Genomic DNA, 119,315 nt, shown 5'->3' on the forward strand with positions numbered 1-119,315 from the left:
GTGAAGGTTTGGGTTCACTTCCACAAAATATGTTATTTCATATTTAGAGTGCAAATAGCACAACTTACTGATTTTCTGAATCTGTTTTTTAGTCCACTTACGACTTCAAATTCCAGAATAACATGGTAAGTTTTTTTCGCTTGGAACTTCAAACGCAAAACTTTTAATTTTTAATTTTTTAGTTAACTTTATGATTCGATTAATTAAACTTTTCGCTGGTAATCAAGTTCAGCCCCCGGATTATCAAGAAACAGATGTGGGAAGAATTTTTGTTTGCATGTGACGTCTTACATGTACATATTTAAAGCAGTGAGACGGTGATATGTACTACATCCTGAAATTAGTTTTCGGTGTGGCAAATTGACTCAAAAGCTCTGCGTTGATCGGAAAGTTCTGTGTAAATTAATATTAAATAAGTCAATAAGTTTCGTTGTAAAGCGCAGCAGCTTTTGTCGGTAAAATGGTATAAAGGCAATCCTCGCAAAGAGCTGGCAATTAATAGCGGACGCTGTGGTCGTAGTTTGCTTTAGTAACTCGGGGAAAGCTATGAAAGTTTCATGTGGCTGCGTTAAGAATTGCAACATTACAATGCAACTCCACGTGTCAGGAGTTACAGAACAAGTTTTAAAAAGCTTCCAACATTTTGAAATGAAGGATGAAGGAGATATTTAGCAAAAACTTAATTTTGACACTTTCTATTTTAGCTAGGAGGGAAAATCCGTAACTTCGGTGCTTTTTAGAGCAGGACTAAAAATAGTCACAGTGAATATTTGTATAGGATTGTTTACGCAATCTAAATTATATCTACTAATAGTATGTACATAACATACTTATTTATTTCTAAGAAAAAGGAAGTGTGCTTATTGTCATGTTTATTCATTAATAGTATATTATGATACGAGTTTTATAAGAAGCATTTTATCGCACGCACGGTTTTAGAGCACGACGAGCGTAGCGAGGAGTGCCCTAAAGGAGTAAGTGCGATAAAATGCCTTATAAACGAGATGTCATACAGTATTTTTTCTACTTTGCCACTTTTTCAATGAAAAAAAAAATTTTAAATTTAAAACCGTTAAAGTTGAAGGATTCCACCCAAGGTCACGTCTGCGGCCTGCCGCGACACCACAGTATCCGTCAAAATTAAAAAATTAAATTTAACTATTTTTAATATTATTATTATATCACGCCTTTTCCTATTACGATACGCAAAACAGTATCGTAATAGCATCAGTACGAACGCAAAGTAGAAAAAAAATATTACTTCATTCTTTTTATGTGTTATACAGGGTGTCCCAGAACTCGCGGATCAAACTTAGAGTGCGTTTTCCTTGGTGATAACTGAAAGCAATAGCGTTTAAAAAAAAGTCCAGGGTATAATAGATTATTTGTAATGAATAATTAAAGTTGACCAATCAGAAGGACCCTGTTAATTTGAATTTCAGGTAATTTTAACCAACAGTTTGAATTGCCTAGCAACATAATTCTAGTAAGAATGGTATGGAATGTCCAGTAAATGTTTGGGCAACTGTGAAGATTTTGACAACGTCATGTTATAATTTAATTCGAAATTGTCAAACTTTGTATTAATCATGTAGGTATACAGCTGCAGAGTATGCCGAAATGTTCATACTTTATGGAGAGTGCGGGCGCAATGCACGTGAGGATGCAAGAGAATATGCAATACGTTTTCCACGGCGTTTGCCATAACGTATTTCTACGGTTTGTGGATTGTGCTGGAGACACTGAGTCCTTGGTGCCTACATGACAAGAAATTGTCATGTGGTCCCCTGCGAGAAGTTAGAACGCCAGAGACCTAAGATGCTGTTCTTCAGTCCTTTGATGACGACGGTAGAAGAAGTATATTTGAAGAACTATATTTACCGGGAACCTCTCAATATTTTAGAAGAACTGAATGACCAAATTCACGAAGCACTGGCTACCGTTATTCCTAATATGTTTAGATTGGCAAGGGAAAATTTAATAAAACGAGCTCGCCTATTCCTTCAGATGAAAGGTGGTCATTTTGAACACTTGTTATAAATTATTCTTTTTATTTTGCATGTTTTGTATTTCATTTGTTGCATTCTACATCGGATAAGTTATAAAATTTTATCTTAAATAATGATGCTAGTTCAATCCAGTTTTGTCTTCTTTCTTTCAGAGCTGCCACTGTGCTTGATCTGTTGTTCAAAACGTACGTGTAACTCCAGCTTTTTGCAATGTCAAGAATGTCCCTAAAAGTCTTTTCTTTCATTTCGACGATGACGCGTCCCGCTCGTGTAGCTGCGCTAATACGTTGCAGATGCAGAGTGTATGCACAGGAGTCAGGATAAATTTCTTGTTTCTTGTGATTCCAATCCACTTCACGGGCCCTGCATATTTCACTTTTTACTAAGATTTTTAAGGTAGTAATATTACTCACTTAACGCTACGTCGCCATTTTACCTTCCATCAACAAAGGTTCAATTCATCATATCCCTCCCGTCAATTTCTCATACCCCTCAAGATTACAATTGCTCTGGAAATTTTCACTCATAACAAACCATATTTCACTCATAGCCGGAAGAAGAAACTTCTTGCGTTCCTTGATGAAGATTCTATACATTTGTTCGCCTGGCTTTGGTGAAATTATCCCATTTTTGGTTATTTCAAATGTAGCTGTCACTTTTGACGTCTATTCCGACAAGTCGACCAGATAAATATTGAAAATATTTTTATTATTCATACGAATTACACGTTGCTTGGCAATTGAGAGAAGGTACTCAATTTTCTCGTAAAGGGAAAATTAGATCGAGCTCTATTGGTCAATTTGATTAATTCATAACTAAAAAGCTGTTGCACCCTGAATATTTTTCTAAACATTTTTTACCTTCATTACCATCAAGGAAAACGCACTCTAAATTTGATCCGCGAGTTCTGGGACACCTGTATGTGTCAAGATTCTGCTTTTACAATTTTGTTGTTTGCAAACTCCCAGACTGAGGTTATTCCGATGAGTGATGAGTAAACTGTTACCAGGTCAATAAAATAGTGCTTTGAAAAGCTTCAAGTTTAAGCCTCATGTTACTGTATAAATAGTTGTCTATTCTAACTAAAGCGCTATGCACTCACCACATGAAAGAGCTTTATTCCCGTTGAATCACTCCGCAACACTAACTAACAAGCCGTTAATGACCAATTCCAGCAGATTTCAGTTTAATATTACCCTGGACGAATCCACAGTGCGGATTTGTTGTTGGAAAATTTTGTCCCTTAATTTAGGACGCACAGACATTTTCAGTTATTTTATTAAGGACTAAGGTTTTATTAGGGACGACGCTCGACTGATGGTTAATTTGTATATCCGAAATAGCTGCGACATAATTACATCAAGCCGACTTCACTTCAACTTGTGACGCGCCATTATCCTGGATCATAATTAGGATCGTTTTTTCGTTTCATTTAAAAGTAACGGTATCTTCGTGCAAAAAAAAATATTAACCGTGGTCTGGAACTAATGAAATGCGATCAGGAAATTAATAAAAATTTGCTAAAAGAAGGTTTGAAATATCTCCTTTTTCTTTCCAATTAATCGAAAAGTTCTTATCCTTGTCGGTAGGTATTTCTTAGAATTTCAAAAACGTAACATGCTCTCTTCTACTTAGCACTTCTTTTAAATCGTATTCATTTTTCGTGTCACAAGTGTTTCCTTTCTAGAAGTATAATTGAGAAGGTTTCACGTTATATGACAAGGACTATGTAGTTGGCAAAATTTGTTGTATAAGTAAATACCATGATCGTCTGCGGAAATAAGTGGAATAACGAACAGACTCTGTACAGTTTTATTTCATTCCATAAAATAGAAGTAATAAATGTTAGATAAAATTATCGTACGCTTGGCAGAATCGCTAGAAAGAAGCTTTTAAAACGCAACAATAAATTGCAGGCTATCTATCATATTTTTTACAGGATTGTGCCGCTGTTTATGTCACAACATACGTCTTGATAACATGTATCTTCTAATGGAGAGAATCATAAATGTCCCAATTGATTTTTTAAAAGACATTGTTATGAAAAACTAAAGAAAACAAATGAGAGCAGGCGTTGCAAATTATCTGTCAGTCGTAGCGGAATCCTATGCATGGGCATAGACAATTTGTGGTCTGAAACTGTGGAATTACGAGTATAACTGTGCATTTTATTATTATTAATTGATAATGGAGAAAATTTATAAAATAAACCCGAGCAACATTTTACATTCGTAAGAGGGTAATTTATCCGCTTTATTGCCAAACGCGACACCACTCGAAGCAGATTTTTCGGTGAAATGTCAAAGAAACGTTAGTTTTAAAGCAACGGTGTTGAAAAAAAGTTTTCGATTTCGGCAAAGTTTACGGACGATTTTTGTGATTGTAAGCAATAATTATCCCAGAATAATTGATAAAATTAGTTTTGCCATTGAAGATAAAGCATTAATCATTAACGATTATAGATATTTATTATACAAGTGATTGATTTGCTGTTAAGGCACGAGTGTAATACATAGTTTTTACAACACCTCCACTGAATTATAAATAAAAATAAATTATATTTAATTATGGGTGCATAAGTCCACTAGTGTTTTATAGACTTCATAATATATTCAAAATCGGCATTATTATGACGTCATAATTAACAGGTGTTGGATAAATGAATTAATAATAGATTTTTCTAGAGGTAGGCAACCAATAAAACGACTGTTCATAGCAAGTATACATACGTGTATGTGTACGATTAAGCTGAGACAGACGTTTCGATAAAACAAAAGATGAGGTAGCACTCTTGATTTGTTTTCTTGTTCACTCTGTATGAAATAGCACTTGCAACGGAATTATCGTTACTTAATCAGGCCTCGATGCTGTACATTTCCGTCAAAAGCGAGTGAAATATTTGCATAACGGTTGAAATCCTGAAATTTCCTATTAAGCGCTCTATGACCATCATTATCCTTATAAGGACGAACAGTTCGATTCGATCATTTAAAACCAGATGTGCCATGGAACACAATAAGAAGCGCATGTCAACAAACTTTTGAATCGACGGCCACTTTCCTTCAGTATCCCGAAAGCCGTATGTCGTGAAACATTGCACCGAATCAGCGGATCGCCGGATCGGACTCGATTTCGTCGAAACTATGCACAGACTTTCCGTGTGGTGTTTCCGATAAGAAACTGATAACCTGTGAGGAACTTCAGGCGAGTCTGAATAGGCCGAAACAGGCGATAACGTAAGTTTTGAAAAGTTTGTGTGAAAAGCTCTGATCCGTTGACGCAAAACCGCAGATTATTTCTTGTCGCTCTAAATCCTTTGTAACAGCTTGACATGTTAACCGCGCTCAAATCTCCTGAAAAAACTTGACGATGCGGGATTGATGTGTTCGCCGGGCTTTTAGATGTAAATAAAAACTGTGACAAAGAAGTTGCTGGTGCATAATGTATCAATGGAACTTGTTGAATAAGGAGGATCGATATCTGGGCCGAAATTGTGCCGAAAAAATGATAAATTTATGCGTAAAGTTTTTATGTGTTGCTTTCGTCTAATCTGAATCTGTTTGATTTTTCAAGAGCTTTCGGGCTTAGTACACACGAAAACTATTCACAAATTATTGATTTTCATATTCCCTAATTTGTGGTTAAAGCCGCGAATGCGAAGCAATTCTTGTCGGTGATAAATCACTCCGAAGATCAACAATTCATAATTTTTACCTCTTTCTTCCCTTCACATTTTTTTAAATAAAAATACTTCGTCTACTCTCATAAATTTGTTTCAACTGATTTTTTATTATTCAAATAAACTCAATCAGATTTATGGGATTTAAAACATGGCATTTATCATCTTTTTCTCTTATTATATTTTCAATCGAAATTTATTTTTGATGAATTGTTTTATTTAGGCGACACATTCGCTCTATATTTAATTTGTATACGTAATTTTCTGGTCCTTTTCTGACGTTGTAAAGGATTTTAGGCTTAAAGTGTTGGTCGTATTTTAAATCGCCCCGAAAATATAATTCGTGCAGGTAATCGGTTTATTTTATATAATTTAATTCGTTTGAAGCTTTCACGTTGCTCCCTGAAAATAAACATTTCTTTATAGAGGAAATGGTATCATTTCAGTTCCGCAGTAGATATATCAGCAGCAGGAGTTGAGAATGTTTACAAACAAATTCGTACAAAAATGATGAATTCTGGGTTATTTTTTTTTTTGTGGAAGGAAAAGAATTCATAAAATATTGCTTGTGCTGTAACGAGCTGGGTTTGTTTTAAACATTTATTTAAACTTAAATACTGCAACGATTGGATGATCCAAGCAATTAATGCTAAAACCATAAACCTTTTCACATTATTTACAAACGTAGTAATTATTTGTAAACACTGTTGACCTGTATAGGTACATATGCAACGCAAAATTTTTAACGTTAGGGCCATCAAAGGGTCATCAGTCTAACGAATGTTTGAACTGTGATAAATAAAATAAATCAATTAATTCATTACCAAAATGATGATTATATGAATATACTTCTGAGAGTTTAAGACAAAGAGATGTCTTCCGATTCGCACTTCTTGCGATTTTACTTAAAGTAATTTTAAAATTAATCTAGAAATGATTTCGAGGCTTTCAAGATTCAATTTTTTTATTTATAATAACAATAATGTGGTTTTAATTTATGTAGGTCACTCCACAAGAACTAACTTTTTTAAAACCTTTTTAAATTTAAATTTTTAAATAAATTTAAATAAATTTTAACATTTTTAAATCTCTCTGCCCTTTTGGTTTTGGATACATTTTTTAAATTTATTTTTTATTATATTATATTCTCAAAAAATGGTTAACATCATATAATTTTTTATATGTATATGTACATGCAAGAATACAATATTTACTGTTAATATTAGTTTTAATAAAACCAGAGATAGTGGTGTATAGAGCAATAAATAAAAAACATTCAGTGTAAGGCTTTTTGTACTGATAATGAACTGTAACGTGGGTTTATTCAATAACGTTTATTTATTTAGTTTACAAACAACTAACAAATTTCGATACTAATTTAGTAATCCTCTACTGACAATCAGCTACAATTATTAACAATATTAACAACAAAATTGGGCTGTCTGTCTGTTAATTCCATATTTAAACAAATTTCGCAATTTTTTCGGTAGTTTACGCGATCCAGACAGTTTAACAATTTTTAGACTTATTGTCTGTCTGTCTGTCTGGTCTTCTATTTAAATCTAAAACCAAAAACGAATCAATCCATTTTTCTCAGATATACTTTGTTAGAAGCAAAAAATTCCTGTTGTGTTCTGCACTTCATTTCATCACGATATGATGTCAAAGAGAGAGAGAGAAATAATTATAAATCTATTCCGAGTATATTGGGATGAAGTGGGTTCGCCTCGCTTATTTTTGTTTCGTCGATTTCTTAAGCGAGGTGCGGTCGTGTCACCTCACGTTTGTCTTTTTACTTTGCAGTCACAAAGCCTCAGGTAAACCCTGGTATTACCTAGTACAGAGTTATTATAAATGTTTCTAACATAGTTCTAGTTGGCGTAGCGGCGCACCTAAGTAAAGTGCACAGCCACCTACGATGTTAGAAACATATACATACTTATAATAACCCTGTACCTAGTAACGTAATAAATTTAATATGACAAATGTCTGGCAAGTTGTTAGAAAATATTTGAATTATTAATGCAACATATCGGGTGTTCATTTAAATTTATCCTGAAAGTAGGCGTAGAAGAATCACCACGGATTACAGATTATGGATCGACTATTTAAATCTAACCTCACTTTTTGCGTTATTTGTGTTTTTACCCTGCAGACTGACGTGTGGTGCGTTAACAATCAACTCTTCAACGCCAACTTTGCGGAGAAATTTAAATGAACACCAGATATAATCAATAAACAAATGATTATTCATGAAATTACGAAAATTGTACACTGTTTACGTAAGGAGGAACTCGTTTCAACTTGATTTTTTTTTACGTTACAGTGTTTTTCTTTTGGTTTTCCTCTTTTGTCAATTGTATTTCACTATTTCTCAAAACTATTAAATATCAAAGAGACGTAAATATGAAATAGTTTTGAGAAATAGTGAAATTGGCAAAAGAGGAAAACCAAAAGAAAAACACTGTAATGTAAAAAAAAATCAAGTTGAAACGAGTTCCTCCTTACGTAGAGTTAATCGTGAAGATAAATAATGATTTTCTCAAATAAAATAAACGTTTTTCTTGGAGTGATTGCTCCTATATTCTTAAAACCTTAAAACTGCTTCGCTTAGAAAAGTTTACTCTGTTGTTCAGATTCCTTATAGAAAATGTATGGGAATTTCTTTACATTTTTTACACAGTGAGAAAATGTTCTGTTAACAAAAAAAAAACAAAATTATATAGTTATTTATTTTTCTTTATACCATACTGTTATTTATTAGGATTTATCAGTACTCAGTGCTTGATTGATATGACACCTATAACAGTCTAGGCCGTTATTCAAAATTATCAGACCGAGGCCGTTATTTTTGCTGCCGTTGCTACGGTTACGGCACAAATGACAACTAAATTTAATTTTTGAAGTAAAGAGAAATGTCAGTCTTACAAGTAAATGTTAAGTATTATTGGTATAAAGAAAACTATAAAACAACATATGGCCGATATGGATATAACAGACTCGGTTGATTATAAAATCTCGGGTCCGCCTCGATTTTACAATATCTCAACCTCATCTGTTATATAACCCATATCGGCCTAATACCGTTATATACTATAACGAGTTCGTGTGTAATTTTGGCTTTTTTTGGCATGAGTGGACCAGTTTAAAACTCGAGTGAAACGAGAGTTTTAAATGTCCACGAGTGCCAAAAAAAGCCCAAATTACACAAGAACGAGTTGAATACAACGTTTTTTTGTTCGACGAGCCCCTTAAAGGCTCCAAATCGCTAAAAATCTTTAAAATTAGCTTGACGTTTCGTTTTGACAAGTTATCAAATTTATCAAAATGCGTTCACACAGGAGAAAATTCTCAAATTCTGACAGTGTCGAACAAAAAAATCCATTTCTCATCAATTTTTTAATAAACTGAAAAAATGCAGTATTGGTGGTGTTAGATTTTTTTAATAGAACTCTGTAATGTCTTTCACATTGTCCTGATTTCTGAATAGCAAAATCGTAAGTTAATCAGTAACTGCAATGGATTTGAGTCGCCATCATTTATTTAATCGTCTAGTGTTCTCCGGAGATCCAAACTTTATCCGCTGCTTTTCCCATTGTTAATAAAGCTCCGAGGAATATTTGCAGAATCTCTTAATCTTGCTATTCTCATGAAAATTAGAAAATCAATTCTACTAAAAATCTTAGTTCCATATTTGACTCAATTTTGGTTACAGCTGCGCTCTACATTTTTTCCTCCCTTTTTTGTAATCCTGTAATTAGCCTGTTCAGTAGTGGATTTATAAATCAATTAAGTACAAAAATTGCAGCCGTGAATTTAAAAATTTTCTTAAACTTCTAAGGCACTAAAACGCGGAGTAGAAAATTGAAACAAGCAACAATTTACAAGGCGGCGTACAAACTTTTTAATTTTCGTTCTGATTAAGCCCCTTGTGCATATGTGGCAAGTGTTCGTTTCAGTGCATTCATGCGAGCTCTACGTGCACGTACTAGCGCACTTCTTCTTACAAAATCGTAAGAATGAACTTGGCTTGGCTGAAAAGTTAGTTGCACTGAAAATAAAAAGCGAGCGGATCGATGGACAAGTTGCTCCGACGAGTGCTGTTTATAGAATTTGCTCGTCACTTCTGTACAATGCAAAGTTTACGACAACGTGCTTTAAAAGTTATGCGAATTATATTGAAACTTGGTACATTTTTTCTACGTAAAATAACAATACGCGAGCTGATGACACGCAGGAGATTGCTCGACGATGATCAAGATGTTTTATTTTTTCCAGACAAGATGAAGTCGTTTTGTTAATTTTGTTGAAAGTTGCAGAAGTGAACAAAAAAGAGGGAAATATTAGAAAAATAGAGTGACACGAAGTTGGAGGAAAATGGGGGTGTGATTGGAAAAATCAGAGAGAAAACTTTTCTTATGTGGAAATTTCGTGAAAGTATGTACCGACAATTTAAAAATAAATGGTACCAAATCCTTTCTATTGTTTGGAGCAAGAGACGTGACACACGTAAATTGCTTCAGGTAAGAACGCAGTAATGGAAGAGCGCTGCGACATAACACTACAAGAAGTTTGTTTTTTGTTGTTGCAAATCGACTCACATCAGCATAATGTTTTCTCGATCAGAATTCCATGCAACATCCGGTGTGTGCCAACAAAATGAATTATTGAAACATCAAAAATTACGCAGTATTTGTACCGGTGACCTAATTTCCGTTCGAAATTGAGCCATTGATTCGCTTCGGCGAAGACGCGTTAAATTCAAATTTGGTTTTCTTTGGCGATAAACGCCGACTTAATTATTTGACTTGATATATTTCTTCGCCTACAAAACACGCTTGCCAAATATCGGCAATGATGGGTTTTCAGCCACTCTAATGGAACCCAAGTAATTGGAAACTGGAAACCCTGCGTTTACTTCTTAATTAATCTCTGATGTTCTTGCCTCGTTTAACAGTTTTCTTAGAGCACACGCGAGATGGTCATCGTTTTCAAGTGGACCAAAGGGTGGGATCACTCGGACGAATTTCCGTGAGGGCAGAGTCGATAGAACTTTTCCGGGTTGTTAACTTCACCCCGGAATCATCTCTGTGTATTGTGTAGTTTTTTGCGAGATTATTTGTTGCGGCGTCGTAACCATGTGTAATTCTCCATTCATAATTCGTCCCGGAGGAGATGCCAGGCGAAAAGATTTATTCGGTTTAATTGAGATTTCTACTTCAGATCCCTTTGAGGTTTGCCATATACTCGCAAGTAAGTGGAATATTTTCCTTTGAGAGTCATCCGCCAGAAGGCAATGCATAAGTCGAGACGTCATTCATGGAAATTTAGATTTGTTACTCTTGTACTTCGCGTGGGATAAATGCCAAACACCAAACCACCTGCAATAAATATTAATTTTGATGAACACGTAAAGGGTAAAAAAATATTTGCCCAAATTTTCGAATTCGCCTAATATGGAAATTATTTTTTTAAATCACTCCCTTTTATGTTGATTACACCCAGAGGTTAACCCACCATGTTTTTAACCTAATCTTAAAATCGTGTAAATAATTTAACAATCCTACCGAACTAGTTATCAAGAATTTATTTGATTTTCAATAAAATAAGAATAGCGTGCCAATAAATAAAAAATAAAACGATTTAAGAAATTCTTTACAAGCTGACGTCGAGTTAAAACATTTTTAACGAAGCCCTACCCACGAGAAGCTTTCACCCATATTTTTTTTTTTCACTTTCTTAAATACTCGCTCACGTATTATTTGAGTTTCTCCACTTTCATATTACCGACAAATATTTTATTAAATACTCAATCAGAAAAATGCGCTAAACGTTTTGAAGAGAGTAAAAATTGAGTGGATATCACTTGGTATTCTATTTTCGGCGACTCTACAGAGGTATAAAATCATTTGCGGTTTTGAACACGACAATGCTCTGAAAGGTTTTTCAGGCGAGAGTGGCAACTTTCGCTGTTGCTGTAGGTGGAATCGTTGTAGAAGGACGACCGACGCAATTCACCAACAGTGAGAACTTTGATCCACTGTGCTCGATTGGGGCTTTTAGGACTTTATTTACTCACTTTCAAAGACTGAGATGCTGCGTAGGTTCAAAAGCTCAGGACGAAATTCTGATTGGAAATTGTAATAGACAGATATAGATCGAATTTTTACAACAGAAAAAATTGTCAGTGTATTTATTAACTTCTACTAGGAATAACACCGAAAAATTTTTCAGTAATCAGTAGTGGTGATGACATTTTGTGGGACATAATGTTATGGTGATAAAGTTTTGCTGTTTTTATTATTATTTGGCACATTTTCCTTGCACATTTCTAATTGTTGAGAGTGTAATATGTAAGAAAGCTTTGTTCAAAGGCTTTTGACAAAAATTTTTTGTCACACGTGCCGTAACTTACACAGCGTGGAGCGTATTTCTCATAAAAATAGTTTTTCAAAACTAAAATTGTTTACTCAACTGAGCAAAAAAATAGAAAGGTATTTTCGGGATGGTTGTAAGGTCAACAATGAGTGGTCCTATTCAGTGCAAACAGTTAAAGGACTTAATTTATCTTAAGTTCAGTATGAAATAGATTTGATTAACTTGTGCATTCAAATGAACAGAACGGTAATCTTCATCATCCTTAGATAAATGTTTCACACATTCGACAAATTCTAACTAAGTTCCTTTGTTGTGGAAACGTAGATTATATAAGATTAAACAGGTACATATGTTATAACCTATAACAAAGCAGATGAGAGTATCATTGTGGTTGTTTTGATCTAACAGATTAAGATAATAAAATAGTAAATTTACGTTAGACTTGTAATAATAGTATAACAACACGTGTGCTGTAAATCCCAGAGTTGCGATAAAGCTCCATAACTTGTTTGTTATTAAAGATATCAACTTTTACCTACCCAGTTTGATTTCATTTTTGAATTCTATGCTAAATTATTAATCAAATTTATACAGGTCGTTTTTACTTATCTGCCATCCTTTTTGATCACTGGCGCTTTTTTTACCAGAATTTCGAATTGCAGGGGTCCCTTCGAAAATTCGTACCTTCCAAATCGTTGCAGATAAATCAAAATGATTTACGCTGTTTGATTTCTGATTGTTTGCCGCTTCTGCTGAAGGTTTACCTGTATTACTCTTTCAACTGTAATAAAACGTAACGTCACAATTTCCTCATTCGATGACAAAATTATCCCTAATTTCTCCTGGCGTGAACATTTTTTTCTCTTGAGAATTGTGTAAATTTTCACTTGAATAACAATAACTAAATGTGTTTGATGTTTAGTAACCGGCAGATAAAACCCATTTAGGTCTGTACATATTTTATATATTTTATTTATAATGTTGCAGCTCCTGTTTACTCATATTTTAGCTCGAAGCAACCAATTCCCCAACAGAGTATATACCGTAATGCATTCTTTATTTTCATAAATGGGATCTGTTGGGTGTCAGCCAAATAACAATAAATGTGGTTTATTTGTGGTTTAACCACAATTTTGCGAGAATTGAATAATTTAGGGAAAGTAAGAGTAATTATTATTTTTACGCACCACTTAAAATATCAAACTAAAAAAAAGTTTTCTTGCAGAAATTACCTTTTAAAAAATTTACATTTTTAATTAATTTTTTTATTAAAATAAAAAACATTTTCTATTAACTGCAGTATTTATAAATTAATTAAACCCCTCAACATCTTTTTAATGGCTACATAAAACTTAATCAGTAATCGGTTTCTTTATACAGGGTGTCTCAAAAATTTGCGAATTTCGAATTCAGTGCGTTGCAGGGGGTGACTTCAGTAGTCAAATATGGAAATAAAAAAAAATCGGGACTCCCCCCCACAAAGATACATTGGTCTGAAAGTGCACTCTTTGAACTGCGTTTTCTTCAAATACGGCTGAAAAGTTGAGTGTTTATTGTTATTTATGGTGTAGATGATTGTGAAAAATAATAACGTAAAACAATTTTTTAAAATTTTTGTAATTTTTGTTAAAAATGGAACGGCAACGTAGCTAGAATAGTATTTTGTTACTGTGGATATGCAGGCTGCTATGAATTGAACAAAATTAAATTATATCTTCTTCAGGAGCTCCACTGGGTCCTTCCCTACCACGCTCTGAATTCGGAATTCGCCATTTTTGAAACACCCTGTATTTTTTATGATGACATAGCGTAACATAACGTAACTCATTAATGTTTTTTTAGGTTTCTCTATTTCTACTTCACTTCTTTATTAATTTTTTTCATTTTTGTAATGATTTCCATAATACATTCTTGGTAACTTGATATTTATCAATAATTTTAGTGTCCATTTTGTCGTTCTTTGTGTTTAATTTGCTTCTTAACCAAAAACCAAAAAAGATTGTGTGAATGCGCTCTCTCGCTAAAGTAATTTTTGCAATAATTCTAAAAGAGCAAGACTAGTTAACACTTGGCCTAACCTTCATTACGTAGATTATTAGCTTGAACTTTCCAGCCTGTCGGGAATTTTTATAGTCTCTTGAATCCTTTAGTCTCGCACGCAGCGGAGTCCTTTTTTAATTCAACTTCCACCAAATGAATTTTTTTGCAACGACGACAACTTGTTTACAAAACGTTGCTTTAAGGGTTTTTAGTGTTTCCACATTATCAAAATTCCTCGGCAAGGAAGCCACAGAAACACTGAATTATTGTGAGGTTGATGGCATTTTCTAGGAGAGCAGTGATAAGTACCTCATTTAAAGCTAAACTCCAATAACGTTCGCTGTTTGCTCTATTGTGCCGTACATTACCCTCCCTGATTGCACAATTTACTTTTAGTAACTCCTGCAGCAACATCCACATTATTACCCATAAAACTGAGAGAGGAACGCGATTTATGACAACATTTTAAAAATTTAATTAAGTGACTATTTCAGGTTCTTTATTGGATTTCGGTAAGTCTTTGTAGAGATTTTTTCATGATGAACTACCTCAATTTCCGTAAATGGTCTATATGTTCCCAACTTTGGTGTTTAACTGCCAGAGCCAAATTAAAAAGAACAAGCCAGGACAATGCAGACTTACTTTATCATGCATTCATTCTTTATTTTTACATTACATCCAATTTATACAGAATTGTATCGTTTAAATTAAAATCTCAATCGTCTAAGTTAGATGAAGAGATTCCAGCTGACCAAATTCCTAACAATTTAAAACTATTTCAATAAAATATCTTTCTGCATTTTACACATACAGCGACTTTGAATCTTAACACCCAAAGTAAATTAGACTTTAGTGAACCTTAGTCTGAACTAATCAAATGTGGACGAAACCAATTGAAAAACTGTCGAGTGTTAAGTTATCATGAAATGTAAAATGAAGTAAAATGGCGAAGAAATTTAAAAACTGTCAATTTTTCTAATTTTTACTGTCGCACTAATCTTCAGCAGAGATGATTATTTTAAATGAAATGTTGTAAGGATGTTTTTGTACTCATAGCCTTGAAAGCAACGCTTCCAACATCCAACGCTCGCTCCGAAACGAGTGTTTCCCGATCGACTCGAATGTAAAAATTGCAAAAAACACTGGCCCTTTGAGGCATTCAAAAAAAAACTGTCCTGATAATAATAAAATTTAGTTAATAAAATACAACTTCTCTGGGTTTTCCTCCATTAAAAAATTACGGAAAGATTTATAATCGTTGAAAATTGTTCCTACAAAATTCACAAATTATTGCAAACATTGAAATTTCAAGTGAAGCAATTGTTTCTAATAACCAAAGATCAATGACTACTGGGTTTTATGTTCGTTTATGTTTAATGTATTAAAACAAAACATTTTAATTTAATTTCATTTCTTGCGTGAAGACATCTTCCGTTCATTCGCGCATTAATTAAAGGCACTTGCTCCTTCGTTGCTCGTGCTTTAAAAAAAGCGCTCATGCGGGAACATCGTCTTCCCGCACTTGGTTCGTAAATAACTATTTAAAAATTGGATGTAATTTAAGCAAACTGAAAACATCATGGGAATAATAAATATATGTATAATATGCGGTTTACAATCGATCATTGATAAATGTAGGATTTGCGGAACTGAAGGGGAAACCATTGAACACATCATTTCTTCTTGCACCGTTTTGGCTCAAAGCGAATATAAAAAACGTCATGATATATTCGCAAAAATTATACACATGAATTTAGCAGTTAAATTCAATTTATTAAAGGATACACAACCACATTACATTTATAAACCAGAAAGTTGTTTAGAAAATGACAATTACAAATTATATTTTGATCGCACAGTTTTAACTGACATTCACATTCAGCATAACAGACCAGACATTATTATTTTAAATAAACAACAAAAGCAAGCATATCTTTTAGATATAGCTGTTCCAAATTCACACAATATAACACAAACATATAATACAAAAATTAATAAATATTTAGAACTATCCGTTGCTATGAGAAATCTTTGGTGTTTAGAAAAAATTTCGATTTTACCATTTATAATTTCAGCAACGGGAATAGTACCGCAATCTCTTTTTAAAAATTTAAAAATTTTGGACTTAGAGAACACATTGGTGGTTGAAATTCAAAAAGGTATATTATTATACTTATGTCACATCGTGAGGAAATTCCTTAACATTGACACAGAACATAAAACACAAAAAAGTCAAAATGTGGAGGCGAGACGCCGGTAATTATGTTGATAAGCACTGCACTATTACTTGATAGTATTATCCGTAATAGTGTATGTACTCCGGCAAAATTGCCTTGCCGCCGGGTGGAGGTGGGATACGGTAAATATAATAAAATAACATATACAAAGCGGAACTTGATAGAATTACGTATTGATTTTATTCAAAACATATACTTTATTTCTTATTTCTTGTTATCCACCATGCAGAAATAAAGAGAAATCTGATGAATAGAATTATATTATAAGATTTTCAATTTTACATTTTAAATAATGCACTAGGAAACAAATCTCCTCGTTTCAGATTGAATAAAGCTTCTTATTCCGGAACAGCAGAGAAATTAGAATAAGACAGTTATTTTTAGATTGGAGTTAAAAATAAGATTGTGTAGGTACTATTAGATAAGTCATTATTCATAAAAAGCCAAAAACATTTTTTTTTCCTTGATTCCTTGATAAAAAGTTTCAATGTCTTTGCAGTGCAGGATTTGTGGATATAAAACTAGTACGCGTAATTACCATAATATGAAGAGACAGATGCACACCTGATAAAATAGTTTAGAGGTTTGAAAAGAGGATAAGATTTGATGCGTCTAAAAGTCGTATCGCTCTTGACAATTGCAATTTAAGTTTTACCGCTACGGAAAAATAGGAGTTTAGAAACTATGTAACTCCGCGGCAGACAGGTGTCTTAACCGGAATGAGTAAGTCACACAAAGAAACTGAAGGAAGGTGAAGTGGAAGGATCTGTAACATTCCTACCACTTAATTGCTCCTTTGTTGCAGAAATGAGTGGTTTAATGATGAGAACTTATAAGTTGGCAAAGGACAAACAAGATTTATTTATACTTCAAATTTTAGGTTATGGGTTAATTTTGATAAAAAATTTTGATGAATCACAATTTTTCTTTCAACATATCAAACAAATGTGTTAAAATGTACACACCAGTAATTATAGCTGAGGTTAAATATTGTTGAAAAACAATTGAATGTTGTGAAAAAAGGTGTATTTTCCGTTACTCAATTCCACGGACATGCAGATGATATCATTTTAAGAGTAGAAGTGAGTCTTTTTGTGCTAAGCCCAGAGATTGAAGACCGAGACAAAGTCGAGTGTACTAATGCCAAAGTTTACTTTTTAACGTTGAACGGCCATCTTGCTATTTTTGATTATATCTGTCATCCGTGCACATGAGCGACTCGTGTTACACCACAGTGGCACCGGTTAAATATTGGGTAATAATTTCGTTATTTCGCTTTTTTAGAGGCTTTTTTTAACAGGGATAATTTAATTATTAAGTATAATAAATCGTGAGACATGCTTCAAATGACATTACACTTGACTCGGTCGATTGATTCTTTAAAAAACAAATAAAAAGTCCGATGAAAAACATTTGTCAAGCAGTGAAGAATGCTTAGATAGCTTTGTGATAAATTTTATGTTGACAACTTGGTAAAGTCTGTGTCGAAATATTGTGGTGCTCTTGCTTGGGCCACGAGGATGAACTTTGCGGCAGTAGAAAAGTGCAATCAATACTCACTCCAGTGGGTAATAGCCATTACACGCGAGTATATTTACGAAATAGTTTCTCTGACCTACAAACTCTTGACTTATTATATAATTATTCCCGAACGACCTTGGACTGCAAAAAGAACCTCCATAAGAAAATACTTAAGATTTTGGATCAAAACTCCCTTAATGTAACTATTACGTCATCTGAATAGTGTTCATATGGTGAATCTTGGATGTCTCCTGACCTTGCTACGATAAAATGTTCCTGTTTTGTTCTTCTCTGTCTCCAATTTCTCTACCACACTTAATGGATTAATCTGTTGTCAGTATATTTTGTCTTGTATGTACTGTCTCACTAGTTATAATCTTGTTATGCACGTTAGTGATGATGAATTGGATTCGTGATCTGCTTTACAGGAGAGTGAACGTAGCCGGTTAATTTTTTACTTCTTTTTCCTCGACTAAAAGTGACCTGATTTTAATAGGCAAAATTGGGAAAAAGCGTAAAAAGAGCAGGATCCTTTCTCTGCATTTAACCTTCATTAATTATAAAAAGCCGGTCGGTTCTGGCAATAAAAGACGATTGAATAAATTAAATCTCGAGTAAAGAAAAATGTATGTTGGCCTTTTTGTTAAAACAATAACTCTTCTCATCGCAGCTTTGGGTGTTGTAAATTTGAACAACTTTACAACGAGAAAGATACCGATAAATGTAAGTTCCTGAAATGTTTGTCAAATTAAATTTTTACACAGGTCTGCGATCTGGTGTCTTGAGTGATCTATGTAACACCGAGAAAAACAGTGTTTCTATGTTTTGTAAGGAAATCTTGAAAGTTATTGCACGGTTTGTCTGGTCTTAAATAACCCGTAAAGAAAGTCAGGTGTAGCAGTTTTTATTATAATCCTGTCTGAATGGCGGCTTGGAGCTTTTTATAGTCTTCAAGACTCGGAATAGATTGGTTTTTTGCTAGTGTTCGCATATATGAATCGAATCAGAATCGCGAACTCACGACAATAAAAGAAAACTTCCAGAACCACCAAATACCCAATTAATATTCATCTGATCGAGGTAAATACGTGCGAAGAATTTATTTGGATCGTCAAAGAAACACTAAAGGATTTGTGCTTTAAAGGCTCACGATTAACAATTCACCAAGAACTTTTCAGGTGATATTGCAAAAGTCCCAAAACGTCAGTTTACCGAAAGTTGAACAGAAAATTAAAAGGGGTTTGTTCCGCTGAACCAATACTGCAATTCCACTAAATAAAAGGCAGCGAAACTTTTCTTGAACAAATTGTATAAATAGCTCCACATTTTCCGAATATAAATCACTGATTAAGTTGAGATAGTTGAAGTTTTCCCGAGAATATTGATTAGCCATTCCGGAGGAAAAGGTTCCAGACACACTCCGGCTTTAATGTGGCCACGAAGAAAAAAGTTTATGGCACACTTTATCATTGCTTTTGTGGTTATTTGTAAAGCATATTTCAAGGAACAGTCAAAATGGGACGCCGCAAAGCGCACGTTGGAGTAATTTTCTATTTCATTTTATACGATCCATCATCCAGTGACAGTTGGTGTTTTCGTTAAAAAAAAATCTAATTAAACAGGTGGACTCACCCGTTAATCCGGCGTTATTAAAATCATAATATGACAAGCAGCTTTTGCTAATTTGGGTCAAGTGTATTAATTATTAAATTAATGGTGACATGACATTCACGTATAATGAATATCGTTTTTCTTTATTAGTCCTGATCAAATAACCTTATCAAAATTTGGATTCCTCTGTTTCCCGTTTAGATACTTTTTTGTTTGATGTATTTATACTCTAGTTTTGCTTTTGAAATGTTTACAAAATCGCAGGAAAAGGAAATTGCTTGTAACGCTCAAATCTATCACGAACATTTTACGTTTAGCAACCCTCGTTTTATGGTTCCTAACGTTGTTAAATTTGTAGCTCTTTTAGTTTTACGTTCATAAATTCTTTTTAGGTGTTTACTGCTGATGCATGAATACACTTTCTCATGGATTTAAAAGTAATGATATTATTAGATACCTATGGTAGGCTTTTAAAAAATGCACAGAAATTATTATACTATTAGTGCGTACTTTGCATAATTAGTCTAATTATAGTATATGATATGACTCATTAAGGACCTATGAAATAATTTTAAAACCTTAAATTAGTCTCAAGAGAAAACAAGAAAGATCAATATCAAAACCAAACCACTAAATTCTTGAAATTTTTTGTGCTCAAATTTGAGAGAGAATTAACGATGAAAGATTATTTTTACAGTAATTAGCTCGGTTAGTAAGTTAGTCTACTTTTATTTAGGATTTAATTTCAGAACAGAAATTGCCGAAGAAATAAAAAGTATTATTTCAGTGACTAAATTTCGTCTTTGGGCGAAGCTAAACCAATTTGTGAAACGGTAAAAAAATACTTTTTTTCTGTAAGACAAATACGCCGTTAATTAAGTCTTGTTTTCGTTGTCCGATTTCATTGGTTTTTCTTTTTGTAATGATTGAAGTATGAACAGTTTCATTGGTACGTTTGGAAGGCAATTACTAATTAATTTGAATTTTGATGCAAGTTAAAGCATTTTATATTGAACTTTTATAAGCAGCAACATTATTACTGGTGGCAATTTATAGCTAATATTTATAATAATACTTTTTTACAATTTATTAGAAAAATTCAAGCTAAACATTATTATTTATTACTTTTTTTTTTTAATAGCCCCTTTCACTGTACTGGTCTATCAGGTACCTTGCGGTCGGCTTGTTATTTCCTCTCTTTTTTTCCTTTATGTGCGGGGGGGTTCCGGGGTACTTTCCCCGGCCACCCACGCCCCCCCTCTCTTCTCCTTTTTCCTTTCTGGACAACACAACACGAAATACAGCACAAACATCCATGGGAGGCCCATCCGGCCTGGGATTTGAACCCTGCTGACCTCGCGGTGGTGTCGGAAGAGTGTCGCTCTTGCTTCCACCACCCTACCGTCAGCCCTTGAAAGACATACACACACATCCATGGCCCGGCGGAGGTTCCTTCCTTGGAAAAAATCCTCCCCCTTCGGTGAGATTCGAACCCACTGGCGCCGAGACCGCGACCTCGGAGCACTGTCACCGACAGCCATGCGGCCACCGAGCTACCTATTTATTAATTATTATTGCCCTCTTTCATAAGAATGCAAATTATTGTTTCCATATTCATTTTAACTGTGTATTCAATTTTGTCTTGCTGTTATTTTTTATTCTAGCCTTGCTTTGATTAATTTCTTGTCACATTGTTCTAAATTCATGGCCCGATAAATTCTTCTTTACCAAGAATTAACAATCTGTCTAATTTCCTGATTCCTGATTTAAAAAATAAACTGTTTTGATGGAAAATCAGAATATTTTGATATACTCGTATAAATATTTTGAAAATATTTAAAAATTAATTAATTCATTTAATTAAAAAACTGAATTCTACGAAATTCATTCACATTATACTCCTTCAAACTTCAGGAGCTTTAGTAAAAGTTTGTGAGTGTAACCCCACAAATTAATTTTCCTTTCACCTTATCTAGAGTAGTTTCCACAGTTTAAACATATCCCTTTCATGAACGTTTTATTTTAGTATGCTTATCCAAGCGTTCAGCTTTCATTTTCTTCTATAATTACAGCATGACAGTTTAGGGTGCAGATGTGTTCATTGTACTGACTTGAAAATCATATTGCGCATTGTCAGAGAGTTTGCGGAAAAGCTCTCGTAAACTAAATATTCCTCTCGCTTTCATAACCCCGAATAATTAAATTTTGAATCGATAATAAGCTAACTAGAAAAAAGAGAGACTTTTAACAGGAATCGGAGATAATTGCAGGACAAATTAAATGTCAACTCAGCATCCTGTTCAAACAAAGGCAAGCAAACCATACTGGTGTATCTTAAGTTTTCTTTTTTTGGCAACACTGGAAATATCGTTTCAATTAATACGTTGGCGCAAAAATCACTATCCTGTTAAGTATAGAGTGGTGTTGTTTTCGTACGTTATTTCAACACCTGCTGTGTGATGGAATGGCTGCGCGCCTTTCTGTATCCGTATATATTTCAATAACTGTCAGGTGAGAATTTCATCTCGTAGGAAGGAAAGTAATCTCGTCAATTTCTTCTCCGGACGGATTTCCTCGTCCAAAACAGATTAATATTTCTAATTGTTTCAGGAAGCAGGTGCGCTCTTGACTGAAACAATGGATTATTAAATTTGCCGAAAATTAAACTTCTCAAAAACAGAGAGAGCGGTAAATGAGGTAAAGGGTGAAATTTTTAGGTGTTTTGAAACAACCCAAGAATACTGTTTATGTTTGAACAGCTGCTGCTCCAGGGCAATTAAGACTTTCAAAAACGCAATTTGTTATCTGGATGTTTTCCCTCAAACTTTAATTAATAAAAATTAAGATAAAGCTAGGTGAGGTAATATTTTTTTTAAATTGCTTCGGATTATTCTGTTGTGTGCAGAAGCAGATTGTTATTAACTTTGATGAAAATTGGAACTGTTAAGAAAACTTTACGTAATTTGATACCTATTTCGCTCGTGTTCATTGTGCATCTCTCGTCAGTGCTCAAGATGTTTACAAATATGTATCACGTTTGAAGCAAATTATTCGTCACAGCTTCCGGGTTCACCGCAAGCTATAAATTAGCGTACATTCGGATATCCTATGCGACTAATTAACTAATAATTAATCTAAGTAGACTACAGGTGATACTACGGTAGCACTTTACGAGCATTACATTGCTGTAAAGGTGCAACGTAAAATCTTTACCCCAGATTTAATTAAGCGACTAATTTAACTGGGCGTTAATGTTAATGCCAATATTAAGAAAACAAACAAATTAAATGCAGTCAGCAATTTAGGGAGGGTTGTATAAATATAATAATTATATGAAAAAGGTTCTGTACAGTACTTTGAGCCAGAAGCAGAGTTCGCTCATTTTTGTTTTTATTTTGAAATAAGAAAATATATTCTGGTTAATGGAATTTTAGTTTTTGATGAAATTCTTGTAGTAGGAGAATAAAATTATATATTTATCTTCAAGCGGTCGAAAATCGCACTTTTGTGTATCTCTATCGAAAGGGTTGAAAAGGCTTTTTTTAACAGCACTTGAAACACTTCAAATCCTAGGAGTTGAAATGTCCACAAGCGGCTCGACCGGGTCAAATGTAAGGTCATTTGAATCATTTCTTACGACTTATTTATCAACAGTTCCACGAAATATTTAATAATTAAATTATCCCTATCAAAAAAAGCCTCTAAAAAGCAAAATAACGAAATTTTTACACAATATTTAACCGGTGCCACTGTGGTGTAACACGAGTCGCCCATGTGCATGGATGACAGATATCAAAATCAAAAATAGCAAGATGGCCGTTAACGTTAAAAAGTAAACTCTAGACTTTAGTAGACTTTACTATTATTATTGAACAGTTATCATTCAGAGTAGAAGCTCTTTTTGTGCTTCCCCTAGTTGTCTGGCCTTAGCACACAAAGATTCACTTCTACTCTTAATGATATAATCTATTATTATTTTCCTGCCGCATCGATTGATCGGATATAAATATGTATTTCATAAATTAATAAAATAATAATTATTAATATTTTCTCAATTTTTTTTCAAACACTTTTAGTCTAAGTACCTAAACGGCATTAATTGTCTCTTGAAGATTTTCAGCGGGCTTATAACATGTGTAAATAAAATATAAGTTGGACAACTTGTTTGTGTGAGAAACTGAATATATTTTTTTTCTTTCGCATACATTTATTTTTATTTTATCCCCTACAACACACTTGGCAATACGCCATTTAGGGGACTAAGTTACAGTTTGGAAACTTGGAACCAACCAAATAGATGGAGAGATCGAAATGTTGGACGTTTCCCTTTTGTCCACATAAAAAGCTTAGATTACATTGTTATATGTACAGGGTGTATCCGAATTCGACCGACAAACTTTCAGGGGAGATTCTACGATCAAAAATAAGCATAAAAGTCTTAATTGATGAGGGGTCAAAAACGCTTAGTTTGCGAGATAATCAACAAAAACATAAAAACAATTACGATCTGAATTCTTGGATTTTATGGGGTTATCTGTGCATTGAATAGGGGGGCGAAATTTTGACAATTTTTGTAAATTGTACATTGTTCCTTTTTATTTTTGTACGTTTCATCAAAACATTCCACCAGATTCCTTTTGTTGCTGGTGAATTTTTAGTCGATTATCTCGCAAACTAAGAATTTTTGACCCCATATGTTTTATGCTTATTTTTGATCATAGAATCTCCCCTGAAAGTTTGTCGGTCGAATTCGGATACATCCTGTACAGGGTGGTCCAACACTTACCATTTTTGCGATTACACGTTTAATAATTGTCCAAAAATTCTGAATCTACAATTAATATTCTATGATTGAGCATGATCAATTTTTTTCAATTAAATTTTTGTGATGGAGCTAACTTTATAGCGATTTAATATCAAATTGGTCCAAATATTGGAAGCTTTTTTTTGCTCTACTAGTTACAGAACTCCTCACCTTTTTGATTGATCCACTTCCGACTTTGAATTATAATTAGGTAATAGTGAAAATTGCGATCAAATATCAAGTTAAAGAAAGCTGGAATCCAAGACCGTTTATGGTAGAGCTGAATAGGACAGCTCGTAATGTGATGGCCCCCCAATAAATCTTTTTGACGCAGGGCTGTCGGCTCCCCCGAAACCATTTTTCAGGTCAGTACTGGTGAAATTCCAGTTTATGATAGAAACGATTCGCAGCAAGTAGAAATAGATATTTTAGAAAACTGAATATTCAATAATTTCAACTTCATTACGTAATTTATTTGAAAATTTCTTCAGAATGTTTGCCGAAATTGCTAGGCGTAAAATAGTCGAGTTCGGCCCTGACAGGCTAAGTACCTGCAGTTTGGCGATGGGGTATTGTAAATCTTACTTCTGGTTTGGTTTGTGATTAGGCCCTTAGTGTAACTGCGTCATAAATTCCTGTCAGTTGTGCGGCACCTTCTTTAATTGCAAATAAATCGGCAATGTGATGCGTTTTAATTTTTTTTATTTTCAGATTTTTGTTTTCTGTATTAGTTTGAACCTATTTAGATTAAAAATTTTTTTTTGAATTTTGATTAATTTAACTTTATCGCCTCTTGACGCGAAACCCAATTGATAATAAATAAAATAATGGGACAGGCTTATAGCTCCATAATGTGTGTCTCTTCCTAGCCAAGCGAAAATTTTTTTCGATAGTTAGAAACCGCGTAATCGCAAAAATGGTAAGTGTTGGACCACCCTGTATATACCAGTTTTAATGTTTTATTTCGGTTTTGTATGTGCTTTGGTATCAACTTATAAAAAAATCTGCTTTAAAAGATTTTTTGGTGTAATTGTGACCACATCAATCCCTCTTTGATATTTCTGCTTTTGTACTTCATCTTGCACATTTGAAATGGGAAAAATTGTGTGAAATCTTCTGACATTTTTAAAAAGTGAATGTTATTATGAAAGCCCGATCATCGTGGAAAATTTGTAGAGCTGTAAATTTTCCATCACCAATTTTTCTAGAAATTAGGTTACTTCGTAGCCATTTATTAACTAGAAACTTCGCTTAGAAAGTCATTAATACCAATACTTCAATTCACTAACTGACTCTAAGGCGTCTGTTTCGAACATTCCAGGTAGGTGTCATTATTTATCGAAACCAGTAATATAATCGTTGAGAGAAGGTGCTGCTTCTGGACTCTTCTGGACGCGTTTCGATTGTTCTTCATGCATCACAATACTTTTGACTTATACAGGCTGTTTGATAAAAAACGCCTCAACCCATAACTGTTTTATTTATTATCCGATTTCAATGAACAAAAAAACCGAAGATATGGTTTTTCATGCGCTACGAAGCAGCCATAAAATAAAAATTTTTTGGCGTTATTTTCAGTAGCTTACGATAGTCAACTTCTTTTTTTTAAATGGACACATGTAGTTTTTTAGGCTCAGTCTGATAAAGTTTTTTTTTCTGAATCTAACGATGTATTAAAAGTTATCGTTTGGTTCATAGCTGACTGGAAAAAAAATTAAACAATTTTTAATTGTGGTTCAGTTTATTATGAAATTTTCAAGTGTGCCGTGAAAAACAATTGGAATACAAATAGCAACAAATGTCAAGTGTGAGTTTGAAAATTTTCAGGTGCAATCTTGAAGAGTTTTATTATTATTTTCTTGGAAAACATAATTAATAATAAAAAAAAAATTTTTTAATTATTATTATTTTTTCTATTAACTTTTGGTTTTTGACTAATTACGATTTTTATTACACTCGAACATAAAATAATAGTTAAATGCATGACTGACAATGTTATTTTATACTTAAATAAAAAAAGTTTAAAAAAGCAGATGAAAGCTTCTAAGCTGACGTTTAGATGACATTTATCGTATTTTGTGTTCCGATTGTTTTTCACGGCACTCTTAAAAATTTTATAATAAGCTGAACTACAAAAAAATGTTTTTTTTTTTTCAGTTAGCTATGAACCAAATGATAACTTTCAATACATCATTAGATGCAGAAAAAAAAACCTTACCAGACCAAGCCTAAAAAACTACATGTGTCCATTTAAAAAAAAAAGTTGACTATCGTTAGCTATTGAAATAACGCCAAAAAAAACATTTTACGGCTGTTCTGTAGCGCTTGAAAAACCATACCTTTGATTTTTTTGTTCATTGAAATCGGGTAATAAATAACAAAGTTATGGGTTGAGGCGTTTTTCATCAAACAGCCTGTATGTTTTAATATTTGGATTACTTATCACGTTGTCAAATGTCTCCCGTAGTTAAAATAAATAATACTAATTAAAAAGCTCTGTACCCAAACGTTAACGTGTTTACGCTTACTTTTAAGTGTACTCCACGAGAAAACACGAACTTTCCTTAACAATCCTTGCACATTACTACTTTCCATGACTTTATAAAATAAGCAACATGACATGAGTAAAAGCTAAGGAGCTTTCTGGCCCATTTTCGCTTAACCTACATTCCACTTTTCTGAAAGCTCTGTGAGCGCATTACAATTCCTAGTGATGCATTTTTTATGAGAAATGCTGCGACACATGTTAAATCTGGGCAATATGAAGCTTTAATCTGGATGAGATCAAAAACATATTACCGTGTTTTAATATCAAGATATTTCCGTTGCGTTAAATGAAAAAGCGTGTAGTTGACAAAACACTTTTCGATTTCAGGGTTCGGTGTCCTGTGATGACACGCGTTTAATACCGACAACCAGAAAAAACACGTTTGCTATCGCGTGCAACAATAAACGAAATGGGGCCTTCAGCATTCGACCAAACCATCAGGAATACGTTACAGAAGCGAGCTTTATAGGCTCAGGTTTCATCTTTTTAGGTCATGTTACGAATAAGACTCCGCGCGGGGTTTTGGCTTGAGCATTTTTTACCACAGCTTTATGTGCTAATTTATAAGAATTTTGACGTGGTTATTTTAAATTTAGGCCTAAAAGCAACAATGAGCTGACAGGAGCTGAAGGAAATTAAAAGTACTTAAATTACAAACAATGTTTATTTGCGATTTTGAAAATGAAAGCGTAACCAAGCAGGGGGATTTCTAAGTGAAATTTTAATTAGATTAAGTAGAAAATGATGTTTTGTGATGACTTGATGAGTTGGTGTGTTTATAAAAATGTTTTGCAGAAGTTGCTCTTGGATATATTTTTTTTCGTTTCTATATTATTTTAAATTTCACTTTACAATCGTTTCCTTGGAGTAAGAAACTGGTTGCAAAGAAATCTTGTACCATAACATATCGTGATTTAATTCCGCCTTTGCAAAATTTTTTGTAAATTGAATCAGCAATATTTCTTTCTTTCTTTCTGGTTTTATATCGTATTCCAAAAGGCGCTCTGACATATTACATTTTTTATATATCTCTCTTTTTGCCATGTTACTTTTGTACAATATTACTAATACAAAATATAATCAAGCTTCGGAGAAACTTTCAATTTCTGCAAATAAAAGTGTATTTTTTGTATGCCCCCAACGACCGCAAATCTCGGTGGCAGAGTGCTTCTTCAGGGCAAAGTATCTTGTATCTACTCATATATCGTCTCTGGATGTTAATAATTTATCTGAGATGTTGGCTCACTAAATCCGTACGTTTTGAGAAAATGTATTACCATTTCCATAACATTAAAATAAATTTCGGTAAAAGATGAAAGTTTTGAGACGATGCAAATTGATATTACGTCGTAAGAAATACTACAAATCAGAATTAAAAATATTTCTTCATTTTATTCATATTTCCCTTGGTGTGGATAGTAAAGTTGAGAAACATGCAAATACTTCCTAATTATATGGAAATCAATTTATTGCAACTATGTTATATTAATGGAAACCGCAGGTTTCAACTTTACCTAAACTATGTTGGGAAGCCGTATATAAATGTATATAACTGAAATATAATTATTTTATTCGTTTTTTAAAATTTGACGTCGAAGTTGGCGTTGTAAATGAACCACACGTCTTTAAAAAACACAAACAACGAAAAAAGTGAGGTTAGATGTAAACATCTGATCAACCACTCGTCTTAAAAAAGACTGATTTTTTCAAATTGCACATTATTAAAAAAACGCAAAAAGTGAGGTTAGATTTAAACAGCTGATGCTGATGAGAGTTGTCAAATTAAAAAAAAAACACCCGTTATATATTCAAATGTAGGAATAAATAAACAAAAGCATTCGTACGACACAGATGTTTGTTTGTTTTTACATTTGTAACTCAAATTAAGCCAATAAGCTTCACCGAGGAGCCAGTGCTAATACAAAAGTAAATACTAAAAATCATGAATGGTTGAATTGTTCTTTAATTTGTTGTTCGAACATTTTTCACAACAAACATTTTCACGAATGAGCGAGCACAAATTTGCATTACTAGCTTCTGTTCTGTTTTAGTCAACAAAGTGATAAATGATAATGGTAAACGTGATATGATAAATCTCTTTATCTCGTAATTAAAATTGAAGTGTGTGTCTATTATTCTAAGACAATCTGTCTGTCTAGCTCTGTGTTTGACTTAACTTAAGTCAAAAACTAATGAATTTTCTTCAAACAAGCTATGTTAGAAAGAGACCTGATTGCGTTCTGCGCTTTATTTCATCACAATTTGACGTCAGAGAACTACAAATTTCGTAATTCTTAATTATTTTTATTTCTTAATTTGTTAGATTAAGTAGATTTTTTTAAACCTACTTAAATCTTTTCTGTGGCTACTTATTTTCCTTACACCATGAATCAGTAGTGGATATGGGACAATTCAAAGAGTTCACGTTACAAATAAAAATTCAGTTTCATATTGACGTTTTCACATTTGTTAATCTATGCGGCAAAGCCGCAGGCAAACTGGAGTTAAAAATAAATATAATCGGATGACTACTACATAAAATTAATTTATGGATCATTTTATACCAAGTCAACCAATAAAACCTTGATGTCATATCGGATATCTAAAAGAAAAAGGGTCAAGAGGGTTTTGTCACAAAATCGTTTTGTGTTCCTTATGTTATAGCCTATGAAACCTTCTAGCTGTTACTGTTGTTTAATTTAACGACCAATTTGTGATTAAGTCTATTTGTTTGTCATTGCATTGTCTATTTTGATTAAGAAACAAAATTAACTAATACAAGGTTATTTACGAGTAATAATGAGCCCAACGGAATTAAAAATATCTCGCTTTACGTTCCAAATGTATTGTGGGTTGCATTTTCGTTCGGGCTTATTCGTACTCGTGAATCATCTTTTATGTAATGTTATAAATTGATTTATTCAAATGAACAAAAGGCACTTACTTATCACAAAAACGTAATTTTGCAACGGACTAAAAATCAACGTCGCAATCATTTGTCACTTAGCTAAACCTAACATACCATGCTGGACATGCGTTCGTACATTTTTCTAGAGCACATTATTATTTAAAGATCTGATATTTGTACTTTGTAGCTTACCATAAGATAGGTAAAAATATTTTTGGCCTTCTCAACTCTAAATGACATGTTTACACATTTTGAACAGCTACGGTATCTTGATTTTTACACACTAATCAAACTATCTGTCATTTTACCGCACGGAGTGTGTAAAATACCACGAAAATTTTAAGCTTTCAGGAACCTCCAAAAAAACTGTTGTTCATAAATAAAGTCCATTTATACAAAGACAAGATACCGCTACCATTGATCCGTTCAGTTTTCGAAAATGAACATAATTTAATTGTTTTCTTCTGAAAAATTGTGAATTCTGATGGCGCCATCTTGTGGTATAAATCGTAAGCATATCAGTTATCGGTATAATAGATAACTTTCTGGTATTTTATTAATCAAATGTCAGTCTTTGACAGGTTTTGCAAAATTATTGGTTACAACAAATTTCAAATTTGAGAAAACAAGTTGTCGGCCAAAAAGATTAATACATTACTAATGCGGTAGGTATTTTACATCGCTCGGTTTTTGTTAAAACATTCCCGCTGCGCTGTCGTGTTTCAATCTAAAAACCTCGCGCTGTAAAATGTAGCCTACCGCATTTAAAATGTAAATAACTATTTATAATTTTGAATGACTCGTATTTTCATTTTTTAATGAAAAAATTATGCAATACTGCGATTATAAATGAACACACTGGATTAATTTGTCATTTCTACTTAATATCTTTATGTTAGTTCAATACGATTTTATAAGACTTACTTAAAATTGGCATTAATTAAAATCAATTATTCTTAAACAATAGTATATTGTATATCAAGAGTTGAAAATGAAAGATTTCACACGAGTTTGCAGAATTGAGCCACAAGCCGTAGGCGCGTGGCTTAAGCAAACGAGTGTGAAATCGAATTTTCAACACGCGGTATACACAATATTTTTCCGACGACCACAAAAAAAACGCTAATATTCGGTATTCCTTCAAACTTCAAATATTATTCGACAGAGCTGCGGACAAAACATACATTGGTGGCCATGGTTACTACAACTGTGTGCAATGATTTCATTGCGCACAGGCTAGAAGGTATCTGATTGGCTAACCAGTTTCATTGCACACGGGTTCGCTATTTGCATGCAATAGCCAACTTTCAATCCCACCTCCACCCGGCGGCACGGCAATTTTGCCGGAGTACATACACTATTACGGATATTACTATCAAGTAATAGTGCAGTGCTTATCAACATAATTACCGGCGTCTCGCCTCCGCATTTTGACTTTGTTGTGTATTATGTTCTGTGTCAATGTTAAGGAACTTCCTCACGATGTGACATGAGTATAATAATATACCTTTTTGAATTTCAACTACCAATCTGTTATCTAAATCCAGAATTTTAAAATTTTTAAAAAGAGATTGCGGTACTATTCCCGTTGCTGAAATTACAAGTGGTAAAATCGAAATTTTTTCTAAACACCAAAGATTTCTCATAGCAACGGAGAGCTCTAAATATTTATTAATTTTTGTGTTATATGTCTGTGTTATATTATGTGAATTTGGAACAGCTATATCTAAAAGATATGCTTGCTTTTGTTGTTTATTTAAAATTATAATGTCTGGTCTGTTATGCTTAATATGAATGTCAGTTAAAATTGTTCTATCAAAATATAACTTGTAACTGTCATTTTCCAAACAACTTTCTGGTGTATAACTATAATGTGGTTGTGTATTCTTTAATAAATTGAATTTAACAGCTAAATTCATGTGTATAATTTTAGCGAATATATCGTGACGTTTTTTATATTTTTATATTGTAATAGTTATTTGTGCGAATTTACGCATTTTTCATAGTGGTCGTCGGAAAAGTAATTTCCACAGACCAGTTTACAAAATCAGGAGATCAATCACGATCAAAATTTATTCTTTTTGTTTTTTACCTCATATCGTCTCTATTTAGATAATTAAATTGATAAAACAATCTTTTACATCGCATTGTTGATTGCATCCGAAATTCTACAGAACCGCATCCTTCTCAATTTTCTTATTTTCCCGTTGAATTTGATTTGCGTTGTGTTATTTCTTATTTGTAACTAATGATTTTCTGAAAATAGAAACCAAACACATTCTGTCAGTTACATAAATTCTTCCATTTGCTTTCAGTTTTTGTGAGTTGCTTCTCAACATAATTTATGTTGTGTTTATTTTTTATAACGTCACGCAAAACCCTGTTCGTGACTTTTTTAAGCCTTTTTTAGAGTAAATAAAAAAGAAATAAACATATTTTATACATTTTAATAATGCATAGAGAAATCACTCCTAAATAAGCAGTGTGAGGGGAGTTTCCTGTCTCTGCCTACAAGAACTCCGAGCGATACACCCACCAGGTTGATTTGAGCGTTTGTTAATAAAATATTAATGTAGTCAATGTTTCTTATTGGCAAATCTTGGAAATACATCCTGTGAAGTTATTGACGTCCATTTCAGTTGGGATTCGCTTTGCTGCAATTCGCACTCTAGGCATAATTTCTTTCAATAAATGCTAAAACACTGAAGAGCAAAAAAGTATTTTTATTTTTGCACCAGAAGCACAATTTCTGTCAAATCTCCTTAAAATTTAATCCATATTGATTTTCCTGTTTTTTTTTTATGAGGGCAGACATTAATAGGAAACGTCTTCAATTATAGCCGATTACAAACGTATCGATCGGATTTGATTGACTACTCTGCTGGTTATGCATTTAACATTTTGGCAGAATTCAGTCGCGCCTTCGTCAAATACAAAATTAATTCCGCAATTCTACTAGTCACATTTTTTGTAATGAACTAATGTAAAACTTTTAATTAATTCAAATCGTTGAGCTGCTGTCAGTTCATTTTTCTGGACAAATTAGACGTGTTGCTCTTAGTAAGAATCCAATCTTCATAAAGCGAATTTAAGTAGTTTTAAACTTCTCGAGCTTAATAATGCATTATAACACTTCTGATGCTGATTTGATGACTAAAATCATAATTGATTTTAACAATGTTTAACGAAATTGTTTAAAACTAGCAAACTAGCAAATATAAAACTATATTTTCTTCAAGACGATACTTTCAATCCAGATCCAAATCATCTCAAAGAATTCATTCATTGTTCGGAGTCGCTGAAAGCGTCAGCTTTCCTGAAACTGCCAAATTTATTCAGAGCAGTCAATTAAATACGACGCTGAATGTTTATGTTTCTTTTCAGGTTGTATTTATTTTAACAATGGAACGTTCACGACTGATAAAAAGAGAGCTGTAACTTTTATACCTTTCCTGTCAAAGCAAGAGAGCTGATGAAAGTAAAATATCTTTTCACGTATCCACACGCGATACTTTTATCTTATTGTGCACACTGAAACACAGACACGGCTCTACGATTTATTAAAAACTTAATTCTCCCTACTTAGCCGACATTGCTGCAAGACTTCGAGACTTATAAAATGTAGCTGTTGGCGTAGCTTTTAAAGTTGTTGAAGCACTTAAACCCTCTTAGTTTGACAAGGTGTAGGAATCCTTACGGAAGACCTATGATTCACAATTTCTCCTCCAAGGATCAGCAATTCTAGTGGAAAGCTCTAGTGAGGATTTTGGTCGCATTACGTATGCAGTTTGCATTCACAATGTGGGCATTGTGTTTATTAAGCCAACTTCAAAGCAAATTGTGATTGAAGCTGGATATTGGAAGCTTTGCGTGATGGATAATTGATTTTTTGTTGTCGTTACGGTGTTTCACCTAGTTTAGTTAAATGATAGTGGATATTGACATCGATAAATGTTCTGTGAAATTTTATTACATAACTGGCATTTCATAGCTCCGAAACTGCTAGTGCCAAAAAGCGGAAATTCTAATAATAAATGAAATGGGTTGTAAAATTCAAGACAACAGAATATAAAGTACGTGATTTCAAGTAAACTAGGCTATAAATGGTTAATAAACAATAAGTAGAAAATTCCGGTGGAAGTAAAAGCCAGAAGTTTGACCAATAAGAAACATTCACTAGAATGACATTTTTTTTAAAAACGTTCAAATCAATCTGGTGGGTGTACTATCCGGGGTTCTTGTAGGCAAAGAAAACATAAAATGTCTGTGTAATTAAAAAGTATAAAACAGACTTGTTTTATTTCATTTCATTTAGTTTGCAAATCTTAAAATCGTTGCGAACACAGTTGTAAAAAATAAACACAATGGGCCGTATCACGACACCGTTATTAAAGTTGCCGTTAACTAAAATCGTGATTAAAGTAAACATAAAACGATATAGATTTATGCAATTATAACCTGCGAGAAAGAGACGAGTTCGTCACCAAGGTAATTAGAGTCATGATGAAATTTAATAAGGGTGTCGTGATACGGTCCAATATTAATTAATTTTGAGACTCAAAAAAAAATCAAGGCAAATATGACCAAGTGGAAAATTTTATGTTTTGGAGAATTAAACCGATAGAACGCATTTTGTGCCAGTTTTGAGAAAATCATCAATTACAACGTTAAAAAATCTAGTTTAACAGAAAAGCAAGGAAATTAAAGACACGTTGCAAATACGAATGCGGTTCTCTAGAATGTGATAACAAGAATTTCGGACACAGTTTAATCAACAATGCGATATAAAAGAATGTTTTATCAATTTAATTATCTAAATCGAGAGGAGATGAGTTGGATAAAAGATTAACCCCCGAAAAGAATACATTTAGATCGTGGTTAATCTCCTGATTTTGTGAACTGGCCTATGGGAATCAATAGTTTGTTTAAGGTCAATTAATTTAATGACAATTTTATCCACAACTTGGGTCAGAAAATTGTGTAATTTTTTACGTTAAAGACATCCAGGGTATTTCACGAGTGATAATGAGCATGGCGTATTTGAAAATGCAACCCACAATACATTTCCATCGTACTGTTTTCAAATGAAATTATGAATCCAGATGGCTTTGCTTCCAATAATTTTATTTGTCACAATTGACATTTACAAAAAAGTTAAAATACGACGATTAAAATGTATTCCAATGTATGATTTATGGCGAATGTAATAAAAATGCTTCTGCCGTTGCGAGTTTATGCAGACAATAAACATTTTCCCAAAAACTTTTCGTTTCATTTAACCAAGCGAATGACGTTTATGTCAAAATTTACGAAACTGCAAAGCTAACAATGTTTTATGTTTTTTAAATCAAAAACCAAATATCCACGTTTTCAATTCCGTGGGGCTCATTATCACTCACATTAGAAGGTGTCACGTTTCTTCTCGTGATGGATATGAATTTTATGACATGAATGCTATTCAATACCCCACACATAATAATAATAATGACCGTGTCGACCCCAGAACATTATCCCTGGACCACAACCACATTAAAATATATTTCAAAAATAATTATCTCCGAGTCATTACTGGGTCGCTTCTGTTTCCGCTTCTAAACCAAAACGAATTTATAATAGAAACGGAACCATAAAGATAAAAGCCGACCAAATTAAAATTGAGAGCTTCAGTTTAGAGAATATTTGGTGCGACGCTTTTGCGTGAGCATCTTCACCGCCGGTTAGGACGAGCTTTGAAGGTGAAAGGGAAGTAATTCCGGTGATCCCGGGCTTAATAACACATTCACTATCTTACAATACACCGAGCCTACAATGCGTTCCTAATTTAAGCCAATGCCGGACTCTCAATAGTTGATGTAAATTCGGTTTTAGTTTGCTGAATCGGCGCTTTCCCCGAATTAACGGAATTTATCGTGTCGCTCCACGAACGAAATCGCTAATTTGTTCGAACCCATCGGGTTCCTGATGGTCGCGACTAATGCGCAATTATTTAGTCGACGCTCGCAGTAAAATTTTTCAATTACCTTCGGTGTAGCCGTGTGATGGAATATTTAAATTGGTAATTTATTCGAAGACAACGTGCATTTTTCAGAAGAGATTTTGTTATCTGCCCAGCCAAGGAGCTATACCCGTCAGTGTCAAGCGACAACCTCGCAAAAACAAACAACTAAAATAAAATTAAATATAACTTCGGGATGAGTTTTTATGGTGCTGACTCGGTTTTATTCGATTGTATTCTATTGGCTAATGAAGAATGATTATTTTAAAAGTTTAGCTTTTACGCTTTTTTTTTTTATCCAAGTGGAACATTAATTACTCCGAGTTACAAATTCAAAAGTTTCGTACCTAATTAAGTGTGTTTTTAGTGTTTCCTTCGAAATTAATTGTTTTCGCTTATAAATCTCCCCCGAATAGGCTTCTAGATTTCCGGTCTAAATTTTCCGTGGTTTCTGTTCACCACATTCCACCCAACTGTTGAAATACTATGTGTGCGTGTGTGTTATTTATTACTGGCTAAAATTGCCTCTAAATTAACGCTAGATAAATTCATTATTATCTAACCAATTCTAACTAACATACGCTTCCTTTACGCGCTATAGGGTATTACCGAGTATTCAAATTAACAAAATTTTAAACCACACAAAAGCCGGAAGGGAAGCAATAATGTTTTGTAAGTATTAAAGCGTGTTCAGGTACTATTATTAAAATTAGCAAAGAGACGATGTAAATTCTAGGAGCGTTCCTAAATGGATATTTGGATTTAAGAGCATGCGAAAACAGCCTATAAAAGGGAATCTTCTTTAGGTAAATGCATTCACTTCTTTCAATTTCCTGAATATAAAAATTATTATCATTAATAAATTCCTTATTTTATCGAGCTTTCAAGTTATGAATTCGCTCCGGAAATGTTTTCGTTTTGTCGATGTGACATTAATAACAGATAACCACTAATTGTTCAGACTAGATGATTTATTTGTCTACACTGTTGTGCAAAATAGTGCTCATCAATTAATTGAATTGATCTGAACTAATGCGACATGCATAGTAAATAGATTTATGCTTTCGCATTGTGTTCTTGCTTCTAATTCAAGGCTCTTGTGTCGTTCAACAAAATAAAAGTTACTTCTAATGATGATGAAAAGACAGCGCAAATAACATTAAAAAATTATCTTATCACTTTTTTGCGAAACGTCTATTTCTGTGATTTTCTTAAATCTCTTCTTGTGTTGACGAGCTGGAACATTTGCGACTTTTTCCAAATGATTAATTTAATGAATTTATCAATTACTTAATATGTCTTTGTTTTTACATTATACCATGCAGTCGGATGCAAATTTCAAGTAAGTACATATTATTAAAGAAACCTTATCGCGTTTCCTCAGCACTTGCAGAACCTTCCTTCATTATCCAGAATCACTTCTGGATAATTTATTCCCGATAGATACAAGATAAATTTTCACATTCGGCTTGCTACACCAAAATGTTTCCAATTTCAAATCTTTGATGTTAAATTCAAATACCTGACATTTATTATTCACTAAATTTCATTATCGTTCATATTCAGGTCATTATATCGTCATTAGCGGCGAGAGTATGAATAATTAGGTAGTTGCCCATTACGGATGTTCAAACAATTTTACCAACCTCGTTCAATTTTTATGATGATTCTTCTAAATATCTAATATTTATCTAATTTTTTATAACCTTATTTACTGCATTTCACTGTGTCCAAATAAATACTAAATACAAGGTGATTCACGAGGAATAATGAATAGAAAATGCAACCCGCAATTCATCAGGTGAAAAACCCGGACATTTACCGCTTCGATGTCCGGCTTTTTGTTGCAATGTATTGTGGGTTGCATTTTCTATTCATTATTCCTCGTGAATCACCTTGTATGTGAGAATTTTAATAATAAAAAAGATACACCGTAGTAACAACATTTGCATAAAATTAAAAAAATATATCGCAGTAAGAGTTGATAAGTCTTCTTTAACATCAAATACCAAAAGGAATATTTTTCACAATCGATAGTAGGGTTGACAATAAATTCACAAAAAAGAGTCACGTAAAGGGTGATTGGAAGCTGGGCACCTTCAGATGTCTACGAAGGGAACGTTTCTCAAAAGGAAAACTAAAATCCTTGATTTGAGTCAAACGTCTTAAAATCTGTACACTTTTACTTAATAAATTTTAAAAGAGAAAATTTTAATTTAGGTACCAGAAAAAAGTTTACAACCCTTTAAGATATAACGTAAAGCAGAAACTACATGCGTGACATGTTTCTAGATGGTTCCTAAGTGATTTCTCATATAATCTGACAGAAATACATATTTCTTGTTTTAAGTTTATTACATTTTTATATTTAGGTTTAAAGAATTTTAATAAAAAGTGAGACCTGTAGCTTGTGCATTCAATGGTAAATACAATATGTATAATAATATTTTTTCGTTGTTATTGTTACCAATTAGAATGATTAAGTTTTCAGTCACCTTACCTTTACTTCTTTACTTATTATTATAAAAAATTATTTTCTTGCATGCCATTCGCCAAAATCCTTTTTTAATCAATGTTAACACAACAACTGGAAAATTGCATTTAAATCCACTACTTGATGTTGACGTGTGATTATCTTATCCAATCGCTCACGTGCATGTGAATTAGTGTCCGCAAATTTTCCTCGTCTGCGCCTCGCGCTTATTTTCATAAGAAAAAATTTCAGAAATAATTCACACACTAGCCTGATTTGTTTTGTAAATATTTGTTTTCTGTTTTCAAGAGAATTTTTATTTTATCATTACCACCTCCAACAACGATTCTTTACTAACTTTTCAAGAAATTATCTAGGCCGCTTATTACGTATGGATGACGTAGACGGTACAAAAGATATGAACACTATTTAATTTCGTTATAAGAAACAAACGTAATCGCCCTTTATAGCACAAATGAGATTACAATGCCCTATCTGACTAAACCACCCTTATTTATTTAAGCAGACACCGTTTTCTTATCAGTCTGTGCCTAATTACATCCCTGTGATCCGATTAAGCTCGATAATACTTACCTAATGCGTTACTGACATCGAACCGTAACAATTCAAATTTGACAGAAAGCTTGGGAAAATGAATTTATGAAGTAGCACCGATTTGATAAAAAAATTTATGAAAAGACCATAAAACTGAGATAAATGATGATAAAATACCGAAGCAGAAGAAATGGCCGAAGGAGGGATGAAGCAGTGGCCGATGGCAAATGAAATTTACAACGTATCCAACTGCATTTGACGACTGAAATTTACAACACAGAAAAAAACGAAAAGACAAGTATTTTACAAATCGATCGATCCTCTTGTTCCCTTTTTACAGCCTTTTTGTAGGGCAAAGCCTTCTGTCGGGAATAAAAATAATTTATATAAGGTGGAAAATAGAAATGAATTCCAATTTTTCAAATTGACACAAGATTAAATAAATAAGTTATGATTACACCTTTTTTAGCCTTTTATATATTTTTCTTTATTGAGTGTAGTTCCATACGTTCCAAACTTGGTGTTACGCAGAGCAGGAGTATTCCTGTGGGCCAACCATGTTGTAAAATATACAAGTTTGAACCAAACTTTAACAGAACTCCTGGAAACTTTAATCGGAAGTTTGTGTTTCACAAAATTTATAAAATCCCTTTTAATTATCACAAAACAATTTCTACAGTAATTTAAATTATGCTAATTTGTTGTGGGGTAAAACATTGTTGCTGCCTAGATTGCTATCAAATTAATATTATCAAAAGAAACTCTTTTCGGGAATTAACTTATTCGGAGTAAAGTAAAATGTTCTCTTCCACTATCTAGGTGTTAGTTCTTGAAAAATCCATGCATCAAACTAAATCTGGAGCACTAAACTTGCTGAATCGTAATATGCATTTTTATAAACCTGGAGTGGCATATAATTAGAACTGCTTTTCCCACTTGGCTTACATTTTCTTTGTTAAAACATAAATTACAGCTGGGAAATGTGAAAACGGCAAGATGCGCAAAACAGCACACAGAGCGGAAGTGGCTTTGTTTTACAGAGGGTATAAAAATTAAGTGTTTATTGAGACAAAGTCTGAACTTGATACAATCTTGCACGTTTGGTGTGGACAACAACGAAAGCAATTTTTTTTTATTAATCATTTACAGTTACAGAATAGGTTTAATTTTATCTTCTGACAACATTAGCTGCATACAATAATAAAAAGTCTCTTTTGATTTTAATCATTTTTTATGATTGAAGTAAAAACAAAATTAACGGCCACACACATCTTCTTCATTTGTAATTTAGTAAAGTAACTTTATTGCTTAAGTTAATAACACACATTTTATAATGGCTATTTTTCAGCACGTGAGATATAAGAAACATAAAAGCTAGTAGAGTGTTTCTCCAAATGTGTCTTATTGTTAGTACGTTCTGACAGCATTGTGAAATGTGTTCCTGTTTCGTAATAATTTAACTGGACAAAAGAGAATCGTTAATCAAAGTTAAACGAAGTTACCGTGTTTATTAAATATCGGGTGTTTTTTAAATTTCACCTCATAGTAGGCGTTGAAGAGTCGATTGTGAACGCACTATTATACAGGTTACGGATCACGGATCAGCTGTTTAAATCTTACATTTTACACAAGCGGTGCGTTCACAATCGACTCGTCAACGCCAACTTTGAAGATAAATTTAAATGAACAGCCGAAATATCGGGTGTTTTTTTTAAATTTCACCTCGTCGGTCTGCAGAGTAAAAACACAAACAACGCAAAAAGTGAGGTTAGATTTAAACAGATGATCTGTGATCTGTAATCGTTCACAATCGACTCTTCAACGCCAATTTTGAGGATAAATTTAAATGAACACTCGATATAAAAAATGTTAAAAATATACATTTGCTACTTTGTTCGAGACATTTAAAAAATATATTGCTAAGCAAGAATTAGAAAATGAATGCATTAGCTGAAAAGATTTAGATATAAATTTAAAAAAATATTTGTACGTGAGATTTTATAAAACAGTTCTTTCAGTTTCTGTCACAGAATAAATTTCGTTCGCTACATTTTTTTAATTTATTTTTTCAAACTTGACCAGAGTTAGGCCCGATGTTGAATAATTAACTAAACATCTATTTGTATAGGTTTTTAAGCCTATCTTTAATTCAACCCTTTTCCATTAACAGCAACCACCAAACCATATTCAATTAAAGCAAATTAGTGTGTCACATTTTAAGGGTGTCAGGTCAATTCAACAAAGGGTAATTTCCTTACGTAACTTCTAAAATTTGTTCAATCTAATAACTAAATATATAAAGATAATGGATCTCTTCGAAAATTTTATTGAGCAGGAAGATCTATTTGAAATAATTGAAATCATTCCCGAGCATCGATTTTTCACAGTTAAGGCAAAGACAGTTCATGATTTGGTTATGCCTCACCGAAACAAAAAGTAGGAAAATTCCAACAGAGTTATTAAAAGATTAATAAATTTGTTGCAACGCTCTCGTGGCGCTTTGATGCTCTTAACACATTTTTTTTTGTTTGTGCCTCGAGCCATTAATTTACCCTCGACATCAATGCTTTGTCGTCCGTTTTAATTTAGAAATTTAATTTGAGTTACTGTCCACGTGGCAAATCATCACTCAAAAGCACTCCATCAAAAGGGCAAAACCTGTTGCCACAACTGTTCCCTCTGGAATTATTCCACGAAATTTCCAGATAGATTCAGAATCGTTAATTTATTCCCTCCACATTGCGCAATGTTTTTATCCTGCATCCAATTTGGAATTTCATATGGTTGTTACTTTCACAATGTTTCAAATCCGCCTAATGCTCCATCATATTTTTATGAAATTTCAACCTAATTTCATATGTCCAATATTCAATTCGTTAACAGACAATTTTTCAATTGCCAAGAAAATAAATGATGCACCATTGCAGAAAACGATCTCTTCTATGCGAAACATATTGGAGAAATGTACCGATTACATTGCCGAGCTTGCATTTTACATATCTAGTTTCAGCAAACTCGGAATAAGTATGTCCAATATTTTCTGAAGTGTGAGTAATACTTTCAACGTGACAAAACGCTGCATTGAGCCCTATATATTTTATTTTAACAAAGAGAGATCTCCGGAAACTTTTAGTCGTTCGGAAGAGAAGTAAAATTGTCTTGCTGCTAGAGAAAAATCCTATTTTCTGTTTTAGAATTGAATAGATACTCGCTCTCGCTATAAAATATGAATAAGCATGAATAAGCAATCGGAACGAAAATTATTAATTTAAATAATCTCCAACTCATTGGCCTATTAATATTGATTTAGTTGCAATGTCAACAGTTGTGTGTCAATGGCATCGATATTGAAAATGAAACTGTGACAGCTCCAGAATCTTGATAATCTATCTTGCGGAAGATTGTTTCCGACACAACATGATTCACGGCAAATATTTGTAAGGGTAATTAGTGAATGTTGCAACGTTGTTGTCAATTTAATGAAAATACACCATTGAGCTTTATCACGTAAACGTATTAGCCACTGGGGCAAAATGTGTTGTAGTATCAGCAGGATTTGAAGGTGAATGCTTGCGAAAAGGGTCGAATGAACTTCATACACGTTATGATCAAGTCAATTTGGACCTTATGTCATAAAGAGTAGTCAAGAAATATACCTACACAATATCAAAATGAAAACTGTCCACATTTTAAATCTATAAGTGAATTAAGAGAAATTCATTTCAAGGAGTACTAACCTGAAATAATGAGTGATGACAAAGAACAAACAACAAACGAAGAACAAAAATTGGAATTGGGATTGGGAATTTGCTTTCTGTTGCGATAATTTTTGTTTTTGTTTTGAAACGAACTTCCCCTTGTGTGAAAGCCACCTCTAATTAAATTTATTGCATGTGTCAAACACACCTGAAAAGCAAATTAATCGTGTTATGTTTTAAATGTTTCATTTTATTGGCTTTCCGAGAGAAATAAATTGTTGTACGTATTAATTCAGTTTTATTTAATTAAAACAGTGAAATTATTTTTGTGTTTGTTACTGCAGTGCATGATGATTAGTCCGACGGACATATTTGTCATTTGGTGTGACACTTTCTGAGCAATTATTGCCATAATATAGCCATTACAGAAAATAATATGTTTTGTAAAATACGCAGTTTGTAGTAATTTATAGTATGGGGCTTCAAATTGCTCAAATCGCTTGATAAAATAATTATTCTGTGAAACAGAATTACTTTTACAAACATGATAAAATAAATAATTTGAGGTACAAACAAAGAGCTTGAAACAATTTTATCCAACACCTATTTATTATGAAGTTATAATAATGCCGATTTTGAATATATTGTGAGGTCTGTAAAACACTAGTGGACTTATGAACCCATAATTAAACTCTTTTTATAATTAAGCAGTTAGAGGGAATTGAACAGCATCTCTGGATTTTTTCGGTAGCGAACTCGATTTAACATCTTTCGCAATTTTTTCAGGGAGAGAACTTTTTCTTTCCATTTCGATCAATATTACGAGTTCAGAAGCGGTTTTTTTGCAACATTTTTCTCAAATAATAAATTTGTTGTAAACAAACAATTTGTCATAGCAACCACATGGCAACCAGTTCATAAGTTACCAGCTTTTAACGCTATAAAATTTTTGGTTTTTGACGATGTTGTAAGAATTGTTATAGAAGGTGTTCGATAAAACACTAGTACCTTAACAGCAAATAAGTCACTCAAGAAAAATTAGCCCACTCGTGACTAAACATTTCTTTCGTGACTTATTTACCTTATAAGACACTTGTATAATAAATATTATTCCATTAATATGACGTTTTGCTTCCAAGGCTTATTTCATGTTATTTACTAGTTACTACGACCACATATCTATTCCAATTATCTTGGAATCATTTTCCCTTCAACAAGTTAGATTCCGTATCGATTCGTTCAACAGTGACAAACTACAGTTGGTGTAAACTGAGATTGTTATATAAACACAATAACACACTAATCTCTGTGATAACGAATCTCCCAAAATACCAAAACAGCTTCTTGTCAGATAAATCTCGCCTCACGACAATTTAATATCCAGTCTCGGTTAGCTGGCAGATTTGAGAAATTGTGATCCGAAAATAAACGTGATTTCCATAATAAGCAATCAATACGTTATTGGTAGCTTCTTTTCTTCCTCATTCTTTGAGCTTTTAAAAGCTGATAAATAAATTATTTTCGAATTACCTATGTTGTCATTCATAAAGTATAAACACCCACCAGGTGATCCAACTGGAACTTTTTTAACAGTTCGAGACAAGTTTGTATTTGCATCGTAAACAGATTCTTCCCCCACAACTGAGACCAAACATTTGATTCTAGAGGAAGTTTATTTACAGAGCTACAATGAGAACGAACAGTTTCAGTAAAATGTAGAGACTTGTCTCATTTGTAGGTGAAGTCTATTGTTCTTTGACAAAGGAACAAAAAATATAGGTTGATTCCTAATCAAGCATTTTTTTTTTTCAAAAGAAAGCTACTGGTTACTTCTTAGTGTTCGATGAAAAAAATTCACAATCAAAATAACTGTCACAACTAAAGAACTTCTTTATTCGTTAATATTTTTGTCGAATTAGCAAAGCAATGGTGTTGCTTAAGTTAATAACAAACATTTTACAACTGCAATTTTTCAGCACGTAAAATACAAGAGACATAAAAACCAGCACTGTATTTCTGCAAATATATTTTATTGTTGGTCCGTGCTGACGAGATTGTAAAATGTATTTCTGTTTTATAGTAATTTAACTGGACAAAAGAGAAACTTTAATCAAAATTAAATGAAGTTACCGTCTTTATTAAATGTGTAAAAAATGTTACTAAAATATACATTTACTCCACTGTTGTTAATTAATAATAGATTTTTCGAGATGTAGGCAACCAATAAAACGAGTGTGTATAGCAAGTATACATATGTGTACGATTAAGCTACAACAGACGTTTCGATAAAACAAAAGATGAGGTACCACTCTTGATTTGTTTTCTCTGTATTTGTTGTAACGTAGACTGTCCTGAGTAAAATGTATTGGCTACCATTTGTCAGATCAATCACCAAAGAGGACGCAGAACTCCAAACTGAAGTCCTCTGTAAGAAAAAAATAGAATGGAAGACTGTCCATTTGTTACTGCTGTAACAATTAAGTGATTTGTCAAATACAATTATAAATTTATATACAGGTTATTTCACAACTGATAATGAGCCCGGCGGAATTTAAAATGCAACCCACAATACATTTCTAAAGTGAACCTAGGTGTTTTAAATGTAGTATTGTTTTATGAATCCATGATGGCTTTGCTTCCAATAATTTTATTTGTCACAACTGACATTTACGAATCAGTTAAAATACGAAGATGAAAATGTATTCGAACGATGAGAAAACAGACATGATCCTGATTTATGGTGAATGTAATGAAAATGCTTTTGTCGTTGCGCGTTTATGCAGGCAATAAACATTTGCCAAAAACTCTTCGTTTTTTCAAACCAAACGAATGACGTTTATGTCAAAATTTACGAAACTGCACAGCTAACTATGTTTTATGTTTTTTGCAAGTGTATTGTGGGTTGCATTTTCTATTCCGTCTGACTCAGTATCACTCGTGAAATAATCCTGTATGTAAAAAAAGCAACTCTAATAAATTAATTTTAGTTTAATTTTATCTCGATGTAAACTTCTAGAAGTACATATTAATTAGTATTTAGTCTTAAAGACAAGCACATTTCTTAATCTCACGTACTTAATTCAAGGAAGTTTGAAATTCTGTGGTGAAAGGAAATTTGGAATATCAATAAGAGAGCTGCGTTTGATGGTAATAGGGAGCTAATCGACGTTATTATATACAAAATTATACTAAAAAGCACATAAAATTAAATTTCAAAATTTCTGAACTCATCAATATAAGAATAACAGATATTTTCTGGCTTTCCGGCCTAATTATTATTGATTTTAATCCCAAGTGTATTAACCCACCTGATCAGCAATAAGAAATTAATAAACCTCCAAAACGTCGGCAATGTAACTCGTAATTTTGTCTCTTCCACACACAGAGACTCGACTTGGTCTCATTAAAGACATCGTTCGTAATATGTTCTGGAATTTCTTTTTTCATATTACGCGAAAAAAAAAAATTGAAATACGTAGATAATAATAATTAAATGAGAATAATTCGAGGGAAAATTTTAGAGTCTCTTGAGTCACACTCTTCTTACTTTTATCTCTTATCGTTTGGATGAATGTGATGCTTATCCAAGCTCCTCACCTGAGACCGATGTCTCCCGCAATTAACCATAAACTTCTTGTTCTCAATTAATTAACTTTTAGGACGCCTACATTAATTTTTATGGCTCGGAGTTTTGTTTTGCGTCCAGAATTGTGGATAAAGTGTAATGATGGTTTATAATTTAGCTGCGCCCAACACTCGGGTTTCACAGCTGCAGATAAATTGGCAACAGTTGAATATTAATGTCCATTAAATGTCTTCGTTGTTGAGTCAATATTGGGAGTTTCTGGGCGGAGGATTGGGGTGGAATGTAACAAAGAGAAAGATTCCAGCGATTTGATTTAATAGAGGGTTATGGAAACAAAATTTCAAAATATGCATGGTTGAAATATCAAATTCCTGATTTCGTTGTGTACTGTTTTGGCATGACCCTCTACTAGATAATAAACAAGGAGTAAAGTGAACTTCTGGTCTATACTGTTTTCACACCCTCCCTTTAACATAAAATCCTGCTGAAAATGTTGTACCTAAAATAACTTCATTTTACTTTATTTAATTCAACAAGAACACAAATCAAGAGTGCTACCTCATCTTTTGTTTTATCGAAACGTCTGTTTTAGCTTAATCGTACACATATGTATGCTTACTATACACAGTTGGTTTATTGATTGCCTACCTCTCGAAAAATTGATTAATTAATTATTCATAATTAATATTTTATCTTCAATGGTAAAACTCATTTTACCACTTACCTATTCTGGGATAATTGTTGCTTACAATTACAGGAAACGTCCGTAAACTTTGACGAAATCGAAAACTTTTTTGGTTTTGATATCAATACCGTTGCTTTAAAACTGACGTTTGTTTGATAGTTCACCCAAAAATATGCATACCAGTGGCGTCGCGGTTAGCAATAAAGCTTGTAAATTACCGATTCTTACGAATGTAAAATGTTGCTTTTGTTTATTTTATAAACTTTCTCCATTATCAGATAATTACAATAAAATGGACAATTATCTAAATTTCATGAGAGATGATTTATTATAAAGTAGCGTTTAAGACCACAAATTGTCTACGCCCATGCATTGAACGCTTATTTGCATAAGATTCCGCTACGACATGAGCGGTAATTTGCAACGCCTGGTCTAATTTGTTTTCTTTTTGATTACTTTGTAGTATAAGACATCTTTGTAACTAATTTTTCTTAAAACTGTAACAAGCTTTAGAAGAGGAGATAATATTCGCGTTATAAACCAAAACTAGCTCCGTGATTTACGGTTGCTTTAATTATACGCAATTCATAATTAAATCGTTCTAATTTGCCAAGGAGTTGGTTTGAGATTTCTAATTAACCAACCATCAATCCTAACTTCTGGAACAATGTATCGTAATTTGTGTAATCGTTATTTAATATTATGATAATTAAAATATTATTCAACAATAAAGCAGCTGTTGTATTGTGAGACTAAATAGTTCTAAGTGATTTTGATCCTTGGAGCTTATTCTTGAAAAGAGGATAACTTTAGTGAGTATAATAAAGTATTATCAAAATAAAGCAGACTGAAAGGAAAACCTAATGCATTTCAACAATTCAACAAAGTAAGGGCACTCTACATTACTTTTTGATTGGCCAGAGATTAGAGAAAGATCAAATCATTCGTTGAAAGGATTTTATTTTTTGTTAGCTGTAATTCAGATTTCAGATTGATAAGATTTATTGGAGACATTGTGGACAAGCAACCATGCTTCTCTACAATGAAAATGGCGGATGCGATTTTAACGATTACTGGCTCAAATAAGCTAGTTGTGCGCATATGTATTTATCACTTGTGCGTTAGTAACTGAAAAACTACTGAACAGAAATTATTTATATAGTCCTCAGTAACCCCAATGAAGAGTGTAAAATGATCATAAAGTTTCTACAGTCGTGTTTTTTTTTCCAATACTTTGCAACTCGAGCTATTACGCAAATTGGGATTTTAACGCGAAGCAACAAAAATTCTCTCTGAAATTGAGTCTTCGTTTCTCCTGCATGGTAATCAATATAATTAATTAGCAATATCCCGAAATATCGTCGTTGAAAGGTTTCCCGACATGCGCTTCCTCGGTGGCTTTTCCTGTATTCTTCTCTTGACTCTTGTTTCCTCCTGTCGGCCCTCGTATATGTTTAAACCGAGTTTTATCAGATCCGCCATGTTTCTTGATTTCTAAGTATGATCCTGAATTTTAAACAACTTCTGCGCTAAATTGAATCTACGATCTTGCCCGATTCATAATTACATGTTCGTCTGAAATAAAATTCCTGCGCCACCTATATTTACCCTGTCTCGGTTTGATATAAATTCCGTTATCCTCTTTGATCGGTTCTTGTCGCGTAATTATATGGAGGAAATTGTGTTTTACCTTTGTTACAATAACACGAAATACCTCTTCGTTATAAGAAAGCGCCATTTCCATCAGATAACGCGATCTTTCGTGTTAAAAGCTAGTACATACTTTCAAGATTTTGTTGCTGGAAACGACATCCGTTATTTTTTGCGACACATATATTTTCGTAAGAACTGATTCCCATTCGATTAAAAAACTTGAAGAGTAAAAACCCTTACCTTTGTGCAAAATTTGAAAATTTATATATCCCAGCTTGTGGAAATATTTTTAGACAACAAACGTGTGGTCAGCATATTGTGTCCATCCAGGCGTTGGGAATCCTTCACATTTTTTTCTAGAATAATAACAAAAAGAGGATCTGCAAACAGAAACCACAAAAACTAAAACACACTGGCGGCCATAAAAGTAGCAACCACACAAAAGAATTTGAATATTAAATTGTAATTCATTTCACCGAAGTATGTACGTAGTGTGCATAGAATGTCATTTTTCAGTCACTGTTATTTCTTGTTTGCAAATTAATTTTTACTTACTTCTTCGAAGTGTTTTTAATTAAAGAAACCACCTGTTATTTGGTATTTTGGTTTTAAAAATTGTACTGTACTAACAAAATGACGATACTCTCTTCGAACCAGTAAACCTACACACAATACTGCTGAGAATAAACTTAAACTGTGCAGGGGAGTTTAGTTTGGTTTAAAGTAAATTATGAGGAACCCGACTTCCAATTTAAGCTGCTTAACACACCCCAACCAAATTGGATAATTTCTATCGAGACCAAATAAATTAATAGTTGCGCTACCTTGTCGTCTACGAGTATGTACTTGTAAGTTGAAATTTGTGAGATTAATTTTAAGTTTGGTGGTTGTAACGATGATACTAATAACCTAATAACTCACTTGTTGATAGTGAGCAACTTCCGACCGATAAGTAATAATATCCCTGAAAGTTTCCTCTCGAACACATATTGTCGTAAATAATGGGTTTGGGATAGAAAGACGGACCACTCCTTAATACTTACTTTACTTTACTTTTCTGCCAGCTGTTATAAGGACGGGATCTCAATAATAAGGACGTCCGTGAGGGATGATATCTTTTATGTAATTAATCGTTTGCTGACTTTTCCCTTTTCTTTGCTTTTGACGGTAAAAAATCAAGTTTAATTTAATCCAAAGTTTTGTCTATAAGCTTGCGGTTTACAACTGTTTTATTTCCCATTCAAATTACTGCTTCACATTAGATAGGAGAGGCAGACTTGAAATAAAATGATGATGGCTAGGGGTGAAGTGATAAGATAAGAGACATTGCATTTCATTGTTCAAATAAAACCTTCTTTGTCTATAAAACTGTTTCTGTATGTTTTTAATGTGTGCCACATTAAAGAAACAGTCATTCAACTAGAGTAGTCTGCGTTGTGGATCATATTTCACTTTAAAAGTAGATGGATGTTATTGCAATGTCGCTATTTTCTATGCACCGCGGAGTAATATTTTGTGCCACTTGTCTAACCAGATAACACGGACCAAAATGTGTCTCCGTTGTAAAGATATTTTATTCTATTCTATTCTTTCTGTTGCTTTCAAACAAGTAAGGAATATAATAAGGGATTTAACTCAATCACATTTTTACTTCTCGTCATTTTCATTTCCCCACACTTTTCCATTTTTTTGCGCAGCGCGTAATTTATTTAAAATGGGACTCCATTTTTTTTGGAGATTTGTGTGTACATAATATCAAACTTATTATTTATCTCTATGTGCCATGTATGTACTTTGCATTGATGATTCCTGAGATATCGATTTTGAATGAGAATAGAGTGTGGAAATGAAATTCCAATTTTCCAGGTAAATTTACACAAAATAATAATTTATTAAGATTCAAATGGTCAAACTATCGAATCCATCTTCGGGGCCGGTGTCGATTTGTGGAGGAAGAGGAGAGGAGTGAACGAAACGAAAACGTTTAGGGCGTGAACGAATCTGCCGGCATCACCTATTTATGGGAAAGTTGGAAACAAACGCGGCAAGAACGAAGCCCGATCATTGGTCGGTCAATGAGAGTAGGGAGTGCCCAGAACAAAACCGGGACGCAAATGGCGCCCGGGTGACACACTCTTGATTTGTTTTCTTGTTGATCACTCTGTACAGTCAAGTTGATATTTTTATTTTGGGAATAAACAATGCTCATTGGAAGCTAGATCTAGGGAATGATCAAATTTTCCAAGTTTGCATTGAATTTGATTTATAATTTAACGAAATAACAATACTTATCCGTGTGCACCGTTCTTATCCACTTATGAATTCCCAGAGAACTCTCTCGCGTTTTTGATCGCGTGGTGTGTTAGTTAAAAATTAATTATAAAGAGCTTTGAAATTTGTGGTACTGTGAACACACGAAATTGTTGGAAAACTCATGAAACAGCGTCGATAAAATCGTGCAACTCTTTTATTTTCTTCAAACAACTTCTGACAGCAATTCGCCACTTCCCTTACTGCTTTTGGCACCAACTTTCACATTGAAAACTGAAACTACATTGCTCTAAACCATAATCACAATATTTTTCAACAGTTGCCAGCAGGAAAGAAACAGTAGGAAGGCATCCGGGCAATTAATTAAGACAAAAGCGGGTATAACGTGAAACCGGTGAAAAAGGGATTTTTATTTTAAAGCGCGATAGCGCCATATGCGAGCTTTTCCTGTTTTTCAATGAAAACAACAACAAAAATTTCAGTGTTTTTGCCAACGCATTCACAGAGCAAGACCTAAAACACAATATAGAAGACAAATATAAACTTTGTCACACGTTTTACATTATATGAACTTTCACAATTCAATTTTCTCTCCACGAGATCCTATTCCTCATCTCGAAAACAAAGTTCCTTCAGTTATTGTTCGCGATCCATTATCTAGATTTTTTTGCATTTAGGTTAAATGCACCAGAAATAATTTGAATATTGAACACTTCGCTTTGCTGCTCCACAAATTTCAGCTTATTGATCTCTACCTCAATTTTCGGTGGAAGTAATGAATCACATGTTATTCATGGGATTGCCAAGTGTAATTATAAAATTTTTGCATGGCTAGATCGTGTTGCTAGTTTTAATGAAAAATTTTGACGAAAAAAGCTTCAATCTAAAAGTTTAATGCGATTTTCTAACATGGCACGGTAGAAAAATCACACTGTGACTATAACAAATGAAGTATTTCTATTTGAGCTACGACACAACAGAACTGTCGTTAGTACTAATTTAATTAATTATGCATCTTTTAGAACTACGTTAACTTTGCAAATGTATTGTGGGTTGCATTTTCAATTCCGTCGGGCTCTACGAGTATAACTTGTGAAATACCCTGTATACTTGCAATACTCGGTGTTTCAATGTTATCTGATAATTGAAATCTGTTCATTACTTTAAAGTAATGCATACACTAAAGTATTGATGATATTTTGTTGTAATTGTTAGATAGCGTTTACGTATGGTAATGCCTTGGGTTTCTTGTTTGATAAATCCAAATTTTTTATTACTAAATTCAGCACTAATTTGAAAGCTTTCAACAAAAAATACAATTTGTTTCTGTTCATGTCGAATAATTTCCAGTAAGATATCTTGCAAGTTTTATAGTTGTGGATTTTTAATACACTTTGTGTAACAGGGGAGTGTGCTTTTCTAAACAAAGATTATTATTGGTTTGACCTGAATTTCTTCGATGGTCGTTGCACTTTAACAGATCTGAGTTTTTCCAAGCATGAAATACCCACCGCCAGAGTGTAAAGAAAATATTATTACGTGAGAGAAGTTCAAGTAAAATTGCACACAAGGGAACTTGTTATTGGTTAAAGCGGAACTTACTGCAAATGAGAACAAAAATTTGAATAAAAAAAGACGTAGCAGTATACTGTTCATCACCGTAATATCTAACCCCGGATTAAGTTGATTATAAACATCAGTCTTTTTAATTGAATAATTTTTTACCACGAGTTGTATAAAAATTTCAAGTTCAAGGGTGCCTGGTTCTTCTCAACGAAAACAATGCTTATTAAATCATTTCATGACTATTAGGGTAAAGCAAATTAATATCCCATATGCCTGTTTGTTAGTTTCGCACAAAATTTAATAACCCATTTTAACTGTGTCACACTTTGAAGGGGGTACGACGTACAAAGGACGACTTTGTCCTGATAAGAGCTAAAACTCAGAAATGCTCCGAATACGAATCGGTCCTGTTGAGGTATCAATTCACATTAACTTGAACAGAAGTGGAACTCATTTCTGGAAATGTATATTTCGACAGTTTTTGTGGTGTTTTGTTGGCGATTTGGGAATACAAAGCGAATAATATCAACAGAATTGTGGAGCAAAGAAAGCTCAAATGTCTATGGCTTTGCCATTAAAAACACTCTTAATACCTGGCCCAAGGAGTAGGTGTAGTAGGAAGGTGATACGTTACCTACGGTTGAAAAATAGGGAAAGTTGGGTGTGGCAGTTTTTTTTGTTTGTTTCACTTCTGGTCGGTATTAGCCATTTAATCGGCTAAAAAAATCCATAAAGTCTTGCCTGGAATAAAAGGTGTTGACATAATCGTTTAAAAAAGCGAAGTGGGTTTAGGCAGCAGTGCTGGAGAAGTTAAGAAGTGCCAAAAATATATTTTTCCATTTAGCTCGCTCTGTCAATCGATTGGAAGTTAAGAAAAATGTACAGTGAGTCCTGGCGAAGTACGTCAACATGATAAAAAATTCATGTTGATTTTAATTTAATATTTGCCTTCGTGCTGATCAAATTAGGAGTGTTCGATTGTGATTGAAACAAACCTAAAAACCCCAAAAAATTAAATTGCGTAAAAAATTGCAATATGAAAAGGATCTCGCAGTAAATTCATCAATGGTAATCCTACTATTATTTTCAGCACTGACTCAAACTGACAAAACTGGTTTACCCGATAAGTTAAGTGGGTATACATATTACTAAAACATGCTGCAATAAATTTATAATGAATATTTTATAAATGTATGTATCACGTGCAAGCAAGTCTCAAATAGTGAATTTTTTTAACACAACAGTTTTTTGTAGTACCAATAGCGTGCGCAAGGAAAGGATACCAAAGAACTATTAGCCATGCAAATTTTATTTATAAGGAAAGAGTTTAGAATAACTGTTTCAAAGTATGTTTTAGATTTCCTAGTTTAATAGTCTGATGCACGTTCACCAAAATATATAAAAAGACAAGACTGTACTAATAATAACAATAACAGTGATTTATTTAGCATTGTTGTGGGAAGCGAAATATATTGTAGAATAAGAAATACAAAATGAGATAAGAAACTCAATATGTATTTTCAAGTAAATGTTGCCTGAACATGGTTTTAAACTTAAACAATAGTACATATTTTAAATGAAACCGATTTCATTTTGATTTATTTCCTTCACTACAAAAATACATATTTTATCTTGGAAACCAGAATTATTATTAGATGTTTCCACTTTCTTGTGTGTCTTTTGTTCGCCAAATAAATATTAAATTTCAGGCATGCATGTTGTATTAGGCCTCATTACAACTCGAGATGACTGTCGAGGCATTGCGATAAAAGAAATGGTGACAAAAAATATTAAAATATCGATAAGAAGTCTCTGAATGGTAGAATGGGGGGGAAAAGAAAATGCGAATATACAATAAAACGAAAATTTTAACTGTTTGTTTAATTTTATAATAACTATCACACAGTCAACTGTCAAGTTTCACATATTTGAAAATGACATGCCTGTGTTATCACACATTGCAATCAAAATTCCCCAAACAGATATAATTCTATTTTTATTCTTTTCTTTATTTTTTAAAATGATTTCCATATTTTTCTTAAACAAATGACGCAAATAGAAAAAATTGTACATTATACTCGTTTAATCAGAAGCATTGTAGCACTCGTGCTGTAATACTCTCTCTTACTGAACTAGTTTAATAGTCTACTATTTATCTACTATATAACATAATGAAATATGTTATTATTTAATCAAATTGTTGCATTTCAAGTACTTTTTTTATCTCAGTGTTAACAATCAATTCAATTTGGATTGTCACTATTCACAACCACATTAATAACAGCAACAATTCAATTATTTAATACAAATATTTCTCATTTTGTTCACCTCTGCGTCAATCTGCAACTAAAAATTTATTTCACCAACCAAGATTTTTATTTTTCTGCTCTTAAGATACCTCTTGAATGGAGATGGCCTACTTTGCATTGACACCTGTGGAATCAAAATTTTAAATTAGCCAAACCTTAGTCAATAACTGTAATTACTCCGTCTTCTCGGTAAGCTTTCTTAGAGAACGTTGTCGAAGTTTTTAATTAAAATTGAAATGGTCTATTAATTAAAACAGTAAGACATTAAAATTTTAGGAAAATGGAAAATGCATACTAAATATACCTTTTCATGATACAATGTTATATTGTGCCATTATTAAATTTTACAAAATATGTAACAAATATGAACAAAACGTCAGCTACATACACTCGAAAATGTACCGACTACTCCAAACGGATTAGTTTCTGAACGCCCGTTATACTACTTTTGGCAATAATAATACTACTAACATATTATAATAGTATTGATTTAAACCATTTCAATGAAAATGTAGCATTAGGACCTTTATTACAAATAATTTAAATAAATAAAAATTAAAACCTTATTTTTCACATGTTGGAGCGGTTAATTTTGCTACACTTTATGAATATGTAGGCAATGTTTTGCAAGAGATTATTTTAATATTAATTTCTACATTCACTTATACATGCCACATACATGTAATGTTAATTCGCCTTCATAAAAACGTAGATGTGCGTCGTCTAGGGCTGCTCTAAAACATGAGAGGTCGCCACAAAACTTTTTAAGAGTTCATAGCATGATATTCTTTTTTTGAATTACGACCGTTTTAAATCCAAGCTGCCGTAACATAAAAATAAAAATATAATTTACGTAGAATGAAGCAGTCATACCACATAAATAAATAAAAAGGAGCGGGAACTTGAAGGAATTACCAGTTAAAAATTTCCCGTTAGTGCTCGTACATCTTCACTAAATGCCCTAACAAGCAAAAAGTAAAGTTGCTGATTGTTCAGCATAATTAACCGTCAAGACTTTTAGTAAACTTTGAGAAAATTCTTTACAATTTTTACGGAAAATAACTTAATGAAAAGCGCTTAGTCAATCGCTTTCTCTTTTAATTCAGATCCGAAGGAAACGATTATTCAGTGAAGATTTTCTTTTTTGCTATTGTACTCGGAGGAAGTTCAGACAATATTTCATGAAACACACGCAGCAAGGAGGAGGTGTGGGATTTCCTTTATGTGACAGAGTCGCACAAATTATGGTACCTAATCAAATTCAGTTTCAACTTCAGAATGTTATGAACGTTGAGGTAATTTTCTTTCATAATTAATTAAGTGGAAACTATGCCATTTTCTTCCATCAAACCATTTGCGGATCGATTGTGCTGATTTATGAATATTAAAACAAAAAATGGAATTAATTCGGTAGTAATTAATTGTTTCAATTATTTCCGTCGAATACAACCTTGAAGTAATTTCCGGTCTGGATAACAATATGGATAATAATAAGAGAAGGAATCCGAGAATAATCTAAATCTCCTGATAGTCATTTAGATTTCGTCTTGTATCATGTTGGAAATCAAATGAACAATTTTAATTATTATTCTCATATTTTTCAAAAAAACAAATTTAAATTCGAGACTGAACAGAATAAATTATACAATGTCAAAGTAGCCACAGTCTTTTTGGTTTTTATTTTAATTAGCTAATTGAGCTGTTAATTGCTGTTAAAGACTAGATTCACAAATACTTCAAAACACGAGCTTTTACTGAATCCTTATTTTGTAACATTAAATACATTATGAAGGACTCGAGTCCTTCAATGTAACTTGCTAATTACTCTTGACACTTCACTTTCTCCAGCAAGCAATTAATTTTATATTCATTTTGTAGAGTGATATAAACAGACCATTTCCAGTAATTAAATAAAGGCGTTTCTAAATCTAATTTTCTTAGATCATACATTTCAGTTTTAATTTACTCAGCTCTCAGACACTTCCTGCATTACCTCGTCGCACTCTCCAAATGATGTTCGTCGCATTTACTCCCCTACAAGAGACAACAATCTCTTTCGGCGCAATTATTGTCAGCTTAAAAACGAGCTGAAATATAAATTCTAAAAATAAAATATTTTGAAATACAAATTTCTTGACATATTTCTAGACTAGGTACACCCACGCATCATTGCGTTTGCAGTTTTTATGATCAAACAAAAAGTTTCTCGCAGCATTCTCGGTCTATTTATCGAATTCACGTCTTCGGCAAATATTTCAACAACGTTGATTTCACTGTTTCAATATTCCTCGTTTAATAATTTGGGTGGATCCTGAGTCACTGCCATGATCTACAAATTCTTGTTGTTATTAAACATTTATAAGGACTTTAGTGCCGCTCCTCTGATCTACTAGTGGTCACGATCGAGGATTCACGTATGTCCTTCCAAGGCTGACCCAAAGTAAAAGGTGTTTCGATAAATTATTTGTTTGTGGCGAATTTAGGAAAATTTGTTTGGTTTGAGACGTACAATTTTTTGCAGTCTATGCTGAATTTAGACGCTTCACAAAATAAGATTACTATTATTCAAGAATTTCGGCGAAGAATTTATTTCCTCACTGAAAGAAACTAATATGAGAATTGATTTTGTCGTAACGTTACAAGATTTAATCTCCCACTTGAGGCGCTTGAGTTGCCGAGATGTTTCAAATAAAAGGAAACATTCTCTGATGAAGAAAATTTGAAAAAGGATCATATTGACATATACTGGGGGAGAAATGTAGCACAAAACATTTTTTTTTGCCAACAGTAAATTAAATTTTCTTGTTTTTAGGTGTTGTTATATTTTTTTTAATCCTGCATAACTTACAGGTGTTGCAAAATTTAAAAATGTTTCTTCTACATGATAATAATTATTTTAAAATTAAGAATTATATAGAGATATTTAGAGTAAGTGTAAAATACAAACAATTTCTTTTTCTTTGCTTTAAGACCGTAGGTTTTCAAGAACAAAAATAAATTTTATAATTACAATTAAAAGGACTCTATTCTCTTGCGATTTCCTTGGGAATGACTTTCCTAATTATGAAGACATAAAAACAAAACAGGATTTCTTAATTAAAATTTTTATTCTTAATTTTTCTGTAAGTTATACAAAGAGCCAAGGAAAAATTATTGTTCTTCGCCATAAACATAATAATCATTATTTTAATATTCCATTATGTATTTCTCAAAGAAGTAATTAATTATTAACTGAGTGAATGTTGTATAAAATGTATATATAAATAAAATGGTATATAAATGGCTATTAGCAAATTACCTACTCATATTCAACTTTTTTATTATTTGGTCACATTATTTGATTTAATTTTGTGGAAATTATGGGCGCTGGAATATACCTAAACCATTTTTTTAATTTATAAAGTTGGGCAAAATATTGACAAACCTTGACTTTATATTAGATTATTAATAAAAAACAAATAAAATACCTCTATTATAGCTTTAGTAAGAAAATTCTTACGATGTAAAAAGCTGTTAAACCGTTAAATGATTCCGTTTGGAAAGTGCTATTAGAGAAACACTTTGCAACAGACCGCCCCTCATAAAATTAGAAAATAAAATTTTCAAATTTATGAACCATAAAAATCTCTCCGAATTTGTCAGAAGAGCAAGACGAAAAAAATCACAATACATATTACCTAACATACGTTATAATTATTAAATGCTACCTGAATGCTGTAGCGTAAAGTGTGTGTCGCACTACAGAAATTTAGATAGACGTGATTTCTTTCATATTTTCTATCGGTCTTGTTACGCCGTATGAGTAATGCAAAAGAACTCAGATGTAAGAGTTTCTTTGAAAGTTTTTGCATTGAGTTTACAAAATGAATCGCTCCCTTACAAAAGTTTTTTCTTTTTATATGTAAAATTATAATAATGAGGTAATATTGAAACGGATCGTATTCGCAAAAACGAGTAATTATTATTCATTCGTGGATAATAGCTTCCTGAACGTTTTTTTAACAAGCATTGTGGAGAAAGCTTTTCTCGCAGATTTTATCAGACTTGCAAATTTCATTTTTCTTTAATGCCTTTTGTACACCTTGACGATGAGTGTCGAGGCCTTCCAACTATCTCAATAATCCAGCAAACCCTGATATTAAGGCATGTTACAAATCGTAGGGTCCAATTAGGACGAGAAAATTAAATTCCATTCACAATCTCTTGGAAGCCGAGGTTCGTAGGTGGTCCAACTAGGAAGAAAAATTCAGAGGACCTTTGACAGCATAAATCATCTGAAATTGTTTAAGCTCCTGAACGCACAGAAAATTTATTGAACTAGAATACTTTTCGAGATTATTTTGTAAGTTTGAATGCGTTTTCGGTGATCAAATGCCAACGCCCACACCTCGTTGTTTCGTTATTTGAATTGTTAATATCTGTTCCTGTAGAGTAGGGTGGATTTGACATCAAAATGCCGTTCACTGTACCAACATATATGAAAACGCAAACAATTCTATCCTTCACATTTAAAATGTAAATGAACTCGTTAATTTTTCACACAAAACAACACATCTTGTTGGCAGTTTTCCGTTCAATTTACTCAATCTTTAGTCAAAATGTTGAAGGTCACGATTCGCAATCAACTAGAAATCAAATTTGTTTGAATCAGGTTTCCAGTATGTGGACGACGTCCGATTTTGGGATAAAAATTGAATCTGTCGAAAATAAAACAGTTCTCGACCTGTTTACCCAAATGTGTGGCCAGATGGAATCCATTAAAAATAAAAGGAAGAGGAACACAATTCTGCCGCAGAAACCCGAACATCGTAAAGAATTCACAAAAGAGTTGGAATCCGGCAGAAACTGTAATTTTGCATTAATTAAATCGGAATAATAACATTTTGTATATTGCTGTTTATCTGATGAGAGTTAAGATAATAATAACAGTGGAAAAGAGATTCAATTCCTGTACGCCTTAGGACTAAAGCTTTTTTGGTAACTTTGTTATCAAGTTGAACAATAAAAATCGACATCAATAATTTAAGGTGAAGAATCGGACAAAGCTAAATGTACGTTTTTTTTATTTGGCGGAAAAATATTTACGATAAGAAATTCCCTCAAGAACAGTCTTACCAGAGTGAATTCGGTATTTAGAATTAAGTACCCCTTTGTGTAAAAGGTTGCTCTAAAAGAACATTTTCTTTTATATCCCTAAAGGTTTAAATTATAATTTATGATTTTTTTAAAATGTAAAAACTGGTAGAGACTTCATACTTAATTGTGGAATATTTTAATATTCATTCAACAATAACAAAATAAAATTGCCAGTTACACTGTTGAATACTAATGGAAATAATAGTAGTGATAACAACTAACCTGCGTTCAGAAAGTAATTCGTTCGAGTAGTTTCTGAACACCATTAAAATAATAACAGAAGTAATTAATGACAGTATGAATATAATTGTCCTATGTTAATGTTTCTATCACAATCTTTTTTATTAAAAATTTTAATAATAAAAATGATGATGATAATACGAGCAAATATTCACGTTAACATTGTAAGTGTATTGTTGGTTGCATTTTCAATTCCACCGGGTTCATTATCACCCTAGAATTATCACTCGTGAAATACCTTGTAACCTGTATGTATACTATTATTTACTGTTAGGGATTATTTAAAAAAAACCACTGCTTTGAAACTTCATTGACATGAGCATCAATGCGGTTGAAGAATTTTTCAAGAAAGTTGTATCTACGCGTTCAAAAACAATTTTTAATTCGAACCTAAATTCATGCACTTCTGTGATTCCACATTTTAATAAATAACTTATAAACTGCTGAACGTTAAGTTTAAATTAGACCAATTCGAGTTAAACACGCGACTTCACTTCAAATTATGATAATACCTGAAAATTTTGTATTGGAAATGATTAATTCGGAGGCGAGAGACTTTTCAACATTTAAATACGTAGACAGAATACATCAATCTGAACTAGAAGTGTGTCTCCATTATTAATCCAATAATGTCGACCTTGAAATGGGAGTTTGAAACTTGTGCGACACTTTGCAAACTACTAAAGTTTTAAAGTAAAACCTCGTTTATTTGACAGTTGGTTTAAACTGATGACATATTAAAGGCAGTTTTGTTCAGAACACCATATGTTATTATATCTAACACAATTCCACGATAAAGGAAGAATTTTAACAATTTTACAAAACAATATTAAAAACTCCCATTTTCTATTTACGACTCATCATTTTTTTCACATGATGTTCAATTTTTTATAAAAAGAACTGCTTTTTATTTGTACACTGAAAATGTTCAAGCTTCAGTCCCTTTTTGTAACATAAACCCTTTCTTCAGTAAAAGAGAAATACATTTCGGAAGGTTGCTCTTTTATTGTGAAAGGACTTTGTAAATATTGTACATTTCAACCCAGCTGTTATTGGGTTGCACTTATGTAGATATTCCAAATGTTGCAAATATTTGCGAAAATGTTATTAACAACTTTATCATTTGAGTGAATGTGTCGTCGTCAACTTATGACACGGCTGTCGCTTTCAGACTCGTAGTTCATGAGGGTCTGATTATCAAGCCTGAAAGGTGAGAAGTAGGAAGTTGGTGTGGGGTAAAGCTACTTGAAACTGTCGGTTGTACATGTTTATGTATGAACTACTTCCTAAGTTATGAATGCTGCTGTTGTCAAATATCTTTTGAGGCTAAATTCTCACTATACTTTTTCAAAATGCTAAAATAATCCAAAGTAAAGTAATGTAGGTACTCGTATATCAGTATATGTATTTAATTTACACTCACATTTCGATGATTTAATCCTACAAATATTTGCAATATTTTTTGAAAGAAATCACCCTACAGCAATATCCAAAAACTTGTTCAAATATCTGTCCATTCCTTCATCTCAGAATCATCCCCACAATACAATGAGTAACAATTGATTAAAAAATAAATTAAAAACATTACTTAGTTGACAAAATAATAATACTTACTTACTAAAATGTACCCAATTTGTTGTATTTAAGTTTTTTAATATGCCCTATAAAAAATTAATTACGTAGAAATTCAAGAAATAAAAGAAGGCAATTAATTTTCACCTAATTTACGAGTATTTCCCAAATTATTTCTTACTTAAATTTTTGATGAAAATATGTTAAATGTCAAAGTTGGATGAATTATTTCTTTCTCATGAATTTAATACCGCGTGGGTTTCGCCTTTGTATCAAATATAATTTGTGCATCATTTGCGGAAAGCTCAATGCTTTCGCCGAAAAAGTGTGAAATCAATAAGGGTTATTTCTCTTATTACACATTTACATTTTTTAAATGTTCTCAGCTTATTTTACCATAATATTTTCTCTTATAATTTATATGTACCTACTAATGTTTCATATCAAACAAATTAATAAAGTCCATTGTTTTGCAAATATTTTTTTCTACTTTGCGTTCACAATGGACGATTATGAAACCCAAACAGATGTCAAAGCTACTTTCTATTCCACGCAACTTATTACATTGTCAGATTGGTAACTTTCAATTGCTTTGAACTGAACTCTCATTTAATACTACGTACACATAACCTCAAATTGTGACATTCAAAATCTTCTATTGAAATGTAATACCACCACTTTTACTAACAATTGACATATTGAAATTAGTTAAAATTAAAATAAACGGCTCCTCTAAGTAAAAAAATATTTTCTTGTTTTTAATTGTGCAATTGTTCTAGTAAAATTTTTGCTATTTCAGTTCAATTTTCCATTAATATTATTTTACTAGTATTAACTCCTCCAAATACTCTATATTTATTTTTATAAATAAAGTAAGTAAATAAAAATGCAAAAGAGAAAAAATAGTATGTTATACTCGTTCCTTTGTGCAACAAGTAACTTTTTACAATACATATAACATATCTTATAACACTTGTTTCATAATATACTACTACGATTACATTTTTAATAATTTTACAGTAACATCTTATTTATTAATTATTTTATAATTGTTTCTTTTAATATTAATGCCAAAATTGTAGTTGCATTTGAAACCTGAATTGATTCGTCTGTTTGGTTGTAATTTTCCTAAAGAATTGTTGTTGAACAGACCGAATGTTCTTTTGAATTAAGCATAAATATTACTAAAAATCCGTCCTGAATGCTTCTTTTAAGCGACGTCAAGAAGAGCGACAATAAATTAATCACAAATTAAAAATTGCATGTTTACATCATTCCCGTCGTCCCGAGGGAATAAAGAATAAATTAATTTCAGCAATCAGAGTGAACGAGTGAAAAAGTTCGAAATGAGGTTGTGAAAAAGGGTCTTATTTAATTTCGTCAATTTCCTGTTCTTCTGAATTCCAACAATTCTGTGACACAGGTAAATTTTCTATTGGGGTTTGGACTCACCGTGGTCACAAAAAAGTATTTGCTATGTTTTTTCTCTTCATTATCAATTTTTCGGTCAAATTAAAGCGTGGGTAGGATATAAATGTGAAATATGCGTTTTTCCAGCAACATCAAAGGAAATTTACAACGGTGTAATTCGATTGCCTCAATGTTTTTCAGCTGCAATGACACTGAAAAAAATATTTTTCAGGGTGTAATATTGTTCATCAGACCGTTCTTAAAAACCACTCTCACATTTTATTTATTTAGTCAATTGAATTTGTAGATCATTTGCTTTTACCACATTTTAACATGTTTAAATTCTAATATGGATACAATGAACAATGAATTTCAAATAGATTCTTATGATGGTTTTATATTAAGTAATATTTTAAGACGATCTCGTACACCTACGTTTCTTTCTCGTTAAAATTAATGATACTACCTACTACCTTCTTTCGTTCGAAAACAACATCCATCGTAAATACTTCCACAATATATTTTTGTTTACAAACAAGTTTTAGTTTACAGGATATTTCACGAGTGATAATGAGCCCAACGGAATTGAAAATGCAACCCACAATACATTTGCAAAGCAAACCTGGATATGGACGCCGCTAATATCAAGGTTTACCTTGAAAATGTATTGTGGGTTCTATTTTCAATTCCGTGGGGTTCATTACCACTCGTGAAATACTCTCTATATTGATCAAGGCACGTGGATGCTGCTCAGTTTGTGTTCCGCATTCAAAATAATTTTATGAAACATAACTGGGAGTATCATAATTGCCTTTGAGTTAACATCTGATAAAAAAAATATGCTGGAAATTTAATAACCAAATTGGAATAGCATGAACACTTATCGATGTAAACAAGACACAAAATTTCCTTTCAATCATTGTGTGAAAGTCAAACTTGGCGCTGAATCCAAAGTTTGGTGATGAAAATTTGAATTGCATTAGACAGAAATTTTTTGAACATTTAATAAATTATCTAATTTTCTTTTCTGTGAAGGGAGAATCTATAATTACGAACATCAAAGCCGCTTATCATTGTATGGAGAATTGTTCGTATAATCGAAGAAGCCTCATGCAAGGGAGGCAATTAATTAGATTATAATGTGCTGCTAAGTACAAATATACAGACTGATTCACATAACTTTCCGACCCTAACGAAATTTAAATGCAGCCAGCAATACGTTTTTCATTCATAACTTGATTCCAAAAAATGAATTATTTAAAGTTTTGTATGGTTTGGACATCCCTCACAAAAGTCTCAATTATAAAAATTTTAAAATGGCACTAATCGACAATATTTCTTTAATTTAATAAACAGACTCATCATATATTAATATCATATCGATCCTTTAGCCATTGGAACACATTTTAATTAACAAAAATTATTTCAGAATTATACAAAAGGGAACTGTCAAGTGATTGTCAATAATGCCAGGAGCGTCCAGATTTCATAGTAAATGAAGGGATCAAGTTATCACTGAATAACGTATTACTGGTTGCATTTAAATTTCATTAGGGTCGGAAAGTTATGTGAATCAATCTGTAGTTGTAAGGAACTCTTTACATAATTTTGTGTCACTATTAAGGTTTAGAATTCTGTACATTTTAATATGTACTCTTGGCCCAACATTTTTTAGACATTTCTAAAAAAAATTATGTAAACCAACCATTAGTGTCATTAATAAATGACAATTATTAAAAATCACTTTGAAGTTTTTCTTTTGACATCAAAAAAGCAGGGAAATGGCATTATCGAGTCAAAAGTTGGGTTATATTCAATGAAGACCAATTCACACATATTTGTCAGTTAAATGTCAGTTGTGGCCAAGATTCTGTGTCGCGAGCAATAAATTTTGGTCGTCAATGTCATTTTAAAATTTGGTTAGATTGTCACAAATTTAAAAAATTTCCCTGCCTGATTATGCCCACGTCAACAAAGTGTCAAAAAATTGAGAAAAAAATGACAATTAATGTCATACAATATGATGATAGGTTATGATATTTACGACTGTTTTACAATGGAGCATTTTCGATTGCGTCAAAGAATGACCTTGACGATCAAAATTTGTTGCTCGCGACTGTACCACATGTCTGCCATAATAAAAAGATAATTACCCAGTAAGAAAAAACATGTCTTACAACTTGGTTGAACAAAAGTATTGATCAAACCTGAGTCTTAAAATAATGAGCTGGTGTTTTCAAATTATTTTGTTAATTAATACGATCCATGGGTAACAAACTAAAATTGAAGAAAAAAAATATTTTATACAAAGTTTTTACTTTTAGTAAGATACATGGACGAGATCTCACGAAATAAAGGACCTTATTCTAACCTAATATTTTTTTGGATTTAACAAAGTGTGCAGCAGTGTGTGTATTAATTTTGTATTATAATTAATCAAACCTCCCTTTTAATAAATTAATTAAATCAACAACAAAGTTAACGGGAGGAATCACATTGCATTGCATTGCAAATGGGACACAAGAGAGTGTCTGTTGATAATTGCAAGTGAACCGTTGCTAAATTAGTATTGCACTTATGGCAAAAAGTTATGCGCTAAGTGTAAGTTCTTGCTATTACACAAAACGGAAACTTCATAAATCCCACAACCCAGGGCAAAAAGTAATCAAGTTTTTGTTCCGCGTTTTAATTAAAATAAATTCATAATAAGATGAGAAGAGAAGGAGATACAAAATAGTGTTATATAAAAAGTTTTACAACCGAGGGTTGGGAAATTGCTTTGAATTTTTCCTAGATGATTACATTGACGCCTAACTGTAAACTGATAAATGGACAAAAGCTCAAAAATGTAAATACAGTGATGAGCAATAAATTTTGGTAGGTAATGTCATTATTTGGCATTACAGAAAGTTCTCTAGTGTTAAAGAAACATAACCGATCACATGTTACATAAGTAGTCATTATATTCTCTTCAAATAATTTCTCCTTTTTATAATTTACATTTGCAAATGAAATGATTTATAAATGAAGGAAAAGAAATAAAATTATTAGTAGTAGTAAAAATATTAATTGAATTTATTTTTATAATCTCTATGAACAATCTGAAAAATCAATAATAAAGAACGTGCTTTACGATTGATAAAACCTTCTTTTACCAAACTTGGTAACTCATTAAGTTACTGAAACTTTGATATTTTAATTACACAATAATGCAAATGAAGATTTTACGCGTTTAGCCAAAAACTATTTTTTTGGCAGACATGTACAGACAAAACGATCACCATATTTTAGCAATTTCGTCTACAGTAAACCCTCTACATGCCTTGACAATGAGCGATTAAGCAAATTACGTAAAGTGGAGTATTTACATGGCTTTGCAGTAACTTCAGAACTTCATTTAACTTGACGCACTAAATCCCGAGAATTATTTGCCAGCTGTTGACTACTTCTATGTACATAGTTAAGTTGTCACAAATTTTTTTACAAAAAAATTAACAACTCTACCGAATTTTTTTTTAATCATAATGTGCCTAAACAACGTTTGTTTGTAATTAAGTTAGGAATGCTTGCGGGTTGCATTACATTCTGCGACGTATTTTTATGCAAATGAGTCCTCAAGGGTGTTGGTGTTTGCTGAAATAACATGCTCAATCCTTGCGGAATCTGCTTAGCACCCTTTGTTTCCATAATATCCATTAATTCGTGTTACCACTGATTTTTTAGCACTGTGCAATGCAAATAACATTAGGTAGGTATTGCGCAATAAAAGTGCCAAACGCTCAACTTCTTGAATAGATGACACTTGTATAAAATGTTATTTGTTTTTTAATTATATTTCAATTTAAACCCGCAAGATTGAATATTTGTTACAAATAATTTTTGATTAAATTTGCGATCACATGAAAGCTGTGAGCTTTTTTGTTTGAATTACAATGAAAGGGAAATGATTGTTTTTGTAAAAACAGTTGAATTAATTTGTTTTACACGTTCAAAAAATGTAATAACTTATTCAAGCGACAAGTTTCTGCAACTGACAATTTCTGCGTAAAACAACGATGAAATTTTCCGTACAAGAGGATCCCTAAACACAATTTCAAACGTATTGTAACATATTTGGCATTGGTGCTTTGTGGAAATTTCCCTGCATGCCGATAAATAAATTGAATACAAGCGTGCCTACGTAAGAAAATGGAAAAACTGATGGCAGCAAATATAATTAAGTTTGAATTTTTCGTCGATTTTTTCCTTATGTATTCGTGAAAACCTTGATTTCCAGCAAATCTGCTGTCTCATAATGCACGAATCTGGGGGTTTTGTTTTATGCCTCGTTCCATACAGCCACCGGAAAAATGGGTCGAATAAGCCAGCCAATAATCAAACATGATTTATGTTCCGGGACGGGCGAGAAATTGGATAAAAAATTATCGGTAGATTGCCAGTCAAAAAGCGGAAAATTATTTACGAATTTTACCAATCGCGGTTAAATCGTAATAGTTTATCGGCGAGTCACGATCTTCGAGATTAATTTATTAGGAAAATCTCGAAAGGCTAAATGTGGCGCTCGACCTTTCAACCCCCATCGGAAAGAAAAGACACGGATTTTTGCGGCTTATGTATGCGGAAAGTGGTGGTTATGGAGGATAGTGCCATTTGACAACTCAATTTATGACAATGAAAGACGGAAGTAAGTCAGAGAATATGTGTTTCACGAACTGGCTCCGAAATTTATTATTCAGGACGTTGGCGACGAATTTTTCACAAATAGTCGAAACAAATGCAGCCTGATGACAAATCGCTATCGACAGATGTATTCAACATTTTCGCGTTGTACGTTTTAATTTTAAGCGAGTCATATATTTTATCAAATTAAATTAGTGTCGGATACATTTTTTGGATCTGTTCGTTGCAGAAAAACACGAAAAGTGTAACAAATTTATTGTTGACATGTTTTCAATTTTTTATTTGTTAGAACGACGAAGTTATCTGATTTCCGTGTGCAATTGTTCGTCGGAGAATAATGAAAATATATGGAGATGTATCTACGATCCTGCACTACGATGAAGAATTACTTCAAACTCATATCAGGAAAAGCTTTTTATTTATTAAACCACTACCTATATGTCACTTTTAGACGCTTTTTTAACGAATTTATCACCGGATTTACTCCATAAATCACAATAATAAAACGAAACTCAATTCTTGCTAAGCAATATTTTCTCTATTACCATATTTTACTTTTTGTAAAAGTTTATCCAACACTCTTATACGTAAATAATAAATCTTGACAGACTACACGAAACAGTTGAAAGTAATTGCATGCTCATTCATTCTTTTACGAAGAATTTTTAATTCTGTTGAAACAAAACACATGTATAGAGCGTTCAAAAAATTTAGAGGGCAAGTTGATTGGTGTTTGCTTTTGTTTCCGTTGACGCCTGGTGTAGCTTTATCTGCTGTCAAATCATAGACGTCACACGTCATTTATTCAGTAACAAGCAGTGGTGTAGATTATTTCGCAAAATATAGTTTAAAAAATGATTAGAAAATTTTCCTGATTTTCTTAGCGCTAAATGATGGTTTTTACTTTGCATTAATGAATTAATTTGCAATGTGAGATAATGGATTTGAACGAAATGCCATTGTAAAAGAGGGAAAAAATCACATCATGCTTGACCACAAATTTTTTGAACGTTTGTTACATGTAAATTCTCTTAAAGCAAAAATTTTTTTAATGCGGAGCCGTTTCTAAATAAACAACAAGTGGCTAAACTTTAAGGTGTATTCCTTGCATCGTTTAATTTTGTGTTATTTTGGCCAAACGTAACATCCTGAGTCTAAAGTTATTGTTCTAAACTTACTAAAGTTTCAAATCCATTAGAAGATATTCTAAACAAACATAGTTTAAAAAAAATTAAGTGACGCATTTGCCTAACTTTACAATTACCAAAACGCACCTGGCAAATTAAATTTCCAATTTGTAAGGAAGCCAAGCAGGTATTCACCAATGAAGACAAAACGAAACAACCAATACCACCTACGTGATATCTGCTTTTAATTGAAACCCCCATTTAAATTACTTCCTCCTGCACAGTGTCAAAAGTCTTCCATTTGTCTGACATTTTCCGTGCTCAGCACAAAACCGTTTGATTTAATACAGTCACAGTTGCCATAATTGTTACGAAATGTACTCGGTTTCGCTGCAAATGTTTCACAATTGCCATTTCCATTCTGTTTTCAATAATCAACCGAACCTAACCAAACTTACATAGTCTATAATCAGCCAAAAGCAACTCCGGCGTTTCAATGGGAGCGTTTTCGTAGAGCGAGTTTATTATTACGGCAGATTTTACGAACATTGTGGGGACATTTCACGATGGCGATAAACGACATTCCGCAGGATCAAACTTCCAAGTTTACGATAAAAAACTTACTCGTTGTCGGCGTGAAAATATTTTGTCAAGAATTTTGAAATTTCACGAGTTCCCGATGTTTATTGGGGCTCGTAAAGAACCGCGGTAAACTTTTTCCGGTGCTTATTTTCTTCTCCAGTTTCACTTTCGCTCACCTATTAATTTCGCGCTTCTCATGGAAATGATTGCGAAACAGGACCGTAAAAGGTGTAATTTTATTGCTGCGTACTTACCTTTATTAATTTTTGTTTGTCTTTGTGTCATCGCATAGCTTCGACCCTTCATAATCCCTTCACTTCCGTCGTGTTCGAATGCGTTGACATGTACGAAATCACAATATTGATGTGGCGAATTTCCTCATGCAAATCTGCGTGTTTTATGTTTAATTGCACCCCATTCGTTGCCCGATATGGAGGCGTACCCAGTTAAAACTTAGATAAGTCTTGCAAAAGGGTCTTAAGATAACAATTGTGCGTCTCCATTATATGAGAATTCTAGTCGACTTCCAAAGGAAAATGGGATTTGATAAATTGTCCGACCTGCAGTTTGAAAAGAGCGGATTAATGTGTACGGGCAAAGCACGGCGTATTTAACAACCGTATTAAGGTTTCAGACATTTATGATGGTATGAATGTGATTTATTGTTAACGTGAGACAATTTTTCATTTTTATATCTCTCCGATAAATATGAAAACACCTGTCGATTTTGAATGTATGTGCCACTACAAAAGGGTTAACAAATAAAATAGTTAGAGCAGCAACAAACACACCAAACAACTTTTTATTATGATTCATGAATTGAAACTACATTATTTTCTCCTCACGTTGCACCACAATAATAAAAATTAAAATGCTCTATAACAATAATTACGTTAATTATAATTTATGCAGGGTATTTGACGAGTGATAATGAGCCCGACGGAATTGAAAATGCAACCCATAATACATTTCCAGAGAAAAGCTTGACATTTTAATTTCAATATGTATCCAGTTTTTTTGCAAATGTATTGTGGGTTGCATTTTCAATTTCGTCGGGCTCGTTATCACTCGTAAAATACCCTCTATAAACAACTCCACAAGCAATAGTTAAGGCACTAAATAATTATTATTTGATCAAAGAGGTTAAGCAACACTGGATGCGGTCAATATTTCGATGGGTGGCCGCCGAAGAACAACTTTTAATGAGCTCCGACCTGGATGTCGTGTAAGAATGATAATAATTCTGCCAACGTTTCGTCAGCTATGCTGCTGACTTCTTCAGCGATTATGTTTTCTTCAGTATGGGTCTTTGGACCAATTTAGAAAAGCTTTTCGATGCATTGTTTCGCTGTAAGAGAGCTAAAATTTCTCGTTACAAGCATTTTTATCATACAAAAGTGTTTATTTAATTCCCAATTTATTTATTAAAAAATGTTGGTGTGTTAAATTTATGCTCGGTCGTCAGTGTCGGAGTCTTTGTACTTGAAATTGTTATGTCTTGGCATCCCTTGCGACCTCTCTAAAAACATTTTACGTAATAAGGGTGTTTACGAGGGTTATTTGCGTCAAATAATTAGGCACCTCGTTTTATCATCGTCCTTTCTGTGAATATCAAAGTGGCGTCGAAACGTTTCTCTAAATTAAGAGTATTAAAATAATTATCACGAAAAAATGTTACTGTCCATTAAACAAATTGAATAAAGAGAGGTTCGAAAACGAGACAGTCTGTCTTTTCGTGACATGGAAAATAATATTAGTGTGCCATTTTACTAGTCCTTGGAATTAACGTTATTATTTGTTAGATGTTTGAATGTTCGATAATGAGTTTACAACTTGCTAGAAGGCCGGATGTAATTCACTTAGCTTGTTTCGACTGATATCTAGTGAATTTATTTAGAGGCGTAGGCCGAGAAAGGAACTACTTCGTCTTCGAAATGTAATTTTGTATTTAAATTTCCAACATAAAAAACGTTCGTAATTTACGGCAAAAGCAGACCTTGGAGATGTGATTTATACAATTTCTATCCGACGAGGTGTTTGGTTTATTCGACTTTCTTTGATAAGAACATTAATCGATTCACTTTTCAAACATTTATTACGAGTATATGAGTGGCCGCTTTTACTATAATTATGCCCCGGTTTCCTAAATATTCACATTCTTTATAAATAAGTACATTGTTTTATTATTATGTAATAGAAAATATATACAGGGTGTTTTTAAAAGTTGTGCAAAAATTTTAACCACGAGCTACTCTTTTAATGTAGAACTCGGAAACAATATTTAAAAAATTCTATGTCAAAAAATAAAATATCATTTATTTCTTGAGCTACATTTTTTTTAATTGCTTTTACACCCTTGTATATCATGTTTTATAAAACGTACGCCAATGTGAAGTAACCCATAGGAAATATGCTTTAAAATAAGGAAACCGCATTGGTGTACATTTTATAAAACATGATATACAAGGGTGTATTTTAAAAATGTGCCGAAATTTTACCTACGAGGTTGTGGAACCAACGTAAAAGACTAAAAGCAATTAAAAAAAATTGTAGGTCAAAAAATAAATGTCATTTTATTTTTTGACATAGAATTTTTTAAATATTTTTTCCGAGTTCTACATGAAGCCAGTAGCTCATGGTTAAAATTTCTGCACAACTTTCAAAAACACCCTGTATATATCGGTGTTCATTTAAATTTCTGTTCAAAAGTCGATTGTCAACGCATCACGGATCAGCTGTTAGAACCTAATCTCACTTTTTGCGTCGTGTGTTTTTTTAATCTGTAGACTGACGACTGGTGCGTTCACAATCAACTCTTTGAGGAGAAATTTAAATGAACACCCGATATTTATTTAGAAAGGAATAAACTGAATATGTATATAACATGTTTCAACATTCTAAACCGTTACTAAATTGTACGAGCTGCGAAATCCTAAAATAAATTCAAATCATTGTGCGTGTAATAAATTAGCTTAATCCTATAAATTACCACATTTACAAGGACCAAAGCTGAGTTTGTTCTACATAAATTCCACGTACGAATGTTTCATGCCAATCGCTACCACTTAACAAATACAAATATGTATAACCAGTAGGAAAATAGAGAATTATTTTAAATAACTCTGTACTTCACACAGCGAAACTTGCCACGAGTAAAATATTCAGAAATAATTAATCTCTCAATAAAAATTTCAATTAAAACTTGTCCGGTGCATGTTTGCTGTTTAAACTGTTTGCAGAACAGGAATGATATGAAGTGGAGATGAGATACAATCCAAAATGTAATTAATAAAACATTCATAGAGATTAAATTTAATTGAATTTTGCAGGTCGTGTCTACCTTTAGACGTAAGTCAAATGATTCTACATTTTTTACAATATTTAGTCAAAATAAAAAAAAAAGCAGAAGAAGCTAAGTTTAGAAAGTTGTAACTTTAAAATGCATTCACGTTGTTTTGGCATTATGGGAGGCCATGGAAATTTCGCATTTAATTTGGTAGTAAAGCTATCTGTTGAATTAGGTTATGTTTTTCTAAGTTTGAGGTTATAAATAGCGTCAATGTCTAGTGCATTGTTGTCAGCAAGAACACTTTAGTGACGGAAATCAAAGAGTGTGTCCAACGTTAAAAAAAATAGCTCATGGCCTCCATTATGCCAAAACAACGTGAACACTTTAGTTCACGTCAAATTTGAAGCAACATTTTCGCTTACTTTAGCAAATATCAACAATGGTTTTAGTTAGCTGAAGTAAACAGTATTTTTTAAACTTAAAGCAAAAGACAGTTGTGAGGACAAAGAGATCTGCAAAGCCGTTTGTCCGCTGTGTGCTTTGGTAGACGGTTGATATTGCTTAAAACTTTTGTAGTAAATCAAAGTGTACAAGACTTCGAAATCGACACAAGAGATAAATTTTCCACAACAAAAGAAAAGACACACTCATGAGCCAGAGGGGTATACATTGTTAACAACGCTATTATGCACCCCACACAGATAAATTTTTATTTATATGAGAATGAGAATCTTTGTCCCAAAGATTATTTTGCTGTATGAGTCGTATTTTATTTTCTGTCGAAGGACTAAGCTTATAGACTTGATGAAAGATACTTAATCTACTTTTAAAATCACTGCCAAGCAAAACGTCAGTCTTCTTGTAGACAACAAAACATATTAAACATGAAACGTTTCAAACATGTTTTCAAGATTGAAATTCGCTTGAATACTTGTGGGATTTACTCAGGCAAGTCTTACGGCATCGCTAGAGAATCTACGACATTCTAGCTGCGACAAGATGATTGTAGAATATAAATAGATAATAAAAGAGTGAACCAGTGAGAATTCTTGCACTGATTTGAAGGTGGAATGCGCCCTGTTGCGGTTTAAAACATTCTGAATTAGATAGCGAAGCCCACAAAACGTTTACGGTGAAATCAGAAAACGAGGAACTAACCACTGGATAGTGGATAACAATCAAAATTGAAAATACTTGCAAATCCAACTTAGTCCAGAGTTTGTTGAATTAATTCGACCGATTTCCCAAGCAAAGTTTCCTGACCTAATGTTATCGGAGGTCTAGGGTCCAGAGTCGATAAGGAAACTCTAAAATCAGGATCCTGCTAATAAAACTAATTGGCATATTATGCGCTCGAGTGCTTGTAAATTATTCAGAATGGATGATCGATTTGAGTTGCGTCGTTATCAACCCGTGTCGGGGGATGCAGTAAAAGGAGATAACCGGAAAAATTACTCGAGAGCGACAAGAATCGACAGCCGAAAGGGTGCAATCATTAGGGCGAAAACACAAGAAGCAATTTAATTTCATGAACGAAATGACAGATTACTTTTAGACAACTGTTTGGGACACAGCTTTGTGTAATAGTTTCAAATTGGGGATAATTTGGGAGCTTTCAAGCTTCCCTCTAGCAATAAATTTGAAACTGGAGAAAAAATAGAAATGATGTTGTTTTCATCATCAGTTTTTCTTTATTATCAATTTTGTCTATTTAAATTTGGTTGTGGCTTTTCTCCATTACAGAAATTGTTTGTCGAAGGCGTCATCTTGCCCATACAAGCGTTGGGTACTGAAGCTCTTTCCATAAGCTCTATAAATTCATTTATATTGCGAGACATGCTTGGAGTAAAGTGGTCAATATTCGGTCGAAGTCTCGGTAAGCACACATTTTTTGAAAATGTGAAATTTATGGCGCAGTCAGAAGACATCTTGAATGCAATATTTTCAAAAGACAAGTAAATTGAAGCAAGGATATGGCGGATTGGTTGCTTCACCTGCGAGTTGTTTTTCCTAATTACCACCATTCTCTTTGAATACAAATTTTGTTGTCTGTTGTTAATAACTTGTCCCTAAGAAATAATTTACACTCGTTTCCCAGTTTGTGAAATTGAGTTTTCCGTAAACGCACTCCTTTGTAGAACAAAGTTAAATAAGAATTTAAAGCAATTAGATAATTAAATTAATTTTATATTTGCATAAGAATCCAGTGTTCTATTTCTCGAAAAACACAGGAGTAGGAAACCAAAAGATTTGTTAATTTCCTGCAAAGGCCCAAACAAGATTAACCGGAACACCGTGCTTTGATTCCCAACAATGGTTTTGTTTCTTTCAAACCAGTCTGGGAATTGTACGACTTGCATCATCAACGCAGCAAAGCATCACCCGACAAAAGGCCAAGGCTTTGTGGCTGAAAAGCGATTTAATTACGAATGCAAATAGATGAAAAGTGGAAGCACGTGGGTGCAGTATCTTTGATGTTATTCAGAAAGTGCTGGAAAAGTCAGGAAGAATCAACATCATTTCTTTCCGGATTAATGCAAAAGAAAAGTAAATTGACAAGAGTGGGTGATGTCAGTGACGGCGAAAATATTACACGTATTGATATCCAATAAAATCATTTAAAATTGGGTTTTTTTCGAGGAGGTAAAATAATGAAAATTTTATATTTTTATATCTTAGAACGGAGAATGTGCCACAGATTTTTAGCGGACATTATTTGATAAAGATCGATAGCTGTAAACCACGAAGAGTCTATTTTTATCCTTAAAACTTTATATAAAGTTGTCTGATATTTGCAAGACCTGGAGATAAAGTGTATTCTTCTTGATTCCAAACATTATTAGAATTGCTACTGCACTTTACCGGCTGCATATCGTACGTCGAGGCTGCATCTTTTTGACAAAAAAAAAACTGCAGGATCTTACTGTTTATCAACAATTCTTATTTCTCAATACTCACTTGAAATGGAACCAATTTATGAATTAATATTTAATATTAGTTGCTAAAACCACTATTTCATGTATAAAGTTCCTCTTTACTACTTTTCAATAAACTAATAAATCGAGTTAAATTGTAATTTGCTCGGCAAACAAAGTTTCTAAATTAATTAATGTAACTAGAAAGTTTTACCGTAACGATTCAATATAAGTTCTACATAGTTAAATTACAAATGTTTCGGGAACCATGAAAATTTGCAAAAATTAATACATAAAACAAAAAAAAAACTTTTTTTTTTCCATTAAAAGTGCAAATTTAATTAAAGCATTAAATCCAATTTAAGAGATCGTAGCAAGATCATATCAACAGTTTTTTGTAATTTTGAAGGATTTTTGTTAATTATTTACCATGTGGGCACATCATCGTGGATAAATAGGATGCAACATTAGTACCAAAGGTTCGCTAGGCAATAAAAGAAAAAAGACGAGAACCCGGCGTCCTTTTCCATCAAGCTCCCTCACACAAAAGCTGTGTTTCGATGGCTGTTATTTACAACGCAGGATTTGAAACAGCCCCCCTATTCTCCTGATCTAGCCCCTAGTGACTGCTTCCTATTCCTTATTCCTTATTCCGAAAGAACGTCTTCGAGGAACGGAGGAACCCATTTTTCTGACGAAGGTGATGACTTCGGTGAATGATTGGCTTGCGGAACAAGACAAAGTTTTTTTTCCAAAAGCACTAAAGCTCTTGAGCATCGATATAAACCTTTCAGCGAACTATGTTGAAAAATAAAATAATTTCAAATTTCTCAGTTGTATGTTTCTATGTTAAAGACAATAATTAATCAACTATTCTCGTAAATGACCATTATTCATTAGTGCAAACACATTTTGATTTAGGTACAAAAACCTGACCATAATAATTATTAAATATGGTCTGCCCCCATAAAAAACCACAGAAATCAATCATTCTATAAAATAAAGCATTCATTACTCCTCCCTGAAATTTTGTTAATTTATTTGTTGTTTTGTAGTTGTTGAATTCAAGAATCCGATTTATCTGTGTTAAAACCTCTAAGCCTTTTTGATTTTCTGCGAACAAGCGCAAAATTTACACAGCATCGCATTTATCCCGTCTTGTTTTGATATTCATCACTGTCACCGGGCTTGCTTAAAGGACTGTATTGCTTATGCCAGAATATGTGTCAACCCCCAGACATTTGTCAAGCGTTCCTGGCGTCGCAAATAAATTATTTCCATTCAACGCCAGCCCACTGACGTTTTTTATATGGCACATTTTTTCCGTTCCAGGTGGAGAAAATGTCAGCGATGGAAACGAACTTAACAAATAATGCACACGACGCCGGATTTACCATAAGACCCAGTGTTCAAACATCATCGACCGATCTGTTCAATTTCACAGGAAATTTCAGTCGCACAGGAGGAAGCGGAACTACTTCTTCTGGAGGCGTGTTTGAAAGCCAACTTATTATACCGCTCTATGTTATTATATTCGTGTTGTCGATTGTTGGAAATTCTCTGGTGCTGGTAACTCTGGTGAGGAACAAGAGGATGAGGACCGTGACGAATGTCTATCTTTTGAATCTGGTAAGTAGTACCATTTAAAAAAATAAAAATACTTTTGTTTAAAAAATAACATAGTGCTGCTGATTAATCCTGGTAAAGCTCTTTATGCTACCAACACGACGCGACGTCTACACAAGTACAAGCAATTAAAACAATGAGCTTTATTAAATTTTAATTAAACTAAACAAGTTAGTTTTAAATTATAAGTGAACAAATTTTACTCTAATAAGTAATAACCTAACAAATGTGACTTTACAGCAAACACATTTTGTGCTCGGATCACTTCAATGGAAAATTTGTCTTCTGTTTCACCAGTGTTATTAAATTTTCAAATAAATGCCAATCTACAGAGAAAGTTTGTGAATTTACGAGGCAATGCTGACAAAAGCAACTGCTTTAATTTCCACTTTATGTTATATCTTGGTATAGATAGGAATACGTCTACATTATACAACAAAGTATTGTAAAGAGTTTATGTACAGAAATAATTTCGATTTTAATATTTAAGGTAGTTGTGCACTTAAAAACTTTATAAAGGTAGACTTGGTGAACAACCAAAACCGAAAGTGGTACAAAAAAAGAACAAGTTAATGATGAACGAGTTAATTAAAAAACCACTGTATACCCTTCTCCCACGCTCTTAGTTGATTTTTTTATTAAAAAGGGCCTCTGCTCTGTATGTAAATAATATGCTACAATAAAAATGTTTAACCGCAGCCAATAAAGACAAATACATCGCTTTAAATTAAAGTGTTAAAATAATTTAGTAAAAATAAATACTAACTGATTTCGGATTTATCGAACAAATTTTTGATTGTCGTTCAGTGTTTTAAAAAATAGCAACAGTGAGCAATTTTATTTAAATAAATTAGTTTTTATAAAAAAACTGAAAAAACACCTGAAATGTATTTTTCTAAATGTTAAAATATTATAAAATTCACAAGATACAATAGAATTTAGTAAATAATGCATTAAAACATATTTCTGTTTGTAGAAGCGCAAGCAGTTTCTATGTAATATTTATGAGGTAAAATAAATATTTGTTAATTTGAAGCTACTTTACTGAAATGTCAAAACCATCTGATGATGTGATAGAATTTATCAAACTGTCTTGTAAAGCTTTTCAACCGAAGTTAATCTAAAGAGTTAACTCAAAACTCGACAGTTAGAAGAATTTATCATTTCCTAACAATTGCGGTGTAATTGCCGATAAATTCGTTATTGATTTTGCCGAAATACAATTTATTAAAAGTTTTGACATTTACACGTAAAGTCTTTCGCCAATCTCAGGTCTCTGGAAAGTTTATCCCATTAGTGAAATTTTAGGTACTTTTTTAACAACAAAAAAACCCGTATTTTTCACTTAAAAAAGTTATTTAATTATTATTTCAACTGATCATAATTTTATTTTTTATTTCTGTATTGATGGATGTCACGATAATTTTAAATTCAAATATATTTTTAATTAGATGGTAGTAAATAATTTAATTTCTAGTGTACAGAAATAAGTAGGATATTTAAAAATACGTTGAAATGTAAATGCAAACAAAGGTTCGAGCAAATCGATTGCGAAGTCATTTTTTAACGTTATCTAAATTTTGATGGCGTTGTCAATCTATCCAACTGCCAATTCACTGGAAATTAAAGATCAATCAATTTTCTTTTGCGTTAAAGTGTCTCTTGGTCGTATTTATCGACTCACAAAGAGATGCTTTCAGCGCTAATTAAATTTCACCTTTAAGATATTGCGGTTTACATTTTTTTATTCTAAATGAAAAATTAAAAAATAAGCAGGTAAATGTTCTCCACTTAAAACAAATGAATTATAAAATAAATATAAACAATAATTTGATTAAATATACAAATAAGGTGATGATTGTCATTCAGAGAATTTTGTTGGCATTAAAACGTGGATTTATTTCTACCGATAAATGAAAAATAATGAATTAATAAATAGCAATAACGTGCGATCGAATAAAAAAAAATCGAGTTATCTAAATTGTGCTATTCTGATGCTTTGATTGGTTCAAATCACCATTTTCGCCTACTCTAATTTTTTTTTTATTCGATCGCAGGGTACCTGCTCACGTTGGGAAGAACAGCTGTGGTGCAAATGACTGACCTGTTACTATGGCAACTCATATGAAAGTTAATGCCAAATGTGTGCGATTTGCACCATTAATGTTCATCATCCGACTGAGTAATAACCATTACCCGCGAGTTGAATACTATACTTTTTCTACGAGTATGAAGAGAAATAAGTTTCATTATTAAACTGATCTTTGAAACTGACTTTTTACAATTATTACTTTGCATACTGGATACTATTGCTTTAAATTTTGCGACTGGACTTCATCAATTAGTTGCTACGATATTTGCCGTAAGTTTTGAAATTATTATTCAACGGGTCGTGGCTAATGAATAATTACACAGTATTATACAATAGGAATAGAAAAACTTATTTTCTCAACATCCTTTTATGCGGATACAGTTCTGAAGTGAAACGAGCGTTTTAAAGGTCCACAAGAGCCAAAAAAGGCCCAATTTACACAAGAACGAGTTGAATACAACATTTTTTTGTTCGACGAACCCCTTAAAGGCTTCAAATCGCTAAAAATCTTTAAAATTAGCTTGACGTTTCGTTTTGACAAGTTGTGACATTTATCAAAATCCGCTTACACAGGAGAAATTTCTAAAATTCTGACAGTGTCGAACAAAAAAATATGTTTAAACAGGATACTTTCTTTATTTAAGTATATAGATATTTGTAAAAATTTTAAGCGTTCGCACATGTCATTATTTTTTGTCTAGAAAATCCATCTTCTTAGGCAACCAATGAATCACATCGTGTTAGTGTTAAATAGATTTACAGAGACAGAACAATAATTGATGCGTCATTTTCATTGTTTCATAAAATTGTTTAGAGCGTGAATTAAAAATTAGGAAGTGTAATTTATGTACAGCAAATTTTTGTGTTTCCAATTTCAAATTTCAACCATAAATTATCTACTACTGAAATATTAATTAATACCGGTTAAGTCCGTGATATATAAATAATCCTCGATTAATTTATATGCACGCAACCCTTTTCACATTCCCATCTGTTACTCCCAAATGAAATACATACATATCCATGCTTACATTTACGGGTAAATGCAATTAATTGTTCTAAAATATTGACAAATTTTCTACGTGACAAATTATCCACATTAGCACAGAGTGCTGAACACTGAACGACAATTTGTCCTTTGAAAGGTTTGGCAGAAAAATTAATACGTAATTTTGAAATGAAAAATATCTTCTTTTTGAAGGTACAAAAAAATAATATAGAGAAGAGTCTAAAATGAAAATTTCTACACTAATTATTTTACTTTGTTGTATTTATTCACTAATAAATCATAACTTGGCATATTGGGCATTTGACAATATAACAAATTTTAATTCATTACTGATATAATAAATTTATGCACACAAATAAATGTAAAGCGTCTCCAGACAAGATAGCACTTTTTAGAATTTTTTTTTGTCAGTCTGTCTATTTATTTGCATCCAGTTAACTATAAAGTTGATAAATCGATTTTCTTCCAACGAAGTTTGCTCTAAAGGAAAGATTCCTGATTATGTTCTGCACATTATTCCATTACGATATGACGCCAAGGAATTATGCAGTAGCGATAAATCTGCACCGAGTATATCACGGTGGGCGCGCCTCGCTTCTGTTTCGCCGATTTTAATCTTAGCGGCGTGCCGCGTCTCACCTCACGACTTACTTTTTAATTCTTAAGTATTGTAACTTCTTTCATTCTTAGACTAGAGTATTTGGTTTTAATTCGTTTAATTTTACTATAGCTTTTTATTTTTTCACAAAGATTAACAGTTAAATCACAGATTTACCCCTTTATTCAAAAAGCTTGATACTGACGTTGTCACATTTTTTACCATTTGCGAACAAAGTCGCAGACAAAACATATTCTCTCAATGCATTAGACGTATAATTTATTTACATTAATAAAAAAATACTCCTCCAGGCACTCTGACATGTTCACAGTCTGACCATAATATTGTATATGAGGTTTTTCAGAATAATTGCTTGCCAACGACATTAAAAGATATAAAAAAAATAATTTGCACACAAAGAGTCTTAATTGAAATGGCTTTGTTTGGTGATTTTATATCGTCAAGAGTTAAAAAATAATTACAAAACACTTTGCCTAAAGTGACATTAGTGTTTTATTTTTTGGATGCCAAGCTCTGTCGCTTAATTAAAGTAACAACGTAGAAACAGTGCGAACCTTAAAAATATGAAGACATTTATCCGAAGCTACAAATATTTTATGTCTTGGTTTTGGTTCCTGTTGGTAGTAAACCCAACTGTTATTGGCACAATTCCAAACGGTCCTCTAGATTGAGTCGCTTTTTACGCCGGTCTGCCCCGTCTAATGAAATAACTGAAGACTGTCACACCTTGGCTGAATCGGTTCATAATTTTTTTCAGGCGATCTCCGACTTACTTCTCGGAGTTTTCTGCATGCCGTTCACTTTGGTCGGACAAGTTCTGCGAAACTTTATATTCGGAGCGGCGATGTGCAAGCTCATCCCCTACTTCCAAGGTAACATTCATTGTCAGCACTTGCAGCCAATTGACGCTTTTTCAGCCGTTTCAGTTTCAGTCGGAGTTTGGACGCTGGTGGCCATATCTTTGGAACGTTATTTCGCTATTTGCAGACCGCTAAAGTCCCGTCGGTGGCAGACACAATTCCACGCTTATAAAATGATAGCAGTCGTGTGGTTGGCCAGCCTGTTCTGGAGTGCTCCGGTCTTGGCAGTTTCTTCGCTTAAGGCGATGAAGGGTCGAGGTAGGTTGATGCGACTAGCTCTAAGATAAGGATGAAGTTGGAGATTGTGGTCGCATTGTGCAATTTGCAGGTCATAAATGCAGGGAAGAGTGGCCGAGCAAGAGCAGCGAACAAGTTTTCAACTTGTTCTTGGATGCAATGTTGTTACTGATACCGGTTCTGATCATGAGTCTTGCGTATTCGCTAATTATGACCAAACTTTGGAAAGGTCTCCGCAGGGAAATCCAGCACAACACTTCCTTTCAGCAGCAAAGTGAGCAAATTAATGTTTATGTGTATATTCTGCATTTGTTTGATTGCGCTGGGAGTTTCAAATTATTATCACTTAAACATGAATAACTAAATTAATCTTAATACGCCAACGACCAGTGTAATCACTTGATGTTCAATTGAAACTGTTAGTTACTTAAATAAAATTTATTTCCCCCAAATTATAACTTTCTACCCCGTGATCTAAAACCATTTGAAATACATTACTCAAAATGAATTATTTTTATTTCAACACATTTTTATTACCTACTCCTAACAGTCTACCTTTTATCAGTTTTTCTGTCTTGGCCAATTCTGTTTAAATTTTCAGAACTGACTAAAATGAAACATTTCGAAAAAAAAGCAAGTAACTGTTGATTGAATATAATTGCAACATGTGTATAAAACTATTTTTTTTTACAAGTGGGAAGTTTACACGCACGAACGCAGCGAGTATTGTGGTCTCATGCGAAAAGAGTGCTCATATACAAGTTGCAGACATAATTTTTTGCAACAAAAAAATTGCCTAACTTAAGTAATCAGCTGAAGGTCAAAAGGTCACCATATTGAAATATGCACATTTAGGGATTTTTTATTATTTCCATTATTATTCCATTATTTTTTATAAATACCAGAAATTAATTTTGTGTTTTCTTCATTGCTGTGGTCAATTAACCAAATGTGAAAATGTATTAAGGTGTGTAATAACTAATAAAACTTTCTAAAGTGTAAAATAAAGTACCTTATCTCACTTCTGAAAAAATGTCTACCTTACAAGTAAAATATTAATTAAAGAAATCACTACAAGTTCTCGGGATATAAAATATTTTATGAGAAGGAACTAAAATGTAAATTGATTGCATGAGCGCAGCGAGAGCAATAATTACACGAGAGATAAAAAAGCAACTCATTATTAGTCCTTGATAAACAGATTTTTCTTAAATAAATAAAGAACCGAACCTTCTTCGTAAATCATGGGAAAAAATCTTCGATAATTTTAAAGAGTAACAGCGGTGACTACATTTACTACACGTGGGAGAAACTAGACTATTAGAGCTTCCAAGCTTGGAAATAGACTTTCTGCAGCACCAGCTGTAGGAAACAGCTAAATAAAAGGTCTTGAACCCGGAGTGTCAATGTCGTTCCTACACAAACCCTTGTATATTATGTATTGTGTTCATTACGAAATCTGCTAAATAAACTAGACCCACATTCACAACTAACATCAGGTAATGTTTAGTAATGTTTCGTATTAATTTGTGAACTTCATGAACATAGTAAAGCTAGGCACCTGAACACTGTTATTTAAGATGTCCCAACAAACAGTTTTAGGACTCGTTATGTCATTGTTGTCTTTATTTCTGACAGTTAAGCCAACTTATAATTCGCATATAATATGAGATTCTACCTAACAAATGTGTTAAAGCTTTTTTTCTATAAAATTTAATAAGTTGAACAAGGTAGTGTAAATTCTGTGAGAAAATATTTGCGGGCGAAAAATGATTTCAAAAACAGTCGATAAAGCTAAAATACTAACAAGAATTATAAAATACACAATATCCTGCAATGAGCAATCTGATGGTAACAGGAGGATCAACCAAATTTGTTCAGTTTAGAGGACTTACAAATTTATTTTGCTCGATACCTCCCTAGAAAGTGAGTCTGTATCCATAGTTACCTGTGGGTGAAGATTTCTCTTTCATTCATTTCACTTCCGTTAATCGTTTTTCGCTCACTGTCTTTCACTCACTGGTTTTAATTCACTCGTAAATTTTTCCAATTCTTTCTGATAACGTAATTTTATAGGCAACATTTAATACCTCGCGGCACTTGCCTCTTCCAGGACATCATCCACTTCCACAGTTTCCACAACGTGCACGCGACCACTTTATTGACGTTACAGAACTTTGTTTATTTTTGTATTTTATTTTGTTCCATAGATCGTCTAAAAATGTAATTTATTTTTATTTAGAATTGTGAATACAAATTTACAGAGTCACTTTCTAACGAGGTATCGAACAAAATCAAATACATCACTCGAAAGTAAGGCCGCTTTCGTTCACTTGAATTGTATCGTCCACTCAGCTCCGCTTCGCGTGAACGAAAACTTTGGCTTCCTCACTCTTACTGTAAATAACTATGTATATATTTTAGTTCTATATGATCTGACTTTCACAAATAACTAAAAATTAGTGATATAAAATGGAAGAGAGACGAATTTTTTTCGATGAATCACACATTGCAAAGTTTTATTCGTGTATTTTAAATAGAATTTTTTCTCCAAACAAGGACTATCGCTTTTATTTAAATGTCACCATTTGAAGGTAGCTATGTATAGTCCAGATTCAGAAACTTCTGACAAACAGAATCCAATAAAAAGAAATCTCACTTTAATGTTGGTTTTAAGAGTTCTTCAAAGTGTAATAAAAAAGTTTCTTTATAAAAATTTTTAAACTTTGGAAGGAGCACTCCAATTTCAAAAGAAACTGGTATAATATAAATAATACAATCTTGCATTGAAAAGATTCAATAAGTAAATAAAAAAATGTTATTTCTCGTCTATTTTAAGATTACAACTCTATAAGGCATATTTTTTGATTTATTATTTTTCCATATTTTTAGATAAAGTTATTTTTTTAAACAATTGTCAAAGTATGTATTGTCATGTAGGTATGAGCCACTACTTAGTTATTAGATGGTTATTAAGTTGGCAACATAAAATGCCAATTCTATATCAGCCATTTTGATGTAATGCGCCTGCGCTACTGAATATGTTCAGTTGCATTTTTCAATGTCATTATCATCTTTATTTCTTGTCTTTTGGTATAAAATTTGCTTACACATTCTGACTTTTGAAAATTATTATTGACATAACCTCAAACCTGATCTAGGGAGATTTTACAATAGATGTTCCGAAACGAAAGGTTTTAGTGTGGTACAGTCTGGTCTTTGACGGACTTCTGACATCGACAATTGTTTAAAAAAATGGACTTTACATTTCCTTATTACCTACTTATTATTTGGTTTTTGGCATCAACTAACAGCTGTACATTTGTAATAGTACAGTTACATTTATCCGAATACTTTATTTTAATTGTTGAATTAAATTTAGAAAGTAAATGCAATTAAACTTAGTCAACCTAAGCGTCATAAAGGAGAAAGTAAAGGATCCCTCCACGGACACAATAACAAATCCGTTCGGTTTGTTTTATTGGAGCTAGCACTAATTTTAATGGGTGCTGCTTGGGTTGGCCATAAATTTATTTTATTGTTCCGTTGATTATTGAGATCAGATTGAGGGGACTGTAACGTCCTTTCTAAATTGCTTTCTAAACAACCTTTGCGTTGCGAGAAATGTCATGCCACGCAAACATTAAACCTAATAACATTAATAAAAAAATAATTTTTGACAGTGGTGCATCGCTCCAACAGTTCTCCGACAATCAACGGCGAACTGAACAAAGCTCAAGACCCGCAAAGTAAATCCGAACCTGTCAATATCAACTTATTAAGGCCTAATCGCCTCCAGCCGCCCAACCACAGCAAAGTCCCACCGTCACGTGGCTTGAACACGAAAAGCGCCCCGAAAAAAGCGGAATCCGTCAAGATGTGGTTCATGAAAGGCATCGTTCAGGTGCGTTTGCCCTCTGCTATCAAAAGTGGATACGCTTGTAACGGACAAACTAAAAGTACTCTTGTGCCACGGTGTGAACTTACGACGCCGTCTTCAGAGCACTGCTCCTATAATGGGATGTGTCCGTCGGACGAGGCGAGCTACGCTACGTCGTCTCTGGACGAGACCACGTATCATTTCACAAGACACGCCATCAGGTCAAATTATATGGACAAGAGTATTGAAGCGAAAAAGAAGGTAAAATTTATCAACTACCTTCACTTTGATTTTCTACAGCTGGATGAAAATGAAACAGCACGTCCAAGTTCTTAAGATTTCTTTTATCAAGAAAACGACTTTCAATAGAAAAACTGTGCTTTGCTTGAAATTTAAATTTGAATTGAATCAGTTATCAAATATTTAATTGTAGCATTTTGTTGTTTTAGGTGATTCGAATGTTGTTTGTTGTCGTTGCGGAATTTTTCATCTGTTGGGCCCCTCTACATATCTTAAACACTTGGTATTTATTCTATCCCGAAGATGTGTATTTGTATGTTGGATCTACGGGAATCTCCTTGGTACAACTGTTGGCGTACATCAGTTCTTGTTGCAACCCCATCACTTACTGCTTCATGAACAGAAAATTCCGTCAAGCTTTTCTGGCAATTTTCAATTGGTACAAGTAAGTATTATTGCCTGCTTTTTGTTTGCTTAATTCTTCAGCTTTACTGAACACTTGTTGATCAAATTTGTGTTGCGTTTACATGTCTTGTAAATGGTCTGTAATAACAACACATTTAAAATTACTTAAAGAGAATTCGACATTCGACAACGGCGTCATGCAACCAACGCATTTGCTCCCTCCAGGAAAATAATAACTCCATTGCACACAAAATTCATTACTTTCAAAGTGTTTCAGGACTATAAAGCGACAAAGAAACTTAAAAGAGTCTCACAAATAGACATCTCAATTTGTTACAGTTTTACCTTCTGTGGTGTCTCCCTCGTGCATCTCAGAATAATTTGTAGCCACTGAATATTATAGTTATAAATTACAACCGTTCAAAGTGGTTCTTAGGCTCAGATGAACTTAACACAAGTGAATGACAATGATTTTAATGAAATCCAATTGGCTTAAGCGACCGTTTATCCAATTAATGTTAATGGTATTTCTCTTTACATCGACATTCTTCTGGAACAAACAAAAACACACAAAATTCCAATTTCCTGAGAGATAAGGTCGTGCAGTTTTTTACTCGTCTGCAGTAAATCTATTAAATAATGCTTTTCAATTCGATATATTGATTAAACTGATCGAACATCGTTAATTTTATTTTTAAAATATCCCGGCGCCTCCGCCATTTTTACAAAACTTAACATTTATTTTCTTCACTAATGGTAAAGATAAAGTATAGATAAAGTTAATTGCATTCGATTTATCACAGTTACTCTATAAAAGACAGCTTTTAAATTTGACCTAGCACAAATGCTAACAGAAATTGTGTAAATTTAATTTTTTAAATCCCGGCGCCTCCACCATATTTACAAAAAAAATATTAAGTACCGTTTTCTTGAGTACAAAGAGTTATGCATAAGTTTGCGTTCAATTCATCAGTACTAAATCTCGAAAACCTTATTTTTCCTTTTTGCCTAGCTCAAACGTGATATCAGCAATTTTAATAAAGAATATCCCGGCGCCTCCACCATTGTAGCAATATCTTAATTCAGTTTTCTTTTTCTAAGAGTCGAGATAAGGCCATGCAGTTTATAGCATTGTATTCATAACAATAAGGTCTACAAAAAACAATTTTAATTGTTATTTACAAAATGAGTGCGAGAAGACATTTTTCGCGCATGAGCGCATTATTTGAGGGACGAGCGTTGAAGGAGCGAGTGCTTCATGTGCGCGAATGTGCCGTACTAAAGTTTTTGAAACGAACATTATGTCTGATTTGTATACCCTTTGTGAATAGGATGGCGCTTGTCCATGCGATTGCCAAAGCGTCAATCGAATTAATAGCGAATTATTTTCACTCTTTCGAAATTTTTTTCATCCAAATTGGAGAAATGGCGATTTGTAGTAAACCACAGTTTATTATTATCTAGTCAAATTACTTTCAGAATGCTCAGAAAGGCGAATGCTTTTTGGAAGATTTTGAAGCACTAGAGCGTCAAATCGACGGTCGCGCACTAGTGCTTCAAAATCATCGAAAAAGCATTGGCACTAGTGTGCGAACGTCGATTATGCGGTCGCAAAATGTCAATTTGAAGGTAGTGAGTTCAAAAAATTTGTATATTTTCTTCTTTCCCACTATTGCTGTTGTTTTTTACAAAACGCAGTTTTTAGATTTACCCTCGCTCAAATGGTAACTGCTACATCGTTCTTACAAACAAGCTCAAGGTTGCGATTTTCTCCTAATGTACTCTATAATTAAATAGTTTGTTTCGTTAATAAATAATTGGAATAAGAAGGATTCTAGTACGAACCCTGCCGAACTTCAAAACTAATTAAAGAAATCGTTAAAGTATTTGAGTCACATTTTCCGAATTAGACAAACTTGTTCAGAATAGGTGTTAATACGAAAATGTCAAAATAGAGTGTTTTGTTGGCAGCAAATTAAATTAAACCCTGGTAAAAACAGAAGCAGAAGATTTATATTCACTACAATGCGCATCATGATAGGAAGAATCTGAAGACAAGACCAATCAGATTATTACTGTGGTGTGTGCTTTTCCAATATCGTCATAATTGATCACTCCCTCGAATGACATCTCCACTTTTTAATGTTTTCAATTTGCAGCGTGCGCTACTGTTGCCCCTGCATGCCTTCCGAATCTATACGAACGCGTACAAAAACCACCCAAAAGAACGGCATCCACAAGATCGTCCAGAACAACTCGGACGTCTCCTGCAACGAGTCGACCATCTATATCGGCCGGCAGAGCACCATCGGACGCTCCGGTAAGTCCCACTTGCCGCCAGACCCCCATAACGAACGCCGTTTCCGCAGAAGTAGTCGTTCTAGAAGCCGAAGATCGTGTTTAGCAGCGGCTCAGAGTACGCTTGTGTGTCTTCGTCAACGAGTGGAAGTCGTCTTGCGCAAGTTGTTGCAGCTGATCCGGACGACGAGACTTTTAGATACAGAATCACGTGGGTACGACCTCCAAGTTCCCAGAACCATTCGTTGGTGACGAACCAGTTGTATTCGTGACTGGAATTTGTGAGATATTTTTATTGGTGCCAAATTCTACAGCAATACGCTTTACCAAGATGGTGACGGTTTCGGTTTGGTGTTGAAGTGTTAAGAATCATCACGCTTGCTCAATCGGTTTTAGTACAAAAAATTTGTAATCATCTTGTTACATCTGTCTATTTTAATCATGATGTTCCGCACAACGATTCATAATGTTCAAAGGAAAACAAACAAACGCAGAACGATAATTACATCAAAGTGACAGTGATGTATAAGGAAAAGAAAAAACATATTTTTGGTAGAAAATATGGGCCAATAAGAAAGTGATGGAGTAATCTAGCTGTGATATTTATGATAAGCTTTAACTCTAGCTCTCACCATTTTTTAATCGTTTCTGCTTTACGTGATGTGGCCAAATTATCCTTTGATTAGAAAAATCGCTACAGATTTTGTTTGTAAAGTGTACTTTGTGGATTTAATAATAAATAAATAAGAATGGGAAGGTAAAAAATATGGCAGGAACTAATCAAGTAATTTATTGATAGAAGTTTAAGGAATACAACAAGTACATTATCTTAATACATCACTGCATTTAGAAATGCATCTAAAACTGATCAGCTAAAATTATCATTCTGAGTTTGTTGAAGTCTTGAGCGATATTGCTACTAAGCTTTGAAAATTCAAGGCAAACTGCTTTGGTTTAACTCTGCGTGTAGTAAGCTCGGAGCTTAAGTGGGATTAAGCTACTCCAATTTTACTAAATGAATTGGTAAAAAACAGTCTCTGCGTACGGAGTTGGACGCCCAACAAGTACAATATATCAGCGACATCCTCGGTGTTTGGAAGCAACCGCCTGGAAAATGTCTCCACTGTTCCATCACGCGACGTTCTCTTTGTATCAGTGTGGTTTTCTGTTCACCTATTGTTTATCATTCCCGCTTTACCACGAGTACCGAACCTCACAGCTTTCATAAACCGATTTGTGGTTGGAGCGTGTCTCGCATACGATAAACCCTCAAAACGTCGATTCGATGAAATGTTTATTATCAAATGGAATTTTCCGGCGCTTTTCTCTCTTAAGATCATTTTCTCGGCTCGTTTTGCAATATCACATAAATTGAAATAGTAAAAAAGTGAACGCTGCGTGTGCAATATTAAAACAATCATCTTGAGAAGCTCCACTTTCATCCAGCTTCTTTGATATGAAGTTGCAGGTTTAATCCGGGATCAACGATTTTGGTAGCGTCTGTTATCGTTCATCTGAAACTAATCGAATGAATTCTTACATTTTTTTAGTGTCTGAAGATGAATGCCTAGATTGTAGCTTAGACAGAACAAGTTCAGAAATAATGGAAATTTTACGAGCTGAAAAAATTGATCGAATGATGAGGAGCGCTCTCCTGTCTTTATGTTTCCGAGCAGCGTTAAAGACAAATCATTATTTTATTACGCGTCTGAAGCTTATCTAATTGGGGAAAATGCACATCGATGTTAAACCCAAGCAGTTTCGCTCTATTTGCTATAAAATTCCAAATTTGTATCCGTTTATGAAATGGAATTGATGTTTTAAAGACTGAATTGGTGTAAAATGTTGTCATTTATATTTTTTTATTGTACATAAAAAATTACCAAAAACATTATTGTGGCACAGATTTCATTGACGTCCCCAAGGCATCTGTGCAACACGTAATGGAAACTCATTAAATGTAACTACTAAGTGTATGTTACTGTTTATTCAACGAAATCATAGTTAATCACATCTTAAAATTATAAATTGACAAACTTGAATAAATCGAAATTGTTGTTTAACGACTTTGTTGCTCCAAGACAAAAAAAAGCCCTTTCAAGTACAAAAATATTTATTGATTAAGCTTAACTGGTACAGGCAACATCCGAACAATCGCGCCATGGATTCCAAGCGTACTGGAAGAGCTTGGGATCTGCGTTTTCAATATCAATTGTGGTTTCAATCTGTGGAACTAAATCTTTTCGATAATTGACCAAAGTGCGCTTTATTCTTCTGACAACACTCGAGAAGAACTTTGTCAAATCGTTTTCCTCACACGGGTCATTTGGAATATCATACAAGCACACGGATCCACCTGCAATCAAAATTTTTGCCATGATGCTACACCTCCAATCCAACTCTTACTCGCAGGATCGCACGGATTTCTCTTGGCTTTAGCATCGAGACACTTTACAGTTGCAACTCTTCGCAAGCCTAGAAAATCAGTTTCGGAGAGAGGGTTGTAATTGATCTTCCTAGCGATACGTCCCACTGGACTACTATCAATAGCAGAAGTATTGTACGGTTGCTCCTCGATGTTTTCAGCCAGTGGTACCCCAAAATACCCATTGTAACTACCATTACCACTTGTACCTGTTCGAAAATGTTTAATGATAATGCCTTGATTCGGTATTGAATTTCCTACCAATGATCAGTTTCCAGTTGGAGAATCTGAGAGCAGCGTTTCTCGTCTTTTCGTCAATGTTCAATGGAATGTCGTTTCTGGCTGATGGTAAGTCGTAGACCAGACTGGACCATTGGTCGATTCCATCTATTTCCAGATCGAGGACTCCAAGATCACCTCCTACTGCTGTAAACAGGGTGGGCAACCAATCTGTGATGTGGATGAGATCTGTTGAGACGCGTGACGATTGTACCAGCAGGGGGCTCCAGATGCAAGCCACTGTGCGAATGCCCCCTTCGAATAGCGTGTCCTTGATTCCTCGAAGGGGGTAGTTGGAACCCCAGTTGTGGAAGGGGCCTACTGTGGGGGCTCCATTGTCCGACAAGAATACCACAATGGTGTTTTGCAACATGTTCTTACTGTCCAAGGCTTCGAAAACCGCACCGACGCTATCGTCCAGTTTGGACACCATTGCTACAAAGACATCGATTGAGAACTGAGTTTAGTAAATATTTTAATCTTGCTGAAGTGAGTTGTATATTATCCTTGGCACGATCTCTATCCATGTCTTCAGACACGTCAGTCAAATCTATCTTGCAACTAAGTATCGGAGCAATATTCCCATTGCAAAGTTCGAGATGTGCCTTGTGTGGAATTATAAACGTATACGTGTCTATTGTTGAAGTTAGATAATAATCAAATAAATGCGTTAGTAGGATTAACAAATTATACGAGTAGGTGCAACAGACAAGAAATTGTCATAGATCGGTTGTCTTAATCGCTAATAAAAAAATACATCAGTGTTCTTTTCATAATAGAGTTACGAAAGGTTATCCAAGGAAAACTAAAATATTGCACAGTTACCTGCGTAGGTCCTTCTGTCTGGATTTCGAATGTGCTGGAATTTGTTGATGGTTTCCTGAGGAGCCTCCAACCACTTCCCTTCGTTTCCTGTGTGAACTGCCAAATGAGCAATCATCATAAAAAGTGGATTGTCGATGTTATGATTTTGTATGACTTCCACAGCATGTTCTGTGAATAAATCGGTGGCGTATTTGCCCACATCATTCCACGACGGACTGGTGTCTTTTCGTAAGTCAAAACCGCTGTAGTCCATGTCGTTGATCTAAAATCTTTGTATGGGTACCAAAATAGTCAGTTCTTCTATCTCAGATACCTTCCAGTTGGAAACATAGTCGTAGTAACTGGTGAATCCGTTGTAGAAGCCTAAGAAATGGTCGAATCCTCGGAATGTGGGGGTGTCATTCCATCTGGTGTGTCCTAAGTGCCATTTTCCTATTAGGTGGGTGGCATAACCCATGTCCTACGCATTGTAAAAACTATTACTTGCAGATACTACAACCATTGGTGAAATTGCACACCTTAAAATATTCTGATATCAGTTTAGTTTCAGGAAGAGATCGCGCTTCTGCTGGAGTGATAGAAGGTCCTTGCATTCCTTTATTCGTTTCCATTAATTAGTAATTTTCTTTCATCGGTATTGATAAAGGACTTACCAAGTTTCATGGGGTACTTTCCTGTTAAAAGAGCTACTCTGGAAGGAGTGCCAAAGGACTGAGTATAATGGCTGTTAAGGATTATCCCATTGTATGCCAAGGCGTCTATGTTAGGAGTTGGAATCTGATTACTGCCGTGAAAACCTACATCGTTCCAGCCCTGTAATTAGTACCACTTCAAGTTAAAACAAGTTCTAAGACCCTAAACTGATTAGAAATTAAATTAGTTGATGAAGTTGCAATAAATTAAGCGAAGAAATTATTAATTATCGGTAATAAAAAAATTAAGAATTTAATACTGTTATTTATTGTACAAAAACATTAATTTATGCAAAACACAAAATGGGCCAATTAATTACAAATGCTGTTTCCAGCACAATAAAAAATTAATGATATGTAAATGAAGATCAGTTGATGTGTTTTTATTAACTATATTATTTAATTCTAACAAACTATATTTTCGTTTTGAAAATAATACATATTGTTTTTGCAACCAATCATCAACCAGTTCATCAACTTCATTCCTTACGTTTTTTACTTTAAGGAATGTAGTCTCAAAGTTTTTTGATATAGCTTTTAGTCTGTTTGCATTTTAACCTAAAAGGTTGTTACAAAATTGACGTTTCTCAATTTCCCGATGTTCCGGGAATAATTAAACTAAGATAAAAACTTTCTTTATCATAACTGTAGCAATTCGTTGACGAATACTATTGAAGATATAGTACGTAAATTACTTACAAAGGAGATGGTGAATACATTATTATAAAATAAATTATGCTAGCAGCGAGTTTTAAAATAATTCGGTTAGAATTGCATAAACCAAAGCATCTCGCTTTAATTTAACATTTCTACATTTACATTTAGAGACTTCCTGTTTAAACCGAATTGTGTTTACCTGATTGTAACAATTAAGATATCATTCTCACAATAACTATTTAAAATTCATTATTTCCTCATGGAAAACCATGCACGAGGTTAAGGTTAATTCCAAGAAATTATTTAAATGCTTATAGTTAACTGGACTTCCGTAAAGATCATATCGTGAAAGTAACAATCATTGTTCTTTAGCAGAGATTCATCAATACAAAGATACTGCAAACACAAGCAATTGTTATTTTAATTTGTGCAAATGGTTTAATTAATTTTCCACTAATTTGTCAGGAACTACGAATAAATATAACGTTAGTGATGCTTTAAATTTTATTTGTTGGTAAATGATATTTTTTCAAATAAAATTGCATTCAAAATATTTCACTTAATACTGAAACAAAATTATATACAATGTGTTGCAATTATTCAACGAAATTAACACATTTTCATGCGTCATTTATCCCGACAAAGAGATAAATCTGAATTCACAATGAACCTTTTTCCTGTACTTTCCAAAATTAATTGCCTTTATTTTAGGACTCAAGAAAAATTCGAGACAAAATTTTATATTTACACAAATATTCCTTGGTTCAACAACTCGTACCCCCTGACTTATTTTCACAAATCCAATTTTGTCATTGGTACAATTACAATTTACTTAGTAAAGGCACGTAAGACATTTTTTTTTCTGATGAATCTTGGTTTTACCTTCCTAATTTCATTAATTTTTAAATTACTGTTTGAATTCCAATGCCCCGAAGGCGAATTATTGATCCAATCTTCTTTAATAAAACTGTCAACGCGATACCAAAGACTCCTTCTTCAACCATTTATCAATCAACTGGAGGAGGTGTAACTAACAAACGGCTATTTCCAACAAGATACATCTAGTGCTCACCGGACACGAACAACGATTAATTATTTAAAGGAGTTTATGATTGGTAAGTACAGAATTGTGGCCAAACTGATCACCCGACTTGACTCCTCTTGATTTCCTTTTGTTCCTCGATTTAAAACCGTTGTGTCTAAAAATTCGATTAACAATTTGCAAAAACTGTAAAAAGCAATTGAGAATGACGTAGCAACTTGAAATACTGACTAACGTTTTTAATAATTAAATAGAAGAGTTCACTGTTGTTTGGAGCACGGTGAACATCGGCTGACATTAATAAAGATGTAGCATTTGCTTTTACTCGAAATTTTATAAGCTGAACCACAAAAAATTGTTTGTTTTTTTTTTTCAGTTAGCTATGAACCAAATGATAACTTTCAATACATCATGAGATTCAGAAAAAAAACCTTACCAGACCAAGCCTAAAAAAATACATGTGTCAATTTAAAAAAAAAAGTTGACTATCGTTGGCTACTGAAGATAACGCCAAAAAAAAAAATTTATGGCTGTTTTGTAGCGCTTGAAAAACCATATCTTTAATTTTTTTGTTCATTGAAATCGGGTAATAAATAAAAAAGTTATGGGTTGAGGCGTTTTTCATGAAACAGCCTGTATACCTCGGGACAGATATATATCGCCAGAAATTTTTTCTTGCTGTCCAACACTCGTGTTTGTCGCTCAAAATTACCCTCGGGCTGGCGCCCTCGTGTAATTTTCTTGCTACAAACATTCGTGTGTCAGGACTGCTCAAAAAAATTTCCGACAATATATCTGTCCCTTGGTATATTATATATGAGAATAATCTAAGTACATTATCCAAGTGAGAATAATTATAGTTCGTATTTTGTTTTAATTTTTCTTTGGTGACAACGTATTTTTCAATTTGACACTAAGTGTAATCAATTGTTGAAAATGAATAAAAAACGATTCAGTGGGGTAATATAATTTTTTTTTTTGTATTTTTGATTTTGTACTCATGAAAAAGTAATCCTACGAAAACCCCTCGAGTGAGAATAAATTGAAAATAATTCTCCAGATTCTTTCTCAAACTTGTTGCCAGATGGCAACAAGTTTTCGTAAATCTGTCGAATTATTTTCAATTTATTCTCACTCTCTTGTGATATTATTACAGAAACAATTTAGATTGAGATAATTTATGTGGAAATTGTATGAAAGTCTAATTTATCAAAATGTTGCTTATGTAACAATTTCCGCAACATCCTGAAAACGCAGAAATAAATGTTTCAGCTGGTTTTTCAGATATCTTTATGTTTCATCAAAAAAATAAACACAAGGCAGATTTTCTCTTTTCGCAATACTAAAAAAGATGCAATGCCATTATTTCGGTACTTGCAATGTTATGAATTCAAGAGATTCCAACGCGACCGGCTCTCTGACCTTGAACCAAAACAGGTGAAAACCATTACCATCAGAGAAGAACCACTTCTGTCTAATTAATCAATTAATAATTTGATAATGGAATGCTAGTTACGTAAAAGGTGTGAAAATATGATTGTATAAAATATACAGAGTGAACGTATAAAAACCCTAATTGCAGAATAATGTGAAAAGTGGTAAATTCAGTATTACTTTGAAGATTATTTGTTAAATCATGGAAGACGCATTTTCCCAAAACTTTAAGTTTGACTGATAGGACTAAGAAAAGATTGTTTTGCGTGTCTTAAATTGGTTTAGGAATCTGCCGTCACAAACAACTGCCACAAAAAACTTTTGGAAGATTACCAAGCTATTGACGTAAGGCCAACAATTTAAATAATAATAAAAATAAATTATGATCTGCTTTAAAACTCACCAAATCGTCTGCAACGATAAAAACTATATTAGGCTGGCCCCTAGCACCATCGTTTTTGGCAATCAAATCACAAAACAAAACACAACCGATAATCAAGAGCCACTGCGATCTCGACGACATCTTCCACAGTTCTGGACTAGAGTGCAGGCAAGATGGCCAGGACAGGACTAAATCGCGGATAAAACATCACCTTAATTTATACACTTTTATCTGATGATCAATTAAAGTAAGAATCAGCCACGGCCAACTTCGTTAACATGTTCAACTGCCTATGAAGTTCGTTGATTTGCGGACATTCCATTCAAGATAAACAAGTTTTTATTGTTTCGAAACGGCATCTAATGATTTTATCTGAATTTATTAAACTACTGTGGAATTGATTTTAATAGAGACACTGTGTAGACGGCGTGATAGACGGTCCACAGCCTTGTCTACTATCTAAAGATTTTCCGCCACAAAGTTTCAGTGTCCGCAATTCAAACAAAATATGTTTGTAGCAGATCACTTGCAAAAGTATTACTGTATCATGACTAAATGGTTAAATTATTGGGAAATTCCTAATTATGTGAAGAAATGAAGGTTATAACTTATCTAGCATGCAAACAGTTTTTATAGTGTAATTTAGAATTATTTATTCGATGACAGCTGAAAATAATTGTTTATAAGACCGTAATAGTTTGTGTTACTCCTGAGATTTTTTTTTCACTTGATGAATGTGTGACCTCTGAAGGCGAAGAAATGTTACGAAATGTTTAATTTTTTTTTTAAGATAGGACCAATCAGAATTGGCATTGTTCTTCAATTAAGCAAATAAATATATTTTCTGTATTTATAATAAAATCGGCCTTGCAGAAATTAACGGAAAATTTCAATGAACTTTTGTATTGTTAATTACTTTAATTTTATAATAAACGCGTTATAAATCACTCGTGATATCTGAGAAATGACATTATACTTGAGTTTCATGTAATTGTCATCAGCATCTGTTTAAACATAGACCCAAAGGGTGTTTTTTTAAATTTGGCGTCGAAGTTAACGTTGAAGAGTTGATTGTGAATGAACCACTCTTCTTAAAAGCACTGATTTTCCAAACAAAGATGAAAAACACGCAAAAAGTGAGGTTAGATTTTAACAGCTTGCGTTCACAATCGACTCTTCAACGCCAACTTCGACGCCAAATTTTAAAAAATACCCGTTACGTTTTTTATTTTATTAAGAAAGAATCGCGAGATAGAATATAGCTTTTTTTTTTTAACTTCGCCTTAGGTCGGAATCGAACCAGCGACCCTCGCGTCCCTGAGTCTAAACGGACTCCCTTAGGCTATATCACTTGGAAAAAAAACCTAGGATACGAAATACGTAAACATGTCCATAACAACCGGGGAATAATAACAGGGCGTAATAAGAATAAGCAGGTGTAATGAATTCATAACGCCCTCATCAATTCACAATTGCAAAGATGCCATTTTTTTTTTTTTAAGAACACGTATAGTGAAAATAAAATCTTGTATGCACCACGGCGTCACCGAATGATTACGCCCATCGAACGATATCCATCTCTCGGGCTAAAGCCCTGGAGCTGGATTCATCGTTCTCCGGGCGTAATCATCGTTGTAACGCCCTTGGTGCATAAATAGCTATTATTCTATTTTGGTCAATAATCGTCTTTATAGCCCAGATTTATCAAAAATCTGCCAAGCAACGGTTGGTTTAATTATTCAAACAATGGTATCAAACATTATTTGATTAACGAAAATCATACATTATATACACAGTAACCCTAACAACATCAAAATAGCTAACTAAATTTGCATGGACACAACTTTTAGTTGATTTCCTTTAAGGAATACTAAATATTTGTTTGAATCTTTTAGAAATTATAAAATAGAATAAAACGTTGTATGTACCACGAGCATAATTGTCGATTATGGCCCTCAGAAATTTAAAAGCCCTCTTTCCTCGGGTTTTAAACATTCCCTCGTGCCATAACCTCCTGATTATGCCCTTAATACATAAATAATTATTACACTAACATTTTCTGTTTCTAACAAAATAAAAATATTTTTTAAAGTTTAAGTATTATTTAATGAGTCAGAATACCTACATACATATTTTTTTATATAGGTCATTAAAATTGGAATAATGAATAATATAGACAAGGTTATAGTAATTTAAGTTTATACTGAGTGATAAGACACTGAAACATGTTTATATCTATAGGACATAAAACATTTTTTGAACTAAAAATAAAGATAAGAACAGTACACTGTTTTACTTTAGGTATTCCTCTTTTGTCAATTGTATTTCACTCTTTTTCAAAACTATTCCCTATTTCTATTAAGTGTCTAAGTGACGTAAATATGAAATAATTTTGAGAAATAGTGAAATACAATTGACAAAAAAGGAAAATCAAAAGAAAAACACTGTAAATATGAACCTATAAATAATCGAGTAAATTTCTAAATAAGTAATTAAATAAACATTGATAAAATCCTGCCCAAAATTTTGTGAAGCAATTTTTGTATCACGCAACCAGGTGAAGACGATGAAAAACTTATTGAATTAATATTCAGTTCTCAAAAAAAGGTATCTAGAGATTTAAAATTCCAATATGTAATTATATACAGGGTGTTTCTGAAATAAGTGCCTTAATTTTAACTGGTAATAGAACTCATCAAAAGGAACAACTTTTCTCTCTTGCATTTTGGCGGAAAACGTTGCGTAATGGCTTAAAAAACTAGGAAAGATTTTCCTAAAACCGTTCATATCTCCAAAACTAAGCTACCTAAAAACGTGAAACAACCAGATTCTTACGAAGTGTATTTTTTGCTATACGGGTAGATTTATTTGCATTTCGATTTCGGCGTTAAAACACGTTTTCTCTATTAAAATGGATGTTTTTTTCATATTAGCGCTGATCTCAATTAGCCATTGCAGTATGTAGTGGCGTAGGGCTATTTTAGTGAAAAATCTCTCCAATTTTTTTTTGGAATTAAACATCGTTTTTTGGCAAAATGGTAGATAGAAAAGTTGTTCCTTTTGACTAGTTCTATTACCAGTTAAAATTAACACACGTATTTCCAGAAACACCCTGTATATTGTACAAAAAAATCTAAATTATTGTAAAATGTTTCCAATGCACAAAAAATATATACCTATAATAATCTTTGAATTAAAAGTAGCTGCTAGGTAGAATTGGAGACTATGTTTTTATCACAGAAATATTTTTCACTGCAACTGAGTCAAAAACACAACTACTTTTGCATAAAATTAAATTAAAGCTGCATTTTTTTTTGTATTAGAAAAAATAAAACAATAAAAATTTTGTGGTGGTTGAAAAACAACAAAATAAGAGTCATTTCAACAGTTGTCAAAACTAACTTTAAGACAGACTTTAATGCAAGTTAAAGCAGTGTTAATTATTCTTATATATTTCTAAAATTCTGTCGGCCTCGTTAAATCCGGTTTCAATAGCTCCATGAACTGTAGCGTAGAATTTTGAATGTGTAGCTTCACCGGCAAACAACAAAACTGGTTTACCATCACTGTCACAAACAGGACGTTCCAAATCCTCACGCGAAACATTCCGCCTCTCAGCTTCCAAACTCTGATAAGCATAGGAACCATTAAAGTGGGGATTTGTCTTCCATTTCGACCTACATTCACTCATATTTTATTCAAAAAACACCGAATGTCAAAACTACCTGAGCAAGCCGTTTGGGTACGTTACGTTGTACCTATGTCCGAGGAATTTTTTCAACAAAAATATGCATCCCTCTATTAAAATGTGATCGGCTAAATGTTCAACTTGCTCGACCATCTTACCAACATTCCACCCTAAAAGCACTGTTGGATGACTGTCTACCACATAGAAACCATAAATGTCTTCCAACCATGATTTTCCATGGTCAGAGGGTCCATATGGGAATTCTTTTAAGAGATTATTTCTATCAGTTTTGGTCCATAAAAAACTGAAACCTGCGACATCGTCAGGCCACCATTTAACTGGAAACTTTAAAAGAATTTTTGCCACAGTGCCCATGCCTATTAAGTTGATTGCATCTTGTTTGAAAAGAGGTAGTTTCGGAGTGAAGAGGTGACCAAGGCTTTTCAAGACTCCTAGAGACACAGTTACAATCACGTGATCGGTCTGGTACCAGGAACCATCAGAACAACCGACAATCACTCCGTCATCTCTGTCCCATTCAATTCTGTTAACTTCTTTGTTTAAAAGAATTTTGTCATCAATTGGTAACTGTTGCGCTGCATCTGGATTTTTTTTCTAAAAAGTAGGTACATTTAAATTTTCTTTCGGTTAAGATTTTACCAAACTACCATCAACACATGAAGAATTGTCAAGTATCCCTTCTTTTTCCACTGCCAGTAGAGATATCCTTCACATTTTTTATACCGACGGTGACCCATCATTGATACTTCAAACCAAGTTTTAGCTGGAACAAGGTCTAGATAGGACTTGTGGAACCAATCTAGAAGCATCTCAGTCATGTTTGATCTATCTCTGTTCTCCGGAAACATATCACCAACTCGTTTTTTATATCTAAAATTGAACGATAACGCACTGTCTTTTCTACTTTCATTTTCACAAATTTACTCGTGGTTAAAATAATCTCCTAACGTGTCACCAACGTCTCCGGACGCTGTTCCGTTATAAAAAATGTCGTCAGCCAATTCAATCAAATCTTTCATGGAATTTTTGATAATCGTCCCATCCGAAATACAAAATGTATCATTGGTGTAATCGTGAAATGATTTTTCTAGAAGATTCAGATGCTTGACCATGTCAAACACAATATTTCCTTTTTCTCCATGACACCATTCAGCTCCTAAATCCACTAAACTACCATCGAAACCTACTGAATGAATGCGACCGCCTATGCGATCTTCGGCTTCTAACATCAGCACATTGTCTATTCCTCCGGCCAAAAGTCGAGTTGCAGCAGCTATACCAGCTGCTCCTGCTCCAATTATTAGAACTCTCGATTTTCTCGTGGTCATCTTGTTTAATGAAAACGATACAACTCAGCAGGTTTTCACAAACTAAACAAAGTTAAATTGTCTAACTGTGGGTGACGTTTAAAATTAAAGATAAATAAAACAGTTGCAATAACGAACATTCAGTAATGGAAAGGAAGGTCATAAAACATATCTATTTAGATATGCAATTCCACTGCAATTTGAAGCTTTATGCAGAAGCGTTATTTTATCATAAATTGTTAGTTCCCAAAAAGAAGTGTAATAAAGAGGGATTTGAATTAGACACACACTTAGGTATTTTTATTAAAAAAGAATAATCCAGTTTAGATGGAATTATATTTACATATACATAATACAATTCACAAACATTTCTAGTGTTGTTTCAATTTTTCTCTACTAAAAGAATGGAAAAAATATAATGAAAAGATTTGGTACAGTAATGTGAGTAGTGTGACCATTATTAAAATCAAAAATATAATTACATCCAATCCTGATGATTTATAAAAAGGCAAATCTCTTAGTGGAATATTCAAAAATTCAGCACCTTTGAAACGTATAACGTATTCAATCCAAAATATTCCCCTCTGCAATGGTGTTTCAGCCCTAGCTTTAAAAATGTTTGAAATGTTCTTTGCATTTTCGGTGTACCTTCAAAAAATCATATTTTGGAAAAATGTTATTAATAGCTGAGTGTCACAAGTTCTTACTTATTGTTGTCAAAGACCTCTCTTATTTTACTTAGCACATATCCTGCAGTAATACGCTTGAAATCAATAGAAACACCTACACCTTTCTTGACAATAATTTTTGCATTGCTGTACTGATCCTCTATGAAAGGGATCAGAACCATGGGAACTCCATGACACATACTTTCTTGTGTACTTAAAGCTCCACCATGTCCAATAAGCAGTTTCACGTTAGGGTGTCCTGTTAAATAGAGGCCATTAATAGTATATAACGGTATTAGGCCGATATGGGTTATGTAACAGACGAGGTTGAGATATTGTAAAATCGAGGCAGGCCGAGATTTTATAATCAACCGAGTCTGTTATATCCATATCGGCCTTATGTTGTTTTATAGTTTTCTTTATATCAATAATACTTTACATTTAACGATGATTTATTTGTAAGACTGACTTTTCTCTTTACTTCAAAAATTAAATTTAGTTGTCATCTGTGCCGTAACCGTAGCAACGGTAGCAAAAATAACGGCCTCGGTCTGATAATTTTGAATAACGGCCTAGTCTGTTATGGGTATCATATCAATCAAGCATTGAGTACTGATAAATCCTAATAACAGTATGGTATAAAGAAAAAGATATACTCGTATTTTTCATTTTGACAAACCTAGAATATCATTTTGGGGTATCCATTTTTTGAGAATAACATTTTTCGGTAGATCATTAATTTCACCATCGTATTTCCAAATTACGATTTGCGAAAGATCTCGAAATGCTTTTGAAAGTGCATTTTGCATGTGCCCATTCAATTTTTCGGAGCGTATATTTGTACCTAATGAAAACAAAATAACTCCGTCCCTGGCTTCTTCAACCACTTGTTTCAAATCCTACAAGAATGATGGACTTACTTCAGATAAGATATTGGATTTTTTTGTATGCAGACCACCCACTGGTATAATGTTAGGGGGTAGCATATGTGAATAATCCAAGACCGGATCAGTATTGGCTAAAATCAACGAAATATGACGTTCCAAATTTTCCATTGGTGCTACACTTGGGCCAAACACTTTTACAGCTTCCTTGTACTCTTCTGGGTACTGTCTCTTGTATCTAAGAGCGACATCTGCGTAACTAAGCACAAAGTTCCAAACGCGTTCGATGAAACTCATTTCAGACGAGTATGGAAGACAGTACCAAGGGATGCATACCGGAGACAGCTGTTTACCAAAGTTGTACGATACATAAGACGGCAGAAGAAATGGAGTAACTCCGAGAGTTGGAGGATACTTAAATCGTTGGATGAGAGGATAAAAGCAGGCACCTGCAGTCACGTCTAATATAATGGCATCGAATTTGAAATCTGAAGGATAGTTCAACAATTCTCTTAAACCGTTCGATTTTAAACTAAAGGAGCACTGGCTGATGCACCAGTTTTCAAATTCGATCATCATCTTCAAAGCGCTGTAAGTGGCCATTTGATTCAAGTCAAAATCGGCATCCAATCCTTCGTATACTCCTTAAACATAATTATTGATGTTTGCAAAAATTTTGTACGTGAATAATTTAAATACCTTCTAACAAGATGTGCGAATAGTTGTGCGGTTTGGGCACGTCATCTTGATCTGGACCAATATGTGTGACGTTGTGGCCTCTGTTGGCAAGCTCAAAGGCTAAAGCTCGGTTCCAGATGTGGTGGCTAGGACTAGCTACAGCTGCTACGTATAAAATGTTAAAACCACATACAGGAGTAAAATCTGAATGTAACAAAAATAGGATAAGAAGAAACTTGTACTTTACGAAACCGTGCATGATGTATAGATCAGATAAATTTAAATTAATTCAAAACTGTCGATTGAGTAAATGTAGCAGACAAGTAAAATGTTTGCAAAGAAATGCGCAAGTTGAAATATTGCCGCTTATTAAAATTTGTAGATAACATGTGAACCTAGTAAAGAAGTTTAATAGTTCTTTCATCAGGCAATGTTTAAATAGGAATGCACCACATTCAATAACAATAAGTTAAAAGGTTTTTTATTTATTTGCATGACTACGACTGAAAAATATTTGTGTACCTACTTAATTATCTTGTACAAGGACGCACTAATTATAGTTTTTAATAAAATCAAAAGCTCAATTACTTCCAATAGATAGAAATCTTCTAGTGGAATATTTTAAATATTTAAAAGTTTAGCTTCTGCATGATGTACAGTATGTTCTCCCCAAAATTCTCCTCTTTCTAGAAGTAATTCAGTGAAACTGCCAGTTTCTATTTTACAATAATGTGCGCAACAATCTGCTATTGATCTATCATTGCATTTATTTCATCTATCCGAACGAATGTACATTTGTATTCACTGAAAAGAAAATGAATCCATTTTTTGTGCTTACAGTCACTTGTTTCAAGTCCAGTAAATGATCTAAAAATTAAAAAAAAATATTTTGCGATGAACAGCAAATAGTTAAAATAACACTTCGGATCCTTCAACGTTTCAAGATCCAGTCAATCTTGGAACAAACGTCCATTTTCACTTTCCGAGAATAAAATCCTCTTTACTTTCAACTAGTAAAGTGGCAATCTCACTTCCCCGAAAAATTGCCGGTAGCAATGGCCCCCATTAATTTCGGATGCGTAAACATCTGCGGCGTTTCCCGAGAATATCAAGCACTAAAAATTTTCATAGACCAGGACAACATCTCGATCTTGGGAATCTCGGAAACCAAGATCCGGTTCGTCAAAATCCACAACTTTACCAGCTTCAAGAAGAAATTGACCACCCATCCCAGTAACAGAGGTGTCGCGCTTATAGCGTCCGACATCATTCCATCACAACCTCACCAATTGCTCAATCATCTGGGCCACGAAGCCGTTCCCGCGAAAGTCCAAATCAACAACCAAATGACCCTCATCATTTCATACTACAACCCTCCATTAGAGTTGACTTCTTCGGAGCTGCTGAACAAGGTTGCCCTACAAAATCATGCAATCATCCTCGGAGACTTCAACGCCCGACGCACATACTTCTGTGACTCCCACATCAATCAATTGTAGTCGACTTCATATCCTTCAGCCGTGTACCCTTCGCAACACAGCGCCAACTTTCGTTAACCACCTCGGTTGTTCGATCGTCGATCACATAATGAACCTGCTCGTCAATTCTGACCCTCACATAGTCACCTCAGACCAACTGTCGCTAGTTAGAAATTTCCTGACTGGCGGCCCCCCAACTCTCCCGACATACATAACCATCACCGACTACAAGCAAGCCGACTGGAATAAATTCCAGGACTAAAACCTGCCAGTCGTCGCCCCTTTGGAGAATCCTCCGGTGGTCGACCAGCAGTCTATCCCATTCACCGGAGTCGTTAAGAAGACAGTGGAAGCCTCCATTCCGAGAAACTTTATCCCGAAGGACAGATGCCCCATTCCCGGCCATGATCCGAGATAAACGAAGAGTTTATCGAGAATTCGTGAGAACGTGAGATCCTACACTAAAGACAATTCAACAAGTTAAATGCCCTAGTCTGGCGTGACCTTAACAAGTACCGAGTAGATCAGTAGGTCCATCCCTTGGCTACCACGACGGTAGGAGTTACTGGAACCGCTTCAACACCATCACCGGACAAATCTCACCGGCAGTACCGTCCGCAAAAATCCGACTCATCTGACCAACACCAGTTCCCTTCACGGGGTCTAGGACCAGGACCATAACCCAAGAAACACGGACTGTAGGACTTCCAGACCGAGACCCGCTCAAACCAGGACCCAGATCAAGTTCTCTTTTCCTTTTTTTTTTCAGGTACCACCACCCAGGAGGACGCATGAAGGAAGAACATGAAGATAACAAAGAAGAAAGAAAAACACATCCAAAACTTTAATTAATATTTTTATTGTATTGTTAGTTATTTTTAAGATTAATAATGTAAAATAAAATATTTAGGTCCGAAGGCTGAAAAGGCCTTAAGCCTCAGCAGCCCACCAACAAATTCTCCAACCCACAAACAAGATGTACCTACCTAATTAAAATTTAATAAATGTTAATACCGTTATAACACATACTTTAGTATTTTTTTTTTTTTAATCCAGTTCAGATAGAATTTGTTTATTACCATTGCACCAGTAATACTATTTATTCGGAATCGTATTGTAATATGCACATTCTTAACCTAATACGAGGGCGAAAAGTTAACTATTCCTTTTTATCTTTACTTCCCTCTCTTGGTCAGTAATAGGCCACTTTCCGCCCTATTATAAGGTTTTTCCAGTGGCGTACTTACTGAAAGTCGAAAAACAGTAGAAATGAAACGGCATCAAATTTATTTGATGTTTATTTGCTAAAAATGTAATGATTCCGAATAAAATAGTATACAAACCTCAGTGAGAATGTGTTTCATTCCTGTCTCGAGCATTAGTTCACCTCGGCTACGCCTTGGTAAATATACTGCAACAAAAATTTCATTTCTATTGTTGTTTCAATTTTTCTGTACCAAAACAATGGAACAAAAGGAATGAAAATATTTTGTACAGTAATGTGAGTAGTGTGACCATTATTACAATCAAAAATACGATTACATCCAATCCTGATGATTTATAAAAAGGCAAATCTCTTAGTGGAATATTCAAAAATTCAGCACCTTTGAAACGTATAACGTATTCAATCCAAAATATTCCCCTCTGCAATGGTGTTTCAGCCCTAGCTTTAAATATGTTTGAAATGTTCTTTGCATTTTCGGTGTACCTTAAAAGAATCATATTTTAGAAAAATTGTATTAACAGCTGAGTGTCGCAAAGTTCTTACTTGTTGTTGTTAAGGACCTCTCTTATTGTACTTAGCACATATTCTGCAGTAATACGCTTCAAATCAATAGAAACACCTACACCTTTCTTGACAATAATTTTTGCGTTGCTATATTGATCGTCTAGGAAAGGAATAAGAACCATAGGAACTCCATGAAACATACCTTCTTGTGTACTTAAAGCTCCACCATGTCCAATAAACAGTTTCACGTTAGGGTGTCCTGTTAAATAGAGGCCAGTTAAAAGATATACTCGTATTTTTCATTTTGACAAACCTAGAATATCATTTTGGGGTATCCATTTTTTGAGAATTACATTTTTCGGTAGATCATTAATTTCACCGTCGTATTTCCAAATTACGATTTGCGAAAGGTCTTGAAATGCTTTTAAAAGTGCATTTTGCATGTGTCCATTCAATTTTTCGGAGCGTATATTTGTACCTAGTGAAAATAAAATAACTCCGTCGCTCGCTTCTTCAACCACTTGTTTCAAATCCTACAAGAATGATGACACTTGAAATTAAAAAAATACTTAAATGGACTTACTTCAGATAAGATATTGGATTTTTTTGTGTGCAGCCCACCCACTGGTATAATGTTAGGGGGTAGCATATGTGAATAATCCAACACCGGATCAGTATTGGCTAAAATCAACGAGATATGACGTTCCAAATTTTCCATTGGTGGTAGATTTGGGCCAAAAACTTTTACAGCTTCCTTGTACTCTTCTGGGTATTGTCTCTTGTATCTAAGAGCGACATCTGCGTAAGTGAGCACAAAGTTCCAAACGCGTTCGATGAAACTCATTTCAGACGAGTATGGAAGACAGTACCAAGGGATGTATACCGGAGACAGCTGTTTACCAAAGTTGTACGATACATAAGACGGCAGAAGAAATGGAGTGACTCCGACAGTTGGAGGATAGTTAAATCGTTGGATGAGAGGATAAAAGCAGGCACCTGCAGTCACGTCTAATATAATGGCATCGAATTTGAAATCTGAAGGATAGTTCAACAATTCTCTTAAACCGTTCGATTTTAAACTAAAGGAACACTGGCTGATGCACCAGTTTTCAAATTCGATCATCATCTTCAAAGCGCTGTAAGTGGCCATTTGATTCAAGTCAAAATCGGCATCCAATTCTTCGTATACTCCTTAAACGTAATTATTGATGTTTGCAAAAATTTTGTACGTGAATAATTTAAATACCTTCTAGCAAGATGTGCGAATAGTTGTGCGGTTTGGGCACGTCATCTTGATCTGGACCAATATGTGTGACGTTGTGGCCTCTGTTGGCAAGCTCAAAGGCTAAAGCTCGGTTCCAGATGTGGTGGCTAGGACTAGCTACAGCTGCTACGTATAAAATGTTAAAACCACATACAGGAGTAAAATCTGAAGGTAACAAAAACAGGATAAGGAGAAACTTGTACTTTACGAAACCGTGCATGATGTATAGATCAGATAAATTTAAATTTATTTGAAAACTGTCGGCAACGATTGAGTAAATGTAGCAGGCAATTAAAATGTTTGCAAAGAAATGCGCAAGTTGAAATATTGCCGCTTATTAAAATTTATAGATAACATGTGAACCTAGTAGAGTTTAATGGTCTTTTATCAGACAAGAAAAACTGAATGTACCACATGATTCCACATGCAATTAAAATATATTTATCTTCTTTGCGTTGCAAATGGGCTCGTCATTAGGTATATCGAAAACAGTTTAATAATGAATCATATTATTAAACTGTTTTTGGTAACTTTTAGCTTCTGTTATATTGGCAACATCAGCCGTTTGACGTCAGGCGTCAAGGTAACGAGTGAAGGTTCGAAGTAAATTTAGTAAATATCGAGTGTTCATTTAAATTTCCGGCCAAAGTCGGCGTTGAGGAGTCGATTGTGAACGCACCACTCGTGTAAAAACGTAAGCTTTAAACAGCTGATCCGTGATCCGTAATCCGTAGTGCGTTCACAATCGACTCTTTAACGCTAACTTTGACCGGAAATTTAAATGAACACCCGATAGTCCCGATATAACCTTACATTTTTGTGAAAAATGTCTGTTAACCCATGCCGAAAGTCCGTAGTATAATATAAAAACTTGAGCAGCTGTAATTTCAGGAATTAGTAAAGCAAAGTAGATAAAATAGTATATTACACTCGTTTAATACGACGTATTATCACATTCGTTCCCTTAAAGCACTTCTCGCTACGCTCGTCGTGCTTTAAACACACTCATGTGATAATAAAGCGTCTTATTAAATTCGTATAATAATACTGGGTTCCCAAAATTCGCGGAACAGCTTAACAGTACGTTTTTAAGTAGTCAAAAATGTTCAAAAAAATCAATCTTCTTTTTTGTAGAAGATATGGACCTATTCGTTACACTAAATGTGGCAACATTTAAAAACTTTCTATGTATCCCATAGTCTGTAAATACATATTTCATTTATGTTGTATCCATGGCTATGAGAGAGAAAAATCAAAGCCATGTTGCCATACGTTATTTGAGGTAAAACGAACATAAAACTACTACTTGGAAATACTGGAAATAATGAAGAAAGTAACTGCAAACCTGATCACAATCGTTCAGAATTATTATGTCACTGGCTAGTAAAAGACAAATTGTCAAAATCTTTTTTAATATTTGAAATAAACGAGATCAAAGTTGCACCTTTTGAGCCCCCATATCTTCAAATCTAATAGGTACAGATTTTTTTAAATTATTTTTCTCATTATCTTCTAACATGCGTTGGCATTGCCTCATTAAGTTGTTCTGCGAATTTTGGGGCACCCAGTATACTATATAGGTTTTTTGTTTGTTTACATGACTGCGACTGAAAAACTGTGTAATAAAATATAGATAATAACAGTATCTTCACATTCACATTTGCTAGGTTTTGGTACATGGACCAATGTAAGATATTAGTTCCCTATTATGTGACATTGTGACCCCAATTGGCAAACTCAAAGCCATAATCACATGATAATTGGGGCTAAGTACATTAGATACATACAGAATATGTCCATCACATACAGTAGTAAAATTTGATGATAGCAAAAATGGAATAGGAAAAGACGTATACTATGATGTTCTTAATAAAAAATTTAAATTATTTGAAAAAAAAAAGAAATGAGCTAGTTGCGATAAAATTGGGTAAAGAAATGCGTACGTAAAGTAGATAACATATGTACATAAATAAAAATTAAACAAAACTGCACATAATTAACTTTATTTTTACTAAACAACAACAGCTATTATCGAATAAGTTCACACAATCACCATGATAAGTAAAAATAAGTAAATGATCACAAATGTTTAATATAAAAAACCATAGAACTATTTTCTCTAATTGTATATTTATTTGATGATAACTAATTCAGTTATTAGAGCAAGAAATAAGGAGATATTTAGCAAACATTCATTCTTCACACTTCTTGTGGTCGTCAAATTCATGCTTTGACGTAATGGAAAATGCTTTATTGTAAAACGGTCGGAAATATCATAACCTATAACTTATTCAGAAAACTCCCGTGACATTAGCTGTCATTTGCTATTTTATATGTAAATTTTCTAGTTTATTTCATAAGTACTAATCACCTAATATTTTAATTGGCTGTACATAGGATCTAATCCTATTACCGACCTAAATTTCAAAAGATTATCATTAATTATATGATTTTGAGAAACTCGAAATGACAAAAATGCCGGGAGTTTGTTGACTTCATGTTGTATGACACTAATTGTCATTTTTTTCTCATTTTTTTTATACTTTGTTGACATGGACATAATCAGGCAGGGAAAATTATTTAATTTGTGACAATCTAACCAACTTTTGAAATGACATTGACGACCAGAATTTTTTGCTCGCGACAGTACTTATTTCCGTTTGTTTTTATTGTCATAATTGACAGCTGACATAAAATTCAAATGTAAACGTGTTGGTTTGGTAATCTTTTATTGACAATTTAATTCATACACTAACAATCCCATAAGCAGCGGTGTTTTTGTCATTATGACAGCGAAAAAAGTTTGCCCTAACTTTTTCAGCGACAAAACGGAACCTAACTTTTGAAAGCGTTTGATTCGAGTAGGTCTGCATCATAGTAATTTACGTATTAATTAAATTGTCTTAGCGAATTACACTCAAGCTTTTTTTGTGTATCGAAGTAAACTTGACATTTATAATTCGAGTTTTGTTGTCTGGCAATAAAACTCAAAAAACGTCCAGAAAAAATTACTCGTCCTACGGGCTCGTAATTTTTTCAGAGGCAGTTTTTTTCGTTAAATTGCCAGGTGACAAAATTCTCTTTTGAATTAAATGTCTTTTCCTCACTCTAACTTGTTTGTTTTTTTTTTTCAATAAATCGTTGCTTCGCATGACACCTAAGCTAATTTTCGGCAATCTATCAAATCCACGTCACTTCCAATTATGTGATAAATTAAGCCAACAGGGACGCAAAAAATTCACCATACCAGGGTACCCACCCCGCCTGGTCCAGGAGCTGCCAAAAACGCAAAAACCCGGCGATTGCTAGGAGAATCCTCCAGGGGAAACTCCAAGCTGTCGCCTGCTGAACAAGCACCTTGAGAGTCAAACCCAACCCTCTCAAGTCACACACGAGACATGATATACTCCATCCCTACGACCATCAAATCTCGAAAAGCGCACAAATTCGATTTCTGGGAGTGAAGGTCTCCAGAACCGCTCCCTGTAGCTCGACGTACCACAAACTCAGAAGAAGGCTCGCAGTGGATAAGCTGCCAAAATCCTCACACACACGTACAAATCGTTTGCCTCGTCGTCGAGAATCGAGCACCCATCTACGCCGCCTCGCTCCAGCCCAACGTGCTGAGGCAAATCACCGCCTGCGAGAGAAGAATAACCCGCAAGGCCCTTCGAATCTCGTTCACGCATCCGAGCGACCTTCTCCATCAAGACACGCGTACCACATTCATCGAAGACCCCTTGTCAAGCTTCAACAAAGAAAGGTGTACTCTGCGGACTCTGAATGGAAACAACCAAATTGCTATTCACACTCTCGACACTTCCACCAAGTACCGTAAAGGACGCCTCATCAATCGATACACAAAACTCTCCAAACACAAATAGAAACATCCTCCGGTCGCTCTTCTGGCTACAGCATACACCCACCTCTCCCCTGAGCTCCAGGAGCTCGTCGATTCCACGCCGCTTTCCATACCGTCGGTAAAAAATCCATCTCATCGAACCGACATCACTTTTCTCCACTGAACCCAGGATCAGGACCAGTACTCTTTACCATTTTCTTTTTCAGGCACCATCACCCACGATGACCCATGAAGGAAGGACAGGAAGAGAACAAAGAAGTTCGAAAAACACACCCAACATTTTTAAATTTTTTATTTTTAAAATTTTTAAAGTCAACAATGTAAAATGAAATATTTTAGTCCCAAGGCTAAAAAGGCCTTAAGCTTCAACAGCCCACCAACAAATTTCCCACCCAACAAACCTAAATAAAGTTTAATTAATGCTAATACCGTTATACGACACATTCATTTTTGTAATGACGAACTAGCTGGAACTTTTTTTTGGTTAGATTTTTTTACAAAATAAATAAAAATTAGATAGTTGGCGCAAAAATTTAAATTGTCGGTAATTGTGCACTTTAGCTACTTCTGGAATTTTCGCGTTTTTCTGGCTGGACAGCCTCAGGGCGTCCTCTTAGATCGTTTCCCACTATTCAAACCTTGTTCAAATGCCTTTTTTTTCTCTCTTGTTGTGTTTCAAGTTCGCGTCAAGGTCGCGCCAATGCAGTGTTGCCAGATCTCACGATAAATCGTGAGATCTCACGATTTCATTGCAAATCTCACGATCTCACGATAAGGGCCTTTTATCTCACGATTTTTCCATCAATTCATATGAAGGGAATTTTTTTAAAAACTGTAACGAGAAATGATGAAATTGAAAAAAATTTTTGGCAACGTCAACTTCGTTTAATTTATACTGTCAGTGATTTTTATCATTTGCTGCATTATCATCATAGACAAATCATAGATTATCATGCGCAGTTCAGATTTAGTAGGTCATGATATCATCAAATACTGCTGCCATCTATGGTTAACATAAAGTAACAGAGTATATAAGAGAAGGTCATGAAAGAAGTAACGTTCACGTTGTTTTGGGCGTAATGGGAGGTCATAATTTATTTTTTTAACGTTGGACACACTGATGTCAGTAACAAAGTGCCTGACATGCGAACTTATCAAAATGAACATAACATGTAACCAGGATTGAGTAGGCGTTGAAAATACGTAGTTAACCATTTGGAACAGTTTGAATTTCCCGCCGTTTGACACGAATGACATTTGTTTATGTTTAATCGGCACATACCTACTTCAAAATGCTTGTTTTTAGTAAAGGGTGCGCTTAGACAGAATAGGAATTGTTAGTTATTCTATTTTTAATGCAAAACATTGCAAAGAAAAAAAAAGATTTTTTTTGTTTATAAATTTTAGGTTAGCTGTCAAGATGCTCTATATAATAAATTACAACTGTCAATTTATACTTTAAAAAACTAAACAATTGACAGTTTCCAACGCCTTCCCAGCCCAGGATTTCACTTGCACGGCTGATACATTCAAAAATCATCCATTTCCGAATTCTCACGATTTCTCACGATTTTTTCCGACAAATCTAACGAAATCAGCTTGACACGATCTGGCAACACTGCGCCAATGTCTTAGTATAACCATTGTCTAAGTACTTAGACAATGGTATAACTAAAGGGCAAGGAAAATTCATTTGCACAAGGTCTGAGTGGTGGAAAACGATGTAGGAGGACGCCTTGAGGCTTTCTAGCCAGAGAAAACGGGAAAATTCCAGAAGTAACTAAAGTGGACAATGACCACATTGTCATATTATTGTCGCTGCCATAATAAATGAATTTCCAAAACGGAGTAGAGCTTAGAGCATCAATAAGCAAGCAGACAAAGCAGCACATTTTAAAGGCTTTCAACAAAATAAAAGAAAATACTCATGGAGATAATGGAAACGTAATGAAAAAGTACAAAATTGTAGAAGCAAATGACGTGACTCATAACCTAACTTTCTAAAAGCCCAAATTCACCGTAAAAAGGTGTGTTCACAAGACAAAAATTATTAAATTTAGTAACTCTAGTTCGTCATTACAAAAATGGATTTACTATAGGTATTTTTATTATTTTTTTTAAATCCAGTTCACCTATTGCACCAATAATTCTAAACGGCCTTCAAATAAATTTATATTTAGAGCAACCTATGGAAATTCAATTGTTTGCAACATTTTTCCAGCGTAGAAAATGACACAAGAAACGTCTGACATTTTAACGAAATAAAATTAGGTTAGAAAATATTTTTAATTTTTCTAGTGCATTCTCCCTGTTACCTGTGTAACTCCGGAGAATAATTGGTTACCTACAAAAATTACTTTACACTGTTAACAGAATTAGAATGTCGCCTACGCCTACTCTAAATATATATTTATTTGAAAGCCCGATATTTACATATGTATAATGCAACAAAAATTTAATTTCTATTGTTGCTTCAATTTTTCTCTACGAAAACAATGGAACAAAAGGAATGAAAATATTTTGTACAGTAATGTAAGCAGGGTGACCATTATTAAAATCAAAAATACAATTACATCCAATCCTGATGATTTGTAAAAAGGAAAATCTCTTAGTGGAATATTCAAAAAATCAGCACCTTTGAAACGTATAACGTATTCTATCCAAAATATTCCCCTCTGCAATGGTGTTTCAGCCCTAGCTTTAAAAATGTTTGAAATGTTCTTTGCATTTTCGGTGTATCTTAAAAGAATCATATTTTAGAAAAATGTCATGAATAATTGAGTGCCACAAGTTCTCACTTGTTGTTGTCAAGGACTTCTCTTATTTTACTTAGTACATATCCTGCAGTAATACGCTTGAAATCAATAGAAACACCTACACCTTTCTTGATAACAATTTTTGTATTGCTGTGTTGATCGTCTAGGAAAGGTATCAGAACCATGGGAACTCCATGGAACATACCTTCTTGTGTACTTAAAGCTCCACCATGTCCAATAAGCAGTTTCACGTTAGGGTGTCCTGTTAAATAGAAGCAAGTTAAAAGAAATATTTTTCATTTTGCCATACCTAGAATATCATTTTGGGGAATCCATTTCTTGAGAATTACATTTTTCGGTAGATCATTAATTTCACCGTCGTATTTCCAAATTACGATTTGCGAGAGATCTCGAAATGCTTCTAAAAATGCATTTTGCACGTGTCCTTTTAATTTCTCGGAGCGTATATTTGTACCTAGTGAAAACAAAATAATTCCGTTCCTGGCTTCTTCAACCACTTGTTTCAAATTCTACAAGAATGATGACATTTAAAATGGAATAAAGCAAAAACACTTGCCTCGGATAAGATATTGGATTTTTTTGTGTGCAGACCACCCACTGGTATAATGTTAGGGGGCAGCAAATGAGAATGGTCCAATATCGGGTCAGTATTGGCTAAAATCAACGAAATATGACGTTCCAAATTTTCCATTGGTGGTACATTTGGGCCAAAAACTTTTACAGCTTCCTTGTATTCTTCTAGGTACTGTCTCTTGTATCTAAGAGCGACATCTGCGTAAGTGAGCACAAAGTTCCAAACGCGTTCGATGAAACTCATTTCAGACGAGTATGGAAGACAGTACCAAGGGATGTATACCGGAGACAGCTGTTTACCAAAATTGTACGATACATAAGACGGCAGAAGAAATGGAGTGACTCCGACAGTTGGAGGATACTTAAATCGTTGGATGAGAGGATAAAAGCAGGCACCTGCAGTCACGTCTAATATAATGGCATCGAATTTGAAATCTGACGGATAGTTCAACAATTCTTTTAAACCGTTCGATTTTAAACTGAAGGAGCACTGGCTGATGAACCAGTTTTCAGATTCAATCACCATCGCCAAAGCGCTGTAAGAGGCCATTTCGTGCACGTCAAAATCGTCATTCATTCCTTCGTACACTCCTTAAACGTAATTATTGACGTTTGCAAAAATATTGTCCGTGAATAATTTAAATACCTTCAAGCAAAATGTGCGAATAGTTAAGCGGTTTGGTCACGTCGTCTTGATCTGGACCAATATGTGTGACGTTGTGGCCTCTGTTGGCAAGCTCAAAGGCTAAAGCTCGGTTCCAGATGTGGTGGCTGGGACTAGCTACAGCTGCTGCATATAAAATGTTGGAACCAAATGCGGTAGTAAAATCTGATAGTAACAAATATAGGATAAGAAGAAACTTATACTTTACGAAACCGTGCATGATGTATACTCGCAAATCAGGTAAATGTAAATTTATTGAAACTGTTGGTAAATGTACAAGTAAAATATTCGCAAACAAATGAGCAAGTTGAAATATTATACAAAATATACAAAAATTTAAAGATAACATGTTAACATGCTGTAGTTTAATGGTTCTTTTATCGGACAAGTTTTAACTACTAAATACACCACATACAAGAGAGATAAGTTAAAATATAACTTTTACATAACTAGGACTGAGAAAGACTTTTGTAATTAACTTTTACAATAACGCAATAACTGTAGTTTTTAAGAAATACGAGTATATCCAATCGATAGGTTCTTATAAAAGAAAAATCTTTTACTAGAATATTTAAAAAGCTCAGCTTCTGCATGATGTATACCCATATTCTACCCAAAATCTTCCTCTTTCTAGAAATGTTTCGGTGAAGCTGAAATTTTCCTTTTTACAATAATGTTCACATAGTGATGTGTAATGTAAAATTAGGGTGTCCAGAAAGTTCTGAGCGTTTTTTAGAAAAATAGATCAAAATTAAAAAAATAAACAACAGTTAAACTAAATATTCGCCGTTATTGTCAATGAATTCCAACCATCTTTGTCCCAAAAGCTCAATTCCACAACGATAGAAGATGGGCTCTTTCGTCTCGAACGATTCTTATCTTCTTCCCCATTCAGAAATTTCGCAAACCATCGCCGACAAGTAGACTTTTTTACCATCCCTACACCTTCAATTCTACATATATTTCTTGTGGCTGCTGCCGCTGAATGTCCACATTTAAATTCATATAACATTAAATTACGATTTAGTTCTTTTTCTATGTAAACAATCAATTACCAGAATGTAACCAATTGAAAATTATTTAAAGTCAAATTGTTTATGGACAAGAGTAGTTCATATTTTAAAAAACTAACAAAAATTACCAATTGATTTTACATTTATTTTATATCGAGAAACAGAATACCACAAAAACGCTCCGAACTTTCTGGACATCCTAATATATTGAATTTTAGTTATTGGAACTTCCCGAAACATTCCTGTTTATCACCTAAAGCAATATATTGAAGTAGACGTTGAAGAATGGATTATGAACGCATTATACGGATTACGGATCACGGATCAGCTGCTTAAATCTTACGTTTTTACCATACCTATATTTAACACAGTGTTAAATATATGGTTTTTACACGAGTAGACTCTTCAACGCCTACTTTGAGGTGAAATTTTAAAAAACTCCCGATACTCAATATTCAACGTAAGAACGTAAGAACTATAATGCATTCACTTTTGTTTTAGACAAGAATAGGAAATTTGGCAAGTTTTATAGTAAGATTGTGGCTGTTGTACATTATACAGGATGTATCTGAAATACGTGTGTTAATTTTAACCAGTGAAAGAACTCCCCAATTTATGAAACTTTTCTCTATAACATTTTTACGAAAAAGCATTACAAATTGATTTAAAATTTGGAATAAATTAGCCATCAAAGTGTATACCCAGCTATGGGTAAGGGCGAAATTTGTCTGTTGTGATAGAAACAGAGCCTTGTCAAAAAGTTACATTGTTATAGAAAAAATTAAATAATTAAAATGAAAATTCTCATGGTTACAAAAAAATTGAGGCTATATAGTTAATCACAGAAAACGACTCGTTTGGTAAAAGTTGGGGGGCAAAAAATGTTGGAATACTTTTGCGAATTTTCCAAAATGTTATAGAGAAAAATTTCATAAATTGGTGAGTGCTTCCACTGGTTAAAACTAACACACGTATTTCAGATAGACCCTGTATAGGTATAATATTTGAGGTTAGGCTTTCTTGTCAAAATTCATGACCATGTAGCCACGCGTTATCATTTTCCAATTAATTACATAGTTTCGAAGTCTCACTAAATAATAATAATCATAATAAATGTTTATTATAATTAAAATTAATTTTAAAATGTAAATATTGCACAAATTTAAATAGTAGGTAGATTACGTTACGAGTTCAGAAAAGTGGAAGTTTACTAGACGAGTATGCCATACGAGTCCAGTAAAATCACTTTTCTGACGAGGAGCGTATACTATTTTTTTGATTTTTAGAAAATTGAAATTTGTTCGTAAAAAAGTTTTTTTTTTGTTGCTATGCTGTAAAGTGACCTATTACTGTACGATTTTCAGTACAGTAATATAGTTCATTACTGTATTTAATGCGAAAAAATAAATTATGTTAATACCGCATTTTATTTCAACTGAAAAGGAACTTATCTGATTTGTGAATCTGTCAAAAGTTTATAAACGTCATAAATTGAAAACATTGATTAGAGCTAAATGAATAGGTATAAAGTACAAAATATTTAACTTTTATTCGGAATATTCAGAAGAAGTTGATGTTTCATCATCGGACTCTTCTAATGAAATAATGAGCGGCGGTACCTACATTATTAATATTATTATCAACCGAAATTGAACCCATATGCGTCTGCCAACTGTCGGAAATAACTGAAATAAGCTGCTCAGTGTGCCTGCAATATTTTTTTGTAATTTGCCTCCATTTTGATTCTCTAATAGACATATTAACGAACGCGACGTCATCATCTGGGATGTCCTTATAGCCATTATTTCACGGAACATTTTACGAAAATTTTTAGGTTGGCAAAGCTTGATCCGTCATGCGTATCAGTTTAAATTACAAAATGTGCAAAGAATCAGGATCAGGATTTATCAGGCAACAAATTCGCGACCGTATTTTTGGCAATTTCACGTATTTCAGCGGGCGTACATGAAAGATTATCTTCCATATTCGTGTTTTGTGACAGAATTTGGATAAAACAAAAGGCGACTTTGAAGACTTGATCAAATTTTCACTTTTAAAATTAAGACATTACCAACCGCCACAAAAATCCCTAAATCGAGGAAAGTAAACATTTTTGTTGAAAAACGGCTTAAAAAGGGCAAATTACAAAAAATAGTATAAAAAAACTAGTTTTCTAAGACCTTGAAGCACTCATTCTTTAAAATAACTCGTGGCTACGCCACTCGTTTTT

The 119,315-nt window shown here is 33.5% G+C and overlaps 5 protein-coding genes and 1 pseudogene across 6 annotated transcripts; 1 reads left to right on the top strand and 5 right to left on the bottom strand.

Annotated features, from left to right (window-relative positions):
- The first annotated feature begins 5,078 nt into the window (after positions 1-5,078).
- Positions 5,079-90,355, top strand: LOC138133145 (cholecystokinin receptor type A-like). Of its 2 annotated transcripts, none has more exons than XM_069050947.1 (9): positions 5,079-5,245; positions 76,810-77,106; positions 81,581-81,695; positions 81,741-81,941; positions 82,012-82,194; positions 85,604-86,061; positions 86,250-86,485; positions 88,605-88,765; positions 88,815-90,355. In XM_069050947.1, the coding sequence occupies exons 2-9, from the start codon at positions 76,819-76,821 to the stop codon at positions 88,847-88,849; spliced, it is 1,677 nt and encodes a 558-aa protein (XP_068907048.1). In that variant the 5' UTR covers positions 5,079-5,245; positions 76,810-76,818; the 3' UTR covers positions 88,850-90,355. The 2 variants fall into 2 exon arrangements, with proteins under 2 accessions (XP_068907048.1, XP_068907049.1); XM_069050948.1 differs by lacking the exon at positions 5,079-5,245 and adding an exon at positions 10,672-10,941.
- Positions 90,356-90,838: 483 nt separating this feature from the next.
- Positions 90,839-96,986, bottom strand: LOC138133144 (arylsulfatase B-like). The gene is made up of 8 exons (XM_069050946.1): positions 96,501-96,986; positions 92,926-93,085; positions 92,791-92,867; positions 92,586-92,732; positions 92,273-92,534; positions 91,430-91,882; positions 91,150-91,377; positions 90,839-91,099 (listed from the first exon to the last, which is right to left on the bottom strand). The coding sequence occupies exons 1-8, from the start codon at positions 96,618-96,620 to the stop codon at positions 90,870-90,872; spliced, it is 1,677 nt and encodes a 558-aa protein (XP_068907047.1). The 5' UTR covers positions 96,621-96,986; the 3' UTR covers positions 90,839-90,869.
- A 1,654-nt stretch (positions 96,987-98,640) lies between these two features.
- Positions 98,641-101,568, bottom strand: LOC138133759 (spermine oxidase-like). Its single transcript, XM_069051710.1, has 4 exons — positions 101,113-101,568; positions 100,836-101,058; positions 100,205-100,782; positions 98,641-100,156 (listed from the first exon to the last, which is right to left on the bottom strand). Exons 1-4 carry the CDS (start codon positions 101,514-101,516, stop codon positions 99,916-99,918), a joined length of 1,446 nt encoding a protein of 481 aa, XP_068907811.1. The 5' UTR covers positions 101,517-101,568; the 3' UTR covers positions 98,641-99,915.
- A 276-nt stretch (positions 101,569-101,844) lies between these two features.
- On the bottom strand, positions 101,845-104,102 carry LOC138133335 (UDP-glycosyltransferase UGT5-like; annotated as a pseudogene).
- A 1,944-nt stretch (positions 104,103-106,046) lies between these two features.
- Positions 106,047-108,575, bottom strand: LOC138133587 (UDP-glycosyltransferase UGT5-like). The gene is made up of 5 exons (XM_069051527.1): positions 108,179-108,575; positions 107,516-108,123; positions 107,246-107,465; positions 106,972-107,191; positions 106,047-106,911 (listed from the first exon to the last, which is right to left on the bottom strand). The coding sequence occupies exons 1-5, from the start codon at positions 108,414-108,416 to the stop codon at positions 106,635-106,637; spliced, it is 1,563 nt and encodes a 520-aa protein (XP_068907628.1). The 5' UTR covers positions 108,417-108,575; the 3' UTR covers positions 106,047-106,634.
- A 5,572-nt stretch (positions 108,576-114,147) lies between these two features.
- Positions 114,148-116,373, bottom strand: LOC138133551 (UDP-glycosyltransferase UGT5-like). The gene is made up of 5 exons (XM_069051502.1): positions 116,055-116,373; positions 115,392-115,999; positions 115,125-115,344; positions 114,857-115,076; positions 114,148-114,797 (listed from the first exon to the last, which is right to left on the bottom strand). Exons 1-5 carry the CDS (start codon positions 116,290-116,292, stop codon positions 114,521-114,523), a joined length of 1,563 nt encoding a protein of 520 aa, XP_068907603.1. The 5' UTR covers positions 116,293-116,373; the 3' UTR covers positions 114,148-114,520.
- Between the last annotated feature and the right edge of the window lie 2,942 nt (positions 116,374-119,315).

The sequence above is a fragment of the Tenebrio molitor genome, chromosome 6, assembly GCF_963966145.1.
Source record: "Tenebrio molitor chromosome 6, icTenMoli1.1, whole genome shotgun sequence".
NCBI classification, from domain to species: domain Eukaryota; kingdom Metazoa; phylum Arthropoda; class Insecta; order Coleoptera; family Tenebrionidae; genus Tenebrio; species Tenebrio molitor.

Excerpts from the sequence above, each read along its gene's own strand:
- LOC138133145 (XM_069050947.1), top strand. The coding sequence starts at position 76,819 with ATGTCAGCGATGGAAACGAACTTAACAAATAATGCACACGACGCCGGA. Across the intron at positions 81,696-81,740 it reads GCTCATCCCCTACTTCCAAG|CCGTTTCAGTTTCAGTCGGA; the intron begins GTAACATTCATT and ends ACGCTTTTTCAG. Across the intron at positions 86,486-88,604 it reads GCAATTTTCAATTGGTACAA|CGTGCGCTACTGTTGCCCCT; the intron begins GTAAGTATTATT and ends TTCAATTTGCAG.
- LOC138133144 (XM_069050946.1), bottom strand. The coding sequence starts at position 96,620 with ATGTCGTCGAGATCGCAGTGGCTCTTGATTATCGGTTGTGTTTTGTTT. Across the intron at positions 93,086-96,500 it reads TTATCGTTGCAGACGATTTG|GGCTGGAACGATGTAGGTTT; the intron begins GTGAGTTTTAAA and ends TACTAATTACAG. Across the intron at positions 91,883-92,272 it reads AGACAGAAGGACCTACGCAG|CAATGGTGTCCAAACTGGAC; the intron begins GTAACTGTGCAA and ends ATGTCTTTGTAG.
- LOC138133759 (XM_069051710.1), bottom strand. The coding sequence starts at position 101,516 with ATGACCACGAGAAAATCGAGAGTTCTAATAATTGGAGCAGGAGCAGCT. Across the intron at positions 101,059-101,112 it reads GGAGATTATTTTAACCACGA|ATATAAAAAACGAGTTGGTG; the intron begins GTAAATTTGTGA and ends GTTCAATTTTAG. Across the intron at positions 100,157-100,204 it reads TACCCAAACGGCTTGCTCAG|GTCGAAATGGAAGACAAATC; the intron begins GTAGTTTTGACA and ends GAGTGAATGTAG.
- LOC138133551 (XM_069051502.1), bottom strand. The coding sequence starts at position 116,292 with ATGCACGGTTTCGTAAAGTATAAGTTTCTTCTTATCCTATATTTGTTA. Across the intron at positions 116,000-116,054 it reads TTCGCACATTTTGCTTGAAG|GAGTGTACGAAGGAATGAAT; the intron begins GTATTTAAATTA and ends ATTACGTTTAAG. Across the intron at positions 114,798-114,856 it reads GAAGTCCTTGACAACAACAA|ATACACCGAAAATGCAAAGA; the intron begins GTGAGAACTTGT and ends GATTCTTTTAAG.
- LOC138133587 (XM_069051527.1), bottom strand. The coding sequence starts at position 108,416 with ATGCACGGTTTCGTAAAGTACAAGTTTCTCCTTATCCTGTTTTTGTTA. Across the intron at positions 107,466-107,515 it reads AATCCAATATCTTATCTGAA|GATTTGAAACAAGTGGTTGA; the intron begins GTAAGTCCATTT and ends TCATTCTTGTAG. Across the intron at positions 107,192-107,245 it reads ACCCCAAAATGATATTCTAG|GACACCCTAACGTGAAACTG; the intron begins GTTTGTCAAAAT and ends TCTATTTAACAG.